This window comes from Symphalangus syndactylus, chromosome 2 (assembly GCF_028878055.3).
Source record: "Symphalangus syndactylus isolate Jambi chromosome 2, NHGRI_mSymSyn1-v2.1_pri, whole genome shotgun sequence".
NCBI lineage: Eukaryota > Metazoa > Chordata > Mammalia > Primates > Hylobatidae > Symphalangus > Symphalangus syndactylus.
The window spans coordinates 150,182,499-150,326,677 of record NC_072424.2 but is presented as its reverse complement, the minus strand read 5'-3'; positions in this window follow the sequence as shown (position 1 = coordinate 150,326,677).

Sequence of the window (144,179 nt, the reverse complement as noted above, 5' to 3'; positions counted from 1 at the left end):
AATGTCCAGTTGCATTTTCTACAGACAGAGTGTTTCAAAACTGCTCAATCAAAAGTATGGTTTAACTCTGTTAGCTGAATGCTCAGATCAGAAAGAAGTTTCACAGAATGCTTCTGTGTAGTTTATATTTGAATATATTCCTTTTTCCACTACTACTCCCTTAGCGCTCCAAATGTCCAGTTGCATTTTCTACAGAAAGAGTGTTCAGATCTGCTCAATCAAAAGTATGGTTTAACTCTGTTAGCTGAATGCACAGATCAGAAAGAAGTTTCACAGAATGATTCTGTGTAGTTTATATTTGAAGACATTCCTTTTTCCACTATTAACCTCTTAGCGCTCCAAATCTCCACTTGCATTTTCTACAGAAAGAGTGTTTCAGAACGGCTCAATCAAAACTAAGGTTCAACTCTTTTAGTTGAACAAACAGAACAGAAAGAAGTTTCACACAATTCTTCTGTGTAGTTTTTATTTGTAGACATTCTTTTTCCCAATATAGGCCTCTTAGCGCTCAGAATGTCCAATTGCAGTTTCTACAGAAAGAGTGTTTCAGAACGGCTCAATCATAAGTAAGGTTCAACTCTGTTAGTTGAATGCACAGAACAGAAAGAAGTTTCATACAATGCTTCTGTGTAGTTTATATTTGAAAATATTCTTTTTTCCACTATTACCCACTTAGCGCTACGAATGTCCAGTTGCATTTTCTACAGACAGAGTGTTTCAAAACTGCTCAATCAAAAGTATGGTTTAACTCTGTTAGCTGAATGCTCAGATCAGAAAGAAGTTTCACAGAATGCTTCTGTGTAGTTTATATTTGAATATATTCCTTTTTCCACTACTACGCTCTTAGCGCTCCAAATGTCCAGTTGCATTTTCAACAGAAAGAGTGATCAGATCTGCTCAATCAAAAGTATGGTTTAACTCTGTTAGCTGAATGCACAGATCAGAAAGAAGTTTCACCGAATGATTCTGTGTAGTTTATATTTGAAGACATTCCTTTTTCCACTATTACCCTCTTAGCGCTCCGAATCTCCAATTGCATTTTCTACAAAAAGAGTGTTTCATAACTGCTCAATCAAAAATATGTTTTATCTCTGTTAACTGAATTTACAGATCAGAAATAAGTTTCACAGAATGCATCTGTGTAGTTTTTATTTAAAGATATTCTTTTTCCCAATGTAGGCCTCTTAGCGCTTAGCATGTCCAATTGCAGTTTCTATAGAAAGAGTGTTTCAGAACGGCTCAATCAAAAGTAAGGTTCAACTCTGTTAGTTGAATGCACAGAACAGAAAGAATTTTCACAGAATGCTACTGTGTAGTTTATATTTGAATATATTCCTTTTTCCACTATTACCCTCTTAGCGCTCCGAATGTCCACTTGCATTTTCTACAGAAAGAGTGTTCAGAACTGCGCAATCAAAAGTATGGTTTAACTCTGTTAGCTTAATGAACATATCAGAAATAAGTTTCACACAATGCTTCTGTGTAGTTTTTATTTGAAGATATTATTTTTCCCAATATAGGCCTCTTAGGGCTCAGAATGTCCAATTGCAGTTTCTACAGAAAGAGTGTTTCAGAAAGGCTCAATCAAAAGTAAGGTTCAACTCTGTTAGTTGAATGCACAGAACAGAAAGGAGTTTCATACAATGCTTCTGTGTAGTTTATATTTGAACATATTCTTTTTTCCACTATTACCCACTTAGCGCTACGAATGTCCAGTTGCATTTTCTACAGACAGAGTGTTTCAAAACTGCTCAATCAAAAGTATGTTTTAACTCTGTTAGCTGAATGCTCAGATCAGAAAGAAGTTTCACAGAATGCTTCTTTGTAGTTTATATTTGAATATATTCCTTTTTCCACTACTACTCTCTTAGCGCTCCAAATCTCCAGTTGCATTTTCTACAGAAAGAGTGTTCAGATCTGCTCAATCAAAAGTATGGTTTAACTCTGTTAGCTGAATGCACAGATCAGAAAGAAGTTTCACCGAATGATTCTGTGTAGTTTATATTTGAAGACATTCCTTTTTCCACTATTACCCTCTTAGCGCTCCGAATCTCCACTTGCATTTTCTACAAAAAGAGTGTTTCATAACTGCTCAATCAAAAATATGTTTTATCTCTGTTAACTGAATTTACAGATCAGAAATAAGTTTCACAGAATGCATCTGTGTAGTTTTTATTTGAAGATATTCTTTTTCTCAATGTAGGCCTCTTAGCGCTTAGCATGTCCAATTGCAGTTTCTACAGAAAGAGTGTTTCAGAACAGCTCAATCAAAAGTAAGGTTCAACTCTGTTAGTTGAATGCACAGAACAGAAAGAATTTTCACAGAATGCTACTGTGTAGTTTATATTTGAACATATTCCTTTTTCCACTATTACCCTCTTAGCGCTCCGAATGTCCACTTGCATTTTCTACAGAAAGAGTGTTCAGAACTGCGCAATCAAAAGTATGGTTTAACTCTGTTAGCTTAATGAACATATCAGAAATAAGTTTCACACAATGCTTCTGTGTAGTTTTTATTTGAAGATATTATTTTTCCCAATAGAGGCCTCTTAGCGCTCAGAATGTCCAATTGCAGTTTCTACAGAAAGAGTGTTTCAGAAAGGCTCAATCAAAATTAAGGTTCAACTCTGTTAGTTGAATGCACAGAACAGAAAGAAGTTTCATACAATGCTTCTGTGTAGTTTATATTTGAACATATTCTTTATTCCACTATTACCCACTTAGCGCTACGAATGTCCAGTTGCATTTTCTACAGACAGAGTGTTTCAAAACTGCTCAATCAAAAGTATGGTTTAACTCTGTTAGCTGAATGCTCAGATCAGAAAGAAGTTTCACAGAATGCTTCTGTGTAGTTTATATTTGAATATATTCCTTTTTCCACTACTACTCTCTTAGCGCTCCAAATGTCCAGGTGCATTTTCTACAGAAAGAGTGTTCAGATCTGCTCAATCAAAAGTATGTTTTAACTCTGTTAGCTGAATGCACAGATCAGAAAGAAGTTTCACAGAATGATTTTGTGTAGTTTATATTTGGAGACATTCCTTTTTCCACTATTACCCTCTTAGCGCTAAGAATCTCCACTTGCATTTTCTACAGAAAGAGTGTTTCAGAACGGCTCAATCAAAACTAAGGTTCTACTCTTTTAGTTGAACAAACAGAACAGAAAGAAGTTTCACGCAATTCTTCTGTGTAGTTTTTATTTGTAGACATTCTTTTTCCCAATATAGGCCTCTTAGCGCTCAGAATGTCCAATTGCAGTTTCTACAGAAAGAGTGTTTCAGAACGGCTCAATCAAAAGTAAGGTTCAACTCTGTTAGTTGAATGCACAGAACAGAGAGAAGTTTCATACAATGCTTCTGTGTAGTTCATATTTGAACATATTCTTTTTTCCACTATTACCCACTTAGCGCTACGAATGTCCAGTTGCATTTTCTACAGACAGAGTGTTTCAAAACTGCTCAATCAAAAGTACGGTTTAACTCTGTTAGCTGAATGCTCAGATCAGAAAGAAGTTTCACAGAATGCTTCTGTGTAGTTTATATTTGAATATATTCCTTTTTCCACTACTACGCTCTTAGCGCTCCAAATGTCCAGTTGCATTTTCTACAGAAAGAGTGTTCAGATCTGCTCAATCAAAAGTATGGTTTAACTCTGTTAGCTGAATGCACAGATCAGAAAGAAGTTTCACCGAATGATTCTGTGTAGTTTATATTTGAAGACATTCCTTTTTCCACTATTACCCTCTTAGCGCTCCGAATCTCCACTTGCATTTTCTACAAAAAGAGTGTTTCATAACTGCTCAATCAAAAATATGTTTTATCACTGTTAACTGAATTTACAGATCAGAAATAAGTTTCACAGAATGCATCTGTGTAGTTTTTATTTGAAGATATTCTTTTTCCCAATGTAGGCCTCTTAGCGCTTAGCATGTCCAATTGCAGTTTCTACAGAAAGAGTGTTTCAGAACGGCTCAATCAAAAGTAAGGTTCAACTCTGTTAGTTGAATGCACAGAACAGAAAGAATTTTCACAGAATGCTACTGTGTAGTTTATATTTCAATATATTCCTTTTTCCACTATTACCCTCTTAGCGCTCCGAATGTCCACTTGCATTTTCTACAGAAAGAGTGTTCAGAACTGCGCAATCAAAAGTATGGTTTAACTCTGTTAGCTTAAAGAACATATCAGAAATAAGTTTCACACAATGCTTCTGTGTAGTTTTTATTTGAAGGTATTATTTTTCCCAATAGAGGCCTCTTAGCGCTCAGAATGTCCAATTGCAGTTTCTACAGAAAGAGTGTTTCAGAAAGGCTCAATCAAAATTAAGGTTCAACTCTGTTAGTTGAATGCACAGAACAGAAAGAAGTTTCATACAATGCTTCTGTGTAGTTTATATTTGAACATATTCTTTTTTCCACTATTACCCACTTAGCGCTACGAATGTCCAGTTGCATTTTCTACAGACAGAGTGTTTCAAAACTGCTCAATCAAAAGTATGGTTTAACTCTGTTAGCTGAATGCTCAGATCAGAAAGAAGTTTCACAGAATGCTTCTGTGTAGTTTATATTTGAATATATTCCTTTTTCCACTACTACTCCCTTAGCGCTCCAAATGTCCAGTTGCATTTTCTACAGAAAGAGTGTTCAGATCTGCTCAATCAAAAGTATGGTTTAACTCTGTTAGCTGAATGCACAGATCAGAAAGAAGTTTCACAGAATGATTCTGTGTAGTTTATATTTGAAGACATTCCTTTTTCCACTATTAACCTCTTAGCGCTCCAAATCTCCACTTGCATTTTCTACAGAAAGAGTGTTTCAGAACGGCTCAATCAAAACTAAGGTTCAACTCTTTTAGTTGAACAAACAGAACAGAAAGAAGTTTCACACAATTCTTCTGTGTAGTTTTTATTTGTAGACATTCTTTTTCCCAATATAGGCCTCTTAGCGCTCAGAATGTCCAATTGCAGTTTCTACAGAAAGAGTGTTTCAGAACGGCTCAATCATAAGTAAGGTTCAACTCTGTTAGTTGAATGCACAGAACAGAAAGAAGTTTCATACAATGCTTCTGTGTAGTTTATATTTGAAAATATTCTTTTTTCCACTATTACCCACTTAGCGCTACGAATGTCCAGTTGCATTTTCTACAGACAGAGTGTTTCAAAACTGCTCAATCAAAAGTATGGTTTAACTCTGTTAGCTGAATGCTCAGATCAGAAAGAAGTTTCACAGAATGCTTCTGTGTAGTTTATATTTGAATATATTCCTTTTTCCACTACTACGCTCTTAGCGCTCCAAATGTCCAGTTGCATTTTCAACAGAAAGAGTGATCAGATCTGCTCAATCAAAAGTATGGTTTAACTCTGTTAGCTGAATGCACAGATCAGAAAGAAGTTTCACCGAATGATTCTGTGTAGTTTATATTTGAAGACATTCCTTTTTCCACTATTACCCTCTTAGCGCTCCGAATCTCCAATTGCATTTTCTACAAAAAGAGTGTTTCATAACTGCTCAATCAAAAATATGTTTTATCTCTGTTAACTGAATTTACAGATCAGAAATAAGTTTCACAGAATGCATCTGTGTAGTTTTTATTTAAAGATATTCTTTTTCCCAATGTAGGCCTCTTAGCGCTTAGCATGTCCAATTGCAGTTTCTATAGAAAGAGTGTTTCAGAACGGCTCAATCAAAAGTAAGGTTCAACTCTGTTAGTTGAATGCACAGAACAGAAAGAATTTTCACAGAATGCTACTGTGTAGTTTATATTTGAATATATTCCTTTTTCCACTATTACCCTCTTAGCGCTCCGAATGTCCACTTGCATTTTCTACAGAAAGAGTGTTCAGAACTGCGCAATCAAAAGTATGGTTTAACTCTGTTAGCTTAATGAACATATCAGAAATAAGTTTCACACAATGCTTCTGTGTAGTTTTTATTTGAAGATATTATTTTTCCCAATATAGGCCTCTTAGGGCTCAGAATGTCCAATTGCAGTTTCTACAGAAAGAGTGTTTCAGAAAGGCTCAATCAAAAGTAAGGTTCAACTCTGTTAGTTGAATGCACAGAACAGAAAGGAGTTTCATACAATGCTTCTGTGTAGTTTATATTTGAACATATTCTTTTTTCCACTATTACCCACTTAGCGCTACGAATGTCCAGTTGCATTTTCTACAGACAGAGTGTTTCAAAACTGCTCAATCAAAAGTATGTTTTAACTCTGTTAGCTGAATGCTCAGATCAGAAAGAAGTTTCACAGAATGCTTCTTTGTAGTTTATATTTGAATATATTCCTTTTTCCACTACTACTCTCTTAGCGCTCCAAATCTCCAGTTGCATTTTCTACAGAAAGAGTGTTCAGATCTGCTCAATCAAAAGTATGGTTTAACTCTGTTAGCTGAATGCACAGATCAGAAAGAAGTTTCACCGAATGATTCTGTGTAGTTTATATTTGAAGACATTCCTTTTTCCACTATTACCCTCTTAGCGCTCCGAATCTCCACTTGCATTTTCTACAAAAAGAGTGTTTCATAACTGCTCAATCAAAAATATGTTTTATCTCTGTTAACTGAATTTACAGATCAGAAATAAGTTTCACAGAATGCATCTGTGTAGTTTTTATTTGAAGATATTCTTTTTCTCAATGTAGGCCTCTTAGCGCTTAGCATGTCCAATTGCAGTTTCTACAGAAAGAGTGTTTCAGAACAGCTCAATCAAAAGTAAGGTTCAACTCTGTTAGTTGAATGCACAGAACAGAAAGAATTTTCACAGAATGCTACTGTGTAGTTTATATTTGAACATATTCCTTTTTCCACTATTACCCTCTTAGCGCTCCGAATGTCCACTTGCATTTTCTACAGAAAGAGTGTTCAGAACTGCGCAATCAAAAGTATGGTTTAACTCTGTTAGCTTAATGAACATATCAGAAATAAGTTTCACACAATGCTTCTGTGTAGTTTTTATTTGAAGATATTATTTTTCCCAATAGAGGCCTCTTAGCGCTCAGAATGTCCAATTGCAGTTTCTACAGAAAGAGTGTTTCAGAAAGGCTCAATCAAAATTAAGGTTCAACTCTGTTAGTTGAATGCACAGAACAGAAAGAAGTTTCATACAATGCTTCTGTGTAGTTTATATTTGAACATATTCTTTATTCCACTATTACCCACTTAGCGCTACGAATGTCCAGTTGCATTTTCTACAGACAGAGTGTTTCAAAACTGCTCAATCAAAAGTATGGTTTAACTCTGTTAGCTGAATGCTCAGATCAGAAAGAAGTTTCACAGAATGCTTCTGTGTAGTTTATATTTGAATATATTCCTTTTTCCACTACTACTCTCTTAGCGCTCCAAATGTCCAGGTGCATTTTCTACAGAAAGAGTGTTCAGATCTGCTCAATCAAAAGTATGTTTTAACTCTGTTAGCTGAATGCACAGATCAGAAAGAAGTTTCACAGAATGATTTTGTGTAGTTTATATTTGGAGACATTCCTTTTTCCACTATTACCCTCTTAGCGCTAAGAATCTCCACTTGCATTTTCTACAGAAAGAGTGTTTCAGAACGGCTCAATCAAAACTAAGGTTCTACTCTTTTAGTTGAACAAACAGAACAGAAAGAAGTTTCACGCAATTCTTCTGTGTAGTTTTTATTTGTAGACATTCTTTTTCCCAATATAGGCCTCTTAGCGCTCAGAATGTCCAATTGCAGTTTCTACAGAAAGAGTGTTTCAGAACGGCTCAATCAAAAGTAAGGTTCAACTCTGTTAGTTGAATGCACAGAACAGAGAGAAGTTTCATACAATGCTTCTGTGTAGTTTATATTTGAACATATTCTTTTTTCCACTATTACCCACTTAGCGCTACGAATGTCCAGTTGCATTTTCTACAGACAGAGTGTTTCAAAACTGCTCAATCAAAAGTATGGTTTAACTCTGTTAGCTGAATGCTCAGATCAGAAAGAAGTTTCACAGAATGCTTCTGTGTAGTTTATATTTGAATATATTACTTTTTCCACTACTACGCTCTTAGCGCTCCAAATGTCCAGTTGCATTTTCTACAGAAAGAGTGTTCAGATCTGCTCAATCAAAAGTATGGTTTAACTCTGTTAGCTGAATGCACAGATCAGAAAGAAGTTTCACCGAATGATTCTGTGTAGTTTATATTTGAAGACATTCCTTTTTCCACTATTACCCTCTTAGCGCTCCGAATCTCCACTTGCATTTTCTACAAAAAGAGTGTTTCATAACTGCTCAATCAAAAATATGATTTATCACTGTTAACTGAATTTACAGATCAGAAATAAGTTTCACAGAATGCATCTGTGTAGTTTTTATTTGAAGATATTCTTTTTCCCAATGTAGGCCTCTTAGCGCTTAGCATGTCCAATTGCAGTTTCTACACAAAGAGTGTTTCAGAACGGCTCAATCAAAAGTAAGGTTCAACTCTGTTAGTTGAATGCACAGAACAGAAAGAATTTTCACAGAATGCTACTGTGTAGTTTATATTTGAACATATTCCTTTTTCCACTATTACCCTCTTAGCGCTCCGAATGTCCACTTGCATTTTCTACAGAAAGAGTGTTCAGAACTGTGCAATCAAAAGTATGGTTTAACTCTGTTAGCTTAAAGAACATATCAGAAATAAGTTTCACACAATGCTTCTGTGTAGTTTTTATTTGAAGATATTATTTTTCCCAATAGAGGCCTCTTAGCGCTCAGAATGTCCAATTGCAGTTTCTACAGAAAGAGTGTTTCAGAAAGGCTCAATCAAAATTAAGGTTCAACTCTGTTAGTTGATTGCACAGAACAGAAAGAAGTTTCATACAATGCTTCTGTGTAGTTTATATTTGAACATATTCTTTTTTCCACTATTACCCACTTAGCGCTACGAATGTCCAGTTGCATTTTCTACAGACAGAGTGTTTCAAAACTGCTCAATCAAAAGTATGGTTTAACTCTGTTAGCTGAATGCTCAGATCAGAAAGAAGTTTCACAGAATGCTTCTGTGTAGTTTATATTTGAATATATTCCTTTTTCCACTACTACTCTCTTTGCGCTCCAAATGTCCAGTTGCATTTTCTACAGAAAGAGTGTTCAGATCTGCTCAATCAAAAGTATGGTTTAACTCTGTTAGCTGAATGCACAGATCAGAAAGAAGTTTCACAGAATGATTCTGTGTAGTTTATATTTGAAGACATTCCTTTTTCCACTAGTACCCTCTTAGCGCTCCAAATCTCCACTTGCATTTTCTACAGAAAGAGTGTTTCAGAACGGCTCAATCAAAACTAAGGTTCAACTCTTTTAGTTGAACAAACAGAACAGAAAGAAGTTTCACACAATTCTTCTGTGTAGTTTTTATTTGTAGACATTCTTTTTCCCAATATAGGCCTCTTAGCGCTCAGAATGTCCAATTGCAGTTTCTACAGAAAGAGTGTTTCAGAACGACTCAATCAAAAGTAAGGTTCAACTCTGTTAGTTGAATGCACAGAACAGAAAGAAGTTTCATACAATGCTTCTGTGTAGTTTATATTTGAACATATTCTTTTTTCCACTATTACCCACTTAGCGCTACGAATGTCCAGTTGCATTTTCTACAGACAGAGTGTTTCAAAACTGCTCAATCAAAAGTATGGTTTAACTCTGTTAGCTGAATGCTCAGATCAGAAAGAAGTTTCACAGAATGCTTCTGTGTAGTTTATATTTGAATATATTCCTTTTTCCACTACTACGCTCTTAGCGCTCCAAATGTCCAGTTGCATTTTCTACAGAAAGAGTGATCAGATCTGCTCAATCAAAAGTATGGTTTAACACTGTTAGCTGAATGCACAGATCAGAAAGAAGTTTCACCGAATGATTCTGTGTAGTTTATATTTGAAGACATTCCTTTTTCCAATATTACCCTCTTAGCAATCCGAATCTCCACTTGCATTTTCTACAAAAAGAGTGTTTCATAACTGCTCAATCAAAAATATGTTTTATCTCTGTTAACTGAATTTACAGATCAGAAATAAGTTTCACAGAATGCATCTGTGTAGTTTTTATTTGAAGATATTCTTTTTCCCAATGGGGGCCTCTTAGCCCTTAGCATGTCCAATTGCAGTTTCTACAGAAAGAGTGTTTCAGAACGGCTCAAACAAAAGTAAGGTTCAACCCTGTTAGTTGAATGCACAGAACAGGAAGAATTTTCACAGAATGCTACTGTGTAGTTTATATTTGAATATATTCCTTTTTCCATTATTACCCTCTTAGCGCTCCGAATGTCCACTTGCATTTTCTACAGAAAGAGTGTTCAGAACTGCGCAATCAAAACTAAGGTTCAACTCTTTTAGTTGAACAAACAGAACAGAAAGAAGTTTCACACAATGCTTTTCTGTAGTTTTAATTTTAGACATTCTTTTTCCCAATATAGGCCTCTTAGCGCTCAGAATGTCCAATTGCAGTTTCTAAAGAAAGAGTGATTCAGAACGGCTCAATCAAACGTAAGGTTCAACTCTGTTAGTTGAAGGCACAGAACAGAAAGAAGTTTCATACAATGCTTCTGTGTAGTTTATATTTGAACATATTATTTTTTCCACTATTACCCACTTAGCGCTACGAATGTCCAGTTGCATTTTCTACAGACAGAGTGTTTCAAAACTGCTCAATCAAAAGTATGGTTTAACTCTGTTAGCTGAATGCTCAGATCAGAAAGAAGTTTCACAGAATGCTTCTGTGTAGTTTATATTTGAATATATTCCTTTTTCCACTACTACGCTCTTAGCGCTCCAAATGTCCAGTTGCATTTTCTACAGAAAGAGTGCTCAGATCTGCTCAATCAAAAGTATGGTTTAACTCTGTTAGCTGAATGCACAGATCAGAAAGAAGTTTCACCGAATGATTCTGTGTAGTTTATATTTGAAGACATTCCTTTTTCCACTATTACCCTCTTAGCGCTCCGAATCTCCACTTGCATTTTCTTCAAAAAGAGTGTTTCATAACTGCTCAATCAAAAATATGTTTTATCTCTGTTAACTGAATTTACAGATCAGAAATAAGTTTCACAGAATGCATCTGTGTAGTTTTTATTTGAAGATATTCTTTTTCCCAATGTAGGCCTCTTAGCGCTTAGCATGTCCAATTGCAGTTTCTACAGAAAGAGTGTTTCAGAACGGCTCAATCAAAAGTAAGGTCCAACTCTGTTAGTTGAATGCACAGAACAGAAAGAATTTTCACAGAATGCTACTGTGTAGTTTATATTTGAATATATTCCTTTTTCAACTATTACCCTCTTAGCGCTCCGAATGTCCATTTGCATTTTCTACAGAAAGAGTGTTCAGAACTGCGCAATCAAAAGTATGGTTTAACTCTGTTAGCTTAATGAATATATCAGAAATAAGTTTCACACAATGCTTCTGTGTAGTTTTTATTTGAAGATATTATTTTTCCCAATAGAGGCCTCTTAGCGCTCAGAATGTCCAATTGCAGTTTCTACAGAAAGAGTGTTTCAGAAAGGCTCAATCTAAAGTAAGGTTCAACTCTGTTAGTTGAATGCACAGAACAGAAAGAAGTTTCATACAATGCTTCTGTGTAGTTTATATTTGAACATATTCTTTTTTCCACTATTACCCACTTAGCGCTACGAATGTCCAGTTGCATTTTCTACAGACAGAGTGTTTCAAAACTGCTCAATCAAAAGTATGGTTTAACTCTGTTAGCTGAATGCTCAGATCAGAAAGAAGTTTCACAGAATGCTTCTGTGTAGTTTATATTTGAATATATTCCTTTTTCCACTACTACTCTCTTAGCGCTCCAAATGTCCAGTTGCATTTTCTACAGAAAGAGTGTTCAGATCTGCTCAATCAAAAGTATGGTTTAACTCTGTTAGCTGAATGCACAGATCAGAAAGAAGTTTCACAGAATGATTCTGTGTAGTTTATATTTGGAGACATTCCTTTTTCCACTATTACCCTCTTAGCGCTCCGAATCTCCACTTGCATTTTCTACAGAAAGAGTGTTTCAGAACGGCTCAATCAAAACTAAGGTTCAACTCTTTTAGTTGAACAAACAGAACAGAAAGAAGTTTCACACAATTCTTCTGTGTAGTTTTTATTTGTAGACATTCTTTTTCCCAATATAGGCCTCTTAGCGCTCAGAATGTCCAATTGCAGTTTCTACAGAAAGAGTGTTTCAGAACGGCTCAATCACAAGTAAGGTTCAACTCTGTTATTTGAATGCACAGAACAGAAAGAAGTTTCATACAATGTTTCTGTGTAGTTTATATTTGAATATATTCTTTTTTCCACTATTACCCACTTAGCGCTACGAATGTCCAGTTGCATTTTCTACAGACAGAGTGTTTCAAAACTGCTCAATCAAAAGTATGGTTTAACTCTGTTAGCTGAATGCTCAGATCAGAAAGAAGTTTCACAGAATGCTTCTGTGTAGTTTATATTTGAATATATTCCTTTTTCCACTACTACGCTCTTAGCGCTCCAAATGTCCAGTTGCATTTTCTACAGAAAGAGTGTTCAGATCTGCTCAATCAAAAGTATGGTTTAACTCTGTTAGCTGAATGCACAGATCAGAAAGAAGTTTCACCGAATGATTCTGTGTAGTTTATATTTGAAGACATTCCTTTTTCCACTATTACCCTCTTAGCGCTCCGAATCTCCACTTGCATTTTCTACAAAAAGAGTGTTTCTTAACTGCTCAATCAAAAATATGTTTTATCTCTGTTAACTGAATTTACAGATCAGAAATAAGTTTCACAGAATTCATCTGTGTAGTTTTTATTTGAAGATATACTTTTTCCCAATGTAGGCCTCTTAGCGCTCAGCATGTCCAATTGCAGTTTCTACAGAAAGAGTGTTTCAGAACGGCTCAATCAAAAGTAAGGTTCAACTCTGTTAGTTGAATGCACAGAACAGGAAGAATTTTCACAGAATGCTACTGTGTAGTTTATATTTGAACATATTCCTTTTTCCACTATTACCCTCTTAGCGCTCCGAATGTCCACTGCATTTTCTACAGAAAGAGTGTTCAGAACTGCGCAATCAAAACTAAGGTTCAACACTTTTAGTTGAACAAACAGAACAGAAAGAAATTTCACACAATGTTTCTGTGTAGTTTTTATTTGTAGACATTCTTTTTCCCAATATAGGCCTCTTAGCGCTCAGAATGTCCAATTGCAGTTTCTACAGAAAGAGTGTTTCAGAACGGCTCAATCAAAAGTAAGGTTCAACTCTGTTAGTTGAATGCACAGAACAGAAAGAAGTTTCATACAATGCTTCTGTGTAGTTTATATTTGAACATATTCTTTTTTCCACTATTACCCACTTAGCGCTACGAATGTCCAGTTGCATTTTCTACAGACAGAGTGTTTCAAAACTGCTCAATCAAAAGTATGGTTTAACTCTGTTAGCTGAATGCTCAGATCAGAAAGAAGTTTCACAGAATGCTTCTGTGTAGTTTATATTTGAATATATTCCTTTTTCCACTACTACTCTCTTAGCGCTCCAAATGTCCAGTTGCATTTTCTACAGAAAGAGTGTTCAGATCTGCTCAATCAAAAGTATGGTTTAACTCTGTTAGCTGAATGCACAGATCAGAAAGAAGTTTCACAGAATGATTCTGTGTAGTTTATATTTGGAGACATTCCTTTTTCCACTATTACCCTCTTAGCGCTCCGAATCTCCACTTGCATTTTCTACAGAAAGAGTGTTTCAGAACGGCTCAATCAAAACTAAGGTTCAACTCTTTTAGTTGAACAAACAGAACAGAAAGAAGTTTCACACAATTCTTCTGTGTAGTTTTTATTTGTAGACATTCTTTTTCCCAATATAGGCCTCTTAGCGCTCAGAATGTCCAATTGCAGTTTCTACAGAAAGAGTGTTTCAGAACGGCTCAATCACAAGTAAGGTTCAACTCTGTTATTTGAATGCACAGAACAGAAAGAAGTTTCATACAATGTTTCTGTGTAGTTTATATTTGAATATATTCTTTTTTCCACTATTACCCACTTAGCGCTACGAATGTCCAGTTGCATTTTCTACAGACAGAGTGTTTCAAAACTGCTCAATCAAAAGTATGGTTTAACTCTGTTAGCTGAATGCTCAGATCAGAAAGAAGTTTCACAGAATGCTTCTGTGTAGTTTATATTTGAATATATTCCTTTTTCCACTACTACGCTCTTAGCGCTCCAAATGTCCAGTTGCATTTTCTACAGAAAGAGTGTTCAGATCTGCTCAATCAAAAGTATGGTTTAACTCTGTTAGCTGAATGCACAGATCAGAAAGAAGTTTCACCGAATGATTCTGTGTAGTTTATATTTGAAGACATTCCTTTTTCCACTATTACCCTCTTAGCGCTCCGAATCTCCACTTGCATTTTCTACAAAAAGAGTGTTTCTTAACTGCTCAATCAAAAATATGTTTTATCTCTGTTAACTGAATTTACAGATCAGAAATAAGTTTCACAGAATTCATCTGTGTAGTTTTTATTTGAAGATATACTTTTTCCCAATGTAGGCCTCTTAGCGCTCAGCATGTCCAATTGCAGTTTCTACAGAAAGAGTGTTTCAGAACGGCTCAATCAAAAGTAAGGTTCAACTCTGTTAGTTGAATGCACAGAACAGGAAGAATTTTCACAGAATGCTACTGTGTAGTTTATATTTGAACATATTCCTTTTTCCACTATTACCCTCTTAGCGCTCCGAATGTCCACTGCATTTTCTACAGAAAGAGTGTTCAGAACTGCGCAATCAAAACTAAGGTTCAACAATTTTAGTTGAACAAACAGAACAGAAAGAAATTTCACACAATGTTTCTGTGTAGTTTTTATTTGTAGACATTCTTTTTCCCAATATAGGCCTCTTAGCGCTCAGAATGTCCAATTGCAGTTTCTACAGAAAGAGTGTTTCAGAACGGCTCAATCAAAAGTAAGGTTCAACTCTGTTAGTTGAATGCACAGAACAGAAAGAAGTTTCATACAATGCTTCTGTGTAGTTTATATTTGAACATATTCTTTTTTCCACTATTACCCACTTAGCGCTACGAATGTCCAGTTACATTTTCTACAGACAGAGTGTTTCAAAACTGCTCAATCAAAAGTATGGTTTAACTCTGTTAGCTGAATGCTCAGATCAGAAAGAAGTTTCACAGAATGCTTCTGTGTAGTTTATATTTGAATATATTCCTTTTTCCACTACTACGCTCTTAGCGCTCCAAATGTCCGGTTGCATTTTCTACAGAAAGAGTGTTCAGATCTGCTCAATCAAAAGTATGGTTTAACTCTGTTAGCTGAATGCACAGATCAGAAAGAAGTTTCACCGAATGATTCTGTGTAGTTTATATTTGAAGACATTCCTTTTTCCACTATTACCCTCTTAGCGCTCCGAATCTCCACTTGCATTTTCTACAAAAAGAGTGTTTCATAACTGCTCAATCAAAAATATGTTTTATCACTGTTAACTGAATTTACAGATCAGAAATACGTTTCACAGAATGCATCTGTGTAGTTTTTATTTGAAGATATTCTTTTTCCCAATGTAGGCCTCTTAGCGCTTAGCATGTCCAATTGCAGTTTCTACAGAAAGAGTGTTTCAGAACGGCTCAATCAAAAGTAAGGTTCAACTCTGTTAGTTGAATGCACAGAACAGAAAGAATTTTCACAGAATGCTACTGTGTAGTTTATATTTCAATATATTCCTTTTTCCACTATTACCCTATTAGCGCTCCGAATGTCCACTTGCATTTTCTACAGAAAGAGTGTTCAGAACTGCGCAATCAAAAGTATGGTTTAACTCTGTTAGCTTAAAGAACATATCAGAAATAAGTTTCACACAATGCTTCTGTGTAGTTTTTATTTGAAGGTATTATTTTTCCCAATAGAGGCCTCTTAGCGCTCAGAATGTCCAATTGCAGTTTCTACAGAAAGAGTGTTTCAGAAAGGCTCAATCAAAAGTAAGGTTCAACTCTGTTAGTTGAATGCACAGAACAGAAAGAAGTTTCATACAATGCTTCTGTGTAGTTTATATTTGAAAATATTCTTTTTTCCACTATTACCCACTTAGCGCTACGAATGTCCAGTTGCATTTTCTACAGACAGAGTGTTTCAAAACTGCTCAATCAAAAGTATGGTTTAACTCTGTTAGCTGAATGCTCAGATCAGAAAGAAGTTTCACAGAATGCTTCTGTGTAGTTTATATTTGAATATATTCCTTTTTCCACTACTACGCTCTTAGCGCTCCAAATGTCCAGTTGCATTTTCAACAGAAAGAGTGATCAGATCTGCTCAAACAAAAGTATGGTTTAACTCTGTTAGCTGAATGCACAGATCAGAAAGAAGTTTCACCGAATGATTCTGTGTAGTTTATATTTGAAGACATTCCTTTTTCCACTATTACCCTCTTAGCGCTCCGAATCTCCACTTGCATTTTCTACAAAAAGAGTGTTTCATAACTGCTCAATCAAAAATATGTTTTATCTCTGTTAACTGAATTTACAGATCAGAAATAAGTTTCACAGAATGCATCTGTGTAGTTTTTATTTAAAGATATTCTTTTTCCCAATGTAGGCCTCTTAGCGCTTAGCATGTCCAATTGCAGTTTCTATAGAAAGAGTGTTTCAGAACGGCTCAATCAAAAGTAAGGTTCAACTCTGTTAGTTGAATGCACAGAACAGAAAGAATTTTCACAGAATGCTACTGTGTAGTTTATATTTGAATATATTCCTTTTTCCACTATTACCCTCTTAGCGCTCCGAATGTCCACTTGCATTTTCTACAGAAAGAGTGTTCAGAACTGCGCAATCAAAAGTATGGTTTAACTCTGTTAGCTTAATGAACATATCAGAAATAAGTTTCACACAATGCTTCTGTGTAGTTTTTATTTGAAGATATTATTTTTCCCAATATAGGCCTCTTAGGGCTCAGAATGTCCAATTGCAGTTTCTACAGAAAGAGTGTTTCAGAAAGGCTCAATCAAAAGTAAGGTTCAACTCTGTTAGTTGAATGCACAGAACAGAAAGGAGTTTCATACAATGCTTCTGTGTAGTTTATATTTGAACATATTCTTTTTTCCACTATTACCCACTTAGCGCTACGAATGTCCAGTTGCATTTTCTACAGACAGAGTGTTTCAAAACTGCTCAATCAAAAGTATGTTTTAACTCTGTTAGCTGAATGCTCAGATCAGAAAGAAGTTTCACAGAATGCTTCTTTGTAGTTTATATTTGAATATATTCCTTTTTCCACTACTACTCTCTTAGCGCTCAAAATCTCCAGTTGCATTTTCTACAGAAAGAGTGTTCAGATCTGCTCAATCAAAAGTATGGTTTAACTCTGTTAGCTGAATGCACAGATCAGAAAGAAGTTTCACCGAATGATTCTGTGTAGTTTATATTTGAAGACATTCCTTTTTCCACTATTACCCTCTTAGCGCTCCGAATCTCCACTTGCATTTTCTACAAAAAGAGTGTTTCATAACTGCTCAATCAAAAATATGTTTTATCTCTGTTAACTGAATTTACAGATCAGAAATAAGTTTCACAGAATGCATCTGTGTAGTTTTTATTTGAAGATATTCTTTTTCCCAATGTAGGCCTCTTAGCGCTTAGCATGTCCAATTGCAGTTTCTACAGAAAGAGTGTTTCAGAACAGCTCAATCAAAAGTAAGGTTCAACTCTGTTAGTTGAAGGCACAGAACAGAAAGAATTTTCACAGAATGCTACTGTGTAGTTTATATTTGAACATATTCCTTTTTCCACTATTACCCTCTTAGCGCTCCGAATGTCCACTTGCATTTTCTACAGAAAGAGTGTTCAGAACTGCGCAATCAAAAGTATGGTTTAACTCTGTTAGCTTAATGAACATATCAGAAATAAGTTTCACACAATGCTTCTGTGTAGTTTTTATTTGAAGATATTATTTTTCCCAATAGAGACCTCTTAGCGCTCAGAATGTCCAATTGCAGTTTCTACAGAAAGAGTGTTTCAGAAAGGCTCAATCAAAATTAAGGTTCAACTCTGTTAGTTGAATGCACAGAACAGAAAGAAGTTTCATACAATGCTTCTGTGTAGTTTATATTTGAACATATTCTTTATTCCACTATTACCCACTTAGCGCTACGAATGTCCAGTTGCATTTTCTACAGACAGAGTGTTTCAAAACTGCTCAATCAAAAGTATGGTTTAACTCTGTTAGCTGAATGCTCAGATCAGAAAGAAGTTTCACAGAATGCTTCTGTGTAGTTTATATTTGAATATATTCCTTTTTCCACTACTACTCTCTTAGCGCTCCAAATGTCCAGGTGCATTTTCTACAGAAAGAGTGTTCAGATCTGCTCAATCAAAAGTATGTTTTAACTCTGTTAGCTGAATGCACAGATCAGAAAGAAGTTTCACAGAATGATTTTGTGTAGTTTATATTTGGAGACATTCCTTTTTCCACTATTACCCTCTTAGCGCTAAGAATCTCCACCTGCATTTTCTACAGAAAGAGTGTTTCAGAACGGCTCAATCAAAACTAAGGTTCAACTCTTTTAGTTGAACAAACAGAACAGAAAGAAGTTTCACGCAATTCTTCTGTGTAGTTTTTATTTGTAGACATTCTTTTTCCCAATATAGGCCTCTTAGCGCTCAGAATGTCCAATTGCAGTTTCTACAGAAAGAGTGTTTCAGAACGGCTCAATCAAAAGTAAGGTTCAACTCTGTTAGTTGAATGCACAGAACAGAAAGAAGTTTCATACAATGCTTCTGTGTAGTTCATATTTGAACATATTCTTTTTTCCACTATTACCCACTTAGCGCTACGAATGTCCAGTTGCATTTTCTACAGACAGAGTGTTTCAAAACTGCTCAATCAAAAGTACGGTTTAACTCTGTTAGCTGAATGCTCAGATCAGAAAGAAGTTTCACAGAATGCTTCTGTGTAGTTTATATTTGAATATATTCCTTTTTCCACTACTACGCTCTTAGCGCTCCAAATGTCCAGTTACATTTTCTACAGAAAGAGTGTTCAGATCTGCTCAATCAAAAGTATGGTTTAACTCTGTTAGCTGAATGCACAGATCAGAAAGAAGTTTCACCGAATGATTCTGTGTAGTTTATATTTGAAGATATTCCTTTTTCCACTATTACCCACTTAGCGCTCCGAATCTCCACTTGCATTTTCTACAAAAAGAGTGTTTCATAACTGCTCAATCAAAAATATGTTTTATGTCTGTTAACTGAATTTACAGATCAGAAATAAGTTTCACAGAATGCATCTGTGTAGTTTTTATTTGAAGATATTCTTTTTCCCAATGTAGGCCTCTTAGCGCTTAGCATGTCCAATTGCAGTTTCTACAGAAAGAGTGTTTCAGAACGGCTCAATCAAAACTAAGGTTCAACTCTGTTAGTTGAATGCACAGAACAGAAAGAATTTTCACAGAATGCTACTGTGTAGTTTATATTTGCATATATTCCTTTTTCCACTATTACCCTCTTAGCGCTCCGAATGTCCACTTGCATTTTCTACAGAAAGAGTGTTCAGAACTGCGCAATCCAAAGTATGGTTTAACTCTGTTAGCTTAATGAACATATCACAAATAAGTTTCACACAATGCTTCTGTGTAGTTTTTATTTGAAGATATTATTTTTCCCAATAGAGGCCTCTTAGCGCTCAGAATGTCCAATTGCAGTTTCTACAGAAAGAGTGTTTCAGAAAGGCTCAATCAAAAGTAAGGTTCAACTCTGTTAGTTGAATGCACAGAACAGAAAGAAGTTTCATACAATGCTTCTGTGTAGTTTATATTTGAACATATTCTTTTTTCCACTATTACCCACTTAGCGCTATGAATGTCCAGTTGCATTTTCTACAGACAGAGTGTTTCAAAACTGCTCAATCAAAAGTATGGTTTAACTCTGTTAGCTGAATGCACAGATCAGAAAGAAGTTTCACAGAATGCTTCTGTGTAGTTTATATTTGAATATATTCCTTTTTCCCCTACTACTCTCTTAGCGCTCCAAATGTCCAGTTGCATTTTCTACAGAAAGAGTGTTCAGATCTGCTCAATCAAAAGTATGGTTTAACTCTGTTAGCTGAATGCACAGATCAGAAAGAAGTTTCACAGAATGATTCTGTGTAGTTTATATTTGGACATTTTCCTTTTTCCACTATTACCCTCTTAGCGCTCCGAATCTCCACTTGCATTTTCTACAGAAAGAGTGTTTCAGAACAGCTCAATCAAAACTAAGGTTCAACTCTTTTAGTTGAACAAACAGAACAGAAAGAAGTTTCACGCAATTCTTCTGTGTAGTTTTTATTTGTAGACATTCTTTTTCCCAATATAGGCCTCTTAGCGCTCAGAATGTCCAATTGCAGTTTCTACAGAAAGAGTGTTTCAGAACGGCTCAATCAAAAGTAAGGTTCAACTCTGTTAGTTGAATGCACAGAACAGAAAGTAGTTTCATACAATGCTTCTGTGTAGTTTATATTTGAACATATTCTTTTTTCCACTATTACCCACTTAGCGCTACGAATGTCCAGTTGCATTTTCTACAGACAGAGTGTTTCAAAACTGCTCAATCAAATGTATGGTTTAACTCTGTTAGCTGAATGCTCAGATCAGAAAGAAGTTTCACAGAATGCTTCTGTGTAGTTTATATTTGAATATATTCCTTTTTCCGCTACTACGCTCTTAGCGCTCCAAATGTCCAGTTGCATTTTCTACAGAAAGAGTGTTCAGATCTGCTCAATCAAAAGTATGGTTTAACTCTGTTAGCTGAATGCACAGATCAGAAAGAAGTTTCACCGAATTATTCTGTGTAGTTTATATTTGAAGACATTACTTTTTCCACTATTACCCACTTAGCGCTCCGAATCTCCACTTGCATTTTCTACAAAAAGTGTGTTTCATAACTGCTCAATCAAAAATATGTTTTATCTCTGTTAACTGAATTTACAGATCAGAAATAAGTTTCACAGAATGCATCTGTGTAGTTTTTATTTGAAGATATTCTTTTTCCCAATGTAGGCCTCTTAGCGCTTAGCATGTCCAATTGCAGTTTCTACAGAAAGAGTGTTTCAGAACGGCTCAATCAAAAGTAAGGTTCAACTCTGTTAGTTGAATGCACAGAACAGAAAGAATTTTCACAGAATGCTACTGTGTAGTTTATATTTGAATATATTCCTTTTTCCACTATTACCCTCTTAGCGCTCCGAAAGTCCACTTGCATTTTCTACAGAAAGAGTGTTCACAACTGCGCAATCAAAAGTATGGTTTAACTCTGTTAGCTTAATGAACATATCAGAAATAAGTTTCACACAATGCTTCTGTGTAGTTTTTATTTGAAGATATTTATTTTCCCAATAGAGGCCTCTTAGCGCTCAGAATGTCCAATTACAGTTTCTACAGAAAGAGTGTTTCAGAAAGGCTCAATCAAAAGTAAGGTTCAACTCTGTTAGTTGAATGCACAGAACAGAAAGAAGTTTCATACAATGCTTCTGTGTAGTTTATATTTGAACATATTCCTTATTCCACTATTACACACTTAGCGCTACGAATGTCCAGTTGCATTTTCTACAGACAGAGTGTTTCAAAACTGCTCAATCAAAAGTATGGTTTAACTCTGTTAGCTGAATGCTCAGATCAGAATGAAGTTTCACAGAATGATTCTGTGTAGTTTATATTTGAATACATTCCTTTTTCCACAACTACGCTCTTAGCGCTCCTAATGTCCAGTTGCATTTTCTACAGAAAGAGTGTTCAGATCTGCTCAATCAAAAGTATCGTTTAACTCTGTTAGCTGAATGCACAGATCAGAAAGAAGTTTCACCGAATGATTCTGTGTAGTTTATATTTGAAGACATTCCTTTTTCCACTATTACCATCTTAGCACTCAGAATCTCCACTTGCATTTTCTACAAAAAGAGTGTTTCATAACTGCTCAATCAAAAATATGTTTTATCTCTGTTAACTGAATTTACAGATCAGAAATAAGTTTCTCAGAATGCATCTGTGTAGTTTTTATTTGAAGATATTCTTTTTCCCAATGTAGGCCTCTTAGCCCTTAGCATGTCCAATTGCAGTTTCTACAGAAAGAGTGTTTCAGAACGGCTCAATCAAAAGTAAGGTTCAACTCTGTTAGTTGAATGCACAGAACAGAAAGGATTTTCACAGAATGCTACTGTGTAGTTTATATTTGAATATATTCCTTTTTCCACTATTACCCTCTTAGCGCTCCGAATGTCCACTTGCATTTTCTACAGAAAGAGTGTTCAGAACTGCGCAATCAAAAGTATGGTTTAACTCTGTTAGCTTAATGAACATATCAGAAATAAGTTTCACACAATGCTTCTGTGTAGTTTTTATTTGAAGATATTATTTTTCCCAATAGAGGTCTCTTAGCGCTGAGAATGTCCAATTGCAGTTTCTACAGAAAGAGTGTTTCAGAAAGGCTCAATCAAAAGTAAGGTTCAACTCTGTTAGTTGAATGCACAGAACAGAAAGAAGTTTCATACAATGCTTCTGTGTAGTTAATATTTGAACATATACTTTTTTCCACTATTACCCACTTAGCGCTACGAATGTCCGGTTGCATTTTCTACAGACAGAGTGTTTCAAAACTGCTCAATCAAAAGTATGGTTTAACTCTGTTAGCTGAATACTCAGATCAGAAAGAAGTTTCACAGAATGCTTCTGTGTAGTTTATATTTGAATATATTCCTTTTTCCACTACTACTCTCTTAGCGCTCCAAATGTCCAGTTGCATTTTCTACAGAAAGAGTGTTCAGATCTGCTGAATCAAAAGTATGGTTTAACTCTGTTAGCTGAATGCACAGATCAGAAAGAAGTTTCACAGAATGATTCTGTGTAGTTTATATTTGGAGACATTCCTTTTTCCACTATTACCCTCTTAGCGCTCCGAATCTCCACTTGCATTTTCTACAGAAAGAGTGTTTCAGAACGGCTCAATCAAAACTAAAGTTCAACTCTTTTAGTTGAACAAACAGAACAGAAAGAAGTTTCACACAATTCTTCCGTGTAGTTTTTATTTGTAGACATTCTTTTTCCCAATATAGGCCTCTTAGCGCTCAGAATGTCCAATTGCAGTTTCTACAGAAAGAGTGATTCAGAACGGCTCAATCAAAAGTAAGGTTCAACTCTGTTAGTTGAATGCACAGAACAGAAAGAAGTTTCATACAATGCTTCTGTGTAGTTTATATTTGAACATATTCTTTTTTCCACTATTACCCACTTAGCGCTACGAATGTCCAGTTGCATTTTCTACAGACAGAGTGTTCCAAAACTGCTCAATCAAAAGTATGGTTTAACTCTGTTAGCTGATTGCTCAGATCAGAAAGATGTTTCACAGAATGCTTCTGTGTAGTTTATATTTGAATATATTCCTTTTTCCACTACTACGCTCTTAGCGCTCCAAATGTCCAGTTGCATTTTCTACAGAAAGATTGTTCAGATCTGCTCAATCAAAAGTATCGTTTAACACTGTTAGCTGAATGCACATATCAGAAAGAAGTTTCACCGAATGATTCTGTGTAGTTTATATTTGAAGACATTCCTTTTTCCACTATTACCCTCTTAGCGCTCCGAATCTCCACTTGCATTTTCTACAAAAAGAGTGTTTCATAACTGCTCAATCAAAAATATGTTTTATCTCTGTTAACTGAATTTACAGATCAGAAATAAGTTTCACAGAATGCATCTGTGTAGTTTTTATTTGAAAATATTATTTTTCCCAATGTAGGCCTCTTAGCGCTTAGCATGTCCAATTGCAGTTTCTACAGAAAGAGTGTTTCTGAACGGCTCAATCAAAAGTAAGGTTCAACTCTGTTAGTTGAATGCACAGAACAGAAAGAATTTTCACAGAATGCTACTGTGTAGTTTATATTTGAATATATTCCTTTTTCCACTATTACCCTCTTAGCGCTCCGAATGTCCACTTGCATTTTCTACAGAAAGAGTGTTCACAACTGCGCAATCAAAAGTATGGTTTAACTCTGTTAGCTTAATGAACATATCAGAAATAAGTTTCACACAATGCTTCTGTGTAGTTTTTATTTGAAGATATTATTTTTCCCAATAGAGGCCTCTTAGCGCTCAGAATGTCCAATTACAGTTTCTACAGAAAGAGTGTTTCAGAAAGGCTCAATCAAAAGTAAGGTTCAACTCTGTTAGTTGAATGCACAGAACAGAAAGAAGTTTCATACAATGCTTCTGTGTAGTTTATATTTGAACATATTCCTTATTCCACTATTACCCACTTAGCGCTACGAATGTCCAGTTGCATTTACTACAGACAGAGTGTTTCAAAACTGCTCAATCAAAAGTATGGTTTAACTCTGTTAGCTGAATGCTCAGATCAGAAAGAAGTTTCACAGAATGCTTCTGTGTAGTTTGTATTTGAATATATTCCTTTTTCCACTACTACTCTCTTAGCGCTCCAACTGTCCAGTTGCATTTTCTACAGAAAGAGTGTTCAGATCTGCTGAATCAAAAGTATGGTTTAACTCTGTTAGCTGAATGCACAGATCAGAAAGAAGTTTCACAGAATGATTCTGTGTAGTTTATATTTGGAGACATTCCTTTTTCCACTATTACCCTCTTAGCGCTCCGAATGTCCACTTGCATTTTCTACAGAAAGAGTGTTTCAGAACGGCTCAATCAAAACTAAGGTTCAACTCTTTTAGTTGAACAAACAGAACAGAAAGTAATTTCACACAATTCTTCTGTGTAGTTTTTATTTGTAGACATTCTTTTTCCCAATATAGGCCTCTTAGCGCTCAGAATGTCCAATTGCAGTTTCTACAGAAAGAGTGTTTCAGAACGGCTCAATCAAAAGTAAGGTTCAACTCTGTTAGTTGAATGCACAGAACAGAAAGAAGGTTCATACAATGCTTCTGTGTAGTTCATATTTGAACATATTCTTTTTTCCACTATTACCCACTTAGCGCTACGAATGTCCAGTTGCATTTTCTACAGACAGAGTGTTTCAAAACTGCTCAATCAAAAGTATGGTTTAACTCTGTTAGCTGAATGCTCATATCAGAAAGAAGTTTCACAGAATGCTTCTGTGTAGTTTATATTTGAATATATTCCTTTTTCCACTACTACTCTCTTAGCGCTCCAAATGTCCAGTTGCATTTACTACAGAAAGAGTGTTCAGATCTGCTCAATCAAAAGTATGGTTTAACTCTGTTAGCTGAATGCACAGATCAGAAAGAACTTTCACCGAATTATTCTGTGTAGTTTATATTTGAAGACATTCCTTTTTCCACTATTACCCACTTAGCGCTCCGAATCTCCACTTGCATTTTCTACAAAAAGAGTGTTTCATAACTGCTCAATCAAAAATATGTTTTATCTCTGTTAACTGAATTTACAGATCAGAAATAAGTTTCACAGAATGCATCTGTGTAGTTTTTATTTGAAGATATTCTTTTTCCCAATGTAGGCCTCTTAGCGCTTAGCATGTCCAATTGCAGTTTCTTCAGAAAGAGTGTTTCAGAATGGCTCAATCAAAAGTAAGGTTCAACTCTGTTAGTTGAATGCACAGAACAGAAAGAATTTTCACAGAATGCTACTGTGTAGTTTATATTTGAATATATTCCTTTTTCCACTATTACCCTCTTAGCGCTCCGAATGTCCACTTGCATTTTCTACAGAATGAGTGTTCACAACTGCGCAATCAAAAGTATGGTTTAACTCTGTTAGCTTAATGAACATATCAGAAATAAGTTTCACACAATGCTTCTGTGTAGTTTTTATTTGAAGATATTAATTTTCCCAATAGAGGCCTCTTAGCGCTCAGAATGTCCAATTACAGTTTCTACAGAAAGAGTGTTTCAGAAAGGCTCAATCAAAAGTAAGGTTCAACTCTGTTAGTTGAATGCATAGAACAGAAAGAAGTTTCATACAATGCTTCTGTGTAGTTTATATTTGAACATATTCCTTATTCCACTATTACCCACTTAGCGCTACGAATGTCCAGTTGCATTTACTACAGACAGAGTGTTTCAAAACTGCTCAATCAAAAGTATGGTTTAACTCTGTTAGCTGAATGCTCAGATCAGAAAGAAGTTTCACAGAATGATTCTGTGTAGTTTATATTTGAATACATTCCTTTTTCCACTACTACGCTCTTAGCGCTCCTAATGTCCAGTTGCATTTTCTACAGAAAGAGTGTTCAGATCTGCTCAATCAAAAGTATCGTTTAACTCTGTTAGCTGAATGCACAGATCAGAAAGAAGTTTCACCGAATGATTCTGTGTAGTTTATATTTGAAGACATTCCTTTTTCCACTATTACCCTCTTAGCACTCAGAATCTCCACTTGCATTTTCTACAAAAAGAGTGTTTCATAACTGCTCAATCAAAAATATGTTTTATCTCTGTTAACTGAATTTACAGATCAGAAATAAGTTTCACAGAATGCATCTGTGAAGTTTTTATTTGAAGATATTCTTTTTCCCAATGTAGGCCTCTTAGCGCTTAGCATGTCCAATTGCAGTTTCTACAGAAAGAGTGTTTCAGAACGGCTCAATCAAAAGTAAGGTTCAACTCTGTTAGTTGAATGCACAGAACAGAAAGGATTTTCACAGAATGCTACTGTGTAGTTTATATTTGAATATATTCCTTTTTCCACTATTACCCTCTTAGCGCTCCGAATGTCCACTTGCATTTTCTACAGAAAGAGTGTTCAGAACTGCGCAATCAAAATATGGTTTAACTCTGTTAGCTTAATGAACATATCAGAAATAAGTTTCACACAATGCTTCTGTGTAGTTTTTATTTGAAGATATTATTTTTCCCAATATAGGCCTCTTCACGCTCAGAATGACCAATTGCAGTTTCTACAGAAAGAGTGTTTCAGAAAGGCTCAATCAAAAGTAAGGTTCAACTCTGTTAGTTGAATGCACAGAACAGAAAGAAGTTTCATACAATGCTTCTGTGTAGTTAATATTTGAACATATACTTTTTTCCACTATTACCCACTTAGCGCTACGAATGTCCGGTTGCATTTTCTACAGACAGAGTGTTTCAAAACTGCTCAATCAAAAGTATGGTTTAACTCTGTTACCTGAATACTCAGATCAGAAAGAAGTTTCACAGAATGCTTCTGTGTAGTTTATATTTGAATACATTCCTTTTTCCACTACTACTCTCTTAGCGCTCCAAATGTCCAGTTGCATTTTCTACAGAAAGAGTGTTCAGATCTGCTGAATCAAAAGTATGGTTTAACTCTGTTAGCTGAATGCACAGATCAGAAAGAAGTTTCACAGAATGATTCTGTGTTGTTTATATTTGGAGACATTCCTTTTTTCCACTATTACCCTCTTAGCGCTCCGAATCTCCACTTGCATTTTCTACAGAAAGAGTGTTTCAGAACGGCTCAATCAAAACTAAGGTTCAACTCTTTTAGTTGAACAAACAGAACAGAAAGAAGTTTCACACAATTCTTCTGTGTAGTTTTTATTTGTAGACATACTTTTTCCCAATATAGGCCTCTTAGCGCTCAGAATGTCCAATTGCAGTTTCTACAGAAAGAGTGTTTCAGAACGGCTCAATCAAAAGTAAGGTTCAACTCTGTTAGTTGAATGCACAGAACAGAAAGAAGTTTCATACAATGCTTCTGTGTAGTTTATATTTGAACATATTCTTTTTTCCACTATTACCCACTTAGCGCTACGAATGTCCAGTTGCATTTTCTACAGACAGAGTGTTTCAAAACTGCTCAATCAAACGTATGGTTTAACTCTGTTAGCTGAATGCTCAGATCAGAAAGAATTTTCACAGAATGCTTCTGTGTAGTTTATATTTGAATATATTCCTTTTTCCTCTACTACGCTCTTAGCGCTCCAAATGTCCAGTTGCATTTTCTACAGAAAGAGTGTTCAGAACTGCGCAATCAAAAGTATGGTTTAACTCTGTTAGCTTAATGAACATATCAGAAATAAGTTTCACACAATGCTTCTGTGTAGTTTTTATTTGAAGATATTATTTTTCCCAATAGAGGCCTCTTAGCGCTCAGAATGTCCAATTGCAGCTTCTACAGAAAGAGTGTTTCAGAAAGGCTCAATCAAAAGTAAGGTTCAACTCTGTTAGTTGAATGCACAGAACAGAAAGAAGTTTCATACAATGCTTCTGTGTAGTTTATATTTGAACATATTCTTTTTTCCACTATTACCCACTTAGCGCTACGAATGTCCAGTTGCATTTTCTACAGACAGAGTGTTTCAAAACTGCTCAATCAAAAGTATGGTTTAACTCTGTTAGCTGAATGCTCAGATCAGAAAGAAGTTTCACAGAATGCTTCTGTGTAGCTTATATTTGAATATATTCCTTTTTCCACTACTACTCTCTTAGCGCTCCAAATGTCCAGTTGCATTTTCTACAGAAAGAGTGTTCAGATCTGCTGAATCAAAAGTATGGTTTAACTCTGTTAGCTGAATGCACAGATCAGAAAGAAGTTTCACAGAATGATTCTGTGTAGTTTATATTTGGAGACATTCCTTTTTCCACTATTACCCTCTTAGCGCTCCGAATATCCACTTGCATTTTCTACAGAAAGAGTGTTTCAGAACGGCTCAATCAAAACTAAGGTTCAACTCTTTTAGTTGAACGAACAGAACAGAAAGAAGTTTCACACAATTCTTCTGTGTAGTTTTTATTTGTAGACATTCTTTTTCCCAATATAGGCCTCTTAGCGCTCAGAATGTCCAATTGCAGTTTCTACAGAAAGAGTGTTTCAGAACGGCTCAATCAAAAGTAAGGTTCAACTCTGTTAGTTGAATGCACAGAACAGAAAGGAGTTTCATACAATGCTTCTGTGTAGTTTATATTTGAACATATTCTTTTTTCCACTATTACCCACTTAGCGCTACGAATGTCCAGTTGCATTTTCTACAGACAGAGTGTTTCAAAACTGCTGAATCAAAAGTATGGTTTAACTCTGTTAGCTGAATGCTCAGATCAGAAAGAAGTTTCACAGAATGCTTCTGTGTAGTTTATATTTGAAGACATTCCTTTTTCCACTACTACGCTCTTAGCGCTCCAAATGTCCAGTTGCATTTTCTACAGAAAGAGTGTTCAGATCTGCTCAATCAAAAGTATGGTTTAACTCTGTTAACTGAATTTACAGATCAGAAATAAGTTTCACAGAATGCATCTGTGTAGTTTTTATTTGAAGATATTCTTTTTCCCAATGTAGTCCTCTTAGCGCTTAGCATGTCCAATTGCAGTTTCTACAGAAAGAGTGTTTCAGAACGGCTCAATCAAAAGTAAGGTTCAACTCTGTTAGTTGAATGCACAGAACAGAAAGTATTTTCACAGAATGCTACTGTGTAGTTTATATTTGATTATATTCCTTTTTCCACTATTACCCTCTTAGCGCTCGGAATGTCCACTTGCATTTTCTACAGAAAGAGTGTTCAGAACTGCGCAATCAAAAGTATGGTTTAGCTCTGTTAGCTTAATGAACATATCTGAAATAAGTTTCACACAATGCTTCTGTGTAGTTTTTATTTGAAGATATTATTTTTCCCAATAGAGGCCTCTTAGCGCTCAGAATGTCCAATTGCAGTTTCTACAGAAAGAGTGTTTCAGAAAGGCTCAATCAAAAGTAAGGTTCAACTCTTTTAGTTGAATGCACAGAACAGAAAGAAGTTTCATACAATGCTTCTGTGTAGTTTATATTTGAACATATTCTTTTTTCCACTATTACCCACTTAGCGCTACGAATGTCCACTTGCATTTTCTACAAAAAGAGTGTTTCATAACTGCTCAATCAAAAATACGTTTTATCTCTGTTAACTGAATTTACAGATCAGAAATAGGTTTCACAGAATGCATCTGTGTAGTTTTTATTTGAAGATATTCTTTTTCCCAATGTAGGCCTCTTAGCGCTTAGCATGTCCAATTGCAGTTTCTACAGAAAGAGTGTTTCAGAACGGCTCAATCAAAAGTAAGGTTCAACTCTGTTAGTTGAATGCACAGAACAGAAAGAATTTTCACAGAATGCTACTGTGTAGTTTATATTTGAATATATTCCTTTCTCCACTATTACCCTCTTAGCGCTCCGAGTGTCCACTTGCATTTTCTACAGAAAGAGTGTTCAGAACTGCGCAATCAAAAGTATGGTTTAACTCTGTTAGCTTAATGAACATATCAGAAATAATTTCACACAATATTTCTGTGTAGTTTTTATTTGAAGATATTATTTTTCCCAATATAGGCCTCTTAGCGCTCAGAATGTCCAATTGCAGTTTCTACAGAAAGAGTGTTTCAGAAAGGCTCAATCAAAAGTAAGGTTCAACTCTGTTAGTTGAATGCACAGAACAGAAAGAAGTTTCATACAATGCTTCTGTGTAGTTTATATTTGAACATATTCTTTTTTCCACTATTACCCACTTAGCGCTACGAATGTCCAGTTGCATTTTCTACAGACAGAGTGTTTCAAAACTGCTCAATCAAAAGTATGGTTTAACTCTGTTAGCTGAATGCTCAGATCAGAAAGAAGTTTCACAGAATGCTTCTGTGTAGTTTATATTTGAATATATTCCTTTTTCCACTACTACGCTCTTAGCGCTCCAAATGTCCAGTTGCATTTTCTACAGAAAGAGTGATCAGATCTGCTCAATCAAAAGTATGGTTTAACACTGTTAGCTGAATGCACAGATCAGAAAGAAGTTTCACCGAATGATTCTGTGTAGTTTATATTTGAAGACATTCCTTTTTCCAATATTACCCTCTTAGCAATCCGAATCTCCACTTGCATTTTCTACAAAAAGAGTGTTTCATAACTGCTCAATCAAAAATATGTTTTATCTCTGTTAACTGAATTTACAGATCAGAAATAAGTTTCACAGAATGCATCTGTGTAGTTTTTATTTGAAGATATTCTTTTTCCCAATGGGGGCCTCTTAGCCCTTAGCATGTCCAATTGCAGTTTCTACAGAAAGAGTGTTTCAGAACGGCTCAAACAAAAGTAAGGTTCAACCCTGTTAGTTGAATGCACAGAACAGGAAGAATTTTCACAGAATGCTACTGTGTAGTTTATATTTGAATATATTCCTTTTTCCATTATTACCCTCTTAGCGCTCCGAATGTCCACTTGCATTTTCTACAGAAAGAGTGTTCAGAACTGCGCAATCAAAACTAAGGTTCAACTCTTTTAGTTGAACAAACAGAACAGAAAGAAGTTTCACACAATGCTTCTCTGTAGTTTTAATTTTAGACATTCTTTTTCCCAATATAGGCCTCTTAGCGCTCAGAATGTCCAATTGCAGTTTCTAAAGAAAGAGTGATTCAGAACGGCTCAATCAAACGTAAGGTTCAACTCTGTTAGTTGAAGGCACAGAACAGAAAGAAGTTTCATACAATGCTTCTGTGTAGTTTATATTTGAACATATTATTTTTTCCACTATTACCCACTTAGCGCTACGAATGTCCAGTTGCATTTTCTACAGACAGAGTGTTTCAAAACTGCTCAATCAAAAGTATGGTTTAACTCTGTTAGCTGAATGCTCAGATCAGAAAGAAGTTTCACAGAATGCTTCTGTGTAGTTTATATTTGAATATATTCCTTTTTCCACTACTACGCTCTTAGCGCTCCAAATGTCCAGTTGCATTTTCTACAGAAAGAGTGCTCAGATCTGCTCAATCAAAAGTATGGTTTAACTCTGTTAGCTGAATGCACAGATCAGAAAGAAGTTTCACCGAATGATTCTGTGTAGTTTATATTTGAAGACATTCCTTTTTCCACTATTACCCTCTTAGCGCTCCGAATCTCCACTTGCATTTTCTTCAAAAAGAGTGTTTCATAACTGCTCAATCAAAAATATGTTTTATCTCTGTTAACTGAATTTACAGATCAGAAATAAGTTTCACAGAATGCATCTGTGTAGTTTTTATTTGAAGATATTCTTTTTCCCAATGTAGGCCTCTTAGCGCTTAGCATGTCCAATTGCAGTTTCTACAGAAAGAGTGTTTCAGAACGGCTCAATCAAAAGTAAGGTCCAACTCTGTTAGTTGAATGCACAGAACAGAAAGAATTTTCACAGAATGCTACTGTGTAGTTTATATTTGAATATATTCCTTTTTCAACTATTACCCTCTTAGCGCTCCGAATGTCCATTTGCATTTTCTACAGAAAGAGTGTTCAGAACTGCGCAATCAAAAGTATGGTTTAACTCTGTTAGCTTAATGAATATATCAGAAATAAGTTTCACACAATGCTTCTGTGTAGTTTTTATTTGAAGATATTATTTTTCCCAATAGAGGCCTCTTAGCGCTCAGAATGTCCAATTGCAGTTTCTACAGAAAGAGTGTTTCAGAAAGGCTCAATCTAAAGTAAGGTTCAACTCTGTTAGTTGAATGCACAGAACAGAAAGAAGTTTCATACAATGCTTCTGTGTAGTTTATATTTGAACATATTCTTTTTTCCACTATTACCCACTTAGCGCTACGAATGTCCAGTTGCATTTTCTACAGACAGAGTGTTTCAAAACTGCTCAATCAAAAGTATGGTTTAACTCTGTTAGCTGAATGCTCAGATCAGAAAGAAGTTTCACAGAATGCTTCTGTGTAGTTTATATTTGAATATATTCCTTTTTCCACTACTACTCTCTTAGCGCTCCAAATGTCCAGTTGCATTTTCTACAGAAAGAGTGTTCAGATCTGCTCAATCAAAAGTATGGTTTAACTCTGTTAGCTGAATGCACAGATCAGAAAGAAGTTTCACAGAATGATTCTGTGTAGTTTATATTTGGAGACATTCCTTTTTCCACTATTACCCTCTTAGCGCTCCGAATCTCCACTTGCATTTTCTACAGAAAGAGTGTTTCAGAACGGCTCAATCAAAACTAAGGTTCAACTCTTTTAGTTGAACAAACAGAACAGAAAGAAGTTTCACACAATTCTTCTGTGTAGTTTTTATTTGTAGACATTCTTTTTCCCAATATAGGCCTCTTAGCGCTCAGAATGTCCAATTGCAGTTTCTACAGAAAGAGTGTTTCAGAACGGCTCAATCACAAGTAAGGTTCAACTCTGTTATTTGAATGCACAGAACAGAAAGAAGTTTCATACAATGTTTCTGTGTAGTTTATATTTGAATATATTCTTTTTTCCACTATTACCCACTTAGCGCTACGAATGTCCAGTTGCATTTTCTACAGACAGAGTGTTTCAAAACTGCTCAATCAAAAGTATGGTTTAACTCTGTTAGCTGAATGCTCAGATCAGAAAGAAGTTTCACAGAATGCTTCTGTGTAGTTTATATTTGAATATATTCCTTTTTCCACTACTACGCTCTTAGCGCTCCAAATGTCCAGTTGCATTTTCTACAGAAAGAGTGTTCAGATCTGCTCAATCAAAAGTATGGTTTAACTCTGTTAGCTGAATGCACAGATCAGAAAGAAGTTTCACCGAATGATTCTGTGTAGTTTATATTTGAAGACATTCCTTTTTCCACTATTACCCTCTTAGCGCTCCGAATCTCCACTTGCATTTTCTACAAAAAGAGTGTTTCTTAACTGCTCAATCAAAAATATGTTTTATCTCTGTTAACTGAATTTACAGATCAGAAATAAGTTTCACAGAATTCATCTGTGTAGTTTTTATTTGAAGATATACTTTTTCCCAATGTAGGCCTCTTAGCGCTCAGCATGTCCAATTGCAGTTTCTACAGAAAGAGTGTTTCAGAACGGCTCAATCAAAAGTAAGGTTCAACTCTGTTAGTTGAATGCACAGAACAAGAAGAATTTTCACAGAATGCTACTGTGTAGTTTATATTTGAACATATTCCTTTTTCCACTATTACCCTCTTAGCGCTCCGAATGTCCACTGCATTTTCTACAGAAAGAGTGTTCAGAACTGCGCAATCAAAACTAAGGTTCAACACTTTTAGTTGAACAAACAGAACAGAAAGAAATTTCACACAATGTTTCTGTGTAGTTTTTATTTGTAGACATTCTTTTTCCCAATATAGGCCTCTTAGCGCTCAGAATGTCCAATTGCAGTTTCTACAGAAAGAGTGTTTCAGAACGGCTCAATCAAAAGTAAGGTTCAACTCTGTTAGTTGAATGCACAGAACAGAAAGAAGTTTCATACAATGCTTCTGTGTAGTTTATATTTGAACATATTCTTTTTTCCACTATTACCCACTTAGCGCTACGAATGTCCAGTTACATTTTCTACAGACAGAGTGTTTCAAAACTGCTCAATCAAAAGTATGGTTTAACTCTGTTAGCTGAATGCTCAGATCAGAAAGAAGTTTCACAGAATGCTTCTGTGTAGTTTATATTTGAATATATTCCTTTTTCCACTACTACGCTCTTAGCGCTCCAAATGTCCGGTTGCATTTTCTACAGAAAGAGTGTTCAGATCTGCTCAATCAAAAGTATGGTTTAACTCTGTTAGCTGAATGCACAGATCAGAAAGAAGTTTCACCGAATGATTCTGTGTAGTTTATATTTGAAGACATTCCTTTTTCCACTATTACCCTCTTAGCGCTCCGAATCTCCACTTGCATTTTCTACAAAAAGAGTGTTTCATAACTGCTCAATCAAAAATATGTTTTATCACTGTTAACTGAATTTACAGATCAGAAATAAGTTTCACAGAATGCATCTGTGTAGTTTTTATTTGAAGATATTCTTTTTCCCAATGTAGGCCTCTTAGCGCTTAGCATGTCCAATTGCAGTTTCTACAGAAAGAGTGTTTCAGAACGGCTCAATCAAAAGTAAGGTTCAACTCTGTTAGTTGAATGCACAGAACAGAAAGAATTTTCACAGAATGCTACTGTGTAGTTTATATTTCAATATATTCCTTTTTCCACTATTACCCTATTAGCGCTCCGAATGTCCACTTGCATTTTCTACAGAAAGAGTGTTCAGAACTGCGCAATCAAAAGTATGGTTTAACTCTGTTAGCTTAAAGAACATATCAGAAATAAGTTTCACACAATGCTTCTGTGTAGTTTTTATTTGAAGGTATTATTTTTCCCAATAGAGGCCTCTTAGCGCTCAGAATGTCCAATTGCAGTTTCTACAGAAAGAGTGTTTCAGAAAGGCTCAATCAAAAGTAAGGTTCAACTCTGTTAGTTGAATGCACAGAACAGAAAGAAGTTTCATACAATGCTTCTGTGTAGTTTATATTTGAAAATATTCTTTTTTCCACTATTACCCACGTAGCGCTACGAATGTCCAGTTGCATTTTCTACAGACAGAGTGTTTCAAAACTGCTCAATCAAAAGTATGGTTTAACTCTGTTAGCTGAATGCTCAGATCAGAAAGAAGTTTCACAGAATGCTTCTGTGTAGTTTATATTTGAATATATTCCTTTTTCCACTACTACGCTCTTAGCGCTCCAAATGTCCAGTTGCATTTTCAACAGAAAGAGTGATCAGATCTGCTCAAACAAAAGTATGGTTTAACTCTGTTAGCTGAATGCACAGATCAGAAAGAAGTTTCACCGAATGATTCTGTGTAGTTTATATTTGAAGACATTCCTTTTTCCACTATTACCCTCTTAGCGCTCCGAATCTCCACTTGCATTTTCTACAAAAAGATTGTTTCATAACTGCTCAATCAAAAATATGTTTTATCTCTGTTAACTGAATTTACAGATCAGAAATAAGTTTCACAGAATGCATCTGTGTAGTTTTTATTTAAAGATATTCTTTTTCCCAATGTAGGCCTCTTAGCGCTTAGCATGTCCAATTGCAGTTTCTATAGAAAGAGTGTTTCAGAACGGCTCAATCAAAAGTAAGGTTCAACTCTGTTAGTTGAATGCACAGAACAGAAAGAATTTTCACAGAATGCTACTGTGTAGTTTATATTTGAATATATTCCTTTTTCCACTATTACCCTCTTAGCGCTCCGAATGTCCACTTGCATTTTCTACAGAAAGAGTGTTCAGAACTGCGCAATCAAAAGTATGGTTTAACTCTGTTAGCTTAATGAACATATCAGAAATAAGTTTCACACAATGCTTCTGTGTAGTTTTTATTTGAAGATATTATTTTTCCCAATATAGGCCTCTTAGGGCTCAGAATGTCCAATTGCAGTTTCTACAGAAAGAGTGTTTCAGAAAGGCTCAATCAAAAGTAAGGTTCAACTCTGTTAGTTGAATGCACAGAACAGAAAGGAGTTTCATACAATGCTTCTGTGTAGTTTATATTTGAACATATTCTTTTTTCCACTATTACCCACTTAGCGCTACGAATGTCCAGTTGCATTTTCTACAGACAGAGTGTTTCAAAACTGCTCAATCAAAAGTATGTTTTAACTCTGTTAGCTGAATGCTCAGATCAGAAAGAAGTTTCACAGAATGCTTCTTTGTAGTTTATATTTGAATATATTCCTTTTTCCACTACTACTCTCTTAGCGCTCAAAATCTCCAGTTGCATTTTCTACAGAAAGAGTGTTCAGATCTGCTCAATCAAAAGTATGGTTTAACTCTGTTAGCTGAATGCACAGATCAGAAAGAAGTTTCACCGAATGATTCTGTGTAGTTTATATTTGAAGACATTCCTTTTTCCACTATTACCCTCTTAGCGCTCCGAATCTCCACTTGCATTTTCTACAAAAAGAGTGTTTCATAACTGCTCAATCAAAAATATGTTTTATCTCTGTTAACTGAATTTACAGATCAGAAATAAGTTTCACAGAATGCATCTGTGTAGTTTTTATTTGAAGATATTCTTTTTCCCAATGTAGGCCTCTTAGCGCTTAGCATGTCCAATTGCAGTTTCTACAGAAAGAGTGTTTCAGAACAGCTCAATCAAAAGTAAGGTTCAACTCTGTTAGTTGAATGCACAGAACAGAAAGAATTTTCACAGAATGCTACTGTGTAGTTTATATTTGAACATATTCCTTTTTCCACTATTACCCTCTTAGCGCTCCGAATGTCCACTTGCATTTTCTACAGAAAGAGTGTTCAGAACTGCGCAATCAAAAGTATGGTTTAACTCTGTTAGCTTAATGAACATATCAGAAATAAGTTTCACACAATGCTTCTGTGTAGTTTTTATTTGAAGATATTATTTTTCCCAATAGAGACCTCTTAGCGCTCAGAATGTCCAATTGCAGTTTCTACAGAAAGAGTGTTTCAGAAAGGCTCAATCAAAATTAAGGTTCAACTCTGTTAGTTGAATGCACAGAACAGAAAGAAGTTTCATACAATGCTTCTGTGTAGTTTATATTTGAACATATTCTTTATTCCACTATTACCCACTTAGCGCTACGAATGTCCAGTTGCATTTTCTACAGACAGAGTGTTTCAAAACTGCTCAATCAAAAGTATGGTTTAACTCTGTTAGCTGAATGCTCAGATCAGAAAGAAGTTTCACAGAATGCTTCTGTGTAGTTTATATTTGAATATATTCCTTTTTCCACTACTACTCTCTTAGCGCTCCAAATGTCCAGGTGCATTTTCTACAGAAAGAGTGTTCAGATCTGCTCAATCAAAAGTATGTTTTAACTCTGTTAGCTGAATGCACAGATCAGAAAGAAGTTTCACAGAATGATTTTGTGTAGTTTATATTTGGAGACATTCCTTTTTCCACTATTACCCTCTTAGCGCTAAGAATCTCCACCTGCATTTTCTACAGAAAGAGTGTTTCAGAACGGCTCAATCAAAACTAAGGTTCAACTCTTTTAGTTGAACAAACAGAACAGAAAGAAGTTTCACGCAATTCTTCTGTGTAGTTTTTATTTGTAGACATTCTTTTTCCCAATATAGGCCTCTTAGCGCTCAGAATGTCCAATTGCAGTTTCTACAGAAAGAGTGTTTCAGAACGGCTCAATCAAAAGTAAGGTTCAACTCTGTTAGTTGAATGCACAGAACAGAAAGAAGTTTCATACAATGCTTCTGTGTAGTTCATATTTGAACATATTCTTTTTTCCACTATTACCCACTTAGCGCTACGAATGTCCAGTTGCATTTTCTACAGACAGAGTGTTTCAAAACTGCTCAATCAAAAGTACGGTTTAACTCTGTTAGCTGAATGCTCAGATCAGAAAGAAGTTTCACAGAATGCTTCTGTGTAGTTTATATTTGAATATATTCCTTTTTCCACTACTACTCTCTTAGCGCTCCAAATGTCCAGGTGCATTTTCTACAGAAAGAGTGTTCAGATCTGCTCAATCAAAAGTATGGTTTAACTCTGTTAGCTGAATGCACAGATCAGAAAGAAGTTTCACAGAATGATTCTGTGTAGTTTATATTTGGACATTTTCCTTTTTCCACTATTACCCTCTTAGCGCTCCGAATCTCCACTTGCATTTTCTACAGAAAGAGTGTTTCAGAACAGCTCAATCAAAACTAAGGTTCAACTCTTTTAGTTGAACAAACAGAACAGAAAGAAGTTTCACGCAATTCTTCTGTGTAGTTTTTATTTGTAGACATTCTTTTTCCCAATATAGGCCTCTTAGCGCTCAGAATGTCCAATTGCAGTTTCTACAGAAAGAGTGTTTCAGAACGGCTCAATCAAAAGTAAGGTTCAACTCTGTTAGTTGAATGCACAGAACAGAAAGAAGTTTCATACAATGCTTCTGTGTAGTTCATATTTGAACATATTCTTTTTTCCACTATTACCCACTTAGCGCTACGAATGTCCAGTTGCATTTTCTACAGACAGAGTGTTTCAAAACTGCTCAATCAAATGTATGGTTTAACTCTGTTAGCTGAATGCTCAGATCAGAAAGAAGTTTCACAGAATGCTTCTGTGTAGTTTATATTTGAATATATTCCTTTTTCCGCTACTACGCTCTTAGCGCTCCAAATGTCCAGTTGCATTTTCTACAGAAAGAGTGTTCAGATCTGCTCAATCAAAAGTATGGTTTAACTCTGTTAGCTGAATGCACAGATCAGAAAGAAGTTTCACCGAATGATTCTGTGTAGTTTATATTTGAAGACATTACTTTTTCCACTATTACCCACTTAGCGCTCCGAATCTCCACTTGCATTTTCTACAAAAAGTGTGTTTCATAACTGCTCAATCAAAAATATGTTTTATCTCTGTTAACTGAATTTACAGATCAGAAATAAGTTTCACAGAATGCATCTGTGTAGTTTTTATTTGAAGATATTCTTTTTCCCAATGTAGGCCTCTTAGCGCTTAGCATGTCCAATTGCAGTTTCTACAGAAAGAGTGTTTCAGAACGGCTCAATCAAAAGTAAGGTTCAACTCTGTTAGTTGAATGCACAGAACAGAAAGAATTTTCACAGAATGCTACTGTGTAGTTTATATTTGAATATATTCCTTTTTCCACTATTACCCTCTTAGCGCTCCGAAAGTCCACTTGCATTTTCTACAGAAAGAGTGTTCACAACTGCGCAATCAAAAGTATGGTTTAACTCTGTTAGCTTAATGAACATATCAGAAATAAGTTTCACACAATGCTTCTGTGTAGTTTTTATTTGAAGATATTTATTTTCCCAATAGAGGCCTCTTAGCGCTCAGAATGTCCAATTACAGTTTCTACAGAAAGAGTGTTTCAGAAAGGCTCAATCAAAAGTAAGGTTCAACTCTGTTAGTTGAATGCACAGAACAGAAAGAAGTTTCATACAATGCTTCTGTGTAGTTTATATTTGAACATATTCCTTATTCCACTATTACCCACTTAGCGCTACGAATGTCCAGTTGCATTTTCTACAGACAGAGTGTTTCAAAACTGCTCAATCAAAAGTATGGTTTAACTCTGTTAGCTGAATGCTCAGATCAGAATGAAGTTTCACAGAATGATTCTGTGTAGTTTATATTTGAATACATTCCTTTTTCCACAACTACGCTCTTAGCGCTCCTAATGTCCAGTTGCATTTTCTACAGAAAGAGTGTTCAGATCTGCTCAATCAAAAGTATCGTTTAACTCTGTTAGCTGAATGCACAGATCAGAAAGAAGTTTCACCGAATGATTCTGTGTAGTTTATATTTGAAGACATTCCTTTTTCCACTATTACCATCTTAGCACTCAGAATCTCCACTTGCATTTTCTACAAAAAGAGTGTTTCATAACTGCTCAATCAAAAATATGTTTTATCTCTGTTAACTGAATTTACAGATCAGAAATAAGTTTCTCAGAATGCATCTGTGTAGTTTTTATTTGAAGATATTCTTTTTCCCAATGTAGGCCTCTTAGCCCTTAGCATGTCCAATTGCAGTTTCTACAGAAAGAGTGTTTCAGAACGGCTCAATCAAAAGTAAGGTTCAACTCTGTTAGTTGAATGCACAGAACAGAAAGGATTTTCACAGAATGCTACTGTGTAGTTTATATTTGAATATATTCCTTTTTCCACTATTACCCTCTTAGCGCTCCGAATGTCCACTTGCATTTTCTACAGAAAGAGTGTTCAGAACTGCGCAATCAAAAGTATGGTTTAACTCTGTTAGCTTAATGAACATATCAGAAATAAGTTTCACACAATGCTTCTGTGTAGTTTTTATTTGAAGATATTATTTTTCCCAATAGAGGTCTCTTAGCGCTGAGAATGTCCAATTGCAGTTTCTACAGAAAGAGTGTTTCAGAAAGGCTCAATCAAAAGTAAGGTTCAACTCTGTTAGTTGAATGCACAGAACAGAAAGAAGTTTCATACAATGCTTCTGTGTAGTTAATATTTGAACATATACTTTTTTCCACTATTACCCACTTAGCGCTACGAATGTCCGGTTGCATTTTCTACAGACAGAGTGTTTCAAAACTGCTCAATCAAAAGTATGGTTTAACTCTGTTAGCTGAATACTCAGATCAGAAAGAAGTTTCACAGAATGCTTCTGTGTAGTTTATATTTGAATATATTCCTTTTTCCACTACTACTCTCTTAGCGCTCCAAATGTCCAGTTGCATTTTCTACAGAAAGAGTGTTCAGATCTGCTGAATCAAAAGTATGGTTTAACTCTGTTAGCTGAATGCACAGATCAGAAAGAAGTTTCACAGAATGATTCTGTGTAGTTTATATTTGGAGACATTCCTTTTTCCACTATTACCCTCTTAGCGCTCCGAATCTCCACTTGCATTTTCTACAGAAAGAGTGTTTCAGAACGGCTCAATCAAAACTAAAGTTCAACTCTTTTAGTTGAACAAACAGAACAGAAAGAAGTTTCACACAATTCTTCCGTGTAGTTTTTATTTGTAGACATTCTTTTTCCCAATATAGGCCTCTTAGCGCTCAGAATGTCCAATTGCAGTTTCTACAGAAAGAGTGATTCAGAACGGCTCAATCAAAAGTAAGGTTCAACTCTGTTAGTTGAATGCACAGAACAGAAAGAAGTTTCATACAATGCTTCTGTGTAGTTTATATTTGAACATATTCTTTTTTCCACTATTACCCACTTAGCGCTACGAATGTCCAGTTGCATTTTCTACAGACAGAGTGTTCCAAAACTGCTCAATCAAAAGTATGGTTTAACTCTGTTAGCTGATTGCTCAGATCAGAAAGATGTTTCACAGAATGCTTCTGTGTAGTTTATATTTGAATATATTCCTTTTTCCACTACTACGCTCTTAGCGCTCCAAATGTCCAGTTGCATTTTCTACAGAAAGATTGTTCAGATCTGCTCAATCAAAAGTATCGTTTAACACTGTTAGCTGAATGCACATATCAGAAAGAAGTTTCACCGAATGATTCTGTGTAGTTTATATTTGAAGACATTCCTTTTTCCACTATTACCCTCTTAGCGCTCCGAATCTCCACTTGCATTTTCTACAAAAAGAGTGTTTCATAACTGCTCAATCAAAAATATGTTTTATCTCTGTTAACTGAATTTACAGATCAGAAATAAGTTTCACAGAATGCATCTGTGTAGTTTTTATTTGAAAATATTATTTTTCCCAATGTAGGCCTCTTAGCGCTTAGCATGTCCAATTGCAGTTTCTACAGAAAGAGTGTTTCTGAACGGCTCAATCAAAAGTAAGGTTCAACTCTGTTAGTTGAATGCACAGAACAGAAAGAATTTTCACAGAATGCTACTGTGTAGTTTATATTTGAATATATTCCTTTTTCCACTATTACCCTCTTAGCGCTCCGAATGTCCACTTGCATTTTCTACAGAAAGAGTGTTCACAACTGCGCAATCAAAAGTATGGTTTAACTCTGTTAGCTTAATGAACATATCAGAAATAAGTTTCACACAATGCTTCTGTGTAGTTTTTATTTGAAGATATTATTTTTCCCAATAGAGGCCTCTTAGCGCTCAGAATGTCCAATTACAGTTTCTACAGAAAGAGTGTTTCAGAAAGGCTCAATCAAAAGTAAGGTTCAACTCTGTTAGTTGAATGCACAGAACAGAAAGAAGTTTCATACAATGCTTCTGTGTAGTTTATATTTGAACATATTCCTTATTCCACTATTACCCACTTAGCGCTACGAATGTCCAGTTGCATTTACTACAGACAGAGTGTTTCAAAACTGCTCAATCAAAAGTATGGTTTAACTCTGTTAGCTGAATGCTCAGATCAGAAAGAAGTTTCACAGAATGCTTCTGTGTAGTTTGTATTTGAATATATTCCTTTTTCCACTACTACTCTCTTAGCGCTCCAACTGTCCAGTTGCATTTTCTACAGAAAGAGTGTTCAGATCTGCTGAATCAAAAGTATGGTTTAACTCTGTTAGCTGAATGCACAGATCAGAAAGAAGTTTCACAGAATGATTCTGTGTAGTTTATATTTGGAGACATTCCTTTTTCCACTATTACCCTCTTAGCGCTCCGAATGTCCACTTGCATTTTCTACAGAAAGAGTGTTTCAGAACGGCTCAATCAAAACTAAGGTTCAACTCTTTTAGTTGAACAAACAGAACAGAAAGAAATTTCACACAATTCTTCTGTGTAGTTTTTATTTGTAGACATTCTTTTTCCCAATATAGGCCTCTTAGCGCTCAGAATGTCCAATTGCAGTTTCTACAGAAAGAGTGTTTCAGAACGGCTCAATCAAAAGTAAGGTTCAACTCTGTTAGTTGAATGCACAGAACAGAAAGAAGGTTCATACAATGCTTCTGTGTAGTTCATATTTGAACATATTCTTTTTTCCACTATTACCCACTTAGCGCTACGAATGTCCAGTTGCATTTTTTACAGACAGAGTGTTTCAAAACTGCTCTATCAAAAGTATGGTTTAACTCTGTTAGCTGAATGCTCATATCAGAAAGAAGTTTCACAGAATGCTTCTGTGTAGTTTATATTTGAATATATTCCTTTTTCCACTACTACTCTCTTAGCGCTCCAAATGTCCAGTTGCATTTACTACAGAAAGAGTGTTCAGATCTGCTCAATCAAAAGTATGGTTTAACTCTGTTAGCTGAATGCACAGATCAGAAAGAACTTTCACCGAATTATTCTGTGTAGTTTATATTTGAAGACATTCCTTTTTCCACTATTACCCACTTAGCGCTCCGAATCTCCACTTGCATTTTCTACAAAAAGAGTGTTTCATAACTGCTCAATCAAAAATATGTTTTATCTCTGTTAACTGAATTTACAGATCAGAAATAAGTTTCACAGAATGCATCTGTGTAGTTTTTATTTGAAGATATTCTTTTTCCCAATGTAGGCCTCTTAGCGCTTAGCATGTCCAATTGCAGTTTCTTCAGAAAGAGTGTTTCAGAATGGCTCAATCAAAAGTAAGGTTCAACTCTGTTAGTTGAATGCACAGAACAGAAAGAATTTTCACAGAATGCTACTGTGTAGTTTATATTTGAATATATTCCTTTTTCCACTATTACCCTCTTAGCGCTCCGAATGTCCACTTGCATTTTCTACAGAATGAGTGTTCACAACTGCGCAATCAAAAGTATGGTTTAACTCTGTTAGCTTAATGAACATATCAGAAATAAGTTTCACACAATGCTTCTGTGTAGTTTTTATTTGAAGATATTAATTTTCCCAATAGAGGCCTCTTAGCGCTCAGAATGTCCAATTACAGTTTCTACAGAAAGAGTGTTTCAGAAAGGCTCAATCAAAAGTAAGGTTCAACTCTGTTAGTTGAATGCATAGAACAGAAAGAAGTTTCATACAATGCTTCTGTGTAGTTTATATTTGAACATATTCCTTATTCCACTATTACCCACTTAGCGCTACGAATGTCCAGTTGCATTTACTACAGACAGAGTGTTTCAAAACTGCTCAATCAAAAGTATGGTTTAACTCTGTTAGCTGAATGCTCAGATCAGAAAGAAGTTTCACAGAATGATTCTGTGTAGTTTATATTTGAATACATTCCTTTTTCCACTACTACGCTCTTAGCGCTCCTAATGTCCAGTTGCATTTTCTACAGAAAGAGTGTTCAGATCTGCTCAATCAAAAGTATCGTTTAACTCTGTTAGCTGAATGCACAGATCAGAAAGAAGTTTCACCGAATGATTCTGTGTAGTTTATATTTGAAGACATTCCTTTTTCCACTATTACCCTCTTAGCACTCAGAATCTCCACTTGCATTTTCTACAAAAAGAGTGTTTCATAACTGCTCAATCAAAAATATGTTTTATCTCTGTTAACTGAATTTACAGATCAGAAATAAGTTTCACAGAATGCATCTGTGAAGTTTTTATTTGAAGATATTCTTTTTCCCAATGTAGGCCTCTTAGCGCTTAGCATGTCCAATTGCAGTTTCTACAGAAAGAGTGTTTCAGAACGGCTCAATCAAAAGTAAGGTTCAACTCTGTTAGTTGAATGCACAGAACAGAAAGGATTTTCACAGAATGCTACTGTGTAGTTTATATTTGAATATATTCCTTTTTCCACTATTACCCTCTTAGCGCTCCGAATGTCCACTTGCATTTTCTACAGAAAGAGTGTTCAGAACTGCGCAATCAAAATATGGTTTAACTCTGTTAGCTTAATGAACATATCAGAAATAAGTTTCACACAATGCTTCTGTGTAGTTTTTATTTGAAGATATTATTTTTCCCAATATAGGCCTCTTCACGCTCAGAATGACCAATTGCAGTTTCTACAGAAAGAGTGTTTCAGAAAGGCTCAATCAAAAGTAAGGTTCAACTCTGTTAGTTGAATGCACAGAACAGAAAGAAGTTTCATACAATGCTTCTGTGTAGTTAATATTTGAACATATACTTTTTTCCACTATTACCCACTTAGCGCTACGAATGTCCGGTTGCATTTTCTACAGACAGAGTGTTTCAAAACTGCTCAATCAAAAGTATGGTTTAACTCTGTTACCTGAATACTCAGATCAGAAAGAAGTTTCACAGAATGCTTCTGTGTAGTTTATATTTGAATATATTCCTTTTTCCACTACTACTCTCTTAGCGCTCCAAATGTCCAGTTGCATTTTCTACAGAAAGAGTGTTCAGATCTGCTGAATCAAAAGTATGGTTTAACTCTGTTAGCTGAATGCACAGATCAGAAAGAAGTTTCACAGAATGATTCTGTGTTGTTTATATTTGGAGACATTCCTTTTTTCCACTATTACCCTCTTAGCGCTCCGAATCTCCACTTGCATTTTCTACAGAAAGAGTGTTTCAGAACGGCTCAATCAAAACTAAGGTTCAACTCTTTTAGTTGAACAAACAGAACAGAAAGAAGTTTCACACAATTCTTCTGTGTAGTTTTTATTTGTAGACATACTTTTTCCCAATATAGGCCTCTTAGCGCTCAGAATGTCCAATTGCAGTTTCTACAGAAAGAGTGTTTCAGAACGGCTCAATCAAAAGTAAGGTTCAACTCTGTTAGTTGAATGCACAGAACAGAAAGAAGTTTCATACAATGCTTCTGTGTAGTTTATATTTGAACATATTCTTTTTTCCACTATTACCCACTTAGCGCTACGAATGTCCAGTTGCATTTTCTACAGACAGAGTGTTTCAAAACTGCTCAATCAAACGTATGGTTTAACTCTGTTAGCTGAATGCTCAGATCAGAAAGAATTTTCACAGAATGCTTCTGTGTAGTTTATATTTGAATATATTCCTTTTTCCTCTACTACGCTCTTAGCGCTCCAAATGTCCAGTTGCATTTTCTACAGAAAGAGTGTTCAGAACTGCGCAATCAAAAGTATGGTTTAACTCTGTTAGCTTAATGAACATATCAGAAATAAGTTTCACACAATGCTTCTGTGTAGTTTTTATTTGAAGATATTATTTTTCCCAATAGAGGCCTCTTAGCGCTCAGAATGTCCAATTGCAGCTTCTACAGAAAGAGTGTTTCAGAAAGGCTCAATCAAAAGTAAGGTTCAACTCTGTTAGTTGAATGCACAGAACAGAAAGAAGTTTCATACAATGCTTCTGTGTAGTTTATATTTGAACATATTCTTTTTTCCACTATTACCCACTTAGCGCTACGAATGTCCAGTTGCATTTTCTACAGACAGAGTGTTTCAAAACTGCTCAATCAAAAGTATGGTTTAACTCTGTTAGCTGAATGCTCAGATCAGAAAGAAGTTTCACAGAATGCTTCTGTGTAGTTTATATTTGAATATATTCCTTTTTCCACTACTACTCTCTTAGCGCTCCAAATGTCCAGTTGCATTTTCTACAGAAAGAGTGTTCAGATCTGCTGAATCAAAAGTATGGTTTAACTCTGTTAGCTGAATGCACAGATCAGAAAGAAGTTTCACAGAATGATTCTGTGTAGTTTATATTTGGAGACATTCCTTTTTCCACTATTACCCTCTTAGCGCTCCGAATGTCCACTTGCATTTTCTACAGAAAGAGTGTTTCAGAACGGCTCAATCAAAACTAAGGTTCAACTCTTTTAGTTGAACAAACAGAACAGAAAGAAATTTCACACAATTCTTCTGTGTAGTTTTTATTTGTAGACATTCTTTTTCCCAATATAGGCCTCTTAGCGCTCAGAATGTCCAATTGCAGTTTCTACAGAAAGAGTGTTTCAGAACGGCTCAATCAAAAGTAAGGTTCAACTCTGTTAGTTGAATGCACAGAACAGAAAGAAGGTTCATACAATGCTTCTGTGTAGTTCATATTTGAACATATTCTTTTTTCCACTATTACCCACTTAGCGCTACGAATGTCCAGTTGCATTTTCTACAGACAGAGTGTTTCAAAACTGCTCTATCAAAAGTATGGTTTAACTCTGTTAGCTGAATGCTCATATCAGAAAGAAGTTTCACAGAATGCTTCTGTGTAGTTTATATTTGAATATATTCCTTTTTCCACTACTACTCTCTTAGCGCTCCAAATGTCCAGTTGCATTTACTACAGAAAGAGTGTTCAGATCTGCTCAATCAAAAGTATGGTTTAACTCTGTTAGCTGAATGCACAGATCAGAAAGAACTTTCACCGAATTATTCTGTGTAGTTTATATTTGAAGACATTCCTTTTTCCACTATTACCCACTTAGCGCTCCGAATCTCCACTTGCATTTTCTACAAAAAGAGTGTTTCATAACTGCTCAATCAAAAATATGTTTTATCTCTGTTAACTGAATTTACAGATCAGAAATAAGTTTCACAGAATGCATCTGTGTAGTTTTTATTTGAAGATATTCTTTTTCCCAATGTAGGCCTCTTAGCGCTTAGCATGTCCAATTGCAGTTTCTTCAGAAAGAGTGTTTCAGAATGGCTCAATCAAAAGTAAGGTTCAACTCTGTTAGTTGAATGCACAGAACAGAAAGAATTTTCACAGAATGCTACTGTGTAGTTTATATTTGAATATATTCCTTTTTCCACTATTACCCTCTTAGCGCTCCGAATGTCCACTTGCATTTTCTACAGAATGAGTGTTCACAACTGCGCAATCAAAAGTATGGTTTAACTCTGTTAGCTTAATGAACATATCAGAAATAAGTTTCACACAATGCTTCTGTGTAGTTTTTATTTGAAGATATTAATTTTCCCAATAGAGGCCTCTTAGCGCTCAGAATGTCCAATTACAGTTTCTACAGAAAGAGTGTTTCAGAAAGGCTCAATCAAAAGTAAGGTTCAACTCTGTTAGTTGAATGCATAGAACAGAAAGAAGTTTCATACAATGCTTCTGTGTAGTTTATATTTGAACATATTCCTTATTCCACTATTACCCACTTAGCGCTACGAATGTCCAGTTGCATTTACTACAGACAGAGTGTTTCAAAACTGCTCAATCAAAAGTATGGTTTAACTCTGTTAGCTGAATGCTCAGATCAGAAAGAAGTTTCACAGAATGATTCTGTGTAGTTTATATTTGAATACATTCCTTTTTCCACTACTACGCTCTTAGCGCTCCTAATGTCCAGTTGCATTTTCTACAGAAAGAGTGTTCAGATCTGCTCAATCAAAAGTATCGTTTAACTCTGTTAGCTGAATGCACAGATCAGAAAGAAGTTTCACCGAATGATTCTGTGTAGTTTATATTTGAAGACATTCCTTTTTCCACTATTACCCTCTTAGCACTCAGAATCTCCACTTGCATTTTCTACAAAAAGAGTGTTTCATAACTGCTCAATCAAAAATATGTTTTATCTCTGTTAACTGAATTTACAGATCAGAAATAAGTTTCACAGAATGCATCTGTGAAGTTTTTATTTGAAGATATTCTTTTTCCCAATGTAGGCCTCTTAGCGCTTAGCATGTCCAATTGCAGTTTCTACAGAAAGAGTGTTTCAGAACGGCTCAATCAAAAGTAAGGTTCAACTCTGTTAGTTGAATGCACAGAACAGAAAGGATTTTCACAGAATGCTACTGTGTAGTTTATATTTGAATATATTCCTTTTTCCACTATTACCCTCTTAGCGCTCCGAATGTCCACTTGCATTTTCTACAGAAAGAGTGTTCAGAACTGCGCAATCAAAATATGGTTTAACTCTGTTAGCTTAATGAACATATCAGAAATAAGTTTCACACAATGCTTCTGTGTAGTTTTTATTTGAAGATATTATTTTTCCCAATATAGGCCTCTTCACGCTCAGAATGACCAATTGCAGTTTCTACAGAAAGAGTGTTTCAGAAAGGCTCAATCAAAAGTAAGGTTCAACTCTGTTAGTTGAATGCACAGAACAGAAAGAAGTTTCATACAATGCTTCTGTGTAGTTAATATTTGAACATATACTTTTTTCCACTATTACCCACTTAGCGCTACGAATGTCCGGTTGCATTTTCTACAGACAGAGTGTTTCAAAACTGCTCAATCAAAAGTATGGTTTAACTCTGTTACCTGAATACTCAGATCAGAAAGAAGTTTCACAGAATGCTTCTGTGTAGTTTATATTTGAATATATTCCTTTTTCCACTACTACTCTCTTAGCGCTCCAAATGTCCAGTTGCATTTTCTACAGAAAGAGTGTTCAGATCTGCTGAATCAAAAGTATGGTTTAACTCTGTTAGCTGAATGCACAGATCAGAAAGAAGTTTCACAGAATGATTCTGTGTTGTTTATATTTGGAGACATTCCTTTTTTCCACTATTACCCTCTTAGCGCTCCGAATCTCCACTTGCATTTTCTACAGAAAGAGTGTTTCAGAACGGCTCAATCAAAACTAAGGTTCAACTCTTTTAGTTGAACAAACAGAACAGAAAGAAGTTTCACACAATTCTTCTGTGTAGTTTTTATTTGTAGACATACTTTTTCCCAATATAGGCCTCTTAGCGCTCAGAATGTCCAATTGCAGTTTCTACAGAAAGAGTGTTTCAGAACGGCTCAATCAAAAGTAAGGTTCAACTCTGTTAGTTGAATGCACAGAACAGAAAGAAGTTTCATACAATGCTTCTGTGTAGTTTATATTTGAACATATTCTTTTTTCCACTATTACCCACTTAGCGCTACGAATGTCCAGTTGCATTTTCTACAGACAGAGTGTTTCAAAACTGCTCAATCAAACGTATGGTTTAACTCTGTTAGCTGAATGCTCAGATCAGAAAGAATTTTCACAGAATGCTTCTGTGTAGTTTATATTTGAATATATTCCTTTTTCCTCTACTACGCTCTTAGCGCTCCAAATGTCCAGTTGCATTTTCTACAGAAAGAGTGTTCAGAACTGCGCAATCAAAAGTATGGTTTAACTCTGTTAGCTTAATGAACATATCAGAAATAAGTTTCACACAATGCTTCTGTGTAGTTTTTATTTGAAGATATTATTTTTCCCAATAGAGGCCTCTTAGCGCTCAGAATGTCCAATTGCAGCTTCTACAGAAAGAGTGTTTCAGAAAGGCTCAATCAAAAGTAAGGTTCAACTCTGTTAGTTGAATGCACAGAACAGAAAGAAGTTTCATACAATGCTTCTGTGTAGTTTATATTTGAACATATTCTTTTTTCCACTATTACCCACTTAGCGCTACGAATGTCCAGTTGCATTTTCTACAGACAGAGTGTTTCAAAACTGCTCAATCAAAAGTATGGTTTAACTCTGTTAGCTGAATGCTCAGATCAGAAAGAAGTTTCACAGAATGCTTCTGTGTAGTTTATATTTGAATATATTCCTTTTTCCACTACTACTCTCTTAGCGCTCCAAATGTCCAGTTGCATTTTCTACAGAAAGAGTGTTCAGATCTGCTGAATCAAAAGTATGGTTTAACTCTGTTAGCTGAATGCACAGATCAGAAAGAAGTTTCACAGAATGATTCTGTGTAGTTTATATTTGGAGACATTCCTTTTTCCACTATTACCCTCTTAGCGCTCCGAATATCCACTTGCATTTTCTACAGAAAGAGTGTTTCAGAACGGCTCAATCAAAACTAAGGTTCAACTCTTTTAGTTGAACGAACAGAACAGAAAGAAGTTTCACACAATTCTTCTGTGTAGTTTTTATTTGTAGACATTCTTTTTCCCAATATAGGCCTCTTAGCGCTCAGAATGTCCAATTGCAGTTTCTACAGAAAGAGTGTTTCAGAACGGCTCAATCAAAAGTAAGGTTCAACTCTGTTAGTTGAATGCACAGAACAGAAAGGAGTTTCATACAATGCTTCTGTGTAGTTTATATTTGAACATATTCTTTTTTCCACTATTACCCACTTAGCGCTACGAATGTCCAGTTGCATTTTCTACAGACAGAGTGTTTCAAAACTGCTGAATCAAAAGTATGGTTTAACTCTGTTAGCTGAATGCTCAGATCAGAAAGAAGTTTCACAGAATGCTTCTGTGTAGTTTATATTTGAAGACATTCCTTTTTCCACTACTACGCTCTTAGCGCTCCAAATGTCCAGTTGCATTTTCTACAGAAAGAGTGTTCAGATCTGCTCAATCAAAAGTATGGTTTAACTCTGTTAACTGAATTTACAGATCAGAAATAAGTTTCACAGAATGCATCTGTGTAGTTTTTATTTGAAGATATTCTTTTTCCCAATGTAGTCCTCTTAGCGCTTAGCATGTCCAATTGCAGTTTCTACAGAAAGAGTGTTTCAGAACGGCTCAATCAAAAGTAAGGTTCAACTCTGTTAGTTGAATGCACAGAACAGAAAGTATTTTCACAGAATGCTACTGTGTAGTTTATATTTGATTATATTCCTTTTTCCACTATTACCCTCTTAGCGCTCGGAATGTCCACTTGCATTTTCTACAGAAAGAGTGTTCAGAACTGCGCAATCAAAAGTATGGTTTAGCTCTGTTAGCTTAATGAACATATCTGAAATAAGTTTCACACAATGCTTCTGTGTAGTTTTTATTTGAAGATATTATTTTTCCCAATAGAGGCCTCTTAGCGCTCAGAATGTCCAATTGCAGTTTCTACAGAAAGAGTGTTTCAGAAAGGCTCAATCAAAAGTAAGGTTCAACTCTTTTAGTTGAATGCACAGAACAGAAAGAAGTTTCATACAATGCTTCTGTGTAGTTTATATTTGAACATATTCTTTTTTCCACTATTACCCACTTAGCGCTACGAATGTCCACTTGCATTTTCTACAAAAAGAGTGTTTCATAACTGCTCAATCAAAAATACGTTTTATCTCTGTTAACTGAATTTACAGATCAGAAATAGGTTTCACAGAATGCATCTGTGTAGTTTTTATTTGAAGATATTCTTTTTCCCAATATAGGCCTCTTAGCGCTTAGCATGTCCAATTGCAGTTTCTACAGAAAGAGTGTTTCAGAACGGCTCAATCAAAAGTAAGGTTCAACTCTGTTAGTTGAATGCACAGAACAGAAAGAATTTTCACAGAATGCTACTGTGTAGTTTATATTTGAATATATTCCTTTCTCCACTATTACCCTCTTAGCGCTCCGAGTGTCCACTTGCATTTTCTACAGAAAGAGTGTTCAGAACTGCGCAATCAAAAGTATGGTTTAACTCTGTTAGCTTAATGAACATATCAGAAATAATTTCACACAATATTTCTGTGTAGTTTTTATTTGAAGATATTATTTTTCCCAATATAGGCCTCTTAGCGCTCAGAATGTCCAATTGCAGTTTCTACAGAAAGAGTGTTTCAGAAAGGCTCAATCAAAAGTAAGGTTCAACTCTGTTAGTTGAATGCACAGAACAGAAAGTAATTTCATACAATGCTTCTGTGTAGTTTATATTTGAACATATTCTTTTTTCCACTATTACCCACTTGGCGCTACGAATGTCCAGTTGCATTTTCTACAGACAGAGTGTTTCAAAACTGCTCAATCAAAAGTATGGTTTAACTCTGTTAGCTGAATGCTCAGATCAGAAAGAAGTTTCACAGAATGCTTCTGTGTAGTTTATATTTGAATATATTCCTTTTTCAACTACTACGCTCTTAGCGCTCCAAATGTCCAGTTGCATTTTCTACAGAAAGAGTGTTCAGATCTGCTCAATCAAAAGTATGGTTTAACTCTGTTAGCTGAATGCACAGATCAGAAAGAAGTTTCACCGAATGATTCTGTGTAGTTTATCTTTGAAGACATTCCTTTTTCCACTATTACCCTCTTAGCGCTCCGAATCTCCACTTGCATTTTCTTCAAAAAGAGTGTTTCATAACTGCTCAATCAAAAATATGTTTTATCTCTGTTAACTGAATTTACAGATCAGAAATAAGTTTCACAGAATGCATCTGTGTAGTTTTTATTTGAAGATATTCTTTTTCCCAATGTAGGCCTCTTAGCGCTTAGCATGTCCAATTGCAGTTTCTACAGAAAGAGTGTTTCAGAACGGCTCAATCAAAAGTAAGGTTCAACTCTGTTAGTTGAATGCACAGAACAGAAAGAATTTTCACAGAATGCTACTGTGTAGTTTATATTTGAATATATTCCTTTTTCAACTATTACCCTCTTAGCGCTCCGAATGTCCACTTGCATTTTCTACAGAAAGAGTGTTCAGAACTGCGCATTCAAAAGTATGGTTTAACTCAGTTAGCTTAATGAACATATCGGAAATAAGTTTCACACAATGCTTCTGTGTAGTTTTTATTTGAAGATATTATTTTTCCCAATAGAGGCCTCTTAGCGCTCAGAATGTCCAATTGCAGTTTCTACAGAAAGAGTGTTTCAGAAAGGCTCAATCTAAAGTAAGGTTCAACTCTGTTAGTTGAATGCACAGAACAGAAAGAAGTTTCATACAATGCTTCTGTGTAGTTTATATTTGAACATATTCTTTTTTCCACTATTACCCACTTAGCGCTACGAATGTCCAGTTGCATTTTCTACAGACAGAGTGTTTCAAAACTGCTCAATCAAAAGTATGGTTTAACTCTGTTAGCTGAATGCTCAGATCAGAAAGAAGTTTCACAGAATGCTTCTGTGTAGTTTATAGTTGAATATATTTCTTTTTCCACTACTACTCTCTTAGCGCTCCAAATGTCCAGTTGCATTTTCTACAGAAAGAGTGTTCAGATCTGCTCAATCAAAAGTATGGTTTAACTCTGTTAGCTGAATGCACAGATCAGAAAGAAGTTTCACAGAATGATTCTGTGTAGTTTATATTTGGAGACATTCCTTTTTCCACTATTACCCTCTTAGCGCTCCGAATCTCCACTTGCATTTTCTACAGAAAGAGTGTTTCAGAACGGCTCAATCAAAACTAAGGTTCAACTCTTTTAGTTGAACAAACAGAACAGAAAGAAGTTTCACACAATTCTTCTGTGTAGTTTTTATTTGTAGACATTCTTTTTCCCAATATAGGCCTCTTAGCGCTCAGAATGTCCAATTGCAGTTTCTACAGAAAGAGTGTTTCAGAACGGCTCAATCACAAGTAAGGTTCAACTCTGTTAGTTGAATGCACAGAACAGAAAGAAGTTTCATACAATGTTTCTGTGTAGTTTATATTTGAACATATTCTTTTTTCCACTATTACCCACTTAGCGCTCCGAATGTCCAGTTGCATTTTCTACAGACAGAGTGTTTCAAAACTGCTCAATCAAAAGTATGGTTTAACTCTGTTAGCTGAATGCTCAAATCAGAAAGAAGTTTCACAGAATGCTTCTGTGTAGTTTATATTTGAATATATTCCTTTTTCCACTACTACGCTCTTAGCGCTCCAAATGTCCAGTTGCATTTTCTACAGAAAGAGTGTTCAGATCTGCTCAATCAAAAGTATGGTTTAACTCTGTTAGCTGAATGCACAGATCAGAAAGAAGTTTCACCGAATGATTCTGTGTAGTTTATATTTGAAGACATTCCTTTTTCCACTATTACCCTCTTAGCGCTCCGAATCTCCACTTGCATTTTCTACAAAAAGAGTGTTTCTTAACTGCTCAATCAAAAATATGTTTTATCTCTGTTAACTGAATTTACAGATCAGAAATAATTTTCACAGAATGCATCTGTGTAGTTTTTATTTGAAGATATTATTTTTCCCAATGTAGGCCTCTTAGCGCTTAGCATGTCCAATTGCAGTTTCTACAGAAAGAGTGTTTCAGAACGGCTCAATCAAAAGTAAGGTTCAACTCTGTTAGTTGAATGCACAGAACAGGAAGAATTTTCAGAGAATGCTACTGTGTAGTTTATATTTGAATATATTCCTTTTTCCACTATTACCCTCTTAGCGCTCCGAATGTCCACTTGCATTTTCTACAGAAAGAGTGTTCAGATCTGCGCAATCAAAACTAAGGTTCAACTCTTTTAGTTGAACAAACAGAACAGAAAGAAATTTCACACAATGTTTCTGTGTAGTTTTTATTTGTAGACATTCTTTTTCCCAATATAGGCCTCTTAGCGCTCAGAATGTCCAATTGCAGTTTCTACAGAAAGAGTGTTTCAGAACGGCTCAATCAAAAGTAAGGTTCAACTCTGTTAGTTGAATGCACAGAACAGAAAGAAGTTTCATACAATGCTTCTGTGTAGTTTATATTTGAACATATTCTTTTTTCCACTATTACCCACTTAGCGCTACGAATGTCCAGTTGCATTTTCTACAGACAGAGTGTTTCAAAACTGCTCAATCAAAAGTATGGTTTAACTCTGTTAGCTGAATGCTCAGATCAGAAAGAAGTTTCACAGAATGCTTCTGTGTAGTTTATATTTGAATATATTACTTTTTCCACTACTACGCTCTTAGCGCTCCAAATGTCCAGTTGCATTTTCTACAGAAAGAGTGTTCAGATCTGCTCAATCAAAAGTATGGTTTAACTCTGTTAGCTGAATGCACAGATCAGAAAGAAGTTTCACCGAATGATTCTGTGTAGTTTATATATGAAGACATTCCTTTTTCCACTATTACCCTCTTAGCGCTCCGAATCTCCACTTGCATTTTCTACAAAAAGAGTGTTTCATAACTGCTCAATCAAAAATATGTTTTATCACTGTTAACTGAATTTACAGATCAGAAATAAGTTTCACAGAATGCATCTGTGTAGTTTTTATTTGAAGATATTCTTTTTCCCAATGTAGGCCTCTTAGCGCTTAGCATGTCCAATTGCAGTTTCTACACAAAGAGTGTTTCAGAACGGCTCAATCAAAAGTAAGGTTCAACTCTGTTAGTTGAATGCACAGAACAGAAAGAATTTTCACAGAATGCTACTGTGTAGTTTGTATTTGAACATATTCCTTTTTCCACTATTACCCTCTTAGCGCTCCGAATGTCCACTTGCATTTTCTACAGAAAGAGTGTTCAGAACTGTGCAATCAAAAGTATGGTTTAACTCTGTTAGCTTAAAGAACATATCAGAAATAAGTTTCACACAATGCTTCTGTGTAGTTTTTATTTGAAGATATTATTTTTCCCAATAGAGGCCTCTTAGTGCTCAGAATGTCAAATTGCAGTTTCTACAGAAAGAGTGTTTCAGAAAGGCTCAATCAAAATTAAGGTTCAACTCTGTTAGTTGATTGCACAGAACAGAAAGAAGTTTCATACAATGCTTCTGTGTAGTTTATATTTGAACATATTCTTTTTTCCACTATTACCCACTTAGCGCTACGAATGTCCAGTTGCATTTTCTACAGACAGAGTGTTTCAAAACTGCTCAATCAAAAGTATGGTTTAACTCTGTTAGCTGAATGCTCAGATCAGAAAGAAGTTTCACAGAATGCTTCTGTGTAGTTTATATTTGAATATATTCCTTTTTCCACTACTACTCTCTTTGCGCTCCAAATGTCCAGTTGCATTTTCTACAGAAAGAGTGTTCAGATCTGCTCAATCAAAAGTATGGTTTAACTCTGTTAGCTGAATGCACAGATCAGAAAGAAGTTTCACAGAATGATTCTGTGTAGTTTATATTTGAAGACATTCCTTTTTCCACTAGTACCCTCTTAGCGCTCCAAATCTCCACTTGCATTTTCTACAGAAAGAGTGTTTCAGAACGGCTCAATCAAAACTAAGGTTCAACTCTTTTAGTTGAACAAACAGAACAGAAAGACGTTTCACACAATTCTTCTGTGTAGTTTTTATTTGTAGACATTCTTTTTCCCAATATAGGCCTCTTAGCGCTCAGAATGTCCAATTGCAGTTTCTACAGAAAGAGTGTTTCAGAACGACTCAATCAAAAGTAAGGTTCAACTCTGTTAGTTGAATGCACAGAACAGAAAGAAGTTTCATACAATGCTGCTGTGTAGTTTATATTTGAACATATTCTTTTTTCCACTATTACCCACTTAGCGCTACGAATGTCCAGTTGCATTTTCTACAGACAGAGTGTTTCAAAACTGCTCAATCAAAAGTATGGTTTAACTCTGTTAGCTGAATGCTCAGATCAGAAAGAAGTTTCACAGAATGCTTCTGTGTAGTTTATATTTGAATATATTCCTTTTTCCACTACTACGCTCTTAGCGCTCCAAATGTCCAGTTGCATTTTCTACAGAAAGAGTGATCAGATCTGCTCAATCAAAAGTATGGTTTAACACTGTTAGCTGAATGCACAGATCAGAAAGAAGTTTCACCGAATGATTCTGTGTAGTTTATATTTGAAGACATTCCTTTTTCCAATATTACCCTCTTAGCAATCCGAATCTCCACTTGCATTTTCTACAAAAAGAGTGTTTCATAACTGCTCAATCAAAAATATGTTTTATCTCTGTTAACTGAATTTACAGATCAGAAATAAGTTTCACAGAATGCATCTGTGTAGTTTTTATTTGAAGATATTCTTTTTCCCAATGGGGGCCTCTTAGCGCTTAGCATGTCCAATTGCAGTTTCTACAGAAAGAGTGTTTCAGAACGGCTCAAACAAAAGTAAGGTTCAACCCTGTTAGTTGAATGCACAGAACAGGAAGAATTTTCACAGAATGCTACTGTGTAGTTTATATTTGAATATATTCCTTTTTCCATTATTACCCTCTTAGCGCTCCGAATGTCCACTTGCATTTTCTACAGAAAGAGTGTTCAGAACTGCGCAATCAAAACTAAGGTTCAACTCTTTTAGTTGAACAAACAGAACAGAAAGAAGTTTCACACAATGCTTCTCTGTAGTTTTAATTTTAGACATTCTTTTTCCCAATATAGGCCTCTTAGCGCTCAGAATGTCCAATTGCAGTTTCTAAAGAAAGAGTGATTCAGAACGGCTCAATCAAACGTAAGGTTCAACTCTGTTAGTTGAAGGCACAGAACAGAAAGAAGTTTCATACAATGCTTCTGTGTAGTTTATATTTGAACATATTATTTTTTCCACTATTACCCACTTAGCGCTTCGAATGTCCAGTTGCATTTTCTACAGACAGAGTGTTTCAAAACTGCTCAATCAAAAGTATGGTTTAACTCTGTTAGCTGAATGCTCAGATCAGAAAGAAGTTTCACAGAATGCTTCTGTGTAGTTTATATTTGAATATATTCCTTTTTCCACTACTACGCTCTTAGCGCTCCAAATGTCCAGTTGCATTTTCTACAGAAAGAGTGCTCAGATCTGCTCAATCAAAAGTGTGGTTTATCTCTGTTAGCTGAATGCACAGATCAGAAAGAAGTTTCACCGAATGATTCTGTGTAGTTTATATTTGAAGACATTCCTTTTTCCACTATTACCCTCTTAGCGCTCCGAATCTCCACTTGCATTTTCTTCAAAAAGAGTGTTTCATAACTGCTCAATCAAAAATATGTTTTATCTCTGTTAACTGAATTTACAGATCAGAAATAAGTTTCACAGAATGCATCTGTGTAGTTTTTATTTGAATATATTCTTTTTCCCAATGTAGGCCTCTTAGCGCTTAGCATGTCCAATTGCAGTTTCTACAGAAAGAGTGTTTCAGAACGGCTCAATCAAAAGTAAGGTTCAACTCTGTTAGTTGAATGCACAGAACAGGAAGAATTTTCACAGAATGCTACTGTGTAGTTTATATTTGAATATATTCCTTTTTCCACTATTACCCTCTTAGCGCTCCGAATGTCCACTGCATTTTCTACAGAAAGAGTGTTCAGAACTGCGCAATCAAAACTAAGGTTCAACACTTTTAGTTGAACAAACAGAACAGAAAGAAATTTCACACAATGTTTCTGTGTAGTTTTTATTTGTAGACATTCTTTTTCCCAATATAGGCCTCTTAGCGCTCAGAATGTCCAATTGCAGTTTCTACAGAAAGAGTGTTTCAGAACGGCTCAATCAAAAGTAAGGTTCAACTCTGATAGTTGAATGCACAGAACAGAAAGAAGTTTCATACAATGCTTCTGTGTAGTTTATATTTGAACATATTCTTTTTTCCACTATTACCCACTTAGCGCTACGAATGTCCAGTTACATTTTCTACAGACAGAGTGTTTCAAAACTGCTCAATCAAAAATATGGTTTAACTCTGTTAGCTGAATGCTCAGATCAGAAAGAAGTTTCACAGAATGCTTCTGTGTAGTTTATATTTGAATATATTCCTTTTTCCACTACTACGCTCTTAGCGCTCCAAATGTCCAGTTGCATTTTCTACAGAAAGAGTGTTCAGATCTGCTCAATCAAAAGTATGGTTTAACTCTGTTAGCTGAATGCACAGATCAGAAAGAAGTTTCACCGAATGATTCTGTGTAGTTTATATTTGAAGACATTCCTTTTTCCACTATTACCCTCTTAGCGCTCCGAATCTCCACTTGCATTTTCTACAAAAAGAGTGTTTCATAACTGCTCAATCAAAAATATGTTTTATCACTGTTAACTGAATTTACAGATCAGAAATAAGTTTCACAGAATGCATCTGTGTAGTTTTTATTTGAAGATATTCTTTTTCCCAATGTAGGCCTCTTAGCGCTTAGCATGTCCAATTGCAGTTTCTACAGAAAGAGTGTTTCAGAACGGCTCAATCAAAAGTAAGGTTCAACTCTGTTAGTTGAATGCACAGAACAGAAAGAATTTTCACAGAATGCTACTGTGTAGTTTATATTTCAATATATTCCTTTTTCCACTATTACCCTATTAGCGCTCCGAATGTCCACTTGCATTTTCTACAGAAAGAGTGTTCAGAACTGCGCAATCAAAAGTATGGTTTAACTCTGTTAGCTTAAAGAACATATCAGAAATAAGTTTCACACAATGCTTCTGTGTAGTTTTTATTTGAAGGTATTATTTTTCCCAATAGAGGCCTCTTAGCGCTCAGAATGTCCAATTGCAGTTTCTACAGAAAGAGTGTTTCAGAAAGGCTCAATCAAAATTAAGGTTCAACTCTGTTAGTTGAATGCACAGAACAGAAAGAAGTTTCATACAATGCTTCTGTGTAGTTTATATTTGAACATATTCTTTTTTCCACTATTACCCACTTAGCGCTACGAATGTCCAGTTGCATTTTCTACAGACAGAGTGTTTCAAAACTGCTCAATCAAAAGTATGGTTTAACTCTGTTAGCTGAATGCTCAGATCAGAAAGAAGTTTCACAGAATGCTTCTGTGTAGTTTATATTTGAATATATTCCTTTTTCCACTACTACTCTCTTAGCGCTCCAAATGTCCAGTTGCATTTTCTACAGAAAGAGTGTTCAGATCTGCTCAATCAAAAGTATGGTTTAACTCTGTTAGCTGAATGCACAGATCAGAAAGAAGTTTCACAGAATGATTTTGTGTAGTTTATATTTGGAGACATTCCTTTTTCCACTATTACCCTCTTAGCGCTAAGAATCTCCACTTGCATTTTCTACAGAAAGAGTGTTTCAGAACGGCTCAATCAAAACTAAGGTTCAACTCTTTTAGTTGAACAAACAGAACAGAAAGAAGTTTCACGCAATTCTTCTGTGTAGTTTTTATTTGTAGACATTCTTTTTCCCAATATAGGCCTCTTAGCGCTCAGAATGTCCAATTGCAGTTTCTACAGAAAGAGTGTTTCAGAACGGCTCAATCAAAAGTAAGGTTCAACTCTGTTAGTTGAATGCACAGAACAGAAAGAAGTTTCATACAATGCTTCTGTGTAGTTTATATTTGAACATATTCCTTATTCCACTATTACCCACTTAGCGCTACGAATGTCCAGTTGCATTTTCTACAGACAGAGTGTTTCAAAACTGCTCAATCAAAAGTATGGTTTAACTCTGTTAGCTGAATGCTCAGATCAGAAAGAAGTTTCACAGAATGATTCTGTGTAGTTTATATTTGAATACATTCCTTTTTCCACTACTACGCTCTTAGCGCTCCTAATGTCCAGTTGCATTTTCTACAGAAAGAGTGTTCAGATCTGCTCAATCAAAAGTATCGTTTAACTCTGTTAGCTGAATGCACAGATCAGAAAGAAGTTTCACCGAATGATTCTGTGTAGTTTATATTTGAAGACATTCCTTTTTCCACTATTACCCTCTTAGCACTCAGAATCTCCACTTGCATTTTCTACAAAAAGAGTGTTTCATAACTGCTCAATCAAAAATATGTTTTATCTCTGTTAACTGAATTTACAGATCAGAAATAAGTTTCTCAGAATGCATCTGTGTAGTTTTTATTTGAAGATATTCTTTTTCCCAATGTAGGCCTCTTAGCCCTTAGCATGTCCAATTGCAGTTTCTACAGAAAGAGTGTTTCAGAACGGCTCAATCAAAAGTAAGGTTCACCTCTGTTAGTTGAATGCACAGAACAGAAAGGATTTTCACAGAATGCTACTGTGTAGTTTATATTTGAATATATTCCTTTTTCCACTATTACCCTCTTAGCGCTCCGAATGTCCACTTGCATTTTCTACAGAAAGAGTGTTCAGAACTGCGCAATCAAAAGTATGGTTTAACTCTGTTAGCTTAATGAACATATCAGAAATAAGTTTCACACAATGCTTCTGTGTAGTTTTTATTTGAAGATATTATTTTTCCCAATAGAGTTCTCTTAGCGCTGAGAATGTCCAATTGCAGTTTCTACAGAAAGAGTGTTTCAGAAAGGCTCAATCAAAAGTAAGGTTCAACTCTGTTAGTTGAATGCACAGAACAGACAGAAGTTTCATACAATGCTTCTGTGTAGTTTATATTTGAACATATACTTTTTTCCACTATTACCCACTTAGCGCTACGAATGTCCGGTTGCATTTTCTACAGACAGAGTGTTTCAAAACTGCTCAATCAAAAGTATGGTTTAACTCTGTTAGCTGAATACTCAGATCAGAAAGAAGTTTCACAGAATGCTTCTGTGTAGTTTATATTTGAATATATTCCTTTTTCAACTACTACTCTCTTAGCGCTGCAAATGTCCTGTTGCATTTTCTACAGAAAGAGTGTTCAGATCTGCTGAATCAAAAGTATGGTTTAACTCTGTTAGCTGAATGCACAGATCAGAAAGAAGTTTCACAGAATGATTCTGTGTAGTTTATATTTGGAGACATTCCTTTTTCCACTATTACTCTCTTAGCGCTCCGAATCTCCACTTGCATTTTCTACAGAAAGAGTGTTTCAGAACGGCTCAATCAAAACTAAAGTTCAACTCTTTTAGTTGAACAAACAGAACAGAAAGAAGTTTCACACAATTCTTCCGTGTAGTTTTTATTTGTAGACATTCTTTTTCCCAATATAGGCCTCTTAGCGCTCAGAATGTCCAATTGCAGTTTCTACAGAAAGAGTGATTCAGAACGGCTCAATCAAAAGTAAGGTTCAACTCTGTTAGTTGAATGCACAGAACAGAAAGAAGTTTCATACAATGCTTCTATGTAGTTTATATTTGAACATATTCTTTTTTCCACTATTACCCACTTAGCGCTACGAATGTCCAGTTGCATTTTCTACAGACAGAGTGTTTCAAAACTGCTCAATCAAAAGTATGGTTTAACTCTGTTAGCTGATTGCTCAGATCAGAAAGATGTTTCACAGAATGCTTCTGTGTAGTTTATATTTGAATATATTCCTTTTTCCACTACTACGCTCTTAGCGCTCCAAATGTCCAGTTGCATTTTCTACAGAAAGATTGTTCAGATCTGCTCAATCAAAAGTATCGTTTAACACTGTTAGCTGAATGCACATATCAGAAAGAAGTTTCACCGAATGATTCTGTGTAGTTTATATTTGAAGACATTCCTTTTTCCACTATTACCCTCTTAGCGCTCCGAATCTCCACTTGCATTTTCTACAAAAAGAGTGTTTCATAACTGCTCAATCAAAAATATGTTTTATCTCTGTTAACTGAATTTACAGATCAGAAATAAGTTTCACAGAATGCATCTGTGTAGTTTTTATTTGAAAATATTATTTTTCCCAATGTAGGCCTCTTAGCGCTTAGCATGTCCAATTGCAGTTTCTACAGAAAGAGTGTTTCAGAACGGCTCAATCAAAAGTAAGGTTCAACTCTGTTAGTTGAATGCACAGAACAGAAAGAATTTTCACAGAATGCTACTGTGTAGTTTATATTTGAATATATTCCTTTTTCCACTATTACCCTCTTAGCGCTCCGAATGTCCACTTGCATTTTCTACAGAAAGAGTGTTCACAACTGCGCAATCAAAAGTATGGTTTAACTCTGTTAGCTTAATGAACATATCAGAAATAAGTTTCACACAATGCTTCTGTGTAGTTTTTATTTGAAGATATTATTTTTCCCAATAGAGGCCTCTTAGCGCTCAGAATGTCCAATTACAGTTTCTACAGAAAGAGTGTTTCAGAAAGGCTCAATCAAAAGTAAGGTTCAACTCTGTTAGTTGAATGCACAGAACAGAAAGAAGTTTCATACAATGCTTCTGTGTAGTTTATATTTGAACATATTCCTTATTCCACTATTACCCACTTAGCGCTACGAATGTCCAGTTGCATTTACTACAGACAGAGTGTTTCAAAACTGCTCAATCAAAAGTATGGTTTAACTCTGTTAGCTGAATGCTCAGATCAGAAAGAAGTTTCACAGAATGCTTCTGTGTAGTTTATATTTGAATATATTCCTTTTTCCACTACTACTCTCTTAGCGCTCCAACTGTCCAGTTGCATTTTCTACAGAAAGAGTGTTCAGATCTGCTGAATCAAAAGTATGGTTTAACTCTGTTAGCTGAATGCACAGATCAGAAAGAAGTTTCACAGAATGATTCTGTGTAGTTTATATTTGGAGACATTCCTTTTTCCACTATTACCCTCTTAGCGCTCCGAATCTCCACTTGCATTTTCTACAGAAAGAGTGTTTCAGAACGGCTCAATCAAAACTAAGGTTCAACTCTTTTAGTTGAACAAACAGAACAGAAAGAAGTTTCACACAATTCTTCTGTGTAGTTTTTATTTGTAGACATTCTTTTTCCCAATATAGGCCTCTTAGCGCTCAGAATGTCCAATTGCATTTTCTACAGAAAGAGTGTTCAGATCTGCTCAATCAAAAGTATGGTTTAACTCTGTTAACTGAATTTACAGATCAGAAATAAGTTTCACAGAATGCATCTGTGTAGTTTTTATTTGAAGATATTCTTTTTCCCAATGTAGTCCTCTTAGCGCTTAGCATGTCCAATTGCAGTTTCTACAGAAAGAGTGTTTCAGAACGGCTCAATCAAAAGTAAGGTTCAACTCTGTTTGTTGAATGCACAGAACAGAAAGTATTTTCACAGAATGCTACTGTGTAGTTTATATTTGATTATATTCCTTTTTCCACTATTACCCTCTTAGAGCTCCGAATGTCCACTTGCATTTTCTACAGAAAGAGTGTTCAGAACTGCGCAATCAAAAGTATGGTTTAGCTCTGTTAGCTTAATGAACATATCTGAAATAAGTTTCACACAATGCTTCTGTGTAGTTTTTATTTGAAGATATTATTTTTCCCAATAGAGGCCTCTTAGCGCTCAGAATGTCCAATTGCAGTTTCTACAGAAAGAGTGTTTCAGAAAGGCTCAATCAAAAGTAAGGTTCAACTCTGTTAGTTGAATGCACAGAACAGAAAGAAGTTTCATACAATGCTTCTGTGTAGTTTATATTTGAACATATTCTTTTTTCCACTATTACCCACTTAGCGCTACGAATGTCCAGTTGCATTTTCTACAGACAGAGTGTTTCAAAACTGCTCAATCAAAAGTATGGTTTAACTCTGTTAGCTGAATGCTCAGATCAGAAAGAAGCTTCACAGAATGCTTCTGTGTAGTTTATATTGAATATATTCCTTTTTCCACTACTTCTCTCTTAGCGCTCCAAATGTCCAGTTGCATTTTCTACAGAAAGAGTGTTCAGATCTGCTGAATCAAAAGTATGGTTTAACTCTGTTAGCTGAATGCACAGATCAGAAAGAAGTTTCACAGAATGATTCTGTGTAGTTTATATTTGGAGACATTCCTTTTTCCACTATTACCCTCTTAGCGCTCCGAATCTCCACTTGCATTTTCTACAGAAAGTGTGTTTCAGAACGGCTCAATCAAAACTAAGGTTCAACTCTTTTAGTTGAACGAACAGAACAGAAAGAAGTTTCACAAAATTCTTCTGTGTAGTTTTTATTTGTGGACATTCTTTTTCCCAATATAGGCCTCTTAGCGCTCAGAATGTCCAATTGCAGTTTCTACAGAAAGAGTGTTTCAGAACGGCTCAATCAAAAGTAAGGTTCAACTCTGTTAGTTGAATGCACAGAACAGAAAGGAGTTTCATACAATGCTTCTGTGTAGTTTATATTTGAACATATTCTTTTTTCCACTATTACCCACTTAGCGCTACGAATGTCCAGTTGCATTTTCTACAGACAGAGTGTTTCAAAACTGCTCAATCAAAAGTATGGTTTAACTCTGTTAGCTGAATGCTCAGATCAGAAAGAAGTTTCACAGAATGCTTCTGTGTACTTTATATTTGAATATATTCCTTTTTCCACTACTACGCTCTTAGCGCTCCAAATGTCCAGTTGCATTTTCTACAGAAAGAGTGTTCAGATCTGCTCAATCAAAAGTATGGTTTAACTCTGTTAGCTGAATGCACACATCAGAAAGAAGTTTCACCGAATGATTCCGTGTAGTTTATATTTGAAGACATTCCTTTTTCCACTATTACCATCTTAGCGCTCCGAATCTCCACTTGCATTTTCTACAAATAGAGTGTTTCATAACTGCTCAATCAAAAATATGTTTTATCTCTGTTAACTGAATTTACAGATCAGAAATATGTTTCACAGAATGCATCTGTGTAGTTTTTATCTGAAGATATTCTTTTTTCCCAATGTAGGCCTCTTAGCGCTTAGCATGTCCAATTGCAGTTTCTACAGAAAGAGTGTTTCAGAACGGCTCAATCAAAAGTAAGGTTCAACTCTGTTAGTTGAATGCACAGAACAGAAAGTATTTTCACAGAATGCTACTGTGCAGTTTATATTTGAATATATTCCTTTTTCCACTATTACCCTCTTAGCGCTCCGAATGTCCACTTGCATTTTCTACAGAAAGAGTGCTCAGAACTGCGCAATCAAAAGTATGGTTTAACTCTGTTAGCTTAATGAACATATCAGAAATAAGTTTCACACAATGCTTCTGTGTAGTTTTTATTTGAAGATATTATTTTTCCCAATAGAGGCCTCTTAGCGCTCAGAATGTCCAATTGCAGTTTCTACAGAAAGAGTGTTTCAGAAAGGCTCAATCAAAAGTAAGGTTCAACTCTGTTAGTTGAATGCACAGAACAGAAAGAAGTTTCATACAATGCTTCTGTGTAGCTTATATTTGAACCTATTCTTTTTTCCACTATTACCCACTTAGCGCTACGAATGTCCAGTTGCATTTTCTACAGACAGAGTGTTTCAAAACTGCTCAATCAAAAGTATGGTTTAACTCTGTTAGCTGAATGCTCAGATCAGAAAGAAGTTTCACAGAATGCTTCTGTGTAGTTTATATTTGAATATATTCCTTTTTCCACTACTACTCTCTAAGCGCTCCAAATGTCCAGTTGCATTTTCTACAGAAAGAGTGTAAAGATCTGCTCAATCAAAAGCATGGTTTAACACTGTTAGCTGAATGCACAGATCAGAAAGAAGTTTCACAGAATGATTCTGTGTAGTTTATATTTGGAGACATTCCTTTTTCCACTATAACCCTCTTAGCGCTCCGAATCTCCACTTGCATTTTCTACAGAAAGAGTGTTTCAGAACGGCTCAATCAAAACTAAGGTTCAACTCTTTTAGTTGAACAAACAGAACAGAAAGAAGTTTCACACAATTCTTCTGTGTAGTTTTTATTTGTAGACATTCTTTTTCCCAATATAGGCCTCTTAGCGCTCAGAATGTCCAATTGCAGTTTCTACAGAAAGAGTGTTTCAGAACGGCTCAATCAAAAGTAAGGTTCAACTCTGTTAGTTGAATGCACAGAACAGAAAGAAGTTTCACAGAATGCTACTGTGTAGTTTATATTTGAATATATTCCTTTTTCTACTATTACCCTCTTAGCGCTCCGAATGTCCACTTGCATTTTCTACAGAAAGAGTGTTCAGAACTGCGCAATCAAAAGTATGGTTTAACTCTGTTAGCTTAATGAACATATCAGAAATATGTTTCACACAATGCTTCTGTGTAGTTTTTATTTGAAGATATTATTTTTCCCAGTAGAGGCCTCTTAGCGCTCAGAATGTCCAATTGCAGTTTCTACAGAAAGAGTGTTTCAGAAAGGCTCAATCTAAAGTAAGGTTCAACTCTGTTAGTTGAATGCACAGAACAAAAAGAAGTTTCATACAATGCTTCTGTGTAGTTTATATTTGAACATATTCTCTTTTCCACTATTACCCACTTAGCGCTACGAATGTCCAGTTGCATTTTCTACAGACAGAGTGTTTCAAAACTGCTCAATCAAACGTATGGTTTAACTCTGTTAGCTGAAAGCTCAGATCAGAAAGAAGTTTCACAGAATGCTTCTGTGTAGTTTATATTTGAATATATTCCTTTTTCCACTACTACTCTCTTAGCGCTCCAAATGTCCAGTTGCATTTTCTACAGAAAGAGTGTTCAGATCTGCTCAATCAAAAGTATGTTTTAACTCTGTTAGCTGAATGCACAGATCAGAAAGAAGTTTCACAGAATGATTCTGTGTAGTTTATATTTGGAGACATTCCTTTTTCCACTATTACCCTCTTAGCGCTCCGAATCTCCACTTGCATTTTCTACAGAAAGAATGTTTCAGAACGGCTCAATCAAAATTAAGGTTCAACTCTTTTAGTTGAACAAACAGAACAGAAAGAAGTTTCACACAATTCTTCTGTGTAGTTTTTATTTGTAGACATTCTTTTTCCCAATATAGGCCTCTTAGCGCTCAGAATGTTCAATTGCAGTTTCTACAGAAAGAGTGTTTCAGAACGGCTCAATCAAAAGTAACGTTCAACTCTGTTAGTTGAATGCACCGAACAGAAAGAAGTTTCATACAATGCTTCTGTGTAGTTTATATTTGAACATATTCTTTTTTCCACTATTACCCACTTAGCGCTACGAATGTCCAGTTGCATTTTCTACAGACAGAGTGTTTCAAAACTGCTCAATCAAAAGTATGGTTTAACTTTGTTAGCTGAATGCTCAGATCAGAAAGAAGTTTCACAGAATGCTTCTGTGTAGTTTATATTTGAATATATTCCTTTTTCCACTACTACGCTCTTAGCGCTCCAAATGTCCAGTTGACTTTTCTACAGAAAGAGTGTTCAGATCTGCTCTATCAAAAGTATGGTTTAACGCTGTTAGCTGAATGCACAGATCAGAAAGAAGTTTCACCGAATGATTCCGTGTAGTTTATATTTGAAGACATTCCTTTTTCCACTATTACCCTCTTAGCGCTCCGAATCTCCACTTGCATTTTCTACAAAAAGAGTGTTTCATAACTGCTCAATCAAAAATATGTTTTATCTCTGTTAACTGAATTTACAGATCAGAAATAAGTTTCACAGAATGCATCTGTGTAGTTTTTATTTGAAGATATTCTTTTTCCCAATATAGGCCTCTTAGCGCTCAGAATGTCCAATTGCAGTTTCTACAGAAAGAGTGTTTCAGAACGGCTCAATCAAAAGTAAGGTTCAACTCTGTTAGTTGAATGCACAGAACAGAAAGAATTTTCACCGAATGCTACTGTGTAGTTTATATTTGAATATATTTCTTTTTCTACTATTACCCTCTTAGCGCTCCGAATGTCCACATGCATTTTCTACAGAAAGAGTGTTCAGAACTGCGCAATCAAAAGTATGGTTTAACTCTGTTAGCTTAATGAACATATCAGAAATATGTTTCACACAATGCTTCTCTGTAGTTTTTATTTGAAGATATTATTTTTCCCAATAGAGGCCTCTTAGCGCTCAGAATGTCCAATTGCAGTTTCTACAGAAAGAGTGTTTCAGAAAGGCTCAATCAAAGTAAGGTTCAACTCTGTTAGTTGAATGCACAGAACAGAAAGAAGTTTCATACAATGCTTCTGTGTAGTTTATATTTGAATATATTCTTTTTTCCACTATTACCCACTTAGCGCTACGAATGTCCAGTTGCATTTTCTACAGACAGAGTGTTTCAAAACTGCTCAATCAAAAGTATGGTTTAACTCTGTTAGCTGAATGCTCAGATCAGAAAGAAGTTTCACAGAATGCTTCTGTGTAGTTTATATTTGAATATATTCCTTTTTCCACTACTACTCTCTAAGCGCTCCAAATGTCCAGTTGCATTTTCTACAGAAAGAGTGTAAAGATCTGCTCAATCAAAAGTATGGTTTAACTCTGTTAGCTGAATGCACAGATCAGAAAGAAGTTTCACAGAATGATTCTGTGTAGTTTATATTTGGAGACATTCCTTTTTCCACTATAACCCTCTTAGCGCTCCGAATCTCCACTTGCATTTTCTACAGAAAGAGTGTTTCAGAACGGCTCAATCAAAACTAAGGTTCAACTCTTTTAGTTGAACAAACAGAACAGAAAGAAGTTTCACACAATTCTTCTGTGTAGTTTTTATTTGTAGACATTCTTTTTCCCAATATAGGCCTCTTAGCGCTCAGAATGTCCAATTGCAGTTTCTACAGAAAGAGTGTTTCAGAACGGCTCAATCAAAAGTAAGGTTCAACTCTGTTAGTTGAATGCACAGAACAGAAAGAAGTTTCACAGAATGCTACTGTGTAGTTTATATTTGAATATATTCCTTTTTCTACTATTACCCTCTTAGCGCTCCGAATGTCCACTTGCATTTTCTACAGAAAGAGTGTTCAGAACTGCACAATCAAAAGTATGGTTTAACTCTGTTAGCTTAATGAACATATCAGAAATATGTTTCACACAATGCTTCTGTGTAGTTTTTATTTGAACATATTATTTTTCCCAGTAGAGGCCTCTTAGCGCTCAGAATGTCCAATTGCAGTTTCTACAGAAAGAGTGTTTCAGAAAGGCTCAATCAAAAGTAAGGTTCAACTCTGTTAGTTGAATGCACAGAACAAAAAGAAGTTTCATACAATGCTTCTGTGTAGTTTATATTTGAACATATTCTCTTTTCCACTATTACCCACTTAGCGCTACGAATGTCCAGTTGCATTTTCTACAGACAGAGTGTTTCAAAACTGCTCAATCAAAAGTATGGTTTAACTCTGTTAGCTGAAAGCTCAGATCAGAAAGAAGTTTCACAGAATGCTTCTGTGTAGTTTATATTTGAATATATTCCTTTTTCCACTACTACTCTCTTAGCGCTCCAAATGTCCAGTTGCATTTTCTACAGAAAGAGTGTTCAGATCTGCTCAATCAAAAGTATGTTTTAACTCTGTTAGCTGAATGCACAGATCAGAAAGAAGTTTCACAGAATGATTCTGTGTAGTTTATATTTGGAGACATTCCTTTTTCCACTATTACCCTCTTAGCGCTCCGAATCTCCACTTGCATTTTCTACAGAAAGAATGTTTCAGAACGGCTCAATCAAAATTAAGGTTCAACTCTTTTAGTTGAACAAACAGAACAGAAAGAAGTTTCACACAATTCTTCTGTGTAGTTTTTATTTGTAGACATTCTTTTTCCCAATATAGGCCTCTTAGCGCTCAGAATGTTCAATTGCAGTTTCTACAGAAAGAGTGTTTCAGAACGGCTCAATCAAAAGTAACGTTCAACTCTGTTAGTTGAATGCACCGAACAGAAAGAAGTTTCATACAATGCTTCTGTGTAGTTTATATTTGAACATATTCTTTTTTCCACTATTACCCACTTAGCGCTACGAATGTCCAGTTGCATTTTCTACAGACAGAGTGTTTCAAAACTGCTCAATCAAAAGTATGGTTTAACTTTGTTAGCTGAATGCTCAGATCAGAAAGAAGTTTCACAGAATGCTTCTGTGTAGTTTATATTTGAATATATTCCTTTTTCCACTACTACTCTCTTAGCGCTCCAAATGTCCAGTTGCATTTTCTACAGAAAGAGTGTTCAGATCTGCTCAATCAAAAGTATGTTTTAACTCTGTTAGCTGAATGCACAGATCAGAAAGAAGTTTCACAGAATGATTCTGTGTAGTTTATATTTGGAGACATTCCTTTTTCCACTATTACACTCTTAGCGCTCCGAATCTCCACTTGCATTTTCTACAGAAAGAGTGTTTCAGAACGGCTCAATCAAAATTAAGGTTCAACTCTTTTAGTTGAACAAACAGAACAGAAAGAAGTTTCACACAATTCTTCTGTGTAGTTTTTATTTGTAGACATTCTTTTTCCCAATATAGGCCTCTTAGCGCTCAGAATGTCCAATTGCAGTTTCTACAGAAACAGTGTTTCAGAACGGCTCAATCAAAAGTAAGGTTCAACTCTGTTAGTTGAATGCACAGAACAGAAAGAAGTTTCATACAATGCTTCTGTGTAGTTTATATTTGAACATATTCTTTTTTCCACTATTACCCACTTAGCGCTACGAATGTCCAGTTGCATTTTCTACAGACAGAGTGTTTCAAAACTGCTCAATCAAAAGTATGGTTTAAATCTGTTAGCTGAATTCTCAGATCTGAAAGAAGTTTCACAGAATGCTTCTGTGTAGTTTATATTTGAATATATTACTTTTTCCACTACTACGCTCTTAGCGCTCCAAATGTCCAGTTTCATTTTCTACAGAAAGAGTGTTCAGATCTGCTCAATCAAAACTCTGGTTTAACTCTGTTAGCTGAATGCACAGATCAGATAGAATTTTCACCGAGTGATTCTGTGTAGTTTATATTTGAAGACATTCCTTTTTCCACTATTACCCTCTTAGCGCTCCGAATCTCCACTTGCATTTTCTACAAAAAGAGTGTTTCATAACTGCTCAATCAAAAATATGTTTTATCTCTGTTAACTGAATTTACAGATCAGAAAAAAGTTTCACAGAATGCATCTGTGTAGTTTTTATTTGAAGATATTTTTTTCCCAATGTAGGCCTCTTAGCACTTAGCATGTCCAATTGCAGTTTCTACAGAAAGAGTGTTTCAGAACGGCTCAATCAAAAGTAAGGTTCAACTCTGTTAGTTGAATGCACAGAACAGAAAGGATTTTCACAGAATGCTACTGTGTAGTTTATATTTGAATATAATCCTTTTTCCACTATTACCCTCTTAGCGCTCCGAATGTCCACTTGCATTTTCTACAGAAAGAGTGTTCAGAACTGCGCAATCAAAAGTATGGTTTAACTCTGTTAGCTTAATGAACATATCAGAAATAAGTTTCACACAATGCTTCTGTGTAGTTTTTATTTGAAGATATTATTTTTCCCAATAGAGGCATCTTAGCGCTCAGAATGTCCAATTGCATTTTCTACTGAAAGAGTGTTTCATAAAGGCTCAATCAAAAGTAAGGTTCAACTCTGTTAGTTGAATGCACAGAACAGAAAGATGTTTGATACAATGCTTCTGTGTAGTTTATATTTGAACATATTCTTTTTTCCACTATTACCCACTTAGCGCTACGAATGTCCAGTTGCATTTTCTACAGACAGAGTGTTTCAAAACTGCTCAACCAAATGTATGGTTTAACTCTGTTAGCTGAATGCTCAGATCAGAAAGAAGTTTCACAGAATGCTTCTGTGTAGTTTATATTTGAATATATTCTTTTTTCCACTACTACGCTCTTAGCGCTCCAAATGTCCAGTTGCATTTTCTACAGAAAGAGTGTTCAGATCTGCTCAATCAAAAGTATGGTTTAACTCTGTTAGCTGAATGCACAGATCAGAAAGAAGTTTAACCGAATGATTCTGTGTAGTTTATATTTGAAGACTTACCATTTTCCACTATTACCCTCTTAGCGCTCCGAATCTCCACTTGCATTCTCTACAAAAAGAGTGTTTCATAACTGCTCAATCAAAAATATGTTTTATCTCTGTTAACTGAATTTACAGATCAGAAATAAGTTTCACAGAATGCATCTGTGTAGTTTTTATTTGAAGATATTCTTTTTCCCAATATAGGCCTCTTAGCGCTTAGCATGTCCAATTGCAGTTTCTACAGAAAGAGTGTTTCAGAACGGCTCAATCAAAAGTAAGGTTCAACTCTGTTAGTTGAATGCACAGAACAGAAAGAATTTTCACGGAATGCTACTGTGTAGTTTATATTTGAATATATTCCTTTTTCCACTATTACCCTCTTAGCGCTCCGAATGTCCACTTGCATTTTCTACAGAAAGAGTGTTCAGAACTGCGCAATCAAAAGTATGGTTTAACTCTGTTAGCTTAATGAACATATCAGAAATATGTTTCACAAAATGCTTCTGTGTAGTTTTTATTTGAAGATACTATTTTTCCCAATAAAGGCCTCTTAGCGCTCAGAATGTCCAATTGCAGTTTCTACAGAAAGAGTGTTTCAGAAAGGCTCAATCAAAAGTAAGGTTCAACTCTGTTAGTTGAATGCACAGAACAGAAAGAAGTTTCATACAATGCTTCTGTGTAGTTTATATTTGAACATATTATTTTTTCCACTATTACCCACTTAGCGCTACGAATGTCCAGTTGCATTTTCTACAGACAGAGTGTTTCAAAACTGCTCAATCAAAAGTATGGTTTAACTCTGTTAGCTGAATGCTCAGATCAGAAAGAAGTTTCACAGAATGCTTCTGTGTAGTTTATATTTGAATATATTCCTTTTTCCACTACTACTCTCTTAGCGCTCCAAATGTCCAGTTGCATTTTCTACAGAAAGAGTGTTCAGATCTGCTCAATCAAAAGTATGGTTTAAATCTGTTAGCTGAATGCACAGATCAGAAAGAAGTTTCACAGAATGATTCTGTGTAGTTTATATTTGGAGACATTCCTTTTTCCACTATTACCCTCTTGGCGCTAAGAATGTCCACTTGCATTTTCTACAGAAAGAGTGTTCAGAACTGCGCAATCAAATGTATGGTTTAACTCTGTTAGCTTAATGAACATATCAGAAATAAGTTTCACACAATGCTTCTGTGTAGTTTTTATTTGAAGATATTATTTTTCCCAATAGAGGCCTCTTAGCGCTCAGAATGTCCAATTGCAGTTTCTACAGAAAGAGTGTTTCAGAAAGGCTCAATCAAAAGTCAGATTCAACTCTGTTAGTTGAATGCACAAACAGAAAGAAGTTTCATACAATGCTTCTGTGTAGTTTATATTTGAACATATTCTTTTCTCCACTATTACCCATTTAGCGCTACGAATGTCCAGTTGCAATTTCTACAGACAGTGTTTCAAAACTGCTCAATCAAAAGTATGGTTTAACTCTGTTAGCTGAATGCTCAGATCAGAAAGAAGTTTCACAGAATGCTTCTGTGTAGTTTATATTTGAATATATTCCTTTTTCCACTACTACTCTCTTAGCGCTCCAAATGTCCAGTTGCATTTTCTACAGAAAGAGTGTTCAGATCTGCTCAATCAAAAGTATGGTTTAACTCTGTTAGCTGAATGCACAGATCAGAAAGATGTTTCACAGAATTATTCTGTGTAGTTTATATTTGGAGACATTCCTTTTTCCACTATTACCCTCTTAGCGCTCTGAATCTCCACTTGCATTTTCTACAAAAAGAGTGTTTCATAACTGCTCAATCAAAAATATGTTTTATCTCTGTTAACTGAATTTACAGATCAGAAATAAGTTTCACAGAATGCATCTGTGTAGTTTTTATTTGAAGATATTCTTTTTCCCAATGTAGGCCTCTTAGCGCTTAGCATGTCCAATTGCAGTTTCTACAGAAAGAGTGTTTCAGAACGGCTCAATCAAAAGTAAGGTTCAACTCTGTTAGTTGAATGCACAGAGCAGAAAGAATTTTCACAGAATGCTACTGTGTAGTTTATATTTGAATATATTCCTTTTTCCACTATTACCCTCTTAGCGCTCCGAATGTCCACTTGCATTTTCTACAGAAAGAGTGTTCAGAACTGCGCAATCAAAAGTATGGTTTAACTCTGTTAGCTTAATGAACATATCAGAAATAAGTTTCACACAATGCTTCTTGTAGTTTTTATTTGAGGATATTATTTTTCCCAATAGAGGCCTCTTAGCGCTCAGAATGTCCAATTGCAGTTCCTACAGAAAGAGTGTTTCAGAAAGGCTCAATCAAAAGTAAGGTTCAACTCTGTTAGTTGAATGCACAGAACAGAAAGAAGTTTCATACAATGCTTCTGTGTAGTTTATATTTGAACATATTCTTTTTTCCACTATTACCCACTTAGCGCTACGATTGTCCAGTTGCATTTTCTACAGACAGAGTGTTTCAAAACTGCTCAATCAAAAGTATGGTTTAACTCTGTTAGCTGAATGCTCAGATCAGAAAGAAGTTTCACAGAATGCTTCTGTGTAGTTTATATTTGAATATATTCCTTTTTCCACTACTACTCTCTTAGCGCTCCAAATGTCCAGTTGCATTTTCTACAGAAAGAGTGTTCAGATCTGCTCAATCAAAAGTATGGTTTAAATCTGTTAGCTGAATGCACAGATCAGAAAGAAGTTTCACAGAATGATTCTGTGTAGTTTATATTTGGAGACATTCCTTTTTCCACTATTACCCTCTTAGCGCTCCGAATCTCCACTTGCATTTTCTACAGAAAGAGTGTTTCAGAACGGCTCAATCAAAACAAAGTTCAACTCTTTTAGTTGAACAAACAGAACAGAAAGAAGTTTCACACAATTCTTCTGTGTAGTTTTTATTTGTAGACATTCTTTTTCCCAATATAGGCCTCTTAGCGCTCAGAATGTCCAATTGCAGTTTCTACAGAAAGAGTGTTTCAGAACGGCTCAATCAAAAGTAAGGTTCAACTCTGTTAGTTGAATGCACAGAACAGAAAGAACTTTCATACAATGCTTCTGTGTAGTTTATATTTGAACATATTCTTTTTTCCACTATTACCCACTTAGCGCTACGAATGTCCAGTTGCATTTTCTACAGACAGAGTGTTTCAAAACTGCTCAGTGAAAAGTATGGTTTAACTCTGTTAGCTGAATGCTCAGATCCGAAAGAAGTTTCACAGAATGTTTCTGTGTAGTTTATATTTGAATATATTCCTTTTTCCACTACTACGCTCTTAGCGCTCCAAATGTCCAGTTGCATTTTCTACAGAAAGAGTGTTCAGATCTGCTCAATCAAAAGTATGGTTTAACTCTGTTAGCTGAATGCACAGATCAGAAAGAAGTTTCACCAAATGATTCTGTGTAGTTTATATTTGAAGACATTCCTTTTTCCACTATTACCCTCTTAGCGCTCCGAATCTCAACTTGCAATTTCTACAAAAAGAGTGTTTCATAACTGCTCAATCAAAAATATGCTTTATCTCTGTTAGCTGAATTTACAGATCAGAAATAAGTTTCACAGAATGCATCTGTGTAGTTTTTATTTGAAGATATTCTTTTTCCCAATGTAGGCCTCTTAGCGCTTAGCATGTCCAATTGCAGTTTCTACAGAAAGAGTGTTTCAGAATGGCTCAATCAAAAGTAAGGTTCAACTCTGTTAGCTGAATGCACAGAACAGTAAGAGTTTTCACAGAATGCTACTGTGTAGTTTATATTTGAATATATTCCTTTTTCCACTATTACCCTCTTAGCGCTCAGAATGTCCACTTGAATTTTCTACAGAAAGAGTGTTCAGAACTGCGCAATCAAATGTATGGTTTAACTCTGTTAGCTTAATGAACATATCAGAAATAAGTTTCACACAATGCTTCTGTGTAGTTTTTATTTGAAGATATTATTTCTCCCAATAGAGGCCTCTTAGCGCTCAGAATGTCCAATTGCAGTTTCTACAGAAAGAGTGTTTCAGAAAGGCTCAATCAAAAGTCAGATTCAACTCTGTTAGTTGAATGCACAGAACAGAAAGAAGTTTCATACAATGCTTCTGTGTAGTTTATATTTGAACATATTCTTTTCTCCACTATTACCCACTTAGCGCTACGAATGTCCAGTTGCAATTTCTACAGACAGTGTTTCAAAACTGCTCAATCAAAAGTATGGTTTAACTCTGTTAGCTGAATGCTCAGATCAGAAAGAAGTTTCACAGAATGCTTCTGTGTAGTTTATATTTGAATATATTCCTTTTTCCACTACTACTCTCTTAGCGCTCCAAATGTCCAGTTGCATTTTCTACAGAAAGAGTGTTCAGATCTGCTCAATCAAAAGTATGGTTTAACTCTGTTAGCTGAATGCACAGATCAGAAAGAAGTTTCACCGAATGATTCTGTGTAGTTTATATTTGGAGACATTCCTTTTTCCACTATTACCCTCTTAGCGCTCCGAATTTCCACTTGCATTTTCTACAGAAAGAGTGTTTCAGAACGGCTCAATCAAAATTAAGGTTCAACTCTTTTAGTTGAACAAACAGAACAGAAAGAAGTTTCACACAATTCTTCTGTGTAGTTTTTATTTGTAGACATTCTTTTTCCCAATATTGGCCTCTTAGCGCTCAGAATGTCCAATTGCAGTTTCTACAGAAAGAGTGTTTCAGAACGGCTCAATCAAAAGTAAGGTTCAACTCTGTTAGTTGAATGCACAGAACAGGAAGAAGTTTCATATAATGCTTCTGTGTAGTTTATATTTGAACATATTCTTTTTTCCACTATTACCCACTTAGCGCTACGAATGTCCAGTTGCATTTTCTACAGACAGAGTGTTTCAAAACTGCTCAATCAAAAGTATGGTTTAACTCTGTTAGCTGAATGCTCAGATCAGAAAGAAGTTTCACAGAATGCTTCTGTGTAGTTTATATTTGAATATATTTCTTTTTCCACTAATACGCTCTTAGCGCTCCAAATGTCCAGTTGCATTTTCTACAGAAAGAGTGTTCAGATCTGCTCAATCAAAAGTATGGTTTAACTCTGTTAGCTGAATGCACAGATCAGAAAGACGTTTCACCGAGTGATTCTGTGTAGTTTATATTTGAAGACATTCCTTTTTCCACTATTACCCTCTTAGCGCTCCGAATCTCCACTTGCATTTTCTACAAAAAGAGTGTTTCAAAACTGCTCAATCAAAAATATGTTTTATCTCTGTTAACTGAATTTACAGATCAGAAATAAGTTTCACAGAATGCATCTGTGTAGTTTTTATTTGAAGATATTCTTTTTCCCAATGTAGGCCTCTTAGCGCTTAGCATGTCCAATTGCAGTATCTACAGAAAGAGTGTTTCAGAACGGCTCAATCAAAAGTAAGGTTCAACTCTGTTAGTTGAATGCACAGAACAGAAAGAATTTTCACAGAATGCTACTGTGTAGTTTATATTTGAATATATTCCTTTTTCCACTATTACCCTCTTAGCGCTCCGAATGTCCACTTGCATTTTCTACAGAAAGAATGTTCAGAACTGCGCAATCAAAAGTATGGTTTAACTCTGTTAGCTTAATGAACATATCAGAAATAAGTTTCACACAATGCTTCTGTGTAGGTTTTATTTGAAGATATTATTTTTCCCAATAGAGGCCTCTTAGCGCTCAGTATGTCCAATTGCAGTTTCTACAGAAAGAGTGTTTCAGAAACGCTCAATCAAAACTAAGGTTCAACTCTGTTAGTTGAATGCACAGAACAGAAAGAAGTTTCATACAATGCTTCTGTGTAGTTTATATTTGAACATACTCTTTTTTCCACTATTACCCACTTAGCGCTACGAATGTCCAGTTGCATTTTCTACAGACAGAGTGTTTCAAAACTGCTCAATCAAAAGTATGGTTTAACTCTGTTAGCTGAATGCTCAGATCAGAAAGAAGTTTCACAGAATGCTTCTGTGTAGTTTATATTTGAATATATTCCTTTTTCCACTACTACGCTCTTAGCGCTCCAAATGTCCAGTTGCATTTTCTACAGGAAGAGTGTTCAGATCTGCGCAATCAAAAGTATGGTTTAAGTCTGTTAGCTGAAAGCACAGATCAGAAATAAGTTTCACCGAATGATTCTGTGTAGTTTATATTTGAAGACATTCCTTTTTCCACTATTACCCTCTTAGCGCTCCCAATCTCCACTTGCATTTTCTAAAAAAAGAGTGTTTCATAACTGCTCAATCAAAAATATGTTTTATCTCTGTTAACTGAATTTACAGATCAGAAATAAGTTTCACAGAATGCATCTGTGTAGTTTTTGTTTGAAGATATTCTTTTTCCCAATGTAGGCCTCTTAGCGCTTAGCATGTACAATTGCAGTTTCTACAGAAAGAGTGTTTCAGAACGGCTCAATCAAAAGTAAGGTTCAACTCTGTTAGCTGAATGCACAGAACAGTAAGAGTTTTCACAGAATGCTACTGTGTAGTTTATATTTGAATATATTCCTTTTTCCAATATTACCCTCTTAGCGCTCCGAATGTCCACTTGCATTTTCTACAGAAAGAGTGTTCAGAACTGCGCAATCAAAAGTATGGTTTAACTCTGTTAGCTTAATGAACATATCAGAAATAAGTTTCACACAATGCTTCTGTGTAGTTTTTATTTGAAGATATTATTTTTCCCAATAGAGGCCTCTTAGCGCTCAGAATGTCCAATTGCAGTTTCTACAGAAAGAGTTTTTCAGAAAGGCTCAATCAAAAGTCAGGTTCAACTCTGTTAGTTGAATGCACAGAACAGAAAGGAGTTTCATACAATGCTTCTGTGTAGTTTATATTTGAACATATTCCTTTTTCCACTATTACCCACTTAGCGCTACGAATGTCCAGTTGCATTTTCTACAGACAGAGTGTTTCAAAACTGCTCAATCAAAAGTATGGTTTAACTCTGTTAGCTGAATGCTCAGATCAGAAAGAAGTTTCACAGAATGCTTCTGTGTAGTTTATATTTGAATATATTCCTTTTTCCACTACTACTCTCTTAGCGCTCAAAATGTCCAGTTGCATTTTTTACAGAAAGAGTGTTCAGATCTGCTGAATCAAAAGTATGGTTTAACTCTGTTAGCTGAATGCACAGATCAGAAAGAAGTTTCACAGAATGATTCTGTGTAGTTTATATTTGGAGACATTCCTTTTTCCACTATTACCCTCTTAGCGCTCCGAATCTCCACTTGCATTTTCTACAGAAAGAGTGTTTCAGAACGGCTCAATCAAAACTAAGGTTCAACTCTTTTAGTTGAACAAACAGAACAGAAAGAAGTTTCACACAATTCTTCTGTGTAGTTTTTATTTGTAGACATTCTTTTTCCCAATATAGGCCTCTTAGCGCTCAGAATGTCCAATTGCAGTTTCTACAGAAAGAGTGTTTCAGAACGGCTCAATCAAAAGTAAGGTTCAACTCTGTTAGTTGAATGCACAGAACAGAAAGAAGTTTCACAGAATGCTTCTGTGTAGTTTATATTTGAACATATTCTTTTTTCCACTATTACCCACTTAGCGCTACGAATGTCCAGTTGCATTTTCTACAGACAGAGTGTTTCAAAACTGCTCAATCAAAGTATGGTTTAACTCTGTTAGCTGAATGCTCAGATCAGAAAGAAGTTTCACAGAATGCTTCTGTGTAGTTTATATTTGAATATATTCCTTTTATCCAGTACTAAGCTCTTAGCGCTCCAAATGTCCAGTTGCATTTTCTACAAAAAGAGTGTTCAGATCTGCTCAATCAAAAGTATGGTTTAACTCTGTTAGCTGAATGCACAGATCAGAAATAAGTTTCACCGAATGATTCTGTGTAGTTTATATTTGAAGACATTCCTTTTTCCACTCTTACCCTCTTAGCGCTCCGAATCTCCACTTGCATTTTCTACAAAAAGAGTGTTTCATAACTGCTCAATCAAAAATATGTTTTATCTCTGTTAACTGAATTTACAGATCAGAAATAAGTATGACAGAATTCATCTGTGTAGTTTTTATTTGAAGATATTATTTTCCCAATGTAGGCCTCTTAGCGCTTAGCATGTCCAATTGCAGTTTCTACAGAAAGAGTGTTTCAGAACGGCTCAATCAAAAGTAAGGTTCAACTCTGTTAGTTGAATGCACAGAACAGAAAGAACTTTCATACAATGCTTCTGTGTAGTTTATATTTGAACATATTCTTTTTTCCACTATTACCCACTTAGCGCTACGAATGTCCAGTTGCATTTTCTACAGACAGAGTGTTTCAAAACTGCTCAATCAAAAGTATGGTTTAACTCTGTTAGCTGAATGCTCAGATCAGAAAGAAGTTTCACAGAATGCTTCTGTGTAGTTTATATTTGAATATATTCCTTTTTCCACTACTACGCTCTTAGCGCTCAAAATGTCCAGTTGCATTTTCTACAGAAAGAGTGTTCAGATCTGCTCAATCAAAAGTATGGTTTAACTCTGTTAGCTGAATGCACAGATCAGAAAGAAGTTTCACCGAATGATTCTGTGAAGTTTATATTTGAAGACATTCCTTTTTCCACTATTACCCTCTTAGCGCTCCGAATCTCCACTTGCATTTTCTTCAAAAAGAGTGTTTCATAACTGCTCAATCAAAAATATGTTTTATCTCTGTTAACTGAATTTACAGATCAGAAATTAGTTTCACAGAATGCATCTTTGTAGTTTTTATTTGAAGATATTCTTTTTCCCAATGTAGGCCTCTTAGCGCTTAGCATGTCCAATTGCAGTTTCTACAGAAAGAGTGTGTCAGAACGGCTCAATCAAAAGTAAGTTTCAACTCTGTTAGTTGAATGCACAGAACAGAAAGTATTTTCACAGAATGCTACTGTGTAGTTTATATTTGAATATATTCCTTTTTCCACTATTACCCTCTTAGCGCTCCGAATGTCCACTTGCATTTTCTACAGAAAGACTGTTCAGAACTGCGCAATCAAAAGTATGGTTTAACTCTGTTAGCTTAATGAACATATCACAAATAAGTTTCACACAATGCTTCTGTGTAGTTTTTATTTGAAGATATTATTTTTCCCAATAGAGGCCTCTTAGCGCTCAGAATGTCCAATTGCAGTTTCTACAGAAAGAGTGTTTCAGAAAGGCTCAATCAAAAGTAAGGTTCAACTCTGTTAGTTGAATGCACAGAACAGAAAGAAGTTTCATACAATGATTCTGTGTAGTTTATATTTGAACATACTCTTTTTTCCACTATTACCCACTTAGCGCTACGAATGTCCAGTTGCATTTTCTACAGACAGAGTGTTTCAAAACTGCTCAATCAAAAGTATGGTTTAACTCTGTTAGCTGAATGCTCAGGTCAGAAAGAAGTTTCACAGAATGCTTCTGTGTAGTTTATATTGGAATGTATTCCTTTTTCCACTACTACTCTCTTAGCGCTCCAAATGTCCAGTTGCATTTTCTACAGAAAGAGTGTTCAGATCTGCTCAATCAAAAGTATGGTTTAACTCTGTTAGCTGAATGCACAGATCAGAAAGAAGTTTCACAGAATGATTCTGTGTAGTTTATATTTGGAGACATTCCTTTTTCCACTATTACCCCCTTAGCGCTCCGAATCTCCACTTGCATTTTCTACAGAAAGAGTGTTTCAGAACGGGTCAATCAAAACAAAGGTTCAACTCTTTTAGTTGAACAAACAGAACAGAAAGAAATTTCACACAATTCTTCTGTGTAGTTTTTATTTGTAGACATTCTTTTTCCCAATATAGGCCTCTTAGCGCTCAGAATGTCCAATTGCAGTTTCTACAGAAAGAGTGTTTCAGAACGGCTCAATCAAAAGTAAGGTTCAACTGTGTTAGTTGAATGCACAGAACAGAAAGAACTTTCATACAATGCTTCTGTGTAGTTTATATTTGAACATATTCTTTTTTCCACTATTACCCACTTAGCGCTACGAATGTCCAGTTGCATTTTCTACAGACAAAGTGTTTCAAAACTGCTCAGTGAAAAGTATGGTTTAACTCTGTTAGCTGAATGCTCAGATCAGAAAGAAGTTTCACAGAATGCTTCTGTGTAGTTTATATTTGAATATATTCCTTTTTCCACTACTACGCTCTTAGCGCTCCAAATGTCCAGTTGCATTTTCTACAGAAAGAGTGTTCAGATCTGCTCAATCAAAAGTATGGTTTAACTCTGTTAGCTGAATGCACAGATCAGAAAGAAGTTTCACCGAATGATTCTGTGTAGTTTATATTTGAAGACATTCCTTTTTCCACTATTACCCTCTTAGCGCTCCGAATCTCCACTTGCATTTTCTACAAAAGAGTGTTTCATAACTGCTCAATCAAAAATATGTTTTATCTCTGTTAACTGAATTTACAGATCAGAAATAAGTTTCACAGAATGCATCTGTGTAGTTTTTATTTGAAGATATTCTTTTTCCCAATGTAGGCCTCTTAGCGCTTAGCATGTCCAATTGCAGTTTCTACAGAAAGAGTGTTTCAGAACGGCTCAATCAAAAGTAAGGTTCAACTCTGTTAGTTGAAAGCACAGAACAGAAAGAATTTTCACAGAATGCTACTGTGTAGTTCATATTTGTATATATTCCTTTTTCCACTATTACCCTCTTAGCGCTCCGAATGTCCACTTGCATTTTCTACAGAAAGAGTGTTCAGAACTGCGCAATCAAAAGTATGGTTTAACTCTGTTAGCTTAATGAACATATCAGAAATAAGTTTCACACAATGCTTCTTTGTAGTTTTTATTTGAAGATATTATTTTTCCCAATAGAGGCCTCTTAGCGCTCAGAATGTCCAATTGCAGTTTCTACAGAAAGAGTGTTTCAGAAAGGCTCAATCAAAAGTAAGGTTCAACTCTGTTAGTTGAATGCACAGAACAGAAAGAAGTTTCATACAATGCTTCTGTGTAGTTTATATTTGAACATATTATTTTCTCCACTATTACCCACATAGCGCTACGAATGTCCAGTTGCATTTTCTACAGACAGAGTGTTTCAAAACTGCTCAATCAAAAGTATGGTTTAACTCTGTTAGCTGAATGCTAAGATCAGAAAGATGTTTCACAGAATGCTTCTGTGTAGTTTATATTTGAATATATTCCTTTTTCCACTATTACCCTCTTAGCGCTCCGAATCTCCACTTGCATTTTCTACAGAAAGAGTGTTTCAGAACGGCTCAATGAAAAATAAGGTTCAACTCTTTTAGTTGAACAAACAGAACAAAAAGAAGTTTCACACAATTCTTCTGTGTAGTTTATATTTGCAGACATTCTTTTTCCCAATATAGGCCTCTTAGCGCTCAGAATGTCCAATTGCACTTTCTACAGAAAGAGTGCTTCAGAACGGCTCAATCAAAACTAAGGTTCAACTCTGTTAGTTGAATGCACAGAACAGAAAGAAGTTTCAGAGAATGCTTCTGTGTAGTTTATATTTGAACATATTCTTTTTTCCACTATTACCCACTTAGCGCTACGAATGTCCAGTTGCATTTTCTACAGACAAAGTGTTTCAAAACTGCTCAGTGAAAAGTATGGTTTAACTCTGTTAGCTGAATGCTCAGATCAGAAAGAAGTTTCACAGAATGCTTCTGTGTAGTTTATATTTGAATATATTCCTTTTTCCACTACTACGCTCTTAGCGCTCCAAATGTCCAGTTGCATTTTCTACAGAAAGAGTGTTCAGATCTGCTCAATCAAAAGTATGGTTTAACTCTGTTAGCTGAATGCACAGATCAGAAAGAAGTTTCACCGAATGATTCTGTGTATTTTATATTTGAAGACATTCCTTTTTCCACCATTACCCTCTTAGCGCTCCGAATCTCCACTTGCATTTTCTACAAAAAGAGTGTTTCATAACTGCCCAATCAAAAATATGTTTTATCTCTGTTAACTGAATTTACAGATCAGAAATAAGTTTCACAGAATGCATCTGTGTAGTTTTTATTTGAAGATATTCTTTTTCCCAATGTAGGCCTCTTAGCGCTTAGAAAGTCCAATTGCAGTTTCTACAGAAAGAGTGTTTCTGAACGGCTCAATCAAAAGTAAGGTTCAACTCTGTTAGTTGAATGCACAGAACAGAAAGAATTTTCACAGAATGCTACTGTGTAGTTTATATTTGAATATATTCCTTTTTCCACTATTACACCCTTAGCGCTCCGAATGTCCACTTGCATTTTCTACAGAAAGAGTGTTCAGAACTGCGCAATCAAAAGTATGGTTTAACTCTGTTAGCTTAATGAACATATCAGAAATAAGTTTCACACAATGCTTCTGTGTAGTTTTTATTTGAAGATATTATTTTTCCCAATAGAGGCCTCTTAGCGCTCAGAATGTCCAATTGCAGTTTCTACAGAAAGAGTGTTTCAGAAAGGCTCAATCAAAAGTAAGGTTCAACTCTGTTAGTTGAATGCACAGAACAGAAAGGAGTTTCATACAATGATTCTGTGTAGTTTATATTTTAACATATTCTTTTTCCACTATTACCCACATAGCGCTACGAATGTCCAGTTGCATTTTCTACAGACAGAGTGTTTCAAATCTGCTCAATCAAAAGTATGGTTTAACACTGTTAGCTGAATGCTCAGATCAGAAAGGTGTTTCACAGAATGCTTCTGTGTAGTTTATAATTGAATATATTCCTTTTTCCACTATTACCCTCTTAGCGCTCCGAATCTCCACTTGCATTTTCTACAGAAAGAGTGTTTCAGAACGGCTCAATGAAAAATAAGGTTCAACTCTTTTAGTTGAACAAACAGAACAAAAAGATGTTTCACACAATTCTTCTGTGTAGTTTATATTTGCAGACATTCTTTTTCCCAATATAGGCCTCTTAGCGCTCAGAATGTCCAATTGCAGTTTCTACAGAAAGATTGTTTCAGAACGGCTCAATCAAAACTAAGGTTCAACTCTTTTAGTTGAACAAACAGAACAGAAAGAAGTTTCACAGAATGCTTCTGTGTAGTTTATATTTGAACATATTCATTTTTCCACTATTACCCACTTAGCGCCACGAATGTCCAGTTGCATTTTCTACAGACAGAGTGTTTCAAAACTGCTCAATCAAAAGTATGGTTTAACTCTGTTAGCTGAATGCTCAGATCAGAAAGAAGTTTCACAGAATGCTTCTGTTTAGTTTATATTTGAATATATTCCTTTTTCCACTACTACGCTCTTAGCGCTCCAAATGTCCAGTTGCATTTTCTACAGAAAGAGTGTTCAGATCTGCTCAATCAAAAGTATGGTTTAACTCTGTTAGCTGAATGCACATATCAGAAAGAAGTTTCACCGAATGATTCTGTGTAGTTTATATTTGAAGACATTCCTTTTTCCACTATTACCCACTTAGCACTCCGAATCTCCACTTGCATTTTCTACAAAAAGAGTGTTTCATAACTGCACAATCAAAAATATGTTTTATCTCTGTTAACTGAATTTACAGATCAGAAATAAGTTTCACAGAATGCATCTGTGTAGTTTTTATTTGAAGATATTCTTTTTCCCAATGTAGGCCTCTTAGCGCTTAGCATGTCCAATTGCAGTTTCTACAGAAAGAGTGTTTCAGAACGGCTCAATCAAAAGTAAGGTTCAACTCTGTTAGCTGAATGCACAGAACAGTAAGAGTTTTCACAGAATGCTACTGTGTAGTTTATATTTGAATATATTCCTTTTTCCACTATTACCCTCTTAGCGCTCCGAATGTCCACTTGCATTTTCTACAGAAAGAGTGTTCAGAACTGCGCAATCAAAAGTATGGTTTAACTCTGTTAGCTTAATGAACATATCAGAAATAAGTTTCACACAATGCTTCTGTGTAGTTTCAATTTGAAGATATTATTTTTCCCAATACAGGCCTCTTAGCGCTCAGAATGTCCAATTGCAGTTTCTACATAAAGAGTGTTTCAGAAAGGCTCAATCAAAAGTAAGGTTCAACTCTGTTAGTTGAATGCACAGAACAGAAAGAAGTTTCATACAATGCTTCTGTGTAGTTTATATTTGAACATATTCTTTTCTCCACTATTACCCACTTAGCGCTACGAATGTCCAGTTGCATTTCCTACAGACAGAGTGTTTCAAAACTGCTCAATCAAAAGTATGGTTTAACTCTATTACCTGAATGCTCAGATCAGAAATAAGTTTCACAGAATGCTTCTGTGTAGTTTATATTTGAATATATTCCTTTTTCCACTACTACTCTCTTAGCGCTCCAAATGTCCAGTTGCATTTTCTACAGAAAGAGTGTTCAGATCTGCTGAATCAAAAGTATGCTTTAACTCTGTTAGCAGAATGCACAGATCAGAAAGAAGTTTCACAGAATGATTCTGTGTAGTTTATATTTGGAGACATTCCTTTTTCCACTATTACACTCTTAGCGCTCCGAATCTCCACTTGCATTTTCTACAGAAAGAGTGTTTCAGAACGGCTCAATCAAAACTATGGTTCAACTCTTTTAGTTGAACAAACAGAACAGAAAGAAGTTTCACACAATTCTTCTGTGTAGTTTTTATTTGTAGACATTCTTTTTCCCAATATAGGCCTCTTAGCGCTCAGAATGTCCAATTGCAGTTTCTACAGAAAGAGTGTTTCAGAACGGCTCAATCAAAAGTAAGGTTCAACTCTGTTAGTTGAATGCACAGAACAGCAAGAAGTTTCACAGAATGCTTCTGTGTAGTTTATATTTGAACATATTCTTTTTTCCACTATTACCCACTTAGCGCTACGAATGTCCAGTTGCATTTTCTACAGACAGAGTGTTTCAAAACTGCTCAATCAAAAGTATGGTTTAACTCTGTTAGCTGAATGCTCAGATCAGAAAGAAGTTTCACAGAATGCTTCTGTGTAGTTTATATTTGAATATATTCCTTTTTCCACTACTACGCTCTTAGCGCTCCAAATGTCCAGTTGCATTTTCTACAGAAAGAGTGTTCAGATCTGCTCAATCAAAAGTATGGTTTAACTCTGTTAGCTGAATGCACAGATCAGAAAGAAGTTTCACAGAATGATTCTGTGTAGTTTATATTTGGAGACATTCCTTTTTCCACTATTACCCTCTTAGCGCTCCGAATCTCCACTTGCATTTTCTACAAAAAGAGTGTTTCATAACTGCTCAATCAAAAATATGTTTTATCTCTGTTAACTGAATTTACAGATCAGAAATAAGTTTCACAGAATGCATCTGTGTAGTTTTTATTTGAAGATATTCTTTTTCCCAATGTAGGCCTCTTAGCGCTTAGCATGTCCAAATGCAGTTTCTACAGAAAGAGTGTTTCAGAATGGCTCAATTAAAAGTAAGGTTCAACTCTGTTAGCTGAATGCACAGAACAGTAAGAGTTTTCACAGAATGCTACTGTGTAGTTTATATTTGAATATATTCCTTTTTCCAAGAATATCCTCTTAGCGCTCCGAATGTCCACTTGCATTTTCTACAGAAAGAGTGTTCAGAACTGCGCAATCAAAAGTATGGTTTTATTCTGTTAGCTTAATGAACATATCAGAAATAAGTTTCACACAATGCTTCTGTGTAGTTTTTATTTGAAGATATTATTTTTCCCAATAGAGGCCTCTTAGCGCTCAGAATGTCCAATTGCAGTTTCTACAGAAAGAGTGTTTCAGAAAGGCTCAATCAAAAGTAAGGTTCAACTCTGTTAGTTGAATGCACAGAACAGAAAGTAGTTTCATACAATGCTTCTGTGTAGTTTATATTTGAACATATTCTTTTCTCCACTATTACCCACTTAGCGCTACGAATGTCCAGTTGCATTTTCTACAGACAGAGTGTTTCAAAACTGCTCAATCAAAAGTATGGTTTAACTCAGTTAGCTGAATGCTCAGATCAGAAAGAAGTTTCACAGAATGCTTCTGTGTAGTTTATATTTGAATATATTCCTTTTTCCATTATTACCCTCTTAGCGCTCCGAATCTCCACTTGCAATTTCTACAGAAAGAGTGTTTCAGAACGGCTCAATCAAAACTAAGGTTCAACTCTTTTAGTTGAACAAACAGGACAGAAAGAAGTTTCACACAATTCTTCTGTGTAGTTTTTATTTGCAGACATACTTTTTCCCAATATAGGCCTCTTAGCGCTCAGAATGTCCAATTGCAGTTTCTACAGAAAGAGTGTTTCAGAACGGCTCAATCAAAAGTAAGGTTCAACTCTGTTGGTTGAATGCACAGAACAGAAAGAAGTTTCACAGAATGCTTCTGTGTAGTTTATATTTGAACATATTCTTTTTTCCACTATTACCCACTTAGCGCTACGAATGTCCAGTTGCATTTTCTACAGACAGAGTGTTTCAAAACTGCTCAATCAAAAGTATGGTTTAACTCTGTTAGCTGAATGCTCAGATCAGAAAGAAGTTTCACAGAATGCTTCTGTGTAGTTTATATTTGAATATATTCCTTTTTCCACTACTACGCTCTTAGCGCTCCAAATGTCCAGTTGCATTTTCTACAGAAAGAGTGTTCAGATCTGCTCAATCAAAAGTATGGTTTAACTCTGTTAGCTGAATGCACAGATCAGAAAGAAGTTTCACCGAATGATTCTGTGTAGTTTATATTTGAAGACATTCCTTTTTCCACTATTACCCTCTTAGCGCTCCGAATCTCCACTTGCATTTTCTACAAAAAGAGTGTTTCATAACTGCTCAATCAAAAATATGTTTTATCTCTGTTAACTGAATTTACAGATCAGAAATAAGTTTCACAGAATGCATCTGTGTAGTTTTTATTTGAAGATATTATTTTTCCCAATGTATGCCTCTTAGCGCTTAGCATGTCCAATTGCAGTTTCTACAGAAAGAGTGTTTCAGAACGGCTCAATCAAAAGTAAGGTTCAACTCCGTTAGCTGAATGCACAGAACAGTAAGGGTTTTCACAGAATGCTACTGTGTAGTTTATATTTGAATATATTCCTTTTTCCACTATTACCCTCTTAGCGCTCCGAATGTCCACTTGCATTTTCTACAGAAAGAGTGTTCAGAACTGCGCAATCAAAAGTATGGTTTAACACTGTTAGCTTAATGAACATATCAGAAATAAGTTTCACACAATGCTTCTGTGTAGTTTTTATTTGAAGATATTATTTTTCCCAATAGAGGCCTCTTAGCGCTCAGAATGTCCAATTGCAGTTTCTACAGAAAGAGTGTTTCAGAAAGGCTCAATCAAAAGTAAGGTTCAACTCTGTTAGTTGAATGCACAGAACAGAAAGAAGTTTCATACAATGCTTCTGTGTAGTTTATATTTGAACATATTCTTATCTCCACTATTACCCACTTAGCGCTACGAATGTCCAGTTGCATTTTCTACAGACAGAGTGTTTCAAAACTGCTCAATCAAAAGTATGGTTTAACTCTGTTAGCTGAATGCTCAGATCAGAAAGAAGTTTCACAGAATGCTTCTGTGTAGTTTATATTTCAATATATTCCTTTTTCCACTACTACTCTCTTAGCGCTCCAAATGTCCAGTTGCATTTTCTACAGAACGAGTGTTCAGATCTGCTGAATCAAAAGTATGGTTTAACTCTGTTAGCTGAATGCACAGATCAGAAAGAAGTTTCACAGAATGATTCTGTGTAGTTTATATTTGGAGACATTCCTTTTTCCACTATTACCCTCTTAGCGCTCCGAATCTCCACTTGCATTTTCTACAGAAAGAGTGTTTCAGAACGGCTCAATCAAAACTAAGGTTCAACTCTTTTAGTTGAACAAACAGAACAGAAAGAAGTTTCACACAATTCTTCTGTGTAGTTTTTATTTGCAGACATTCTTTTTCCCAATATAGGCCTCTTAGCGCTCAGAATGTCCAATTGCAGTTTCTACAGAAAGAGTGTTTCAGAACGGCTCAATCAAAAGTAAGGTTCAACTCTGTTAGTTGAATGCACAGAACAGCAAGAAGTTTCACAGAATGCTTCTGTGTAGTTTATATTTGAACATATTCTTTTTTCCACTATTACCCACTTAGCGCTACGAATGTCCAGTTGCATTTTCTACAGACAGAGTGTTTCAAAATTGCTCAATCAAAGTATGGTTTAACTCTGTTAGCTGAATGCTCAGATCAGAAAGAAGTTTCACAGAATGCTTCTGTGTAGTTTATATTTGAATATATTCCTTTTTCCACTACTACGCTCTTAGCGCTCCAAATGTCCAGTTGCATTTTCTACAGAAAGAGTGTTCAGATCTGCTCAATCAAAAGTATGGTTTAACTCTGTTAGCTGAATGCAGAGATCAGAAAGAAGTTTCACCGAATGATTCTGTGTAGTTTATATTTGAAGACATTCCTTTTTCCACTATTACCCTCTTAGCGCTCCGAATCTCCACTTGCATTTTCTACAAACAGAGTGTTTCATAACTGCTCAATCAAAAATATGTTTTATCTCTGTTAACTCAATTTACAGATCAGAAATAAGTTTCACAGAATGCATCTGTGTAGTTTTTATTTGAAGATATTCTTTTTCCCAATGTAGGCCTCTTAGCGCTTAGCATGTCCATTTGCAGTTTCTACAGAAAGAGTGTTTCAGAACGGCTCAATCAAAAGTAAGGTTCAACTCTGTTAGCTGAATGCACAGAACAGTAAGAGTTTTCACAGAATGCTACTGTGTAGTTTATATTTGAATATATTCCTTTTTCCACTATTACCCTCTTAGCGCTCCGAATGTCCACTTGCATTTTCTACAGAAAGAGTGTTCAGAACTGTGCAATCAAAAGTATGGTTTAACTCTGTTAGCTTAATGAATATATCAGAAATAAGTTTCACACAATGCTTCTGTGTAGTTTTTAATTGAAGATATTATTTTTCCCAATAGAGGCCTCTTAGCGCTCAGAATGTCCAATTGCAGTTTCTACAGAAAGAGTGTTTCAGAACGGCTCAATCAAAAGTAAGGTTCAACTCTGTTAGTTGAATGCACAGAACAGAAAGAACTTTCATACAATGCTTCTGTGTAGTTTATATTTGAACATATTCTTTTTTCCACTATTACCCACTTAGCGCTACGAATGTCCAGTTGCATTTTCTACAGACAAAGTGTTTCAAAACTGCTCAGTGAAAAGTATGGTTTAACTCTGTTAGCTGAATGCTCAGATCAGAAAGAAGTTTCACAGAATGCTTCTGTGTAGTTTATATTTGAATATATTCCTTTTTCCACTACTACGCTCTTAGCGCTCCAAATGTCCAGTTGCATTTTCTACAGAAAGAGTGTTCAGATCTGCTCAATCAAAAGTATGGTTTAACTCTGTTAGCTGAATGCACAGATCAGAAAGAAGTTTCACCGAATGATTCTGTGTAGTTTATATTTGAAGACATTCCTTTTTCCACTATTACCCTCTTAGCGCTCCGAATCTCCACTTGCATTTTCTACAAAAGAGTGTTTCATAACTGCTCAATCAAAAATATGTTTTATCTCTGTTAACTGAATTTACAGATCAGAAATAAGTTTCACAGAATGCATCTGTGTAGTTTTTATTTGAAGATATTCTTTTTCCCAATGTAGGCCTCTTAGCGCTTAGCATGTCCAATTGCAGTTTCTACAGAAAGAGTGTTTCAGAACGGCTCAATCAAAAGTAAGGTTCAACTCTGTTAGTTGAAAGCACAGAACAGAAAGAATTTTCACAGAATGCTACTGTGTAGTTCATATTTGTATATATTCCTTTTTCCACTATTACCCTCTTAGCGCTCCGAATGTCCACTTGCATTTTCTACAGAAAGAGTGTTCAGAACTGCGCAATCAAAAGTATGGTTTAACTCTGTTAGCTTAATGAACATATCAGAAATAAGTTTCACACAATGCTTCTTTGTAGTTTTTATTTGAAGATATTATTTTTCCCAATAGAGGCCTCTTAGCGCTCAGAATGTCCAATTGCAGTTTCTACAGAAAGAGTGTTTCAGAAAGGCTCAATCAAAAGTAAGGTTCAACTCTGTTAGTTGAATGCACAGAACAGAAAGAAGTTTCATACAATGCTTCTGTGTAGTTTATATTTGAACATATTATTTTCTCCACTATTACCCACATAGCGCTACGAATGTCCAGTTGCATTTTCTACAGACAGAGTGTTTCAAAACTGCTCAATCAAAAGTATGGTTTAACTCTGTTAGCTGAATGCTAAGATCAGAAAGATGTTTCACAGAATGCTTCTGTGTAGTTTATATTTGAATATATTCCTTTTTCCACTATTACCCTCTTAGCGCTCCGAATCTCCACTTGCATTTTCTACAGAAAGAGTGTTTCAGAACGGCTCAATGAAAAATAAGGTTCAACTCTTTTAGTTGAACAAACAGAACAAAAAGAAGTTTCACACAATTCTTCTGTGTAGTTTATATTTGCAGACATTCTTTTTCCCAATATAGGCCTCTTAGCGCTCAGAATGTCCAATTGCACTTTCTACAGAAAGAGTGCTTCAGAACGGCTCAATCAAAACTAAGGTTCAACTCTGTTAGTTGAATGCACAGAACAGAAAGAAGTTTCAGAGAATGCTTCTGTGTAGTTTATATTTGAACATATTCTTTTTTCCACTATTACCCACTTAGCGCTACGAATGTCCAGTTGCATTTTCTACAGACAAAGTGTTTCAAAACTGCTCAGTGAAAAGTATGGTTTAACTCTGTTAGCTGAATGCTCAGATCAGAAAGAAGTTTCACAGAATGCTTCTGTGTAGTTTATATTTGAATATATTCCTTTTTCCACTACTACGCTCTTAGCGCTCCAAATGTCCAGTTGCATTTTCTACAGAAAGAGTGTTCAGATCTGCTCAATCAAAAGTATGGTTTAACTCTGTTAGCTGAATGCACAGATCAGAAAGAAGTTTCACCGAATGATTCTGTGTATTTTATATTTGAAGACATTCCTTTTTCCACCATTACCCTCTTAGCGCTCCGAATCTCCACTTGCATTTTCTACAAAAAGAGTGTTTCATAACTGCCCAATCAAAAATATGTTTTATCTCTGTTAACTGAATTTACAGATCAGAAATAAGTTTCACAGAATGCATCTGTGTAGTTTTTATTTGAAGATATTCTTTTTCCCAATGTAGGCCTCTTAGCGCTTAGAAAGTCCAATTGCAGTTTCTACAGAAAGAGTGTTTCTGAACGGCTCAATCAAAAGTAAGGTTCAACTCTGTTAGTTGAATGCACAGAACAGAAAGAATTTTCACAGAATGCTACTGTGTAGTTTATATTTGAATATATTCCTTTTTCCACTATTACACCCTTAGCGCTCCGAATGTCCACTTGCATTTTCTACAGAAAGAGTGTTCAGAACTGCGCAATCAAAAGTATGGTTTAACTCTGTTAGCTTAATGAACATATCAGAAATAAGTTTCACACAATGCTTCTGTGTAGTTTTTATTTGAAGATATTATTTTTCCCAATAGAGGCCTCTTAGCGCTCAGAATGTCCAATTGCAGTTTCTACAGAAAGAGTGTTTCAGAAAGGCTCAATCAAAAGTAAGGTTCAACTCTGTTAGTTGAATGCACAGAACAGAAAGGAGTTTCATACAATGATTCTGTGTAGTTTATATTTGAACATATTCTTTTTCCACTATTACCCACATAGCGCTACGAATGTCCAGTTGCATTTTCTACAGACAGAGTGTTTCAAATCTGCTCAATCAAAAGTATGGTTTAACACTGTTAGCTGAATGCTCAGATCAGAAAGATGTTTCACAGAATGCTTCTGTGTAGTTTATAATTGAATATATTCCTTTTTCCACTATTACCCTCTTAGCGCTCCGAATCTCCACTTGCATTTTCTACAGAAAGAGTGTTTCAGAACGGCTCAATGAAAAATAAGGTTCAACTCTTTTAGTTGAACAAACAGAACAAAAAGATGTTTCACACAATTCTTCTGTGTAGTTTATATTTGCAGACATTCTTTTTCCCAATATAGGCCTCTTAGCGCTCAGAATGTCCAATTGCAGTTTCTAGAGAAAGATTGTTTCAGAACGGCTCAATCAAAACTAAGGTTCAACTCTTTTAGTTGAACAAACAGAACAGAAAGAAGTTTCACAGAATGCTTCTGTGTAGTTTATATTTGAACATATTCATTTTTCCACTATTACCCACTTAGCGCCACGAATGTCCAGTTGCATTTTCTACAGACAGAGTGTTTCAAAACTGCTCAATCAAAAGTATGGTTTAACTCTGTTAGCTGAATGCTCAGATCAGAAAGAAGTTTCACAGAATGCTTCTGTTTAGTTTATATTTGAATATATTCCTTTTTCCACTACTACGCTCTTAGCGCTCCAAATGTCCAGTTGCATTTTCTACAGAAAGAGTGTTCAGATCTGCTCAATCAAAAGTATGGTTTAACTCTGTTAGCTGAATGCACATATCAGAAAGAAGTTTCACCGAATGATTCTGTGTAGTTTATATTTGAAGACATTCCTTTTTCCACTATTACCCACTTAGCACTCCGAATCTCCACTTGCATTTTCTACAAAAAGAGTGTTTCATAACTGCACAATCAAAAATATGTTTTATCTCTGTTAACTGAATTTACAGATCAGAAATAAGTTTCACAGAATGCATCTGTGTAGTTTTTATTTGAAGATATTCTTTTTCCCAATGTAGGCCTCTTAGCGCTTAGCATGTCCAATTGCAGTTTCTACAGAAAGAGTGTTTCAGAACGGCTCAATCAAAAGTAAGGTTCAACTCTGTTAGCTGAATGCACAGAACAGTAAGAGTTTTCACAGAATGCTACTGTGTAGTTTATATTTGAATATATTCCTTTTTCCACTATTACCCTCTTAGCGCTCCGAATGTCCACTTGCATTTTCTACAGAAAGAGTGTTCAGAACTGCGCAATCAAAAGTATGGTTTAACTCTGTTAGCTTAATGAACATATCAGAAATAAGTTTCACACAATGCTTCTGTGTAGTTTCAATTTGAAGATATTATTTTTCCCAATACAGGCCTCTTAGCGCTCAGAATGTCCAATTGCAGTTTCTACATAAAGAGTGTTTCAGAAAGGCTCAATCAAAAGTAAGGTTCAACTCTGTTAGTTGAATGCACAGAACAGAAAGAAGTTTCATACAATGATTCTGTGTAGTTTATATTTGAACATATTCTTTTTTCCACTATTACCCACATAGCGCTACGAATGTCCAGTTGCATTTTCTACAGACAGAGTGTTTCAAAACTGCTCAATCAAAAGTATGGTTTAACTCTGTTAGCTGAATGCTCAGATCAGAAAGATGTTTCACAGAATGCTTCTGTGTAGTTTATATTTGAATATATTCCTTTTTCCACTATTACCCTCTTAGCGCTCCGAATCTCCACTTGCATTTTCTACAGAAAGAGTGTTTCAGAACGGCTCAATGAAAAATAAGGTTCAACTCTTTTAGTTGAACAAACAGAACAAAAAGAAGTTTCACACAATTCTTCTGTGTAGTTTATATTTGCAGACATTCTTTTTCCCAATATAGGCCTCTTAGCGCTCAGAATGTCCAATTGCAGTTTCTACAGAAAGAGTGTTTCAGAACGGCTCAATCAAAACTAAGGTTCAACTCTGTTAGTTGAATGCACAGAACAGAAAGAAGTTTCACAGAATGCTTCTGTGTAGTTTATATTTGAACATATTCATTTTTCCACTATTACCCACTTAGCGCCACGAATGTCCAGTTGCATTTTCTACAGACAGAGTGTTTCAAAACTGCTCAATCAAAAGTATGGTTTAACTCTGTTAGCTGAATGCTCAGATCAGAAAGAAGTTTCACAGAATGCTTCTGTGTAGTTTATATTTGAATATATTATTTTTCCACTACTACGCTCTTAGCGCTCCAAATGTCCAGTTGCATTTTCTACAGAAAGAGTGTTCAGATCTGCTCAATCAAAAGTATGGTTTAACTCTGTTAGCTGAATGCACATATCAGAAAGAAGTTTCACCGAATGATTCTGTGTAGTTTATATTTGAAGACATTCCTTTTTCCACTATTACCCTCTTAGCGCTCCGAATCTCCACTTGCATTTTCTACAAAAAGAGTGTTTCATAACTGCACAATCAAAAATATGTTTTATCTCTGTTAACTGAATTTACAGATCAGAAATAAGTTTCACAGAATGCATCTGTGTAGTTTTTATTTGAAGATATTCTTTTTCTCAATGTAGGCCTCTTAGCGCTTAGCATGTCCAATTGCTGTTTCTACAGAAAGAGTGTTTCAGAACGGCTCAATCAAAAGTAAGGTTCAACTCTGTTAGCTGAATGCACAGAACAGTAAGAGTTTTCACAGAATGCTACTGTGTAGTTTATATTTGAATATATTCCTTTTTCCACTATTACCCTCTAAGCGCTCCGAATGTCCACTTGCATTTTCTACAGAAAGAGTGTTCAGAACTGCGCAATCAAAAGTATGGTTTAACTCTGTTAGCTTAATGAACATATCAGAAATAAGTTTCACAAAATGCTTCTGAGTAGTTTCAATTTGAAGATATTATTTTTCCCAATACAGGCCTCTTAGCGCTCAGAATGTCCAATTGCAGTTTCTACATAAAGAGTGTTTCAGAAAGGCTCAACCAAAAGTAAGGTTCAACTCTGTTAGTTGAATGCACAGAACAGAAAGAAGTTTCATACAATGCTTCTGTGTAGTTTATATTTGAACATATTCTTTTCTCCACTATTACCCACTTAGCGCTACGAATGTCCAGTTGCATTTCCTACAGACAGAGTGTTTCAAAACTGCTCAATCAAAAGTATGGTTTAACTCTATTACCTGAATGCTCAGATCAGAAAGAAGTTTCACAGAATGCCTCTGTGTAGTTTATATTTGAATATATTCCTTTTTCCACTACTACTCTCTTAGCGCTCCAAATGTCCAGTTGCATTTTCTACAGAAAGAGTGTTCAGATCTGCTGAATCAAAAGTATGGTTTAACTCTGTTAGCTGAATGCACAGATCAGAAAGAAGTTTCACAGAATGATTCTGTGTAGTTTATATTTGGAGACATTCCTTTTTCCACTATTATACTCTTAGCGCTCCGAATCTCCACTTGCATTTTCTACAGAAAGAGTGTTTCAGAACGGCTCAATCAAAACTATGGTTCAACTCTTTTAGTTGAACAAACAGAACAGAAAGAAGTTTCACGCAATTCTTCTGTGTAGTTTTTATTTGTAGACATTCTTTTTCCCAATATAGGCCTCTTAGCGCTGAGAATGTCTAATTGCAGTTTCTACAGAAAGAGTGTTTCAGAACGGCTCAATCAAAAGTAAGGTTCAACTCTGTTAGTTGAATGCACAGAACAGCAAGAAGTTTCACAGAATGCTTCTGTGTAGTTTATATTTGAACATATTCTTTTTTCCACTATTACCCACTTAGCGCTACGAATGTCCAGTTGCATTTTCTACAGACAGAGTGTTTCAAAACTGCTCAATCAAAAGTATGGTTTAACTCTGTTAGCTGAATGCTCAGATCAGAAAGTAGTTTCACAGAATGCTTCTGTGTAGTTTATATTTGAATATATTCCTTTTTCCACTACTACGCTCTTAGCGCTCCAAATGTCCAGTTGCATTTTCTACAGAAAGAGTGTTCAGATCTGCTCAATCAAAAGTATGGTTTAACTCTGTTAGCTGAATGCACAGATCAGAAAGAAGTTTCACCGAATGATTCTGTGTAGTTTATGTTTGAAGACATTCCTTTTTCCACTATTACCCTCTTAGCGCTCCGAATCTCCACTTGCATTTTCTACAAAAAGAGTGTTTCATAACTGCTCAATCAAAAATATGTTTTATCTCTGTTAACTGAATTTACAGATCAGAAATAAGTTTCACAGAATGCATCTGTGTAGTTTTTATTTGAAGATATTCTTTTTCCCAATGTAGGCCTCTTAGCGCTTAGCATGTCCAAATGCAGTTTCTACAGAAAGAGTGTTTCAGAATGGCTCAATTAAAAGTAAGGTTCAACTCTGTTAGCTGAATGCACAGAACAGTAAGAGTTTTCACAGAATGCTACTGTGTAGTTTATATTTGAATATATTCCTTTTTCCACTATTACCCTCTTAGCGCTCCGAATGTCCACTTGCATTTTCTACAGAAAGAGTGTTCAGAACTGCGCAATCAAAAGTATGGTTTAATTCTGTTAGCTTAATGAACATATCAGAAATAAGTTTCACACAATGCTTCTGTGTAGTTTTTATTTGAAGATATTATTTTTCCCAATAGAGGCCTCTTAGCGCTTAGAATGTCCACTTGCAGTTTCTACAGAAAGAGTGTTTCAGAAAGGCTCAATCAAAAGTAAGGTTCAACTCTGTTAGTTGAATGCACAGAACAGAAAGTAGTTTCATACAATACTTCTGTGTAGTTTATATTTGAACATATTCTTTTCTCCACTATTACCCACTTAGCGCTACGAATGTCCAGTTGCATTTTCTACAGACAGAGTGTTTCAAAACTGCTCAATCAAAAGTATGGTTTAACTCTGTTAGCTGAATGCTCAGATCAGAAAGAAGTTTCACAGAATGCTTCTGTGTAGTTTATATTTGAATATATTCCTTTTTCCACTACTACTCTCTTAGCGCTCCAAATGTCCAGTTGCATTTTCTACAGAACGAGTGTTCAGATCTGCTGAATCAAAAGTATGGTTTAACTCTGTTAGCTGAATGCACAGATCAGAAAGAAGTTTCACAGAATGATTCTGTGTAGTTTATATTTGGAGACATTCCTTCTTCCACTATTACCCTCTTAGCGCTCCGAATCTCCACTTGCATTTTCTACAGAAAGAGTGTTTCAGAACGGCTCAATCAAAACTAAGGTTCAACACTTTTAGTTGAACAAACAGAACAGAAAGAAGTTTCACACAATTCTTCTGTGTAGTTTTTATTTGCAGACATTCTTTTTCCCAATATAGGCCTCTTAGCGCTCAGAATGTCCAATTGCAGTTTCTACAGAAAGAGTGTTTCAGAACGGCTCAATCAAAAGTAAGGTTCAACTCTGTTAGTTGAATGCACAGAACAGCAAGAAGTTTCACAGAATGCTTCTGTGTAGTTTATATTTGAACATATTCTTTTTTCCACTATTACCCACTTAGCGCTACGAATGTCCAGTTGCATTTTCTACAGACAGAGTGTTTCAAAACTGCTCAATCAAAAGTATGGTTTAACTCTGTTAGCTGAATGCTCAGATCAGAAAGAAGTTTCACAGAATGCTTCTGTGTAGTTTATATTTGAATATATTCCTTTTTCCACTACTACGCTCTTAGCGCTCCAAATGTCCAGTTGCATTTTCTACAGAAAGAGTGTTCAGATCTGCTCAATCAAAAGTATGGTTTAACTCTGTTAGCTGAATGCACAGATCAGAAAGAAGTTTCACCGAATGATTCTGTGTAGTTTATATTTGAAGACATTCCTTTTTCCACTATTACCCTCTTAGCGCTCCGAATCTCCACTTGCATTTTCTACAAAAAGAGTGTTTCATAACTGCTCAATCAAAAATATGATTTATCTCTGTTAACTGAATTTACAGATCAGAAATAAGTTTCACAGAATGCATCTGTGTAGTTTTTATTTGAAGATATTCTTTTTCCCAATGTAGGCCTCTTAGCGCTTAGCATGTCCAATTGCAGTTTCTACAGAAAGAGTGTTTCAGAACGGCTCAATCAAAAGTAAGGTTCAACTCTGTTAGCTGAATGCACAGAACAGTAAGAGTTTTCACAGAATGCTACTGTGTAGTTTATATTTGAATATATTCCTTTTTCCACTATTACCCTCTTAGCGCTCCGAATGTCCACTTGCATTTTCTACAGAAAGAGTGTTCAGAACTGCGCAATCAAAAGTATGGTTTAACTCTGTTAGCTGAATGCTCAGATCAGAAAGAAGTTTCACAGAATGCTTCTGTGTAGTTTATATTTGAATATATTCCTTTTTCCACTACTACGCTCATAGCGCTCCAAATGTCCAGTTGCATTTTCTACAGAAAGAGTTTTCAGATCTGCTCAATCAAAAGTATGGTTTAACTCTGTTAGCTGAATGCACAGATCAGAAAGAAGTTTCACCGAATGATTCTGTGTAGTTTATATTTGAAGACATTCCTTTTTCCACTATTACCCTCTTAGCGCTCCGAATCTCCACTTGCATTTTCTACAAAAAGAGTGTTTCATAACTGCTCAATCAAAAATATGTTTTATCTCTGTTAACTGAATTTACAGTTCAGAAATAAGTTTCACACAATGCATCTGTGTAGTTTTTATTTGAAGATATTATATTTCCCAATAGAGGCCTCTTAGCGCTCAGAATGTCCAATTGCAGTTTCTACAGAAAGAGTGTTTCAGAAAGGCTCAATCAAAAGTAAGGTTCAACTCTGTTAGTTGAATGCACAGAACAGAAAGAAGTATCATACAATGCTTCTGTGTAGTTTATATTTGAACATATTCTTTTCTCCACTATTACCCACTTAGCGCTACGAATGTCCAGTTGCATTTTCTACAGACAGAGTGTTTCAAAATTGCTCAATCAAAAGTGTGGTTTAACTCTGTTAGCTGAATGCTCAGATCAGAAAGAAGTTTCACAGAATGCTTCTGTGTAGTTTATATTTGAATATATTCCTTTTTCCACTACTACGCTCTTAGCGCTCCAAATGTCCAGTTGCATTTTCTACAGAAAGAGTGTTCAGATCTGCTCAATCAAAAGTATGATTTAACTCTGTTAGCTGAATGCACAGATCAGAAAGAAGTTTCACCGAATGATTCTGTGTAGTTTATATTTGAAGACATTCCTTTTTCCACTATTACCCTCTTAGCGCTCCGAATCTCCACTTGCATTTTCTACAAAAAGAGTGTTTCATAACTGCTCAATCAAAAATATGTTTTATCTCTGTTAACTGAATTTACAGATCAGAAATAAGTTTCACAGAATGCATCTGTGTAGTTTTTATTTGAAGATATCCTTTTTCCCAATGTAGGCCTCTTAGCGCTTAGCATGTCCAATTGCAGTTTCTACAGAAAGAGTGTTTCAGCACGGCTCAATCAAAAGTAAGGTTCAACTCTGTTAGCTAAATGCACAGAACAGAAAGAGTTTTCACAGAATGCTACTGTGTAGTTTATATTTGAATATATTCCTTTTTCCACTATTACCCTCTTAGCGCTCCGAATGTCCACTTGCATTTTCTACAGAAAGAGTGTTCAGAACTGCGCAATCAAAAGTATGGTTTAATTCTGTTAGCTTAATGAACATATCAGAAATAAGTTTCACACAATGCTTCTGTGTAGTTTTTATTTGAAGATATTATTTTTCCCAATATAGGCCTCTTAGCGCTCAGAATGTCCAATTGCAGTTTCTACAGAAAGAGTGTTTCAGAACGGCTCAATCAAAAGTAAGGTTCAACTCTGTTAGTTGAATGCACAGAACAGCAAGAAGTTTCACAGAATGCTTCTGTGTAGTTTATATTTGAACATATTCTTTTTTCCACTATTACCCACTTAGCGCTACAAATGTCCAGTTGCATTTTCTACAGACAGAGTGTTTCAAAATTGCTCAATCAAAAGTATGGTTTAACTCTGTTAGCTGAATGCTCAGATCTGAAAGAAGTTTCACAGAATGCTTCTGTGTAGTTTATATTTGAATATATTCCTTATTCCACTACTACGCTCTTAGCGCTCCAAATGTCCAGTTGCATTTTCTACAGAAAGAGTGTTCAGATCTGCTCAATCAAAAGTATGGTTTAACTCTGTTATCTGAATGCACAGATCAGAAAGAAGTTTCACCGAATGATTCTGTGTAGTTTATATTTGAAGACATTCCTTTTTCCACTATTACCCTCTTAGCGCTCCGAATCTCCACTTGCATTTTCTACAAAAAGAGTGTTTCATAACTGCTCAATCAAAAATATGTTTTATCTCTGTTAACTGAATTTACAGATCAGAAATATGTTTCACAGAATGCATCTGTGTAGTTTTTATTTGAAGATATCCTTTTTCCCAATGTAGGCCTCTTAGCGCTTAGCATGTCCAATTGCAGTTTCTACAGAAAGAGTGTTTCAGAACGGCTCAATCAAAAGTAAGGTTCAACTCTGTTAGCTGAATGCACAGAACAGAAAGAGTTTTCACAGAATGCTACTGTGTAGTTTATATTTGAATATATTCCTTTTTCCACTATTACCCTCTTAGCGCTCCGAATGTCCACTTGCATTTTCTACAGAAAGAGGGTTCAGAACTGCGCAATCAAAAGTATGGTTTAATTCTGTTAGCTTAATGAACATATCAGTAATAATTTTCACACAATGCTTCTGTGTAGTTTTTATTTGAAGATATTATTTTTCCCAATAGAGGCCTCTTAGCGCTCAGAATGTCCAATTGCAGTTTCTACAGAAAGAGTGTTTCAGAAAGGCTCAATTAAAACTAAGGTTCAACTCTGTTAGTTGAATGCACAGAACAGAAAGAAGTTTCATACAATGCTTCTGTGTAGTTTATATTTGAACATATTCTTTTCTCCACTATTACCCACTTAGCGCTACGAATCTCCACTTGCATTTTCTGCATAAAGAGTGTTTCAAAACTGCTCAATCAAAAGTATGGTTTAACTCTGTTAGCTGATTGTTCAGATCAGAAAGGAGTTTCACAGAATGCTTCTGTGTAGTTTATATTTGAATATATTCCTTTTTCCACTACTACTCTCTTAGCGCTCCAAATGTCCAGTTGCATTTTCTACAGAAAGGGTGTTCAGATCTGCTGAATCAAAAGTATGGTTTAACTCTGTTAGCTGAATGCACAGATCAGAAAGAAGTTTCACAGAATGATTCTGTGTAGTTTATATTTGGAGACATTCCTTTTTCCACTATTACCCTCTTAGAGCTCCGAATCTCCACTTGCATTTTCTACAGAAAGAGTGTTTCAGAACGGCACAATCAAAACTAAGGTTCAACTCTTTTAGTTGAACAAACAGAACAGAAAGAAGTTTCACACAATTCTTCTGTGTAGTTTTTATTGGCAGACATTATTTTTCCCAATATAGGCCTCTTAGCGCTCAGAATGTCCAATTGCAGTTTCTACAGAAAGAGTGTTTCAGAACGGCTCAATCAAAAGTAAGGTTCAACTCTGTTAGTTGAATGCACAGAACAGAAAGAAGTTTCACAGAATGCTTCTGTGTAGTTTATATTTGAACATATTCTTTTTTCCACTATTACCCATTTAGCGCTACGAATGTCCAGTTGCATTTTCTACAGACAGAGTGTTTCAAAACTGCTCAATCAAAAGTATGGTTTAACTCTGTTAGCTGAATGCTCAGATCAGAAAGAAGTTTCACAGAATGCTTCTGTGTAGTTTATATTTGAATATATTCCTTTTTCCACTACTACGCTCTTAGCGCTCCAAATGTCCAGTTGCATTTTCTACAGAAAGAGTGTTCAGATCTGCTCAATCAAAAGTATGGTTTAACTCTGTTAGCTGAATGCACAGATCAGAAAGAAGTTTCACCGAATGATTCTGTGTAGTTTATATTTGAAGACATTCCTTTTTCCACTATTACCCTCTTAGCGCTCCGAATCTCCACTTGCATTTTCTACAAAAAGAGTGTTTCATAACTGCTCAATCAAAAATATGTTTTATCTCTGTTAACTGAATTTACAGATCATAAATAAGTTTCACAGAATGCATCTGTGTAGTTTTTATTTGAAGATATTCTTTTTCCCAATGTAGGCCTCTTAACGCTTAGCATGTCCATTTGCAGTTTCTACAGAAAGAGTGTTTCAGAACGGCTCAATCAAAAGTAAGGTTCAACTCTGTTAGCTGAATGCACAGAACAGTAAGAGTTTTCACAGAATGCTACTGTGTAGTTTATATTTGAATATATTCCTTTTTCCACTATTACCCTCTTAGCGCTCCGAATGTCCACTTGCATTTTCTACAGAAAGAGTGTTCAGAACTGCGCAATCAAAAGTATGGTTTAACTCTGTTAGCTTAATGAATATATCAGAAATAAGTTTCACACAATGCTTCTGTGTAGTTTTTATTTGAAGATATTATTTTTCCCAATAGAGGCCTCTTAGCGCTCAGAATGTGCAATTGCAGTTTCTACAGAAAGAGTGTTTCAGAAAGGCTCAATCAAAAGTAAGGTTCACTCTGTTAGTTGAATGCACAGAACAGAAAGAAGTTTCATACAATGCTTCTGTGTAGTTTATATTTGAACATATTCTTTTCTCCACTATTACCCACTTAGCGCTACGAATGTCCAGTTGCATTTTCTACAGACAGAGTGTTTCAAAACTGCTCAATCAAAAGTATGGTTTAACTCTGTTAGCTGAATGCTCAGATCAGAAAGAAGTTTCACAGAATGCTTCTGTGTAGTTTATATTTGAATATATTCCTTTTTCCACTACTACTCTCTTAGCGCTCCAAATGGCCAGTTGCATTTTCTACAGAAAGAGTGTTCAGATCTGCTGAATCAAAAGTATGGTTTAACTCTGTTAGCTGAATGCACAGATCAGAAAGAAGTTTCACAGAATGATTCTGTGTAGTTTATATTTGGAGACATTCCTTTTTCCACTATTACCCTCTTAGCGCTCCGAATCTCCACTTGCATTTTCTACAGAAAGAGTGTTTCAGAACGGCTCAATCAAAACTAAGGTTCAACTCTTTTAGTTGAACAAACAGAACAGAAAGAAGTTTCACACAATTCTTCTGTGTAGTTTTTATTTGCAGACATTCTTTTTCCCAATATAGGCCTCTTAGCGCTCAGAATGTCCAATTGCAGTTTCTACAGAAAGAGTGTTTCAGAACGGCTCAATCAAAAGTAAGGTTCAACTCTGTTAGTTGAATGCACAGAACAGAAAGAAGTTTCACAGAATGCTTCTGTGTAGTTTATATTTGAACATATTCTTTTTTCCACTATTACCCACTTAGCGCTACGAATGTCCAGTTGCATTTTCTACAGACAGAGTGTTTCAAAACTGCTCAATCAAAAGTATGGTTTAACTCTGTTAGCTGAATGCTCAGATCAGAAAGAAGTTTCACAGAATGCTTCTGTGTAGTTTATATTTGAATATATTCATTTTTCCACTACTACGCTCTTAGCGCTCCAAATGTCCAGTTGCATTTTCTACAGAAAGAGTGTTCAGATCTGCTCAATCAAAAGTATGGTTTAACTCTGTTAGCTGAATGCACAGATCAGAAAGAAGTTTCACCGAATGATTCTGTGTAGTTTATATTTGAAGACATTCCTTTTTCCACTATTACCCTCTTAGCGCTCCGAATCTCCACTTGCATTTTCTACAAAAAGAGTGTTTCATAACTGCTCAATCAAAAATATGTTTTATCTCTGTTAACTGAATTTACAGATCAGAAATAAGTATCACAGAATGCATCTGTGTAGTTTTTATTTGAAGATATTCTTTTTCCCAATGTAGGCCTCTTAGCGCTTAGCATGTCCAATTGCAGTTTCTACAGAAAGAGTGTTTCAGAACGGCTCAATCAAAAGTAAGGTTCAACTCTGTTAGCTGAATGCACAGAACAGTAAGAGTTTTCACAGAATGCTACTGTGTAGTTTATATTTGAATATATTCCTTTTTCCACTATTACCCTCTTAGCGCTCCTAATGTCCACTTGCATTTTCTACAGAAAGAGTGTTCAGAACTGCGCAATCAAAAGTATGGTTTAACTCTGTTAGCTGAATGCTCAGATCAGAAAGAAGTTTCACAGAATTCTTCTGTGTAGTTTATATTTGAATATATTCCTTTTTCCACTACTACGCTCTTAGCGCTCCAAATGTCCAGTTGCATTTTCTACAGAAAGAGTGTTCATATCTGCTCAATCAAAAGTATGGTTTAACTCTGTTAGCTGAATGCACAGATCGGAAAGAAGTTTCACCGAATGATTCTGTGTAGTTTATATTTGAAGACATTCCTTTTTCCACTATTACCCTCTTAGCGCTCCGAATCTCCACTTGCATTTTCTACAAAAAGAGTGTTTCATAACTGCTCAATCAAAAATATGTTTTATCTCTGTTAACTGAATTTACAGATCAGAAATAAGTTTCACAGAATGCATCTGTGTAGTTTTTATTTGAAGATATCCTTTTTCCCAATGTAGGCCTCTTAGCGCTTAGCATGTCCAATTGCAGTTTCTACAGAAAGAGTGTTTCAGAACGGCTCAATCAAAAGTAAGGTTCAACTCTGTTAGTTGAATGCACAGAACAGTAAGTGTTTTCACAGAATGCTACTGTGTAGTTTATATTTGAATATATTCCTTTTTCCACTATTACCCTCTTAGCGCTCCGAATGTCCACTTGCATTTTCTACAGAACGAGTGTCCAGAACTGCGCAATCAAAAGTATGGTTTAACTCTGTTAGCTTAATGAACATATCAGAAATAAGTTTCACACAATGCTTCTGTGTAGTTTTTATTTGAAGATATTATTTTTCCCAATAGAGGCCTCTTAGCGCTCAGAATGTCCAATTGCAGTTTCTACAGAAAGAGTGTTTCAGAAAGGCTCAATCAAAAGTAAGGTTCAACTCTGTTAGTTGAATGCACAGAACAGAAAGTAGTTTCATACAATGCTTCTGTGTAGTTTATATTTGAACATATTCTTTTCTCCACTATTACCCACTTAGCGCTACGAATGTCCAGTTGCATTTTCTACAGACAGAGTGTTTCAAAACTGTTCAATCAAAAGTATGGTTTAACTCTGTTAGCTGAATGCTCAGATCAGAAAGAAGTTTCACAGAATGCTTCTGTGTAGTTTATATTTGAATATATTCCTTTTTCCACTACTACTCTCTTAGCGCTCCAAATGGCCAGTTGCATTTTCTACAGAAAGAGTGTTCAGATCTGCTGAATCAAAAGTATGGTTTAACTCTGTTAGCTGAATGCACAGATCAGAAAGAAGTTTCACAGAATGATTCTGTGTAGTTTATATTTGGAGACATTCCTTTTTCCACTATTACCCACTTAGCGCTCCGAATCTCCACTTGCATTTTCTACAGAAAGAGTGTTTCAGAACGGCTCAATCAAAACTAAGGTTCAACTCTTTTAGTTGAACAAACAGTACAGAAAGAAGTTTCACACAATTCTTCTGTGTAGTTTTTATTTGCAGACATTCTTTTTCCCAATATAGGCCTCTTAGCGCTCAGAATGTCCAATTGCAGTTTCTACAGAAAGAGTGTTTCAGAACGGCTCAATCAAAAGTAAGGTTCAACTCTGTTAGTTGAATGCACAGAACAGAAAGGAGTTTCACAGAATGCTTCTGTGTAGTTTATATTTGAACATATTCTTTTTTCCACTATTACCCACTTAGCGCAACGAATGTCCAGTTGCATTTTCTACAGACAGAGTGTTTCAAAACTGCTCAATCAAAAGTATGGTTTAACTCTGTTAGCTGAATGCTCAGATCAGAAAGAAGTTAAACAGAATGCTTCCGTGTAGTTTATATTTGAATATATTCCTTTTTCCACTACTACACTCTTAGCGCTCCAAATGTCCAGTTGAATTTTCTACAGAAAGAGTGTTCAGATCTGCTGAATCAAAAGTATGGTTTAACTCTGTTAGCTGAATGCACAGATCAGAAAGAAGTTTCACAGAATGATTCTGTGTAGTTTATATTTGGAGACATTCCTTTTTCCACTATTACCCTCTTAGCGCTCCGAATCTCCACTTGCATTTTCTACAGAAAGAGTGTTTCAGAACGGCTCAATCAAAACTAAGGTTCAACTCTTTTAGTTGAACAAACAGAACAGAAAGAAGTTTCACACAATTCTTCTGTGTAGTTTTTATTTGCAGACATTCTTTTTCCCAATATAGGCCTCTTAGCGCTCAGAATGTCCAATTGCAGTTTCTACAGAAAGAGTGTTTCAGAACGGCTCAATCAAAAGTAAGGTTCAACTCTGTTAGTTGAATGCACAGAACAGAAAGAAGTTTCACAGAATGCTTCTGTGTAGTTTATATTTGAACATATTCTTTTTTCCACTATTACCCACTTAGCGCTACGAATGTCCAGTTGCATTTTCTACAGACAGAGTGTTTCAAAACTGCTCAATCAAAAGTATGGTTTAACTCTGTTAGCTGAATGCTCAGATCAGAAAGAAGTTTCACAGAATGCTTCTGTGTAGTTTATATTTGAATATATTCCTTTTTCCACTACTACGCTCTTAGTGCTCCAAATGTCCAGTTGCATTTTCTACAGAAAGAGTGTTCAGATCTGCTCAATCAAAAGTATGGTATAACTCTGTTAGCTGAATGCACAGATCAGAAAGAAGTTTCACCGAATGATTCTGTGTAGTTTATATTTGAAGACATTCCTTTTTCCACTATTACCCTCTTAGCGCTCCGAATCTCCACTTGCATTTTCTACAGAAAGAGTGTTTCAGAACGGCTCAATCAAAACTAAGGTTCAACTCTTTTAGTTGAACAAACAGAACAGAAAGAAGTTTCACACAATTCTTCTGTGTAGTTTTTATTTGCAGACATTCTTTTTCCCAATATAGGCCTCTTAGCGCTCAGAATGTCCAATTGCAGTTTCTACAGAAAGAGTGTTTCAGAACGGCTCAATCAAAAGTAAGGTTCAACTCTGTTAGTTGAATGCACAGAACAGAAAGAAGTTTCACAGAATGCTTCTGTGTAGTTTATATTTGAACATATTCTTTTTTCCACTATTACCCACTTAGCGCTACGAATGTCCAGTTGCATTTTCTACAGACAGAGTGTTTCAAAACTGCTCAATCAAAAGTATGGTTTAACTCTGTTAGCTGAATGCTCAGATCAGAAAGAAGTTTCACAGAATGCTTCTGTGTAGTTTATATTTGAATATATTCCTTTTTCCACTACTACGCTCTTAGTGCTCCAAATGTCCAGTTGCATTTTCTACAGAAAGAGTGTTCAGATCTGCTCAATCAAAAGTATGGTATAACTCTGTTAGCTGAATGCACAGATCAGAAAGAAGTTTCACCGAATGATTCTGTGTAGTTTATATTTGAAGACATTCCTTTTTCCACTATTACCCTCTTAGCGCTCCGAATCTCCACTTGCATTTCCTACAAAAAGAGTGTTTCATAACTGCTCAATCAAAAATATGTTTTATCTCTGTTAACTGAATTTACAGATCAGAAATAAGTTTCACAGAATGCATCTGTGTAGTTTTTATTTGAAGATATTCTTTTTCCCAATGTAGGCCTCTTAGCGCTTAGCATGTCCAATTGCAGTTTCCACAGAAAGAGTGTTTCAGAACGGCTCAATCAAAAGTAAGGTTCAACTCTGTTAGCTGAATGCACAGAACAGTAAGTGTTTTCACAGAATGCTACTGTGTAGTTTATATTTGAATATATTCCTTTTTCCACTATTACCCTCTTAGCGCTCCGAATGTCCACTTGCATTTTCTACAGAACGAGTGTCCAGAACTGCGCAATCAAAAGTATGGTTTAACTCTGTTAGCTTAATGAACATATCAGAAATAAGTTTCACACAATGCTTCTGTGTAGTTTTTATTTGAAGATATTATTTTTCCCAATAGAGGCCTCTTAGCGCTCAGAATGTCCAATTGCAGTTTCTACAGAAAGAGTGTTTCAGAAAGGCTCAATCAAAAGTAAGGTTCAACTCTGTTAGTTGAATGCACAGAACAGAAAGTAGTTTCATACAATGCTTCTGTGTAGTTTATATTTGAACATATTCTTTTCTCCACTATTACCCACTTAGCGCTACGAATGTCCAGTTGCATTTTCTACAGACAGAGTGTTTCAAAACTGTTCAATCAAAAGTATGGTTTAACTCTGTTAGCTGAATGCTCAGATCAGAAAGAAGTTTCACAGAATGCTTCTGTGTAGTTTATATTTGAATATATTCCTTTTTCCACTACTACTCTCTTAGCGCTCCAAATGGCCAGTTGCATTTTCTACAGAAAGAGTGTTCAGATCTGCTGAATCAAAAGTATGGTTTAACTCTGTTAGCTGAATGCACAGATCAGAAAGAAGTTTCACAGAATGATTCTGTGTAGTTTATATTTGGAGACATTCCTTTTTCCACTATTACCCACTTAGCGCTCCGAATCTCCACTTGCATTTTCTACAGAAAGAGTGTTTCAGAACGGCTCAATCAAAACTAAGGTTCAACTCTTTTAGTTGAACAAACAGTACAGAAAGAAGTTTCACACAATTCTTCTGTGTAGTTTTTATTTGCAGACATTCTTTTTCCCAATATAGGCCTCTTAGCGCTCAGAATGTCCAATTGCAGTTTCTACAGAAAGAGTGTTTCAGAACGGCTCAATCAAAAGTAAGGTTCAACTCTGTTAGTTGAATGCACAGAACAGAAAGAAGTTTCACAGAATGCTTCTGTGTAGTTTATATTTGAACATATTCTTTTTTCCACTATTACCCACTTAGCGCAACGAATGTCCAGTTGCATTTTCTACAGACAGAGTGTTTCAAAACTGCTCAATCAAAAGTATGGTTTAACTCTGTTAGCTGAATGCTCAGATCAGAAAGAAGTTAAACAGAATGCTTCCGTGTAGTTTATATTTGAATATATTCCTTTTTCCACTACTACACTCTTAGCGCTCCAAATGTCCAGTTGAATTTTCTACAGAAAGAGTGTTCAGATCTGCTGAATCAAAAGTATGGTTTAACTCTGTTAGCTGAATGCACAGATCAGAAAGAAGTTTCACAGAATGATTCTGTGTAGTTTATATTTGGAGACATTCCTTTTTCCACTATTACCCTCTTAGCGCTCCGAATCTCCACTTGCATTTTCTACAGAAAGAGTGTTTCAGAACGGCTCAATCAAAACTAAGGTTCAACTCTTTTAGTTGAACAAACAGAACAGAAAGAAGTTTCACACAATTCTTCTGTGTAGTTTTTATTTGCAGACATTCTTTTTCCCAATATAGGCCTCTTAGCGCTCAGAATGTCCAATTGCAGTTTCTACAGAAAGAGTGTTTCAGAACGGCTCAATCAAAAGTAAGGTTCAACTCTGTTAGTTGAATGCACAGAACAGAAAGAAGTTTCACAGAATGCTTCTGTGTAGTTTATATTTGAACATATTCTTTTTTCCACTATTACCCACTTAGCGCTACGAATGTCCAGTTGCATTTTCTACAGACAGAGTGTTTCAAAACTGCTCAATCAAAAGTATGGTTTAACTCTGTTAGCTGAATGCTCAGATCAGAAAGAAGTTTCACAGAATGCTTCTGTGTAGTTTATATTTGAATATATTCCTTTTTCCACTACTACGCTCTTAGTGCTCCAAATGTCCAGTTGCATTTTCTACAGAAAGAGTGTTCAGATCTGCTCAATCAAAAGTATGGTATAACTCTGTTAGCTGAATGCACAGATCAGAAAGAAGTTTCACCGAATGATTCTGTGTAGTTTATATTTGAAGACATTCCTTTTTCCACTATTACCCTCTTAGCGCTCCGAATCTCCACTTGCATTTTCTACAGAAAGAGTGTTTCAGAACGGCTCAATCAAAACTAAGGTTCAACTCTTTTAGTTGAACAAACAGAACAGAAAGAAGTTTCACACAATTCTTCTGTGTAGTTTTTATTTGCAGACATTCTTTTTCCCAATATAGGCCTCTTAGCGCTCAGAATGTCCAATTGCAGTTTCTACAGAAAGAGTGTTTCAGAACGGCTCAATCAAAAGTAAGGTTCAACTCTGTTAGTTGAATGCACAGAACAGAAAGAAGTTTCACAGAATGCTTCTGTGTAGTTTATATTTGAACATATTCTTTTTTCCACTATTACCCACTTAGCGCTACGAATGTCCAGTTGCATTTTCTACAGACAGAGTGTTTCAAAACTGCTCAATCAAAAGTATGGTTTAACTCTGTTAGCTGAATGCTCAGATCAGAAAGAAGTTTCACAGAATGCTTCTGTGTAGTTTATATTTGAATATATTCCTTTTTCCACTACTACGCTCTTAGTGCTCCAAATGTCCAGTTGCATTTTCTACAGAAAGAGTGTTCAGATCTGCTCAATCAAAAGTATGGTATAACTCTGTTAGCTGAATGCACAGATCAGAAAGAAGTTTCACCGAATGATTCTGTGTAGTTTATATTTGAAGACATTCCTTTTTCCACTATTACCCTCTTAGCGCTCCGAATCTCCACTTGCATTTCCTACAAAAAGAGTGTTTCATAACTGCTCAATCAAAAATATGTTTTATCTCTGTTAACTGAATTTACAGATCAGAAATAAGTTTCACAGAATGCATCTGTGTAGTTTTTATTTGAAGATATTCTTTTTCCCAATGTAGGCCTCTTAGCGCTTAGCATGTCCAATTGCAGTTTCTACAGAAAGAGTGTTTCAGAACGGCTCAATCAAAAGTAAGGTTCAACTCTGTTAGCTGAATGCACAGAACAGTAAGTGTTTTCACAGAATGCTACTGTGTAGTTTATATTTGAATATATTCCTTTTTCCACTATTACCCTCTTAGCGCTCCGAATGTCCACTTGCATTTTCTACAGAAAGAGTGTTCAGAACTGCGCAATCAAAAGTATGGTTTAACTCTGTTAGCTTAATGAATATATCAGAAATAAGTTTCACACAATGCTTCTGTGTAGTTTTTATTTGAAGATATTATTTTTCCCAATAGAGGCCTCTTAGCGCTCAGAATGTGCAATTGCAGTTTCTACAGAAAGAGTGTTTCAGAAAGGCTCAATCAAAAGTAAGGTTCAACTCTGTTAGTTGAATGCACAGAACAGAAAGAAGTTTCATACAATGCTTCTGTGTAGTTTATATTTGAACATATTCTTTTCTCCACTATTACCCACTTAGCGCTACGAATGTCCAGTTGCATTTTCTACAGACAGAGTGTTTCAAAACTGCTCAATCAAAAGTATGGTTTAACTCTGTTAGCTGAATGCTCAGATCAGAAAGAAGTTTCACAGAATGCTTCTGTGTAGTTTATATTTGAATATATTACTTTTTCCACTACTACTCTCTTAGCGCTCCAAATGGCCAGTTGCATTTTCTACAGAAAGAGTGTTCAGATCTGCTGAATCAAAAGTTTGGTTTAACTCTGTTAGCTGAATGCACAGATCAGAAAGAAGTTTCACAGAATGATTCTGTGTAGTTTATATTTGGAGACATTCCTTTTTCCACTATTACCCTCTTAGCGCTCCGAATCTCCACTTGCATTTTCTACAGAAAGAGTGTTTCAGAACGGCTCAATCAAAACTAAGGTTCAACTCTTTTAGTTGAACAAACAGAACAGAAAGTAGTTTCACACAATTCTTCTGTGTAGTTTTTATTTGCAGACATTCTTTTTCCCAATATAGGCCTCTTAGCGCTCAGAATGTCCAATTGCAGTTTCTACAGAAAGAGTGTTTCAGAACGGCTCAATCAAAAGTAAGGTTCAACTCTGTTAGTTGAATGCACAGAACAGAAAGAAGTTTCACAGAATGCTTCTGTGTAGTTTATATTTGAACATATTCTTTTTTCCACTATTACCCACTTAGCGCTACGAATGTCCAGTTGCATTTTCTACAGACAGAGTGTTTCAAAACTGCTCAATCAAAAGTATGGTTTAACTCTGTTAGCTGAATGCTCAGATCAGAAAGAAGTTTCACAGAATGCTTCTGTGTAGTTTATATTTGAATATATTCATTTTTCCACTACTACGCTCTTAGCGCTCCAAATGTACAGTTGCATTTTCTACAGAAAGAGTGTTCAGATCTGCTCAATCAAAAGTATGGTTTAACTCTGTTAGCTGAATGCACAGATCAGAAAGAAGTTTCACCGAATGATTCTGTGTAGTTTATATTTGAAGACATTCCTTTTTCCACTATTACCCTCTTAGCGCTCCGAATCTCCACTTGCATTTTCTACAAAAAGAGTGTTTCATAACTGCTCAATCAAAAATATGTTTTATCTCTGTTAACTGAATTTACAGATCAGAAATAAGTATCACAGAATGCATCTGTGTAGTTTTTATTTGAAGATATTCTTTTTCCCAATGTAGGCCTCTTAGCGCTTAGCATGTCCAATTGCAGTTTCTACAGAAAGAGTGTTTCAGAACGGCTCAATCAAAAGTAAGGTTCAACTCTGTTAGTTGAATGCACAGAACAGTAAGTGTTTTCACAGAATGCTACTGTGTAGTTTATATTTGAATATATTCCTTTTTCCACTATTACCCTCTTAGCGCTCCGAATGTCCACTTGCATTTTCTACAGAACGAGTGTCCAGAACTGCGCAATCAAAAGTATGGTTTAACTCTGTTAGCTTAATGAACATATCAGAAATAAGTTTCACACAATGCTTCTGTGTAGTTTTTATTTGAAGATATTATTTTTCCCAATAGAGGCCTCTTAGCGCTCAGAATGTCCAATTGCAGTTTCTACAGAAAGAGTGTTTCAGAAAGGCTCAATCAAAAGTAAGGTTCAACTCTGTTAGTTGAATGCACAGAACAGAAAGTAGTTTCATACAATGCTTCTGTGTAGTTTATATTTGAACATATTCTTTTCTCCACTATTACCCACTTAGCGCTACGAATGTCCAGTTGCATTTTCTACAGACAGAGTGTTTCAAAACTGTTCAATCAAAAGTATGGTTTAACTCTGTTAGCTGAATGCTCAGATCAGAAAGAAGTTTCACAGAATGCTTCTGTGTAGTTTATATTTGAATATATTCCTTTTTCCACTACTACTCTCTTAGCGCTCCAAATGTCCAGTTGCCTTTTCTACAGAAAGAGTGTTCAGATCTGCTGAATCAAAAGTATGGTTTAACTCTGTTAGCTGAATGCACAGATCTGAAAGAAGTTTCACAGAATGATTCTGTGTAGTTTATATTTGGAGACATTTCTTTTTCCACTATTACCCTCTTAGCGCTCCGAATCTCCACTTGCATTTTCTACAGAAAGAGTGTTTCAGAACGGCTCAATCAAAACTAAGGTTCAACTCTTTTAGTTGAACAAACAGAACAGAAAGAAGTTTCACACAATTCTTCTGTGTAGTTTTTATTTGTAGACATTCTTTTTCCCAATATAGGCCTCTTAGCGCTCAGAATGTCCAATTGCAGTTTCTACAGAAAGAGTGTTTCAGAACGGCTCAATCAAAAGTAAGGTTCAACTCTGTTAGTTGAATGCACAGAACAGCAAGAAGTTTCACAGAATGCTTCTGTGTAGTTTATATTTGAACATATTCTTTTTTCCACTATTACCCACTTAGCGCTACGAATGTCCAGTTGCATTTTCTACAGACAGAGTGTTTCAAAATTGCTCAATCAAAAGTATGGTTTAACTCTGTTAGCTGAATGCTCAGATCAGAAAGAAGTTTCACAGAATGCTTCTGTGTAGTTTATATTTGAATCTATTCCTTTTTCCACTACTACGCTCTTAGCGCTCCAAATGTCCAGTTGCATTTTCTACAGAAAGAGTGTTCAGATCTGCTCAATCAAAAGTATGGTTTAACTCTGTTAGCTGAATGCACAGATCAGAAAGAAGTTTCACCGAATGATTCTGTGTAGTTTATATTTGAAGACATTCCTTTTTCCACTATTACCCTCTTAGCGCTCCGAATCTCCACTTGCATTTTCTACAAAAAGAGTGTTTCATAACTGCTCAATCAAAAATATGTTTTATCTCTGTTAACTGAATTTACAGATCAGAAATAAGTTTCACAGAATGCATCTGTGTAGTTTTTATTTGAAGATATCCTTTTTCCCAATGTAGGCCTCTTAGCGCTTAGCATGTCCAATTGCAGTTTCTACAGAAAGAGTGTTTCAGAACGGCTCAATCAAAAGTAAGGTTCAACTCTGTTAGCTGAATGCACAGAACAGAAAGAATTTTCACAGAATGCTACTGTGTAGTTTATATTTGAATATATTCCTTTTTCCACTATTACCCTCTTAGCGCTCCGAATGTCCACTTGCATTTTCTACAGAAAGAGTGTTCAGAACTGCGCAATCAAAAGTATGGTTTAATTCTGTTAGCTTAATGAACATATCAGAAATAAGTTTCACACAATGCTTCTGTGTAGTTTTTATTTGAAGATATTATTTTTCCCAATATAGGCCTCTTAGCGCTCAGAATGTCCAATTGCAGTTTCTACAGAAAGAGTGTTTCAGAACGGCTCAATCAAAAGTAAGGTTCAACTCTGTTAGTTGAATGCACAGAACAGAAAGAAGTTTCATACAATGCTTCTGTGTAGTTTATATTTGAACATATTCTTTTCTCCACTATTACCCACTTAGCGCTACGAATGTCCAGTTGCATTTTCTACAGACAGAGTGTTTCAAAACTGCTCAATCAAAAGTATGGTTTAACTCTGTTAGCTGAATGCTCAGATCAGAAAGAAGTTTCACAGAATGCTTCTGTGTAGTTTATATTTGAATATATTCCTTTTTCCACTACTACTCTCTTAGCGCTCCAAATGTCCAGTTGCATTTTCTACAGATAGAGTGTTCAGATCTGCTGAATCAAAAGTATGGTTTAACTCTGTTAGCTGAATGCACAGATCAGAAAGAAGTTTCACAGAATGATTCTGTGTAGTTTATATTTGGAGACATTCCTTTTTCCACTATTACCCTCTTAGCGCTCCGAATCTCCACTTGCATTTTCTACAGAAAGAGTGTTTCAGAACGGCTCAATCAAAACTAAGGTTCAACTCTTTTAGTTGAACAAACAGAACAGAAAGAAGTTTCACACAATTCTTCTGTGTAGTTTTTATTTGCAGACATTCTTTTTCCCAATATAGGCCTCTTAGCGCTCAGAATGTCCAATTGCAGTTTCTACAGAAAGAGTGTTTCAGAACGGCTCAACCAAAAGTAAGGTTCAACTCTGTTAGTTGAATGCACAGAACAGCAAGAAGTTTCACAGAATGCTTCTGTGTAGTTTATATTTGAACATATTCTTTTTTCCACTATTACCCACTTAGCGCTACGAATGTCCAGTTGCATTTTCTACAGACAGAGTGTTTCAAAACTGCTCAATCAAAAGTATGGTTTAACTCTGTTAGCTGAATGCTCAGATCAGAAAGAAGTTTCACAGAATGCTTCTGTGTAGTTTATATTTGAATATATTCCTTTTTCCACTACTACGCTCTTAGCGCTCCAAATGTCCAGTTGCATTTTCTACAGAAAGAGTGTTCAGATCTGCTCAATCAAAAGTATGGTTTAACTCTGTTAGCTGAATGCACAGATCAGAAAGAAGTTTCACCGAATGATTCTGTGTAGTTTATATTTGGAGACATTCCTTTTTCCACTATTACCCTCTTAGCGCTCCGAATCTCCACTTGCATTTTCTGCATATAGCGTGTTTCAGAACGGCTCAATCAAAACTAAGGTTCAACTCTTTTAGTTGAACAAACAGAACAGAAAGAAGTTTCACAGAATTCTTCTGTGTAGTTTTTATTTGTAGACATTCTTTTTCCCAATATAGGCCTCTCAGCGCTCAGAATGTCCAATTGCAGTTTCTACAGAAAGAGTGTTTCAGAACAGCTCAATCAAAAGTAAGGTTCAACTCTGTCAGTTGAATGCACAGAACAGAAAGAAGTTTCACAGAATGCTACTGTGTAGTTTATATTTGAAGACATTCCTTTTTCCACTATTACCCTCTTAGCGCTCCGAATCTCCACTTGCATTTTCTACAAAAAGAGTGTTTCATAACTGCTCAATCAAAAATATGTTTTATCTCTGTTAACTGAATTTACAGATCAGAAATAAGTTTCACAGAATGCATCTGTGTAGTTTTTATTTGAAGATAATCTTTTTCCCAATGTAGGCCTCTTAGCGCTTAGCATGTCCATTTGCAGTTTCTACAGAAAGAGTGTTTCAGAACGGCTCAATCAAAAGTAAGGTTCAACTCTGTTAGCTGAATGCACAGAACAGTAAGGGTTTTCACAGAATGCTACTGTGTAGTTTATATTTGAATATATTCCTTTTTCCACTATTACCCTCTTAGCGCTCCGAATGTCCACTTGCATTTTCTACAGAAAGAGTGTTCAGAACTGCGCAATCAAAAGTATGGTTTAACTCTGTTAGCTTAATGAACATATCAGAAATAAGTTTCACACAATTCTTCTGTGTAGTTTTAATTAGTAGACATTCTTTTTCCCAATATAGGCCTCTTAGCGCTCAGAATGTCCAATTGCAGTTTCTACAGAAAGAGTGTTTCAGAAAGGCTCAATCAAAAGTAAGGTTCAACTCTGTTAGTTGAATGCACAGAACAGCAAGAAGTTTCACAGAATGCTTCTGTGTAGTTTATATTTGAACATATTCTTTTTTCCACTATTACCCACTTAGCGCTACGAATGTCCAGTTGCATTTTCTACAGACAGAGTGTTTCAAAATTGCTCAATCAAAAGTATGGTTTAACTCTGTTAGCTGAATGCTCAGATCAGAAAGAAGTTTCACAGAATGCTTCTGTGTAGTTTATATTTGAATATATTCCTTTTTCCACTACTACGCTCTTAGCGCTCCAAATGTCCAGTTGCATTTTCTAAAGAAAGAGTGTTCAGATCTGCTCAATCAAAGTATGGTTTAACTCTGTTAGCTGAATGCACAGATCAGAAAGAAGTTTCACCGAATGATTCTGTGTAGTTTATATTTGAAGACATTCCTTTTTCCACTATTACCTTCTTAGCGCTCCGAATCTCCACTTGCATTTTCTACAAAAAGAGTGTTTCATAACTGCTCAATCAAAAATATGTTTTATCTCTGTTAACTGAATTTACAGATCAGAAATAAGTTTCACAGAATGCATCTGTGTAGTTTTTATTTGAAGATATCCTTTTTCCCAATGTAGGCCTCTTAGCGCTTAGCATGTCCAATTGCAGTTTCTACAGAAAGAGTGTTTCAGAACGGCTCAATCAAAAGTAAGGTTCAACTCTGTTAGCTGAATGCACAGAACAGTAAGAGTTTTCACAGAATGCTACTGTGTAGTTTATATTTGAATATATTCCTTTTTCCACTATTACCCTCTTAGCGCTCCGAATGTCCACTTGCATTTTCTACAGAACGAGTGTTCAGAACTGCGCAATCAAAAGTATGGTTTAACTCTGTTAGCTTAATGAACATATCAGAAATAAGTTTCACACAATGCTTCTGTGTAGTTTTTATTTGAAGATATTATTTTACCCAATAGAGGCCTCTTAGCGCTCAGAATGTCCAATTGCAGTTTCTACAGAAAGAGTGTTTCAGAAAGGCTCAATCAAAAGTAAGGTTCAACTCTGTTAGTTGAATGCACAGAACAGAAAGAAGTTTCATACAATGCTTCTGTGTAGTTTATATTTGAACATATTCTTTTCTCCACTATTACCCACTTAGCGCTATGAATGTCCAGTTGCATTTTCTACAGACAGAGTGTTTCAAAACTGCTCAATCAAAAGTATGGTTTAACTCTGTTAGCTGAATGCTCAGATCAGAAAGAAGTTTCACAGAATGCTTCTGTGTAGTTTATATTTGAATATATTCCTTTTTCCACTACTACTCTCTTAGCGCTCCAAATGTCCAGTTGCCTTTTCTACAGAAAGAGTGTTCAGATCTGCTGAATCAAAAGTATGGTTTAACTCTGTTAGCTGAATGCACAGATCTGAAAGAAGTTTCACAGAATGATTCTGTGTAGTTTATATTTGGAGACATTTCTTTTTCCACTATTACCCTCTTAGCGCTCCGAATCTCCACTTGCATTTTCTACAGAAAGAGTGTTTCAGAACGGCTCAATCAAAACTAAGGTTCAACTCTTTTAGTTGAACAAACAGAACAGAAAGAAGTTTCACACAATTCTTCTGTGTAGTTTTTATTTGTAGACATTCTTTTTCCCAATATAGGCCTCTTAGCGCTCAGAATGTCCAATTGCAGTTTCTACAGAAAGAGTGTTTCAGAACGGCTCAATCAAAAGTAAGGTTCAACTCTGTTAGTTGAATGCACAGAACAGCAAGAAGTTTCACAGAATGCTTCTGTGTAGTTTATATTTGAACATATTCTTTTTTCCACTATTACCCACTTAGCGCTACGAATGTCCAGTTGCATTTTCTACAGACAGAGTGTTTCAAAATTGCTCAATCAAAAGTATGGTTTAACTCTGTTAGCTGAATGCTCAGATCAGAAAGAAGTTTCACAGAATGCTTCTGTGTAGTTTATATTTGAATATATTCCTTTTTCCACTACTACGCTCTTAGCGCTCCAAATGTCCAGTTGCATTTTCTACAGAAAGAGTGTTCAGATCTGCTCAATCAAAAGTATGGTTTAACTCTGTTAGCTGAATGCACAGATCAGAAAGAAGTTTCACCGAATGATTCTGTGTAGTTTATATTTGAAGACATTCCTTTTTCCACTATTACCCTCTTAGCGCTCCGAATCTCCACTTGCATTTTCTACAAAAAGAGTGTTTCATAACTGCTCAATCAAAAATATGTTTTATCTCTGTTAACTGAATTTACAGATCAGAAATAAGTTTCACAGAATGCATCTGTGTAGTTTTTATTTGAAGATATCCTTTTTCCCAATGTAGGCCTCTTAGCGCTTAGCATGTCCAATTGCAGTTTCTACAGAAAGAGTGTTTCAGAACGGCTCAATCAAAAGTAAGGTTCAACTCTGTTAGCTGAATGCACAGAACAGAAAGAATTTTCACAGAATGCTACTGTGTAGTTTATATTTGAATATATTCCTTTTTCCACTATTACCCTCTTAGCGCTCCGAATGTCCACTTGCATTTTCTACAGAAAGAGTGTTCAGAACTGCGCAATCAAAAGTATGGTTTAATTCTGTTAGCTTAATGAACATAACAGAAATAAGTTTCACACAATGCTTCTGTGTAGTTTTTATTTGAAGATATTATTTTTCCCAATATAGGCCTCTTAGCGCTCAGAATGTCCAATTGCAGTTTCTACAGAAAGAGTGTTTCAGAACGGCTCAATCAAAAGTAAGGTTCAACTCTGTTAGTTGAATGCACAGAACAGAAAGAAGTTTCATACAATGCTTCTGTGTAGTTTATATTTGAACATATTCTTTTCTCCACTATTACCCACTTAGCGCTACGAATATCCAGTTGCATTTTCTACAGACAGAGTGTTTCAAAACTGCTCAATCAAAAGTATGGTTTAACTCTGTTAGCTGAATGCTCAGATCAGAAAGAAGTTTCACAGAATTCTTCTGTGTAGTTTATATTTGAATATATTCCTTTTTCCACTACTACTCTCTTAGCGCTCCAAATGTCCAGTTGCATTTTCTACAGATAGAGTGTTCAGATCTGCTGAATCAAAAGTATGGTTTAACTCTGTTAGCTGAATGCACAGATCAGAAAGAAGTTTCACAGAATGATTCTGTGTAGTTTATATTTGGAGACATTCCTTTTTCCACTATTACCCTTTTAGCGCTCCGAATCTCCACTTGCATTTTCTACAGAAAGAGTGTTTCAGAACGGCTCAATCAAAACTAAGGTTCAACTCTTTTAGTTGAACAAACAGAACAGAAAGAAGTTTCACACAATTCTTCTGTGTAGTTTTTATTTGCAGACATTCTTTTTCCCAATATAGGCCTCTTAGCGCTCAGAATGTCCAATTGCAGTTTCTACAGAAAGAGTGTTTCAGAACGGCTCAATCAAAAGTAAGGTTCAACTCTGTTAGTTGAATGCACAGAACAGAAAGAAGTTTCACAGAATGCTTCTGTGTAGTTTATATTTGAACATATTCTTTTTTCCACTATTACCCACTTAGCGCTACAAATGTCCAGTTGCATTTTCTACAGACAGAGTGTTTCAAAACTGCTCAATCAAAAGTATGGTTTAACTCTGTTAGCTGAATGCTCAGATCAGAAAGAAGTTTCACAGAATTCTTCTGTGTAGTTTATATTTGAATATATTCCTTTTTCCACTACTACTCTCTTAGCGCTCCAAATGTCCAGTTGCATTTTCTACAGATAGAGTGTTCAGATCTGCTGAATCAAAAGTATGGTTTAACTCTGTTAGCTGAATGCACAGATCAGAAAGAAGTTTCACAGAATGATTCTGTGTAGTTTATATTTGGAGACATTCCTTTTTCCACTATTACCCTTTTAGCGCTCCGAATCTCCACTTGCATTTTCTACAGAAAGAGTGTTTCAGAACGGCTCAATCAAAACTAAGGTTCAACTCTTTTAGTTGAACAAACAGAACAGAAAGAAGTTTCACACAATTCTTCTGTGTAGTTTTTATTTGCAGACATTCTTTTTCCCAATATAGGCCTCTTAGCGCTCAGAATGTCCAATTGCAGTTTCTACAGAAAGAGTGTTTCAGAACGGCTCAATCAAAAGTAAGGTTCAACTCTGTTAGTTGAATGCACAGAACAGAAAGAAGTTTCACAGAATGCTTCTGTGTAGTTTATATTTGAACATATTCTTTTTTCCACTATTACCCACTTAGCGCTACAAATGTCCAGTTGCATTTTCTACAGACAGAGTGTTTCAAAACTGCTCAATCAAAAGTATGGTTTAAGTCTGTTAGCTGAATGCTCAGATCAGAAAGAAGTTTCACAGAATGCTTCTGTGTAGTTTATATTTGAATATATTCCTTTTTCCACTACTACGCTCTTAGCGCTCCAAATGTCCAGTTGCATTTTCTACAGAAAGAGTGTTCAGATCTGCTCAATCAAAAGTATGGTTTAACTCTGTTAGCTGAATGCACAGATCAGAAAGAAGTTTCACCGAATGATTCTGTGTAGTTTATATTTGAAGACATTCCTTTTTCCACTATTACCCTCTTAGCGCTCCGAATCTCCACTTGCATTTTCTACAAAAAGAGTGTTTCATAACTGCTCAATCAAAAATATGTTTTATCTCTGTTAACTGAATTTACAGATCAGAAATAAGTTTCCCAGAATGCATCTGTGTAGTTTTTATTTGAAGATATTCTTTTTCCCAATGTAGGCCTCTTAGCGCTTAGCATGTCCAATTGCAGTTTCTACAGAAAGAGTGTTTCAGAACGGCTCAATCAAAAGTAAGGTTCAACTCTGTTAGCTGAATGCACAGAACAGAAAGAGTTTTCACAGAATGCTACTGTGTAGTTTATATTTGATTATATTCCTTTTTCCACTATTACCCTCTTAGCGCTCCGAATGTCCACTTGCATTTTCTACAGAAAGAGTGTTCAGAACTGCGCAATCAAAAGTATGGTTTAATTCTGTTAGCTTAATGAACATATCAGAAATAAGTTTCACACAATGCTTCTGTGTAGTTTTTATTTGAAGATATTATTTTTCCCAATATAGGCCTCTTAGCGCTCAGAATGTCCAATTGCAGTTTCTACAGAAAGAGTGTTTCAGAACGGCTCAATCAAAAGTAAGGTTCAACTCTGTTAGTTGAATGCACAGAACAGCAAGAAGTTTCATACAATGCTTCTGTGTAGTTTATATTTGAACATATTCTTTTCTCCACTATTACCCACTTAGCGCTAAGAATGTCCAGTTGCATTTTCTACAGACAGAGTGTTTCAAAACTGCTCAATCAAAAGTATGGTTTAACTCTGTTAGCTGAATGCTCAGATCAGAAAGAAGTTTCACAGAATGCTTCTGTGTAGTTTATATTTGAATATATTCCTTTTTCCACTACTACTCTCTTAGCGCTCCAAATGGCCAGTTGCATTTTCTACAGAAAGAGTGTTCAGATCTGCTGAATCAAAAGTATGGTTTAACTCTGTTAGCTGAATGCACAGAGCAGAAAGAAGTTTCACAGAATGATTCTGTGTAGTTTATATTTGGAGACATTACTTTTTCCACTATTACCCTCTTAGCGCTCCGAATCTCCACTTGCATTTTCTACAGAAAGAGTGTTTCAGAACGGCTCAATCAAAACTAAGGTTCAATTCTTTTAGTTGAACAAACAGAACAGAAAGTAGTTTCACACAATTCTTCTGTGTAGTTTTTATTTGCAGACATTCTTTTTCCCAATATAGGCCTCTTAGCGCTCAGAATGTCCAATTGCAGTTTCTACAGAAAGAGTGTTTCAGAACGGCTCAATCAAAAGTAAGGTTCAACTCTGTTAGTTGAATGCACAGAACAGAAAGAAGTTTCACAGAATGCTTCTGTGTAGTTTATATTTGAACATATTCTTTTTTCCACTATTACCCACTTAGCGCTACGAATGTCCAGTTGCATTTTCTACAGACAGAGTGTTTCAAAACTGCTCAATCAAAAGTATGGTTTAACTCTGTTAGCTGAATGCTCAGATCAGAAAGAAGTTTCACAGAATGCTTCCGTGTAGTTTATATTTGAATATATTCCTTTTTCCACTACTACTCTCTTAGCGCTCCAAATGTCCAGTTGAATTTTCTACAGAAAGAGTGTTCAGATCTGCTCAATCAAAAGTATGGTTTAACTCTGTTAGCTGAATGCACAGATCAGAAAGAAGTTTCACCGAATGATTCTGTGTAGTTTATATTTGAAGACATTCCTTTTTCCACTATTACCCTCTTAGCGCTCCGAATCTCCACTTGCATTTTCTACAAAAAGAGTGTTTCATAACTGCTCAATCAAAAATATGATTTATCTCTGTTAACTGAATTTACAGATCAGAAATAAGTTTCACAGAATGCATCTGTGTAGTTTTTATTTGAAGATATTCTTTTTCCCAATGTAGGCCTCTTAGCGCTTAGCATGTCCAATTGCAGTTTCTACAGAAAGAGTGTTTCAGAACGGCTCAATCAAAAGTAAGGTTCAACTCTGTTAGCTGAATGCACAGAACAGTAAGAGTTTTCACAGAATGCTACTGTGTAGTTTATATTTGAATATATTCCTTTTTCCACTATTACCCTCTTAGCGCTCCGAATGTCCACTTGCATTTTCTACAGAAAGAGTGTTCAGAACTGCGCAATCAAAAGTATGGTTTAACTCTGTTAGCTTAATGAACATATCAGAAATAAGTTTCACACAATCCTTCTGTGTAGTTTTTATTTGAAGATATTATTTTTCCCAATAGAGGCCTCTTAGCGCTCAGAATGTCCAATTGCAGTTTCTACAGAAAGAGTGTTTCAGAAAGGCTCAATCAAAAGTAAGGTTCAACTCTGTTAGTTGAATGCACAGAACAGAAAGAAGTTTCATACAATGCTTCTGTGTAGTTTATATTTGAACATATTCTTTTCTCCACTATTACCCACTTAGCGCTATGAATGTCCAGTTGCATTTTCTACAGACAGAGTGTTTCAAAACTGCTCAATCAAAAGTATGGTTTAACTCTGTTAGCTGAATGCTCAGATCAGAAAGAAGTTTCACAGAATGCTTCTGTGTAGTTTATATTTGAATATATTCCTTTTTCCACTACTACTCTCTTAGCGCTGAAAATGTCCAGTTGCCTTTTCTACAGAAAGAGTGTTCAGATCTGCTGAATCAAAAGTATGATTTAACTCTGTTAGCTGAATGCACAGATCTGAAAGAAGTTTCACAGAATGATTCTGTGTAGTTTATATTTGGAGACATTTCTTTTTCCACTATTACCCTCTTAGCGCTCCGAATCTCCACTTGCATTTTCTACAGAAAGAGTGTTTCAGAACGGCTCAATCAAAACTAAGGTTCAACTCTTTTAGTTGAACAAACAGAACAGAAAGAAGTTTCACACAATTCTTCTGTGTAGTTTTTATTTGTAGACATTCTTTTTCCCAATATAGGCCTCTTAGCGCTCAGAATGTCCAATTGCAGTTTCTACAGAAAGAGTGTTTCAGAACGGCTCAATCAAAAGTAAGGTTCAACTCTGTTAGTTGAATGCACAGAACAGCAAGAAGTTTCACAGAATGCTTCTGTGTAGTTTATATTTGAACATATTCTCTTTTCCACTATTACCCACTTAGCGCTACGAATATCCAGTTGCATTTTCTACAGACAGAGTGTTTCAAAATTGCTCAATCAAAAGTATGGTTTAACTCTGTTAGCTGAATGCTCAGATCAGAAAGAAGTTTCACAGAATGCTTCTATGTAGTTTATATTTGAATATATTCCTTTTTCCACTACTACGCTCTTAGCGCTCCAAATGTCCAGTTGCATTTTCTACAGAAAGAGTGTTCAGATCGGCTCAATCAAAAGTATGGTTTAACTCTGTTAGCTGAATGCACAGATCAGAAAGAAGTTTCACCGAATGATTCTGTGTAGTTTATATTTGAAGACATTCCTTTTTCCACTATTACCCTCTTAGCGCTCCGAATCTCCACTTGCATTTTCTACAAAAAGAGTGTTTCATAACTGCTCAGTCAAAAATATGTTTTATCTCTGTTAACTGAATTTACAGATCAGAAATAAGTTTCACAGAATGCATCTGTGTAGTTTTTATTTGAAGATATCCTTTTTCCCAATGTAGGCCTCTTAGCGCTTAGCATGTCCAATTGCAGTTTCTACAGAAAGAGTGTTTCAGAACGGCTCAATCAAAAGTAAGGTTCAACTCTGTTAGCTGAATGCACAGAACAGAAAGAATTTTCACAGAATGCTACTGTGTAGTTTATATTTGAATATATTCCTTTTTCCACTATTACCCTCTTAGCGCTCCGAATGTCCACTTGCATTTTCTACAGAAAGAGTGTTCAGAACTGCGCAATCAAAAGTATGGTTTAATTCTGTTAGCTTAATGAACATATCAGAAATAAGTTTCACACAATGCTTCTGTGTAGTTTTTATTTGAAGATATTATTTTTCCCAATATAGGCCTCTTAGCGCTCAGAATGTCCAATTGCAGTTTCTACAGAAAGAGTGTTTCAGAACGGCTCAATCAAAAGTAAGGTTCAACTCTGTTAGTTGAATGCACAGAACAGAAAGAAGTTTCATACAATGCTTCTGTGTAGTTTATATTTGAACATATTCTTTTCTCCACTATTACCGACTTAGCGCTACGAATGTCCAGTTGCATTTTCTACAGACAGAGTGTTTCAAAACTGCTCAATCAAAAGTATGGTTTAACTCTGTTAGCTGAATGCTCAGATCAGAAAGAAGTTTCACAGAATGCTTCTGTGTAGTTTATATTTGAATATATTCCTTTTTCCACTACTACTCTCTTAGCGCTCCAAATGTCCAGTTGCATTTTCTACAGATAGAGTGTTCAGATCTGCTGAATCAAAAGTATGGTTTAACTCTGTTAGCTGAATGCACAGATCAGAAAGAAGTTTCACAGAATGATTCTGTGTAGTTTATATTTGGAGACATTCCTTTTTCCACTATTACCCTCTTAGCGCTCCGAATCTCCACTTGCATTTTCTACAGAAAGAGTGTTTCAGAACGGCTCAATCAAAACTAAGGTTCAACTCTTTTAGTTGAACAAACAGAACAGAAAGAAGTTTCACACAATTCTTCTGTGTAGTTTTTATTTGCAGACATTCTTTTTCCCAATATAGGCCTCTTAGCGCTCAGAATGTCCAATTGCAGTTTCTACAGAAAGAGTGTTTCAGAACGGCTCAACCAAAAGTAAGGTTCAACTCTGTTAGTTGAATGCACAGAACAGCAAGAAGTTTCACAGAATGCTTCTGTGTAGTTTATATTTGAACATATTCTTTTTTCCACTATTACCCACTTAGCGCTACGAATGTCCAGTTGCATTTTCTACAGACAGTGTTTCAAAACTGCTCAATCAAAAGTATGGTTTAACTCTGTTAGCTGAATGCTCAGATCAGAAAGAAGTTTCACAGAATGCTTCTGTGTAGTTTATATTTGAATATATTCCTTTTTCCACTACTACGCTCTTAGCGCTCCAAATGTCCAGTTGCATTTTCTACAGAAAGAGTGTTCAGATCTGCTCAATCAAAAGTATGGTTTAACTCTGTTAGCTGAATGCACAGATCAGAAAGAAGTTTCACCGAATGATTCTGTGTAGTTTATATTTGGAGACATTCCTTTTTCCACTATTACCCTCTTAGCGCTCCGAATCTCCACTTGCATTTTCTGCATAAAGCGTGTTTCAGAACGGCTCAATCAAAACTAAGGTTCAACTCTTTTAGTTGAACAAACAGAACAGAAAGAAGTTTCACAGAATTCTTCTGTGTAGTTTTTATTTGTAGACATTCTTTTTCCCAATATAGGCCTCTTAGCGCTCAGAATGTCCAATTGCAGTTTCTACAGAAAGAGTGTTTCAGAACAGCTCAATCAAAAGTAAGGTTCAACTCTGTCAGTTGAATGCACAGAACAGAAAGAAGTTTCACAGAATGCTACTGTGTAGTTTATATTTGAAGACATTCCTTTTTCCACTATTACCCACTTAGCGCACCGAATCTCCACTTGCATTTTCTACAAAAAGAGTGTTTCATAACTGCTCAATCAAAAATATGTTTTATCTCTGTTAACTGAATTTACAGATCAGAAATAAGTTTCACAGAATGCATCTGTGTAGTTTTTATTTGAAGATAATCTTTTTCCCAATGTAGGCCTCTTAGCGCTTAGCATGTCCATTTGCAGTTTCTACAGAAAGAGTGTTTCAGAACGGCTCAATCAAAAGTAAGGTTCAACTCTGTTAGCTGAATGCACAGAACAGTAAGGGTTTTCACAGAATGCTACTGTGTAGTTTATATTTGAATATATTCCTTTTTCCACTATTACCCTCTTAGCGCTCCGAATGTCCACTTGCATTTTCTACAGAAACAGTGTTCAGAACTGCGCAATCAAAAGTATGGTTTAACTCTGTTAGCTTAATGAACATATCAGAAATAAGTTTCACACAATTCTTCTGTGTAGTTTTAATTAGTAGACATTCTTTTTCCCAATATAGGCCTCTTAGCGCTCAGAATGTCCAATTGCAGTTTCTACAGAAAGAGTGTTTCAGAAAGGCTCAATCAAAAGTAAGGTTCAACTCTGTTAGTTGAATGCACAGAACAGCAAGAAGTTTCACAGAATGCTTCTGTGTAGTTTATATTTGAACATATTCTTTTTTCCACTATTACCCACTTAGCGCTACGAATGTCCAGTTGCATTTTCTACAGACAGAGTGTTTCAAAATTGCTCAATCAAAAGTATGGTTTAACTCTGTTAGCTGAATGCTCAGATCAGAAAGAAGTTTCACAGAATGCTTCTGTGTAGTTTATATTTGAATATATTCCTTTTTCCACTACTACGCTCTTAGCGCTCCAAATGTCCAGTTGCATTTTCTAAAGAAAGAGTGTTCAGATCTGCTCAATCAAAGTATGGTTTAACTCTGTTAGCTGAATGCACAGATCAGAAAGAAGTTTCACCGAATGATTCTGTGTAGTTTATATTTGAAGACATTCCTTTTTCCACTATTACCTTCTTAGCGCTCCGAATCTCCACTTGCATTTTCTACAAAAAGAGTGTTTCATAACTGCTCAATCAAAAATATGTTTTATCTCTGTTAACTGAATTTACAGATCAGAAATAAGTTTCACAGAATGCATCTGTGTAGTTTTTATTTGAAGATATCCTTTTTCCCAATGTAGGCCTCTTAGCGCTTAGCATGTCCAATTGCAGTTTCTACAGAAAGAGTGTTTCAGAACGGCTCAATCAAAAGTAAGGTTCAACTCTGTTAGCTGAATGCACAGAACAGTAAGAGTTTTCACAGAATGCTACTGTGTAGTTTATATTTGAATATATTCCTTTTTCCACTATTACCCTCTTAGCGCTCCGAATGTCCACTTGCATTTTCTACAGAACGAGTGTTCAGAACTGCGCAATCAAAAGTATGGTTTAACTCTGTTAGCTTAATGAACATATCAGAAATAAGTTTCACACAATGCTTCTGTGTAGTTTTTATTTGAAGATATTATTTTACCCAATAGAGGCCTCTTAGCGCTCAGAATGTCCAATTGCAGTTTCTACAGAAAGAGTGTTTCAGAAAGGCTCAATCAAAAGTAAGGTTCAACTCTGTTAGTTGAATGCACAGAACAGAAAGAAGTTTCATACAATGCTTCTGTGTAGTTTATATTTGAACATATTCTTTTCTCCACTATTACCCACTTAGCGCTATGAATGTCCAGTTGCATTTTCTACAGACAGAGTGTTTCAAAACTGCTCAATCAAAAGTATGGTTTAACTCTGTTAGCTGAATGCTCAGATCAGAAAGAAGTTTCACAGAATGCTTCTGTGTAGTTTATATTTGAATATATTCCTTTTTCCACTACTACTCTCTTAGCGCTCCAAATGTCCAGTTGCATTTTCTACAGATAGAGTGTTCAGATCTGCTGAATCAAAAGTATGGTTTAACTCTGTTAGCTGAATGCACAGATCAGAAAGAAGTTTCACAGAATGATTCTGTGTAGTTTATATTTGGAGACATTCCTTTTTCCACTATTACCCTTTTAGCGCTCCGAATCTCCACTTGCATTTTCTACAGAAAGAGTGTTTCAGAACGGCTCAATCAAAACTAAGGTTCAACTCTTTTAGTTGAACAAACAGAACAGAAAGAAGTTTCACACAATTCTTCTGTGTAGTTTTTATTTGCAGACATTCTTTTTCCCAATATAGGCCTCTTAGCGCTCAGAATGTCCAATTGCAGTTTCTACAGAAAGAGTGTTTCAGAACGGCTCAATCAAAAGTAAGGTTCAACTCTGTTAGTTGAATGCACAGAACAGAAAGAAGTTTCACAGAATGCTTCTGTGTAGTTTATATTTGAACATATTCTTTTTTCCACTATTACCCACTTAGCGCTACAAATGTCCAGTTGCATTTTCTACAGACAGAGTGTTTCAAAACTGCTCAATCAAAAGTATGGTTTAACTCTGTTAGCTGAATGCTCAGATCAGAAAGAAGTTTCACAGAATGCTTCTGTGTAGTTTATATTTGAATATATTCCTTTTTCCACTACTACGCTCTTAGCGCTCCAAATGTCCAGTTGCCTTTTCTACAGAAAGAGTGTTCAGATCTGCTGAATCAAAAGTATGGTTTAACTCTGTTAGCTGAATGCACAGATCTGAAAGAAGTTTCACAGAATGATTCTGTGTAGTTTATATTTGGAGACATTTCTTTTTCCACTATTACCCTCTTAGCGCTCCGAATCTCCACTTGCATTTTCGACAGAAAGAGTGTTTCAGAACGGCTCAATCAAAACTAAGGTTCAACTCTTTTAGTTGAACAAACAGAACAGAAAGTAGTTTCACACAATTCTTCTGTGTAGTTTTTATTTGCAGACATTCTTTTTCCCAATATAGGCCTCTTAGCGCTCAGAATGTCCAATTGCAGTTTCTACAGAAAGAGTGTTTCAGAACGGCTCAATCAAAAGTAAGGTTCAACTCTGTTAGTTGAATGCACAGAACAGAAAGAAGTTTCACAGAATGCTTCTGTGTAGTTTATATTTGAACATATTCTTTTTTCCACTATTACCCACTTAGCGCTACGAATGTCCAGTTGCATTTTCTACAGACAGAGTGTTTCAAAACTGCTCAATCAAAAGTATGGTTTAACTCTGTTAGCTGAATGCTCAGATCAGAAAGAAGTTTCACAGAATGCTTCCGTGTAGTTTATATTTGAATATATTCCTTTTTCCACTACTACTCTCTTAGCGCTCCAAATGTCCAGTTTAATTTTCTACAGAAAGTGTGTCAAGATCTGCTGAATCAAAAGTATGGTTTAACTCTGTTAGCTGAATGCACAGATCAGAAAGAATTTTCACAGAATGATTCTGTGTAGTTTATATTTGGAGACATTCCTTTTTCCACTATTACCCTCTTAGCGCTCCGAATCTCCACTTGCATTTTCTACAGAAAGAGTGTTTCAGAACGGCTCAATCAAAACTAAGGTTCAACTCTTTTAGTTGAACAAACAGAACAGAAAGAAGTTTCACACAATTCTTCTGTGTAGTTTTTATTTGCAGACATTCTTTTTCCCAATATAGGCCTCTTAGCGCTCAGAATGTCCAATTGCAGTTTCTACAGAAAGAGTGTTTCAGAACGGCTCAATCAAAAGTAAGGTTCAACTCTGTTAGTTGAATGCACAGAACAGAAAGAAGTTTCACAGAATGCTTCTGTGTAGTTTATATTTGAACATATTCTTTTTTCCACTATTACCCACTTAGCGCTACGAATGTCCAGTTGCATTTTCTACAGACAGAGTGTTTCAAAACTGCTCAATCAAAAGTATGGTTTAACTCTGTTAGCTGAATGCTCAGATCAGAAAGAAGTTTCACAGAACGCTTCTGTGTAGTTTATATTTGAATATATTCCTTTTTCCACTACTACGCTCTTAGCGCTCCAAATGTCCAGTTGCATTTTCTACAGAAATAGTGTTCAGATCTGCTCAATCAAAAGTATGGTTTAACTCTGTTAGCTGAATGCACAGATCAGAAAGAAGTTTCACCGAATGATTCTGTGTAGTTTATATTTGAAGACATTCCTTTTTCCACTATTACCCTCTTAGCGCTCCGAATCTCCACTTGCATTTCCTACAAAAAGAGTGTTTCATAACTGCTCAATCAAAAATATGATTTATCTCTGTTAACTGAATTTACAGATCAGAAATAAGTTTCACAGAATGCATCTGTGTAGTTTTTATTTGAAGATATTCTTTTTCCCAATGTAGGCCTCTTAGCGCTTAGCATGTCCAATTGCAGTTTCTACAGAAAGAGTGTTTCAGAACGGCTCAATCAAAAGTAAGGTTCAACTCTGTTAGCTGAATGCACAGAACAGTAAGAGTTTTCACAGAATGCTACTGTGTAGTTTATATTTGAATATATTCCCTTTTCCACTATTACCCTCTTAGCGCTCCGAATGTCCACTTGCATTTTCTACAGAAAGAGTGTTCAGAACTGCGCAATCAAAAGTATGGTTTAAATCTGTTAGCTTAATGAACATATCAGAAATAAGTTTCACACAATCCTTCTGTGTAGTTTTTATTTGAAGATATTATTTTTCCCAATAGAGGCCTCTTAGCGCTCAGAATGTCCAATTGCAGTTTCTACAGAAAGAGTGTTTCAGAAAGGCTCAATCAAAAGTAAGGTTCAACTCTGTTAGTTGAATGCACAGAACAGAAAGAAGTTTCATACAATGCTTCTGTGTAGTTTATATTTGAACATATTCTTTTCTCCACTATTACCCACTTAGCGCTATGAATGTCCAGTTGCATTTTCTACAGACAGAGTGTTTCAAAACTGCTCAATCAAAAGTATGGTTTAACTCTGTTAGCTGAATGCTCAGATCAGAAAGAAGTTTCACAGAATGCTTCTGTGTAGTTTATATTTGAATATATTCCTTTTTCCACTACTACTCTCTTAGCGCTCCAAATGTCCAGTTGCCTTTTCTACAGAAAGAGTGTTCAGATCTGCTGAATCAAAAGTATGATTTAACGCTGTTAGCTGAATGCACAGATCTGAAAGAAGTTTCACAGAATGATTCTGTGTAGTTTATATTTGGAGACATTTCTTTTTCCACTATTACCCTCTTAGCGCTCCGAATCTCCACTTGCATTTTCTACAGAAAGAGTGTTTCAGAACGGCTCAATCAAAACTAAGGTTCAACTCTTTTAGTTGAACAAACAGAACAGAAAGAAGTTTCACACAATTCTTCTGTGTAGTTTTTATTTGTAGACATTCTTTTTCCCAATATAGGCCTCTTAGCGCTCAGAATGTCCAATTGCAGTTTCTACAGAAAGAGTGTTTCAGAACGGCTCAATCAAAAGTAAGGTTCAACTCTGTTAGTTGAATGCACAGAACAGCAAGAAGTTTCACAGAATGCTTCTGTGTAGTTTATATTTGAACATATTCTCTTTTCCACTATTACCCACTTAGCGCTACGAATGTCCAGTTGCATTTTCTACAGACAGAGTGTTTCAAAATTGCTCAATCAAAAGTATGGTTTAACTCTGTTAGCTGAATGCTCAGATCAGAAAGAAGTTTCACAGAATGCTTCTATGTAGTTTATATTTGACTATATTCCTTTTTCCACTACTACGCTCTTAGCGCTCCAAATGTCCAGTTGCATTTTCTACAGAAAGAGTGTTCAGATCTGCTCAATCAAAAGTATGGTTTAACTCTGTTAGCTGAATGCACAGATCAGAAAGAAGTTTCACCGAATGATTCTGTGTAGTTTATATTTGAAGACATTCCTTTTTCCACTATTACCCTCTTAGCGCTCCGAATCTCCACTTGCATTTTCTACAAAAAGAGTGTTTCATAACTGCTCAATCAAAAATATGTTTTATCTCTGTTAACTGAATTTACAGATCAGAAATAAGTTTCACAGAATGCATCTGTGTAGTTTTTATTTGAAGATATCCTTTTTCCCAATGTAGGCCTCTTAGCGCTTAGCATGTCCAATTGCAGTTTCTACAGAAAGAGTGTTTCAGAACGGCTCAATCAAAAGTAAGGTTCAACTCTGTTAGCTGAATGCACAGAACAGAAAGAATTTTCACAGAATGCTACTGTGTAGTTTATATTTGAATATATTCCTTTTTCCACTATTACCCTCTTAGCGCTCCGAATGTCAACTTGCATTTTCTACAGAAAGAGTGTTCAGAACTGCGCAATCAAAAGTATGGTTTAATTCTGTTAGCTTAATGAACATATCAGAAATAAGTTTCACACAATGCTTCTGTGTAGTTTTTATTTGAAGATATTATTTTTCCCAATATAGGCCTCTTAGCGCTCAGAATGTCCAATTGCAGTTTCTACAGAAAGAGTGTTTCAGAACGGCTCAATCAAAAGTAAGGTTCAACTCTGTTAGTTGAAGGCACAGAACAGAAAGAAGTTTCATACAATGCTTCTGTGTAGTTTATATTTGAACATATTCTTTTCTCCACTATTACCCACTTAGCGCTACGAATGTCCAGTTGCATTTTCTACAGACAGAGTGTTTCAAAACTGCTCAATCAAAAGTATGGTTTAACTCTGTTAGCTGAATGCTCAGATCAGAAAGAAGTTTCACAGAATGCTTCTGTGTAGTTTATATTTGAATATATTCCTTTTTCCACTACTACTCTCTTAGCGCTCCAAATGTCCAGTTGCATTTTCTACAGATAGAGTGTTCAGATCTGCTGAATCAAAACTATGGTTTAACTCTGTTAGCTGAATGCACAGATCAGAAAGAAGTTTCACAGAATGATTCTGTGTAGTTTATATTTGGAGACATTCCTTTTTCCACTATTACCCTTTTAGCGCTCCGAATCTCCACTTGCATTTTCTACAGAAAGAGTGTTTCAGAACGGCTCAATCAAAACAAAGGTTCAACTCTTTTAGTTGAACAAACAGAACAGAAAGAAGTTTCACACAATTCTTCTGTGTAGTTTTTATTTGCAGACATTCTTTTTCCCAATATAGGCCTCTTAGCGCTCAGAATGTCCAATTGCAGTTTCTACAGAAAGAGTGTTTCAGAACGGCTCAATCAAAAGTAAGGTTCAACTCTGTTAGTTGAATGCACAGAACAGAAAGGAGTTTCACAGAATGCTTCTGTGTAGTTTATATTTGAACATATTCTTTTTTCCACTATTACCCTCTTAGCGCTCCGAATCTCCACTTGCATTTTCTACAAAAAGAGTGTTTCATAACTGCTCAATCAAAAATATGTTTTATCTCTGTTAACTGAATTTACAGATCAGAAATAAGTTTCACAGAATGCATCTGTGTAGTTTTTATTTGAAGATAATCTTTTTCCCAATGTAGGCCTCTTAGCGCTTAGCATGTCCATTTGCAGTTTCTACAGAAAGAGTGTTTCAGAACGGCTCAATCAAAAGTAAGGTTCAACTCTGTTAGCTGAATGCACAGAACAGTAAGGGTTTTCACAGAATGCTACTGTGTAGTTTATATTTGAATATATTCCTTTTTCCACTATTACCCTCTTAGCGCTCCGAATGTCCACTTGCATTTTCTACAGAAAGAGTGTTCAGAACTGCGCAATCAAAAGTATGGTTTAACTCTGTTAGCTTAATGAACATATCAGAAATATGTTTCACACAATTCTTCTGTGTAGTTTTAATTAGTAGACATTCTTTTTCCCAATATAGGCCTCTTAGCGCTCAGAATGTCCAATTGCAGTTTCTACAGAAAGAGTGTTTCAGAAAGGCTAAATCAAAAGTAAGGTTCAACTCTGTTAGTTGAATGCACAGAACAGCAAGAAGTTTCACAGAATGCTTCTGTGTAGTTTATATTTGAACATATTCTTTTTTCCACTATTACCCACTTAGCGCTACGAATGTCCAGTTGCATTTTCTACAGACAGAGTGTTTCAAAATTGCTCAATCAAAAGTATGGTTTAACTCTGTTAGCTGAATGCTCAGATCAGAAAGAAGTTTCACAGAATGCTTCTGTGTAGTTTATATTTGAATATATTCCTTTTTCCACTACTACGCTCTTAGCGCTCCAAATGTCCAGTTGCCTTTTCTACAGAAAGAGTGTTCAGATCTGCTGAATCAAAAGTATGGTTTAACTCTGTTAGCTGAATGCACAGATCTGAAAGAAGTTTCACAGAATGATTCTGTGTAGTTTATATTTGGAGACATTTCTTTTTCCACTATTACCCTCTTAGCGCTCCGAATCTCCACTTGCATTTTCTACAGAAAGAGTGTTTCAGAACGGCTCAATCAAAACTAAGGTTCAACTCTTTTAGTTGAACAAACAGAACAGAAAGAAGTTTCACACAATTCTTCTGTGTAGTTTTTATTTGTAGACATTCTTTTTCCCAATATAGGCCTCTTAGCGCTCAGAATGTCCAATTGCAGTTTCTACAGAAAGAGTGTTTCAGAACGGCTCAATCAAAAGTAAGGTTCAACTCTGTTAGTTGAATGCACAGAACAGCAAGAAGTTTCACAGAATGCTTCTGTGTAGTTTATATTTGAACATATTCTTTTTTCCACTATTACCCACTTAGCGCTACGAATGTCCAGTTGCATTTTCTACAGACAGAGTGTTTCAAAATTGCTCAATCAAAAGTATGGTTTAACTCTGTTAGCTGAATGCTCAGATCAGAAAGAAGTTTCACAGAATGCTTCTGTGTAGTTTATATTTGAATCTATTCCTTTTTCCACTACTACGCTCTTAGCGCTCCAAATGTCCAGTTGCATTTTCTACAGAAAGAGTGTTCAGATCTGCTCAATCAAAAGTATGGTTTAACTCTGTTAGCTGAATGCACAGATCAGAAAGAAGTTTCACCGAATGATTCTGTGTAGTTTATATTTGAAGACATTCCTTTTTCCACTATTACCCTCTTAGCGCTCCGAATCTCCACTTGCATTTTCTACAAAAAGAGTGTTTCATAACTGCTCAATCAAAAATATGTTTTATCTCTGTTAACTGAATTTACAGATCAGAAATAAGTTTCACAGAATGCATCTGTGTAGTTTTTATTTGAAGATATCCTTTTTCCCAATGTAGGCCTCTTAGCGCTTAGCATGTCCAATTGCAGTTTCTACAGAAAGAGTGTTTCAGAACGGCTCAATCAAAAGTAAGGTTCAACTCTGTTAGCTGAATGCACAGAACAGAAAGAATTTTCACAGAATGCTACTGTGTAGTTTATATTTGAATATATTCCTTTTTCCACTATTACCCTTTTAGCGCTCCGAATGTCCACTTGCATTTTCTACAGAAAGAGTGTTCAGAACTGCGCAATCAAAAGTATGGTTTAATTCTGTTAGCTTAATGAACATATCAGAAATAAGTTTCACACAATGCTTCTGTGTAGTTTTTATTTGAAGATATTATTTTTCCCAATATAGGCCTCTTAGCGCTCAGAATGTCCAATTGCAGTTTCTACAGAAAGAGTGTTTCAGAACGGCTCAATCAAAAGTAAGGTTCAACTCTGTTAGTTGAATGCACAGAACAGAAAGAAGTTTCATACAATGCTTCTGTGTAGTTTATATTTGAACATATTCTTTTCTCCACTATTACCCACTTAGCGCTACGAATGTCCAGTTGCATTTTCTACAGACAGAGTGTTTCAAAACTGCTCAATCAAAAGTATGGTTTAACTCTGTTAGCTGAATGCTCAGATCAGAAAGAAGTTTCACAGAATGCTTCTGTGTAGTTTATATTTGAATATATTCCTTTTTCCACTACTACTCTCTTAGCGCTCCAAATGTCCAGTTGCATTTTCTACAGATAGAGTGTTCAGATCTGCTGAATCAAAAGTATGGTTTAACTCTGTTAGCTGAATGCACAGATCAGAAAGAAGTTTCACAGAATGATTCTGTGTAGTTTATATTTGGAGACATTCCTTTTTCCACTATTACCCTTTTAGCGCTCCGAATCTCCACTTGCATTTTCTACAGAAAGAGTGTTTCAGAACGGCTCAATCAAAACTAAGATTCAACTCTTTTAGTTGAACAAACAGAACAGAAAGATGTTTCACACAATTCTTCTGTGTAGTTTTTATTTGCAGACATTCTTTTTCCCAATATAGGCCTCTTAGCGCTCAGAATGTCCAATTGCAGTTTCTACAGAAAGAGTGTTTCAGAACGGCTCAATCAAAAGTAACGTTCAACTCTGTTAGTTGAATGCACAGAACAGAAAGAAGTTTCACAGAATGCTTCTGTGTAGTTTATATTTGAACATATTCTTTTTTCCACTATTACCCACTTAGCGCTACAAATGTCCAGTTGCATTTTCTACAGACAGAGTGTTTCAAAACTGCTCAATCAAAAGTATGGTTTAACTCTGTTAGCTGAATGCTCAGATCAGAAAGAAGTTTCACAGAATGCTTCTGTGTAGTTTATATTTGAATATATTCCTTTTTCCACTACTACGCTCTTAGCGCTCCAAATGTCCAGTTGCATTTTCTACAGAAAGAGTGTTCAGATCTGCTCAATCAAAAGTATGGTTTAACTCTGTTAGCTGAATGCACAGATCAGAAAGAAGTTTCACAGAATGATTCTGTGTAGTTTATATTTGGAGACATTCCTTTTTCCACTATTACCCTCTTAGCGCTCCGAATCTCCACTTGCATTTTCTGCATAAAGCGTGTTTCAGAACGGCTCAATCAAAACTAAGGTTCAACTCTTTTAGTTGAACAAACAGAACAGAAAAAAGTTTCACACAATTCTTCTGTGTAGTTTTTATTTGTAGACATTCTTTTTCCCAATATAGGCCTCTTAGCGCTCAGAATGTCCAATTGCAGTTTCTACAGAAAGAGTGTTTCAGAACAGCTCAATCAAAAGTAAGGTTCAACTCTGTCAGTTGAATGCACAGAACAGAAAGAAGTTTCACAGAATGCTACTGTGTAGTTTATATTTGAAGACATTCCTTTTTCCACTATTACCCTCTTAGCGCTCCGAATCTCCACTTGCATTTTCTACAAAAAGAGTGTTTCATAACTGCTCAATCAAAAATATGTTTTATCTCTGTTAACTGAATTTACAGATCAGAAATAAGTTTCACAGAATGCATCTGTGTAGTTTTTATTTGAAGATAATATTTTTCCCAATGTAGGCCTCTTAGCGCTTAGCATGTCCATTTGCAGTTTCTACAGAAAGAGTGTTTCAGAACGGCTCAATCAAAAGTAAGGTTCAACTCTGTTAGCTGAATGCACAGAACAGTAAGGGTTTTCACAGAATGCTACTGTGTAGTTTATATTTGAATATATTCCTTTTTCCACTATTACCCTCTTAGCGCTCCGAATGTCCACTTGCATTTTCTACAGAAAGAGTGTTCAGAACTGCGCAATCAAAAGTATGGTTTAACTCTGTTAGCTTAATGAACATATCAGAAATAAGTTTCACACAATCCTTCTGTGTAGTTTTTATTTGAAGATATTATTTTTCCCAATAGAGGCCTCTTAGCGCTCAGAATGTCCAATTGCAGTTTCTACAGAAAGAGTGTTTCAGAAAGGCTCAATCAAAAGTAAGGTTCAACTCTGTTAGTTGAACGCACAGAACAGAAAGGAGTTTCATACAATGCTTCTGTGTAGTTTATATTTGAACATATTCTTTTCTCCACTATTACCCACTTAGCGCTATGAATGTCCAGTTGCATTTTCTACAGACAGAGTGTTTCAAAACTGCTCAATCAAAAGTATGGTTTAACTCTGTTAGCTGAATGCTCAGATCAGAAAGAAGTTTCACAGAATGCTTCTGTGTAGTTTATATTTGAATATATTCCTTTTTCCACTACTACTCTCTTAGCGCTCCAAATGTCCAGTTGCCTTTTCTACAGAAAGAGTGTTCAGATCTGCTGAATCAAAAGTATGGTTTAACTCTGTTAGCTGAATGCACAGATCTGAAAGAAGTTTCACAGAATGATTCTGTGTAGTTTATATTTGGAGACATTTCTTTTTCCACTATTACCCTCTTAGCGCTCCGAATCTCCACTTGCATTTTCTACAGAAAGAGTGTTTCAGAACGGCTCAATCAAAACTAAGGTTCAACTCTTTTAGTTGAACAAACAGAACAGAAAGAAGTTTCACACAATTCTTCTGTGTAGTTTTTATTTGTAGACATTCTTTTTCCCAATATAGGCCTCTTAGCGCTCAGAATGTCCAATTGCAGTTTCTACAGAAAGAGTGTTTCAGAACGGCTCAATCAAAAGTAAGGTTCAACTCTGTTAGTTGAATGCACAGAACAGCAAGAAGTTTCACAGAATGCTTCTGTGTAGTTTATATTTGAACATATTCTTTTTTCCACTATTACCCACTTAGCGCTACGAATGTCCAGTTGCATTTTCTACAGACAGAGTGTTTCAAAATTGCTCAATCAAAAGTATGGTTTAACTCTGTTAGCTGAATGCTCAGATCAGAAAGAAGTTTCACAGAATGCTTCTGTGTAGTTTATATTTGAATATATTCCTTTTTCCACTACTACGCTCTTAGCGCTCCAAATGTCCAGTTGCATTTTCTACAGAAAGAGTGTTCAGATCTGCTCAATCAAAAGTATGGTTTAACTCTGTTAGCTGAATGCACAGATCAGAAAGAAGTTTCACCGAATGATTCTGTGTAGTTTATATTTGAAGACATTCCTTTTTCCACTATTACCCTCTTAGCGCTCCGAATCTCCACTTGCATTTTCTACAAAAAGAGTGTTTCATAACTGCTCAATCAAAAATATGTTTTATCTCTGTTAACTGAATTTACAGATCAGAAATAAGTTTCACAGAATGCATCTGTGTAGTTTTTATTTGAAGATATCCTTTTTCCCAATGTAGGCCTCTTAGCGCTTAGCATGTCCAATTGCAGTTTCTACAGAAAGAGTGTTTCAGAACGGCTCAATCAAAAGTAAGGTTCAACTCTGTTAGCTGAATGCACAGAACAGAAAGAATTTTCACAGAATGCTACTGTGTAGTTTATATTTGAATATATTCCTTTTTCCACTATTACCCTCTTAGCGCTCCGAATGTCCACTTGCATTTTCTACAGAAAGAGTGTTCAGAACTGCGCAATCAAAAGTATGGTTTAATTCTGTTAGCTTAATGAACATATCAGAAATAAGTTTCACACAATGCTTCTGTGTAGTTTTTATTTGAAGATATTATTTTTCCCAATATAGGCCTCTTAGCGCTCAGAATGTCCAATTGCAGTTTCTACAGAAAGAGTGTTTCAGAACGGCTCAATCAAAAGTAAGGTTCAACTCTGTTAGTTGAATGCACAGAACAGAAAGAAGTTTCATACAATGCTTCTGTGTAGTTTATATTTGAACATATTCTTTTCTCCACTATTACCCACTTAGCGCTACGAATGTCCAGTTGCATTTTCTACAGACAGAGTGTTTCAAAACTGCTCAATCAAAAGTATGGTTTAACTCTGTTAGCTGAATGCTCAGATCAGAAAGAAGTTTCACAGAATGCTTCTGTGTAGTTTATATTTGAATATATTCCTTTTTCCACTACTACTCTCTTAGCGCTCCAAAGGTCCAGTTGCATTTTCTACAGATAGAGTGTTCAGATCTGCTGAATCAAAAGTATGGTTTAACTCTGTTAGCTGAATGCACAGATCAGAAAGAAGTTTCACAGAATGATTCTGTGTAGTTTATATTTGGAGACATTCCTTTTTCCACTATTACCCTTTTAGCGCTCCGAATCTCCACTTGCATTTACTACAGAAAGAGTGTTTCAGAACGGCTCAATCAAAACTAAGGTTCAACTCTTTTAGTTGAACAAACAGAACAGAAAGAAGTTTCACACAATACTTCTGTGTAGTTTTTATTTGCAGACATTCTTTTTCCCAATATAGGCCTCTTAGCGCTCAGAATGTCCAATTGCAGTTTCTACAGAAAGAGTGTTTCAGAACGGCTCAATCAAAAGTAAGGTTCAACTCTGTTAGTTGAATGCACAGAACAGAAAGAAGTTTCACAGAATGCTTCTGTGTAGTTTATATTTGAACATATTCTTTTTTCCACTATTACCCTCTTAGCCCTCCGAATCTCCACTTGCATTTTCTACAAAAAGAGTGTTTCATAACTGCTCAATCAAAAATATGTTTTATCTCTGTTAACTGAATTTACAGATCAGAAATAAGTTTCACAGAATGCATCTGTGTAGTTTTTATTTGAAGATAATCTTTTTCCCAATGTAGGCCTCTTAGCGCTTATCATGTCCATTTGCAGTTTCTACAGAAAGAGTGTTTCAGAACGGCTCAATCAAAAGTAAGGTTCAACTCTGTTAGCTGAATGCACAGAACAGTAAGAGTTTTCACAGAATGCTACTGTGTAGTTTATATTTGAATATATTCCTTTTTCCACTATTACCCTCTTAGCGCTCCGAATGTCCACTTGCATTTTCTACAGAAAGAGTGTTCAGAACTGCGCAATCAAAAGTATGGTTTAACTCTGTTAGCTTAATGAACATATCAGAAATAAGTTTCACACAATTCTTCTGTGTAGTTTTAATTAGTAGACATTCTTTTTCCCAATATAGGCCTCTTAGCGCTCAGAATGTCCAATTGCAGTTTCTACAGAAAGAGTGTTTCAGAAAGGCTCAATCAAAAGTAAGGTTCAACTCTGTTAGTTGAATGCACAGAACAGCAAGAAGTTTCACAGAATGCTTCTGTGTAGTTTATATTTGAACATATTCTTTTTTCCACTATTACCCACTTAGCGCTACGAATGTCCAGTTGCATTTTCTACAGACAGAGTGTTTCAAAATTGCTCAATCAAAAGTATGGTTTAACTCTGTTAGCTGAATGCTCAGATCAGAAAGAAGTTTCACAGAATGCTTCTGTGTAGTTTATATTTGAATATATTCCTTTTTCCACTACTACGCTCTTAGCGCTCCAAATGTCCAGTTGCATTTTCTACAGAAAGAGTGTTCAGATCTGCTCAATCAAAGTATGGTTTAACTCTGTTAGCTGAATGCACAGATCAGAAAGAAGTTTCACCGAATGATTCTGTGTAGTTTATATTTGAAGACATTCCTTTTTCCACTATTACCCTCTTAGCGCTCCGAATCTCCACTTGCATTTTCTACAAAAAGAGTGTTTCATAACTGCTCAATCAAAAATATGTTTTATCTCTGTTAACTGAATTTACAGATCAGAAATAAGTTTCACAGAATGCATCTGTGTAGTTTTTATTTGAAGATATCCTTTTTCCCAATGTAGGCCTCTTAGCGCTTAGCATGTCCAATTGCAGTTTCTACAGAAAGAGTGTTTCAGAACGGCTCAATCAAAAGTAAGGTTCAACTCTGTTAGCTGAATGCACAGAACAGTAAGAGTTTTCACAGAATGCTACTGTGTAGTTTATATTTGAATATATTCCTTTTTCCACTATTACCCTCTTAGCGCTCCGAATGTCCACTTGCATTTTCTACAGAACGAGTGTTCAGAACTGCGCAATCAAAAGTATGGTTTAACTCTGTTAGCTTAATGAACATATCAGAAATAAGTTTCACACAATGCTTCTGTGTAGTTTTTATTTGAAGATATTA